The 144,179-nt window shown below is 29.0% G+C and overlaps 16 protein-coding genes across 26 annotated transcripts; 7 read left to right on the top strand and 9 right to left on the bottom strand.

Annotated features, from left to right (window-relative positions):
- Nucleotides 1-6,332: 6,332 nt before the first annotated feature.
- Nucleotides 6,333-13,625, top strand: LOC132944914 (neurogenic locus notch homolog protein 3). Its single transcript, XM_061014466.1, has 6 exons — nucleotides 6,333-6,436; nucleotides 7,514-7,565; nucleotides 8,634-8,807; nucleotides 9,565-9,738; nucleotides 11,043-11,302; nucleotides 12,536-13,625. Exons 1-6 carry the CDS (start codon nucleotides 6,428-6,430, stop codon nucleotides 13,118-13,120), a joined length of 1,254 nt encoding a protein of 417 aa, XP_060870449.1. The 5' UTR covers nucleotides 6,333-6,427; the 3' UTR covers nucleotides 13,121-13,625.
- A 682-nt stretch (nucleotides 13,626-14,307) lies between these two features.
- Nucleotides 14,308-16,361, bottom strand: LOC132945808 (uncharacterized). Its single transcript, XM_061015576.1, has 6 exons — nucleotides 16,255-16,361; nucleotides 15,699-15,792; nucleotides 15,130-15,215; nucleotides 14,767-14,884; nucleotides 14,602-14,666; nucleotides 14,308-14,500 (listed from the first exon to the last, which is right to left on the bottom strand). The coding sequence occupies exons 1-6, from the start codon at nucleotides 16,312-16,314 to the stop codon at nucleotides 14,396-14,398; spliced, it is 528 nt and encodes a 175-aa protein (XP_060871559.1). The 5' UTR covers nucleotides 16,315-16,361; the 3' UTR covers nucleotides 14,308-14,395.
- Nucleotides 16,362-22,321: 5,960 nt separating this feature from the next.
- LOC132945850 (putative leucine-rich repeat-containing protein DDB_G0290503) lies at nucleotides 22,322-29,676 on the top strand. Its single transcript, XM_061015642.1, has 13 exons — nucleotides 22,322-22,485; nucleotides 22,548-22,626; nucleotides 22,725-22,844; nucleotides 22,934-23,071; nucleotides 23,148-23,373; nucleotides 25,134-25,217; nucleotides 25,790-25,954; nucleotides 26,033-26,175; nucleotides 26,326-26,549; nucleotides 28,373-28,543; nucleotides 28,939-29,028; nucleotides 29,286-29,465; nucleotides 29,547-29,676. The coding sequence occupies exons 1-13, from the start codon at nucleotides 22,409-22,411 to the stop codon at nucleotides 29,584-29,586; spliced, it is 1,737 nt and encodes a 578-aa protein (XP_060871625.1). The 5' UTR covers nucleotides 22,322-22,408; the 3' UTR covers nucleotides 29,587-29,676.
- LOC132945851 (aminomethyltransferase, mitochondrial) lies at nucleotides 29,498-32,392 on the bottom strand. The gene is made up of 6 exons (XM_061015643.1): nucleotides 32,185-32,392; nucleotides 31,733-31,978; nucleotides 31,186-31,346; nucleotides 30,390-30,718; nucleotides 30,168-30,250; nucleotides 29,498-30,008 (listed from the first exon to the last, which is right to left on the bottom strand). The coding sequence occupies exons 1-6, from the start codon at nucleotides 32,237-32,239 to the stop codon at nucleotides 29,662-29,664; spliced, it is 1,221 nt and encodes a 406-aa protein (XP_060871626.1). The 5' UTR covers nucleotides 32,240-32,392; the 3' UTR covers nucleotides 29,498-29,661.
- A 163-nt stretch (nucleotides 32,393-32,555) lies between these two features.
- LOC132945853 (protein D3-like) lies at nucleotides 32,556-36,113 on the bottom strand. The gene is made up of 6 exons (XM_061015649.1): nucleotides 34,518-36,113; nucleotides 34,322-34,438; nucleotides 34,119-34,242; nucleotides 33,909-34,046; nucleotides 33,719-33,794; nucleotides 32,556-33,473 (listed from the first exon to the last, which is right to left on the bottom strand). The coding sequence occupies exons 1-6, from the start codon at nucleotides 34,542-34,544 to the stop codon at nucleotides 33,332-33,334; spliced, it is 624 nt and encodes a 207-aa protein (XP_060871632.1). The 5' UTR covers nucleotides 34,545-36,113; the 3' UTR covers nucleotides 32,556-33,331.
- Nucleotides 36,114-36,265: 152 nt separating this feature from the next.
- Nucleotides 36,266-39,775, bottom strand: LOC132945852 (phosphatidylethanolamine-binding protein homolog F40A3.3-like). 4 transcript variants are annotated; one of them, XM_061015646.1, is made up of 6 exons: nucleotides 39,623-39,775; nucleotides 39,321-39,437; nucleotides 37,178-37,301; nucleotides 36,814-36,951; nucleotides 36,674-36,749; nucleotides 36,266-36,583 (listed from the first exon to the last, which is right to left on the bottom strand). In XM_061015646.1, the coding sequence occupies exons 2-6, from the start codon at nucleotides 39,378-39,380 to the stop codon at nucleotides 36,445-36,447; spliced, it is 537 nt and encodes a 178-aa protein (XP_060871629.1). In that variant the 5' UTR covers nucleotides 39,381-39,437; nucleotides 39,623-39,775; the 3' UTR covers nucleotides 36,266-36,444. The 4 variants fall into 4 exon arrangements, with proteins under 4 accessions (XP_060871629.1, XP_060871628.1, XP_060871630.1 ...); XM_061015645.1 differs by having other exon boundaries at nucleotides 39,543-39,658; XM_061015647.1 differs by lacking the exon at nucleotides 39,623-39,775 and adding an exon at nucleotides 39,586-39,604.
- A 3,830-nt stretch (nucleotides 39,776-43,605) lies between these two features.
- LOC132945854 (protein D3-like) lies at nucleotides 43,606-46,005 on the bottom strand. The gene is made up of 6 exons (XM_061015650.1): nucleotides 45,855-46,005; nucleotides 45,651-45,761; nucleotides 45,449-45,572; nucleotides 45,242-45,379; nucleotides 44,116-44,191; nucleotides 43,606-43,925 (listed from the first exon to the last, which is right to left on the bottom strand). The coding sequence occupies exons 1-6, from the start codon at nucleotides 45,876-45,878 to the stop codon at nucleotides 43,781-43,783; spliced, it is 618 nt and encodes a 205-aa protein (XP_060871633.1). The 5' UTR covers nucleotides 45,879-46,005; the 3' UTR covers nucleotides 43,606-43,780.
- A 7,154-nt stretch (nucleotides 46,006-53,159) lies between these two features.
- LOC132945855 (peptidyl-prolyl cis-trans isomerase Fkbp12) lies at nucleotides 53,160-55,170 on the top strand. Of its 2 annotated transcripts, XM_061015652.1 has the most exons (4): nucleotides 53,160-53,353; nucleotides 53,637-53,684; nucleotides 54,460-54,572; nucleotides 54,718-55,170. In XM_061015652.1, the coding sequence occupies exons 1-4, from the start codon at nucleotides 53,317-53,319 to the stop codon at nucleotides 54,844-54,846; spliced, it is 327 nt and encodes a 108-aa protein (XP_060871635.1). In that variant the 5' UTR covers nucleotides 53,160-53,316; the 3' UTR covers nucleotides 54,847-55,170. The 2 variants fall into 2 exon arrangements, with proteins under 2 accessions (XP_060871635.1, XP_060871634.1); XM_061015651.1 differs by lacking the exon at nucleotides 53,160-53,353 and having other exon boundaries at nucleotides 53,561-53,684.
- Nucleotides 55,171-57,822: 2,652 nt separating this feature from the next.
- On the top strand, nucleotides 57,823-63,231 carry LOC132945039 (uncharacterized). The gene is made up of 8 exons (XM_061014651.1): nucleotides 57,823-58,082; nucleotides 58,521-58,755; nucleotides 58,846-58,953; nucleotides 59,086-59,300; nucleotides 59,423-59,516; nucleotides 60,668-60,753; nucleotides 60,860-61,021; nucleotides 61,088-63,231. Exons 1-8 carry the CDS (start codon nucleotides 58,062-58,064, stop codon nucleotides 62,921-62,923), a joined length of 2,757 nt encoding a protein of 918 aa, XP_060870634.1. The 5' UTR covers nucleotides 57,823-58,061; the 3' UTR covers nucleotides 62,924-63,231.
- Nucleotides 63,232-65,908: 2,677 nt separating this feature from the next.
- On the bottom strand, nucleotides 65,909-74,883 carry LOC132945216 (centrosomal protein of 104 kDa). Of its 2 annotated transcripts, none has more exons than XM_061014892.1 (17): nucleotides 74,435-74,883; nucleotides 73,885-73,955; nucleotides 72,750-72,914; nucleotides 72,253-72,479; nucleotides 72,023-72,191; nucleotides 71,747-71,958; nucleotides 70,914-71,158; nucleotides 70,703-70,831; nucleotides 70,475-70,601; nucleotides 70,098-70,330; nucleotides 69,763-69,900; nucleotides 69,452-69,583; nucleotides 69,157-69,370; nucleotides 68,415-68,611; nucleotides 67,533-67,675; nucleotides 67,327-67,428; nucleotides 65,909-66,458 (listed from the first exon to the last, which is right to left on the bottom strand). In XM_061014892.1, exons 2-17 carry the CDS (start codon nucleotides 73,925-73,927, stop codon nucleotides 66,322-66,324), a joined length of 2,613 nt encoding a protein of 870 aa, XP_060870875.1. In that variant the 5' UTR covers nucleotides 73,928-73,955; nucleotides 74,435-74,883; the 3' UTR covers nucleotides 65,909-66,321. The 2 variants fall into 2 exon arrangements, with proteins under 2 accessions (XP_060870875.1, XP_060870874.1); XM_061014891.1 differs by having other exon boundaries at nucleotides 65,911-66,458; nucleotides 74,518-74,883.
- A 2,188-nt stretch (nucleotides 74,884-77,071) lies between these two features.
- LOC132944078 (intraflagellar transport protein 88 homolog) lies at nucleotides 77,072-81,767 on the top strand. Its single transcript, XM_061013237.1, has 13 exons — nucleotides 77,072-77,460; nucleotides 77,540-77,590; nucleotides 77,673-77,854; nucleotides 77,971-78,166; nucleotides 78,353-78,570; nucleotides 78,637-78,868; nucleotides 78,946-79,290; nucleotides 79,361-79,695; nucleotides 79,807-79,918; nucleotides 79,985-80,219; nucleotides 80,290-80,547; nucleotides 80,778-80,930; nucleotides 81,632-81,767. The coding sequence occupies exons 1-13, from the start codon at nucleotides 77,314-77,316 to the stop codon at nucleotides 81,748-81,750; spliced, it is 2,583 nt and encodes an 860-aa protein (XP_060869220.1). The 5' UTR covers nucleotides 77,072-77,313; the 3' UTR covers nucleotides 81,751-81,767.
- On the bottom strand, nucleotides 81,763-86,211 carry LOC132944080 (stAR-related lipid transfer protein 7, mitochondrial). 2 transcript variants are annotated; one of them, XM_061013239.1, is made up of 8 exons: nucleotides 85,629-86,211; nucleotides 84,644-85,020; nucleotides 84,368-84,579; nucleotides 84,180-84,275; nucleotides 83,956-84,116; nucleotides 83,077-83,259; nucleotides 82,094-82,178; nucleotides 81,763-82,024 (listed from the first exon to the last, which is right to left on the bottom strand). In XM_061013239.1, the coding sequence occupies exons 2-8, from the start codon at nucleotides 84,994-84,996 to the stop codon at nucleotides 81,852-81,854; spliced, it is 1,263 nt and encodes a 420-aa protein (XP_060869222.1). In that variant the 5' UTR covers nucleotides 84,997-85,020; nucleotides 85,629-86,211; the 3' UTR covers nucleotides 81,763-81,851. The 2 variants fall into 2 exon arrangements, with proteins under 2 accessions (XP_060869222.1, XP_060869224.1); XM_061013241.1 differs by lacking the exon at nucleotides 85,629-86,211 and adding an exon at nucleotides 85,259-85,524.
- A 548-nt stretch (nucleotides 86,212-86,759) lies between these two features.
- On the top strand, nucleotides 86,760-90,611 carry LOC132944079 (small ribosomal subunit protein uS5m). The gene is made up of 7 exons (XM_061013238.1): nucleotides 86,760-86,985; nucleotides 87,088-87,210; nucleotides 87,361-87,486; nucleotides 88,643-88,870; nucleotides 88,958-89,388; nucleotides 89,744-90,001; nucleotides 90,180-90,611. The coding sequence occupies exons 1-7, from the start codon at nucleotides 86,913-86,915 to the stop codon at nucleotides 90,303-90,305; spliced, it is 1,365 nt and encodes a 454-aa protein (XP_060869221.1). The 5' UTR covers nucleotides 86,760-86,912; the 3' UTR covers nucleotides 90,306-90,611.
- LOC132944076 (peroxidase-like) lies at nucleotides 90,340-103,566 on the bottom strand. Its single transcript, XM_061013236.1, has 12 exons — nucleotides 102,921-103,566; nucleotides 98,676-98,976; nucleotides 93,987-94,195; nucleotides 92,919-93,286; nucleotides 92,632-92,818; nucleotides 92,364-92,561; nucleotides 92,142-92,289; nucleotides 91,913-92,069; nucleotides 91,661-91,831; nucleotides 90,864-91,062; nucleotides 90,692-90,797; nucleotides 90,340-90,611 (listed from the first exon to the last, which is right to left on the bottom strand). Exons 1-12 carry the CDS (start codon nucleotides 103,489-103,491, stop codon nucleotides 90,527-90,529), a joined length of 2,700 nt encoding a protein of 899 aa, XP_060869219.1. The 5' UTR covers nucleotides 103,492-103,566; the 3' UTR covers nucleotides 90,340-90,526.
- Nucleotides 103,567-131,842: 28,276 nt separating this feature from the next.
- LOC132944083 (lanC-like protein 3 homolog) lies at nucleotides 131,843-135,419 on the bottom strand. 2 transcript variants are annotated; one of them, XM_061013249.1, is made up of 5 exons: nucleotides 135,402-135,419; nucleotides 134,240-134,968; nucleotides 133,947-134,165; nucleotides 133,270-133,386; nucleotides 131,843-133,207 (listed from the first exon to the last, which is right to left on the bottom strand). In XM_061013249.1, exons 2-5 carry the CDS (start codon nucleotides 134,871-134,873, stop codon nucleotides 132,960-132,962), a joined length of 1,218 nt encoding a protein of 405 aa, XP_060869232.1. In that variant the 5' UTR covers nucleotides 134,874-134,968; nucleotides 135,402-135,419; the 3' UTR covers nucleotides 131,843-132,959. The 2 variants fall into 2 exon arrangements, with proteins under 2 accessions (XP_060869232.1, XP_060869231.1); XM_061013248.1 differs by lacking the exon at nucleotides 135,402-135,419 and adding an exon at nucleotides 135,104-135,369.
- Nucleotides 135,420-135,666: 247 nt separating this feature from the next.
- Nucleotides 135,667-142,238, top strand: LOC132944082 (polycomb protein suz12-B). 4 transcript variants are annotated; one of them, XM_061013244.1, is made up of 11 exons: nucleotides 135,667-135,986; nucleotides 136,891-136,937; nucleotides 137,751-137,931; nucleotides 138,022-138,110; nucleotides 138,179-138,359; nucleotides 139,478-139,680; nucleotides 139,760-139,895; nucleotides 139,944-140,188; nucleotides 140,247-140,530; nucleotides 141,015-141,206; nucleotides 141,304-142,238. In XM_061013244.1, the coding sequence occupies exons 1-11, from the start codon at nucleotides 135,896-135,898 to the stop codon at nucleotides 142,022-142,024; spliced, it is 2,370 nt and encodes a 789-aa protein (XP_060869227.1). In that variant the 5' UTR covers nucleotides 135,667-135,895; the 3' UTR covers nucleotides 142,025-142,238. The 4 variants fall into 4 exon arrangements, with proteins under 4 accessions (XP_060869227.1, XP_060869229.1, XP_060869228.1 ...); XM_061013246.1 differs by having other exon boundaries at nucleotides 135,668-135,986; nucleotides 139,959-140,188; XM_061013245.1 differs by having other exon boundaries at nucleotides 135,668-135,986; nucleotides 141,015-141,200.
- The last annotated feature ends 1,941 nt before the right edge of the window (nucleotides 142,239-144,179 follow it).

Below are 144,179 nucleotides of genomic sequence, written 5' to 3'. Positions count from 1 at the left end.
ATGGAAACTAAAACTTGCTCGTATGAATGAAAAACCATCTAATGGAGTTGATGCATTAAAGCTTTGTAATCCAGTGATCTTCCAAATTATTCATATGTTATTAAAAATTCTATGTACACTTCCGGTATCAACAGCTACTCCAGAACGTATGTTTTCAAATTTAAAAAGGGTGAAAACATATTTGAGAAATAGTATGAAAGAGGAAAATTACTTATTTTCATAAGTATATATATTTTAATCATGTATTTTATTTGTAAACTGAAAAATAATTATATATTTGTATACATAGGACAGATTAAACGTATTGACAATGTTGTCGGTGTACCGTGGTACACATTTAACTCCTGAAGAGGTCATTGATGAGTTGGCAAAAAAACCAAGAAAACTAGATCTTGTACTGTAAAAAAATAAATAATTGTTTTGATAAATATATTATATATATGTATAATTTTTAATATACCCCCCCCCCCCCCATTGAAAATATCTGTGTACGCCACCGCCCGTAATGTTAACTTAACATTAGGTACTATGGTATTCATTTATCGATTAATGTCCGTTTCTTTAATACTTCTATTGACCATAATATGATATTTCATACGATGGCGCTGTTCGGTTAAAACTTATAAGGTAGAACACTAGAATATAGCAAGAGAAGTTTAACAGAAATTTCGGCCGGTAACAATTTTATTGATACCTATAGGTACTTATAGGTACTTTAAAAACATACATAAAATAGATTCACAAGTGTTGCTGCCGTCACCTATCCGCATACGACTGTATACACACAAACCCACACACATTTATTCCTGCTGTATGCTACGAAAGCTGCGGAACTCTCCTAAACTAGTTGTTCGCTATAGTTTTATTACAATGGTCATGTTATAATTTTGTGGTCTCAGCTAATTTGCTCCATAGGCTTGGTCTATAATCTATATTAATAACTCATTTCGCTAAAATGTAATTCTTTCTATACTATATTATGTTTATAATATAATAACTACCTATGTTTTATAAAGTGCCTATTTGTAAGTTGCCGTCTGTACTACTGAAATAAAATAAAATTACTATATACGCACTATAAAGTATACCCAATAACTTATCTAACTTTATATTTTATAAGCAAAATATATCATACAAAACTTGAACCTTTTTCCTTTAAGCCAATACATTTTTCTCGTGTAATCTAAATATTATTATTCAATCATCACTTAGGTTATAAATAATATAATATTAGAATATTTATTTTTATATTTAATAATATGATTTACGTTTATGGATTTTATATACGCCCTTGACTCGTAAAGTAATAATAATACACACAAAATTCATTGTTAAAAATTAAACTTTTTAATATAGTATTCGATGCACACGAGTATAATATATTATTATGAATGCTGCATATAATTGTGTACGACTTGTTCACATCATACATTATCAAGCGACCTTTCCCATTATGAATTGAATCGGTGTTACGCCTACGTGTAGTCGTCGTGAAAATGAATTGGAATATTAACCAAAGATTTCGTTTTTATTTTTTTAAACAGAGACTAAAATCGATAAAAAAAAAATAGAAAAAATAATTTGAATAATTCATAGTTTAATGGTTTACACACCGATTTAAGTAACAAACTTTATGGACTATGGAGACATGATAAATTATGATTAGCAGACGTTATATACCTGTATATACCTAGCTAAATACACATGAATATAGTATAGAATAAAATTATATTACAACATTTTGAGTTCAATAGTTATTGTTTCTAGTTACTCGCCTGTATAGTTAGGAAAAAATCCATAGCCATAGCCCATAGATATATATTCTATAATATAATTATTTGTGATACACATCATGCGTGGTATTGGTAAAAAAATATAAAATATGCTGTATACTTTGAGTTAAGAAGAACATTGACTGTGATGTAGGCTGATAAACTATTTTTAGATCATTTTTGATCTATGGACAAATCATGAACTTAACCAAATCCTATATATATATTAGTGGATATATTATAAATAACGTAATACCAGCCAACACCTAAATGCACTCATTTTCAGCTTTATAGCCTTAACGTTTACCACAAAAATACTTATTATAATATTCAAGTTATATCTAACAGAGTAGTCGGACCTACATTGTATAATAATGTATTTAAATATTAGTTACGATTCAATATAATAAGCAAAATTTGCATAATATTATATTGTTATTTATCTTGTAGTTAGTAATTATAACCTTCGTGTGGGCAGTAAAACGATTAGCAATAGATCAACAGTATTGATTATAAATGTTTTAATCTCGTTTGTTTGGTTTTGAATTTCAATCAGTATCAGTGTTTGATAATCAGTATGTGTGTTATAATAATATGAATATAATACATGGATTTCCTAATACACAGTCCGCAATATTACAAGACGCAATAGTGTTCTATAATATTATTAATTACTATATTATTATTATTAATAGCCACTATACAAAAATTAACATTTACGCCACGTAAAATATTATCTGCGGGTTTTCGTTAAAATAGTTTTTTAATTAATATTTAAAAAAACTAATTTTTGTCGATTATATATTTTACACTCCCAGTTCCCACAAATACATTTTAAACTTTCTTAAGTAGTATAATAAGAATTTTTTTTTAATCAAATATTATAATATTATAATTATAACATAATGGCTAATAATATTATTATATGTAGGCAAGACTGTACCAAAATATTGCACGCTATCCTTACTAGCAGTGTCGCAAACTCTTAGGCCCGCGTAAGGATTTATTTTGAGGGCCCAAATTAATATTATTATTTTTATTTTTAAAATACAATAAGGAAATTAAAGTTACTTTATTAATAATTACTTTTCATTCACCATCCCAACAAATCAATATCGACGTTAGTACATTATACCTAATCTACTAAAGTAAAATTGAAATAAGTGAGAAATAAGTCATATGACTTTTATCTAGCAAAATTGGGTAGTTATACCGTGTTATTATGGGTAATTCATTTTAATATTAATATTACCATTGATTATAAATAGTATTTATAATTATATTATAAATATATTCCTACTATAAATAATATTTATAATCAATGGTATTACTGACGAACAGTTTAATTTTTGCCGAAAACATTCCATTTATTGTATTAATTAATATTTAATTATTATAATAGTCTATATTTCTATCATATTACCTATATTATTATTAATAATTATTGAGTAAATCCATCTTCCCTAAAACAGTGTGAATAGCTTCATGGTACAAATAATTATTGACTAAAAAATTTAAATTAATCTAAATATTTTAAAAATGTCATTGCATAATATAGTATAATTTATAATTGCATAAGTCCCCATAAATAATATTTTGAATTACAACGAAATAATACTATAATTACGTTCTTATAATGTACCTATAATTACCTAAGTATGTTTATGTATTATGTGAACCTGTATCTATTATATATATATATAAAAATGGAGCGTGAAAAATGTAGGTACATTACCTCATCAATTGAGAACGGCAATTTGACTCAAAATTTTTGTAAGATGTTCGTAATTGCCAGGAGAAGGTTTTTACGAAAGAACATTTTAGGAAAACTCGCCAGAAAAGCAGGAAATCGGGATGTAAAAATACAATAGTGGCACCATCTGCTCAAAAAAAATTAAACTAAATAATGAAAAATTTAGTTTATTGTTGCAGATTAAAATAATAATAGTGTATTATATTATATTGGTTGCTTTTGGTTAATCGGGCATGTTTGTTGATTTGAACTATTATTTTTTGTCAATATACAAAAACAGCCATTCTTGATTGATGAGGTAACATATATTTTTCACGCTCCATTTTTATACATATAGATGAATTTTTGTGTGTAGATTAGACCTCCGGGAAGAAGATAGGCTAATTTAAAAAGGGTTAAATTTGATTTTTTTATTCATCGGATTTTAGTGCGGTTGATTAGGTTAAGTTAGGATTTTGTATTAATTGATTATATTAATTCACCGTAGGTGGAATTAAGTAAAAATGACAAACTTGGTATAACTTTGATACTCTAAAGTTAAACTTCCGTACAAACAGCACGGGGTTCGCGATCTACCGCAGGTAGATTGCCTATACCTGATAATATACCTACTGCTCGGAACCAGAATTTTTATTCCGGGCAACAGAAAAATTAGGATAAGTTTTGAACACCATACGCCGAATATAAAATAACAAGTTGAACAAAGTTTAAGTCATATAGAGTTGGTACATTTAACGGGCATCGAAGTGCACGGGATCACCTAGTATATTATATATTATAGACAAGTAACAAGTTTGAATTTTCAGTGATTAATGATTATATAGGGAGAAAATTGTAAGTACTGGAAAATACTAAAGTAGGTACCTAGTCATAATATAGTAACTAAAGACTATTAATGACTTTATTTTATAAAAAAAAAGGTAGAGTAGGCTAAACAATTATTTCAAAAGACAAATTACTCCTCACCACCACTCTTTCAAGCACCCTATATTTACACGGGGAGTGAAAATACGTTAACGTTTAAATTCGCAAATAAACACGCTATAAAAACTCAGAATAACATAAAATAGATTTGTGATCAAATATCGCGTTCTAACTAAACTTAAAAAAAAGATCGTTACCTATCAAACATAATACAATATGTATAATGTATACAAGACGTGTAATATTTATACATCAACAATTCATTGAAACAAAAGGTGGATAAGTGGATGTCGCTCTGCTGTACAGTAGGTTACAAGTGGGTCACTGTAATGGATGGTGTTAAATTTGAATTCAATGATATAATATCATTGTATAAGAAAAACAATTCTGAGCGAAAACGGTCAGTCAGCCTATGATTATACCAGGTATATTTGATGATATTATTGTGAATAAAGTAATTTATATATAACCTATTTACGTGGAGCCTTGTTTTAAATTTTCAATCCTTAGCCATAAAAGTTAAAAATTTATAAATTTATAAATTTTTAACCACAAAATAATTAATAAATTATAAATTTGATAAATGTTGTCAACATTTGAACTTTAAATGCTTATAAAAAAAAATTGTGCCTATGTATTTTTAATATTTTTTAACTGCTATTAGAACGATATATCAGGAGCCTTATATTAAATTTTCACGCTTTTTTACCCAACAAATAAAAATTTATTGATATTTATAGAAAAAAAAACTAAAAAAATTGAAAACTGACAATGTCCGTAAACAGCTCAAAAAGAGTCAAAATATTTTGTAAATTTTATGGTGTATAGAAAATGCTAATATAAACATTCAGTCAAAATTTCATGTCCCAACGGTCATTTGTTTTAGAGTTACACTTAAAACCAAAATCGATTTTCTCGAAAACAGATTTTGCGTAAAAATTCCCGTTTTTCCTTAATTTGTCTTTTGTTTTTCACGTCGCTTGTGAAAACTACTGGGAAATTTTTACTTTTGACCCCCCAAACTACCAACTAGATTCACTTTTCTATCAGAAAAGTTATTATTGAAGAAAATCCAAGCACTTTTACTATCCTAAAAGGTGATGACAGACACAAAAATAAAAAAAAAAATTAAAAAAAAACACACATCATTGTAAAATCAATACATTCATAGCTTCGCTCAGAATCTAAAGCAAAACTAAAACATTTTATTTTGTATTTCATAAACAGATTAAATCCTCTACCTGGTACTCTAATATAATATTTAAAAAGTTGAAAATTTAAAAACTTTATTTTGTTAAGTAAAGTCATACAATTTGTATAGTGTAGGTATACTAAATACTTACTAAGCGTACACGCGGTATATCTTCCTATAGACACCTATAACTATTAAGTGTATCAAATACACAATAAAACGGCTCCATGGGACCAAAACAATTTGTACCTAAAGTCGACGTTGTTGTGATTTTATTGATTGGCGAAAAGTCTTTTCGCAATACGCTTATAATTCATATAATGGGTGTTGTATGACGTCAAAAATCGAGTCGAATGCGTAATATTTCGCATACTATTAATTTTTTGTTTGCAATTCCTATATAGCCTACGCCATTTTGTACACATTATATAGGTGTAGAACTGAGTAATGAGAACAAAAAAAAACAACTATTTATTTTTATTGTGGGCGTTTGTTTTGGTGGCCACGTTGAATTGGTCAATTAGGCGATTGTCTTGTCGCGGTATCTCGCCATATCATATAATATGTAAATATACCTATAGACGCACCACAGAAGTCTTAGTTTTCTGTTCCGTGTGGGCGGTCGGTAACCCAAAGGTGGGCATATTATTGTGCAGCACGCGAGACTGGTCAAGCCCATATTTCGTATTTTGACCATGAAACGCAAGGATCGTCTTACGTTATAAAAACTCCTGTCGACGGCAGAACAGAGTTAGTTGTGCGTGGTGGATACTGTCCGGATACAACATGACTGTGGTAAGCCGATACAAAATACATAATATAATTATAACTAATTATTAAATATTTAATGTTATAATAAATTCATCGTAGTATTAACCATTATTTAGGTAACAACTAACAGATTATATATCATATTAATTTACGTATGATATTATATTCAGTAGAAACATCAACTATTAATTAAATTGTACCTATTTATAATAATATCATAATAGTATTTTTATATTTATTAACTTTCACTTTAATAAATTTAATTTAATATAAAAGAAATTATAAATGATACACTAGATTTGTCTTGAGTCTAAATGTTGCTTATTGTAATATTTGAAACAACTATAAGCAATATTGTAATTTAAATATAAATCTACCAAATAATTATCCGTTTAAATATATCTACCACACCCAACATGGGAAATTGTATGATATTCACATACGTACATTTTATTCTTTGAAATCGTAAAATTTTAAATTTATAATAAATATGATTTTAAGTCAAATTATTTTGTAAATTTTGAGTAGAACTTTATTATTTGTGTCTTAAAATACTGTATGTGGTTCCTTTTTGCAAAATATATTTTATTTTATTTCAAAAAATAAATTTTATTATTTGTATTTATATTAATTATTTATTGATGACTGAGTAAGTGGTGGATTATATTACATACTTTATAAATTCAATACCATGTTATGAAATAAATAAAACTTTAGGTACACGTATCTATATTTCTAAGATGAATAAAATGCATTATGATCCATGGTGTAAAACTGTGAACTACGATTATAAACGTTATGTCATGTCTTAAAACTAAATTTAAAACACAATCTGCAATTACAACAATATTAAATGCAGCACAATGCATACCTACATACATATTTTAATGCCCATAACTAGTCAAATATCCTTGTTATCGTTAAAGGTGTTAAGATTGAGGTCAATGTCGGGATGAGTATGTTTAGTTGTATCAGATGTATAGATATGTTACAACAAAATTACACTTATATTATATTATATGATATATATCAATAACAACTGTCAGCTTCGAAGAAATAATATAATTTATTGTTTTTGTTTTTTTGTTTTTTACCATTTAGTGTTTAAGAATGCTGGGCCTTATGGCCGTTACAATCGGTCATATAACACAAGGTAATCAAGTAAATAATCATAAAATTCTGAATAAATATAATTCTTTCAAATGTATATTGTTGAAAATAGTATTCAAATTTCAAATTAACTAGTACAAACAAATAGTACGTTTAAAAAAAATATAGATAATATTTATAAATAAAAACATTGTATTTAACTTTAATATTTAAAAAAAGCAGGAAGTGGATGGTCGCTCTGCTGTACAGTAGTTTACAAATGGGTTAATGTATAATGGATTGTATTAAACTTGAATTCAATGATATAATATCTTTGTATTAATTTGTATAAGAAAAACGATTCTGAGCAGACACGGTTTGTCAGTCTGGATATTTTATATTTTTATTATTAAATTTATTATAGCCTGAAAGTTTAATTTTATAATATTTTTATAATATTATAATTTTTTTTCCTTTCTATGGTGATAAAGATAAATAAAAGCGTTGGAAATTAAAATCCCATTTTTAGTGGTTTTTTGTAATTTTTAGATGTTTTTTCTCGTGGCATAAAATAATTATTGAGAAAATCGAAAAATGATCTTTTTAAAGTACCATCTTGATCCAATTTTCTAAAAGATAAGATACTATTTGTTGAAATCGAAGTACTCCTTCTTGTAGAAATTTTGTATACAGGATAAAAAAATAAAATAAACACCATTGTAAAACCACTAGGTAAGTAAAACCACTAGGGTTCACTCGCTCCGCCCAGAATCTAAAATAATCAAATGAAAAATATTTAGGTACTTAATATATGCTCTATATTAAGCAGCATAAATTGCGTGTAGGTATCTTATAATATCATCTCATTACGTATAAAACGTCTATATAGTATAAATATGTTGTGCAACGTTTTATTACTTATTGTTTTAGTTATAGGTATATTTACTTCATACTTGTAAAGTCTCACTTTTAAATACTACAACCAATTATATTAAGATTTTGCACTATATTTCAACTAGGAATTTCCTGAGGGGGCCTATTCTACCACCTTCGCCACCACACTCTATATTAGTATATATTACAAATGACAATACCGTCGACAAAAATTGTTATCAAATTTGTGCGTGTACAGGTATGATCATCTACAACCCGACTTCGTACACGAGCCGGTATACGGATCCGTGTTCGCCAAGCCCGTGCGGTTCTAACACTCAGTGCCGCGTGGCCGAGGGAAGACCCGTTTGCAGCTGTCTGCCCGGCCACTGGGGAAATCCGACGACCTACTGTCAACGCGGCGAGTGCGAAGGTAAACGCGTCGTTTGCGCATAAATTATTATTATTATTTTGTCGCGGATTCGTCATAAATCATAACATTATTAGAACGATTGCAACATAATAATTGTTACACAATATTATATTATATTAGCAGGTGCAATATTCTAAATATTTTGTCTTTTTGGCAACTTTGGTGGCGTTGTCGCGGTTTCGTCACACGTATAATATTGCATCATTACCGCTGCGTATAATACGTTAGCTGGACTAGTAAGACGGTTTCGTTCAAAACTTGTAATTTTGCATTCAAAAAAAAAAATCTTAAAATTGCATAAGTTTTATATTTCATATATTATCTTCAAATAATTCTCAGAACTTTTTTTTTTAATTAATCTATATACATTTCACTATAACCTAACCTAACCTTTTTTTTATAGTCGCATTCTCACTTCACAAATGGCAAATATTATGCAATACATACCTAATAAAAACAACGATGACCAATAGGCAATAGGTATACTAATAACTAATAAGTAATATTCTATACAATGTATACATAATTTAGGTATAGGTATAAAATATTACTGCAATTGTGTTTTTTAAATAATTGTTTTAAAAAATAAAAATAAACATTTATTTTTTATTTTAACAAAGGTTTGCTAGAACCCACACGAAGTGAATAAAATCTCTTTTTTTTTAATTCAGTGTAAAGAAGAAATCTACGCAAACGGGCAACGGCATAACAATAGATTAACAATATTAATTTTTATTTTTAATTTATTTGATTTTAGTCAATCAAGACTGCGCAAACTCGAAAGCTTGCCGTAATTACAAATGTGAAGACGTATGCTCAGGACAATGTGGACGTAACGCTGACTGCTCGCCCAGGAATCATATTGCTGTGTGTTCCTGTCCAGCCCGCCATATCGGTGATCCATCAGTGTCTTGTCGCCAAATGGACCCACGTAAACAATTTGACGTTGATATAGTAGAACTTTTTTAATGTTATCGACATTTTAATTTATGCTTTTGGTTATAAATATCTACTCCGAAGTCCGAGGGGTAATTAGACAATCTTTTTGGTTAAGTTAGTTGTTCGATGGAAGTGTCCTTTTCAAGCTAGCACGTATATACAGCAGTATAACACGTTTGATTCAATTTTTTTTTTTTTTATTTGTTCATTGAAACGACCTCAAGGTCTTCGTCAATGCTTATCACAAGTGGGTAGTAGAGGGACCTTGTGATCTATATGTCTATGTATATATATCACTATATACATGATACTACCCCCCTTCTCCAAGAGGAGACATGTGCGGTCTTCACTCCCAGAGGAGTGGGACATAGTTGGAAACCGGATGACGCAATCGGACGACAGCATGGGGATTTTTGGTGGTTGCGCTTTGCTATGAATCGAACCGATGATTGTGTGAGTCGTAGTCAACTGCGTGACCACTGCACCACTCCGGCCCCAAAATTAAATAAAATTATAAAATATTTTAACATGTAAATATGAAACATTCCTCGAAACCCATTCTCTTATGTTTCTTTAAACTATAAAATAGTTGTATTTATTTAATAAGTTGTATACGTTTTTATTTTCTATTTTTGAAATGTATCTAATATTATGTTTAGTGTTTAATATAGATCACAACACCAGTTCCACTAAGTCATCTTTAAAGCTAATAACCTGGAATTATTAGTGTTCAGAGATATTTTTGATTAAAACTCGAAACTATACAGTTTTGAAATCTTTTGTTAAAAATGATTGCTTTTTCATGCATGGAATTGTATTTAAATTTGGTATCTAGAATATCATTAGGGATATAGGGAGGGGCATTAGAAATTTTACGTAAAACTATGATCTCGGAAGTTTACATTTTATTTTATTTTTTGACTTAAGTCCAGAGTTACCCCAAATAAGCTCGAGTATAGTCATTTATAAAATAATGATTTTGTTTTAAGGTTTGAATATTTATTTTTTACTTATAGTGTTTTTTACAAACGGAATCTAGCTATTTCCTATTCAATACAATTTAAGCAACCTTAGATTATAACTATTAATTAAAGTAAGTAGAATAATAGATTTTAGGAAGACATCTTGTGATCACTGTGGCTATAAAAACTAGTCGACATTTTCAATAAAATAGTGAATTTAATTTAATTTGGAGAGAAATGTTTTGAAAGAAATGAAAGTGGTAGCGGTGATTGGAGAATATTGTAGGTACTATTATTCAAATTCAAATCTAAATCTAAATCAAAAACTTTCCAGAAGAACTATGCTACCCCAGCCCGTGCGGCCAAAACACCAAATGCGAAGTGATCAACGACGTGCCGGTGTGCACCTGTCTTTCGGGTTACATAGGTTCACCTTCTTCTGGTTGCCGTCACGAATGCGACTCAGACTACGATTGTGGTCCATCCCAGATGTGCCAACAGTACAAGTGCACATCAGCATGCTCTCCAGGAACTTGTGCTCCGACTGCGATATGTGATGTCCACAACCACCGGGCTTCATGTTCGTGTCCAAAGGTAAGACCATGACGTAGCATTTTAGTACCTCTATATATCATAACGATGCATTGACGTTGAAAAACCATGCGTATTCCATAGTTCAAAATTTACATTTTGCAAGCAATCTCTTATTATAACAGTTCGCTGGTTATATGATAAAGTCAATAATAGCTGGTATCTACTAAAATAATGTTTATACTCAAATTTGAAGTGATTCATGGTTGGGGGTGTCTAAAAGTTCAAAAATTTACAAAAGTTAAACTTTCCAATCCATAACTATTCGTATAATTACGAAAACCCCATTCTATATCTCAAATCACACCCTTCATACTGATTTAAAAATAAACACTGTAGAAAAAACCGCAAAGGTACATACAAACGTTTCCGCTCTCGACTTACAAACCATCCAAAGCCTCTTATATCAGTATTAAATTCCGAAACCATTCCTGAGAATTTTCCTCGCAGGCTAAAGATATCGTAGTGCGCCTAAATCTATAAAAAAAAAAATAAAAAGAGGACAATTTTTTTTTGGTACTTAAGCCTGGCGACTATGGCCATTAGCTGTTTTTGTAGGTTTGTCACTATAGGGGAAGGTACGGTTGGTTCTTGGACACGTGTGTGTATGTATAGAAAGGATTTATGACTAAGAACCCCGGTGGTCACCCATCCGGGAACTAGTGGCAGCAGCCGGTGCCTACTCGCAGATCGCATTTTGCGATTAATCGCAACTAGTAACTACCACGTCACACCAAGCCATTAAAAATAAATATAATTAAAATTCATAATAAAAACTAAAAAAATCCCAAAGTAAAGTATTGTCATTGGGTATTTGGGTGGCTACTTTTCTCACATGCCTCATCTCATATCTTAACTATATTATATGTACCTATGCATACAAACTTATTGTAATAAATAAATTACAGATTATTGTTTTTAAAATAAAGTCAAAATAATAAAAATAAAAATATATTTTGTACCGGATATACTGATCGTCGGGGGCGGTCTGGCTATAAGGTGGCGGGTGGGCGATCCCCGCCTGGGCCTGGTGAAAATTTAGGATGCTTGCATAAATTTGGGCTGATCACTTATAAATATTTTATTATTAGCCCAAAATTTGGCTGAATTTTCTATTTCCCCGGGGCCAATTTTTATTCTCAGCCCGCCCCAGCCAATCGATAACATTAATTAACAATAATAATAATAATAATATCTCTCATCGCAAACGTTAACCTGTGTGTGTATCCTGCGCAGGGTTACTTTGGCGACCCGTACACATCGTGCCGGGCCGAGTGTCTGTCGCACGCCGACTGCCCGGTGGACCGTCCGGCGTGCTCTGGCGAGCGGTGCGTGAACCCATGCAGCGGCAGCGTGTGCGGCGTCAACGCCAACTGCGAGGCGCGGGGCGCGACGCCTATATGCAGCTGCCCGCGGACCATGACCGGTGACCCGTTCGTCCGGTGCCGTCCGTTCGAGCCGGCCGACCTCTGCGAACCGAACCCGTGCGGCGAGAACGCCCGGTGCCAGCCCGGCCACGACGTCACCGGCAAGGAGAGGCCGGTGTGCACGTGCCTGCCCGGTTACACGGGCGACGCGCTCACCCGGTGCAGGCGCGGCGAGTGCTCCGTCGACGCCGAGTGCCGTCACGACCAGACGTGCGTCGACTACCAGTGCAGGAACGTGTGCACGGGCCAGTGCGGCGTGGACGCCGAGTGCAACGCCCGCAACCGGGTGGCCACGTGCTCCTGTCCGCCCGGTTACACGGGCCACGCCATGACCAGGTGCTATCCGAAGTCGACGACATCCGGGCGCGTTTACTACAACAACCGCAAGAAGTGAACATAAATATTATTATTATTATAATCATTATCGGGTGTACAGCCGTCGTGTCACATACAATATTATAATAGCATTACCGCCGTTATTGGACCGTTTATTGGACGCCGTTTGTATGGTTGGTACTATTGGTGGGCTAACACCCCCCGGTACCGTACAACTGTCATGAGAATGTTCGACTTCCAGGCCGATCGTTCAATGATAATTTATGCGTGAACAATTTAATTTTACTTATCCCAGCTAACGTGTAGTTTTATTATTGTTATTATTTATATTTTGTTGCCATATCATTGTGAAAGTTTAAGCTCGGCGTTATAGCTTACGTATATCTGAAATTCATATTATTATTATATTAAAATAAAATTATGCGGTAAGTAAACACGCTGTACACCAACACAATGTTAATATTATTACATTATCTATGGATAATTTTCAGTTTCTTAAATATTATACCGTTACCATTTTTTATTTTTTTTAAATAATACATAATTTATTTTTACATTCTAAATCGTATTGTTGTCATTTTCCTTTATACTTGTTAGAGTTCTAATTTAGGTACACGCAAAGTAAGAACAATATGGACATTCGATTTTATCAATTTGATGACCGATCGATAAACATGTACTCTATTTAATATAAATCTAAGCTACATTGGACAAATTAAAATATATTGACGAACAAAAACACGGTAAACAGTAAACTGTTAACTGAAGTTACGAAAATTTCGACGAACTTCCAAGAGTATAAGACGACCGTCCACCAAGTATAGATAAAACATAATCTACTTTTTTTTTTAAATTTTGAGAAATAATACATTCCCTTTATCAATAATTAAAAATGATTATGAAGTACCTACCTATATTAGTTGTATAGTCTGAGTATCCCTAAACAAAAATGTCTAGGTACTTATAAATTATAATAATTATTATACATAACCCGCTAATATGGAGTGATAACTTTCGAAGATCATGTTTCAAAAATAGTATTTGATTAGATGGGGACAAACTTGATGATACATTTTATATTTGAGATTATTATAATACCTATAGAATACCTACAATACATAGTTACCTAGTTAAGTACGAGTAACAGGTTTAGATATTGCAGTACGATTTATAATAAAATTATCAATTGTTAAATAATATAATATAAATTATAATTATTTATTATATTAGAACCATACACCGTGAATTAAATCGTACAATCGAGGTAAATATAAAGTGATAAAATTTAGTCAGTATGAACAATATAATATTTAAGACAGTGATGTTTAGTGACTCATAATATGGTTGAGCGGCGTACAGGACGTTTTTCCTGAGCAGAAAAGGGCCGTCGACGATCAGCAGTTGGCGTAGAGCTGTCTTCTTTCTTTTTAACTATAAACTGAAACAACAATTGAAAAAAAATCGTAAACATATATTTACATATTATGTTCACTTTTACTATATCAATAACTATGTCTTAATAATATATTTGTATCATACTTCATCTTTGTGTGCATAAATACATTTTGTGAACTTAACCGCTTTTTCGCAAGGATCTCTGTCAACTGTTAAAATAATAATACATTTAATAATAACTTTGATTATTATAATGTGATTTAAAATTTGAAAATCAAAAAAAATCACATAAAATAAGTAGGTACATGCCTTGCTTTTCGCATATTGCTATTGCTGCTTTCATACTAGTTTGAATTTCATTATTAGAATTTGGTCTCGCCATCAATTGTTCCAATGCCTTATCATTGTAACTTCCATTTCTAGTGGTCTGAATACAAAATTCAATTTTACCAGGATTAAAAAAGTAATTTTAAATTTAAATTGTATCAATTATATTGAAAATTAAGATGAAAAAAATTGTTTGTTATTAACTTATTTACTTAGAAATTAGAAATTATGATTCATGATTTAAATCACGTATGATAAATATCTACTAAATACCAGTAAATAGTCAAAACAAGTAGTATAACATTATTATCAGCTATAGTAAGTAATAATATAAATTAAACAAACCACATTAAATCGCAACAACATGCAAGCAACATAACATTTTGCATCTCGGTCATTAATATTTAAAGTATAAACGCCCAATATTCTTTCTAAACATAATACAAATCGATTATAACAATTTAATTATACATTTAAATACTTAATGGTATGATTATTTGTATACACATCTGTAAGTTTCAAATTCTAAGGTTTATATTATATACGATTGAGTAGTGTGTATTTATATATATATTATAACAGTGGAGTGCCCTGGAATTTTCAATGTGAAGGGAATGTAACCCCTAACCTCTCACATCTCTGGACACGCCACTTATATATAATATAGGTACATAATATTATATAGTATACAATATACACAGCTGAAATTGTAGTGTAATCAGAATAAATATAATATATTAATATAATATAATATATACTACAATTATATCGACGGTAGGTCTGTAACTATACTCACTATACTCGTATATTAAATAATTGAATAGTTTGATAAAAATAAAATTTCACAATACAAATCACACCATTTAGAAACAAGCATGTATTCCTATGAACTAAATATACCTAATTATATTCACCTGGAGTGACGCGATGTTCTTTCAAACACTCACGTGAAATATTTCCAAAAAACCTATTGAATTTTGGTTGAATTTTTCTTGTCGGCTTTTGACCCTAAAAATAATTAAAAATTGAAATAAGTACAAATAAAAAGATTAGGTTGTAGGTAAAGAGGGATATGTAATAATTTATGTTCCTAAACTTCCATAAACTCAAAAGTCCTACGATCTACGGTGCTCTTTATTGTTTTAATAATAAATCTTAAAATACTTTTATATTTACCAATGACATTTTAATTTCATATAATGCGTGCTGTAAGTTATAAAACTATTTTAGCCCTATTTTCCTTTTTTATTTTTGAGCTATAGTTGTCAATAATACAATCAAACTTATAATTATAGAATAAAGTATACTGTGGTGCACCGTATGGTTAATTATTGTTTATTAGTTTTAAATGTGCATAAACAATGAATAATCAAGTAAAAATAATGTATACACGATTTATAGGTACTTTAAATAATTTTTATAGCAAATTTAAAACTAAATATAAAAAATGTAATGGAATTACATGTTTACCTTTAAATTACATATTAACGTAATGAAGACAGTTAGTACGAGTAAGCGACAAATCTTCATTTTTTTTTATTATAAAATACAACAGTATGGGACGTAGGTGATCAAACTGTACAAAGTATAATAACAAGATTTTCGGTTTATTTATCAATATTCATATTTGTATGAATAGTTGGATACTTATCTATTTAATAATTTCCGTTTTTTATTATTACATATGTGTAATAGATGTGATAAAAAATAATTATTTTTCAAATTCATATACCATATTAAATATAATATAGGTAGTTCCGGATGTTGGGAAGTTACATAATTGCTTTTGTGACATTTATAAAAAAAAACCCTAATCCACACTTCTTAAGCGAAATCATTACCTAGCATATGATTTTAAATAACGTAGTTTTATTATTATAGTAATATGTTAGTTAATTCTTTTTAAAAACGCTTGTACCCACCTAATTACTTAGTTTTCACTGCCTATATAACAGCTTGATGACTATCGAATAATCAAGGGACAAGAATTTATACCAAGTTATAAAAACAAAAACTGAGATAAAGTTATTAAATATATCAAATTGTATAATTCACGAATACAACTTCCTAATAATATGTCAACATTTAATAGTTAAGTACCTACATTTACAAAATACATGCGCATAAAATGTTATTTTAATCTCACGGCCACGTTATAATTTTCATTTACGGTAAACAAGCAAAATAAAAATGTTGAATTAAATATTAACCAATCATGAAAAAAACAACAGTGCGCAATGACAAATAATTTACTTTAAAAATTGGAATATATAAACACTGGACAGGATATTACAGATTTTTGTAGAAACAAAATTAAATGTACCAATATAATATGAATAAGACCCGAGAGCGATAACAAGACATCTATTTCCCATATTTTGGAAAAAATTAGTTTTTTATTAAGAAAAAAAAATTGCATAGTTTAGTGCAAATCCGATTTTTAAATACTAAGATATATACATGCAGGAGATGTCTGGTTTTTATTGTATAGTGCAACAAGACATCTCCGGTGTCCGGAGTCGTTGCACTAAAATAATTTATTCGTCATGACTCATGAGTATGTATAGTGTGTACATGCATATTTTATAATTATTTCTAGAGCAACAAGACATCTCCAAGTCTTTTTTTTTGGGTTTTGAGATCGTAAAAATTTGATTTTAACAATGTTTTACTAGCCACTATACTTATTCGGATTGAAGTGTATTTAAATGTATTTTTTGTTAAATTTTAAAACTATTATTATATTTTTAAAACATTTTTAGGTGCATCATAAAAAATTGTATTATTTTATAATATTGTATAATTTTATTATTTTAGATTCTGAGCGAAGCGATGAATGTATTGATTTTACAATGATGTGTGTGTTTTTTTTTGTATCTGTCATCACCATTTAGGACAGCAAAAGTGCATGGATTTTCTTCAATAGTAACTTTTCTGATAAGAAGGTGAATCTATTGGTACTTTGGGGGGTCAAAAGTAAAAATTTCTCAGTAGTTTTCAAAAGCGAAGTGAAAAACAAAAGAAAAATTAAGGAAAAACGGGAATTTTTACGCAAAATCTGTTTTCGAAAAATCGATTTTGGTTTTTGGTGTAACTCTAAAACAAATGACCGTACACCATAACATTTTCCAAATATTTTGACTTATTTTGAGCTGTTTACGGACATTTTCATTTTCCATTTTTTTTCTATAAATATCAATAAAATTTTATTTGTTTGGTAAAAGAGCTTGGAAATTTAATACAAGTCTCCTACTATATTGTTACAATGACATTTGAAAAATATTAAAAATCCTTAGTCATGGTTTTTATTTATAATCATTTAAAGTTCAAATATTGACAAAATACGAAAAAATCACGAAAATTAGCAAATTATAGTTGAGAATTCATAAAAATTTTTCTTTTTCAATCTGAAAATGTAATACAAGATTATCCATAAGTTTATCTATCTTTATCAAAAAAAAATGTCTACAAGAAAGTTAAATTAAATTTTTATGAGCGTTTGAAATTTATATTTTTACAACATTTGATATTTACTCGATTTCTCGTGTCTTATTTTGTTGTAATTAAAATACGTATGACTGTAGATACTTGAAAATTTCACTGAATATTTATATTAGCATCTTCTATACACGATAAAATTTTGAAAATAATTTGATTCTTTTTGAGCTGTTTACGGACATTGTCAGTTCTCAATTGTTTTAGTTTTTTTTTCTATAAATATCAATAAAATGTTATTTGTTGGGTAGAAAAGCATGAAAATTTGTATCTAAGGCTCCTGATATATTGTTACAATAGTAGTTGAAAAATATTGAAAATACATAGCAATAAAGTTCAAATTTATCAAATTTAAAATGTAATAATTATTTTGTAGTTAAAAATTTATAAAATGTTCAACTTTTATAGCTAAAGATTTAAAATTTAAAACAAAGTTCCACGTAAATAATTAAATATATAAATTACTTTATTCACAATAATATCATCAAATATACTTAGTAATATCATAGGCTGACTGACCGTTTTCGCTCAGAATCGTTTTTCTTATACAATGATATTATATATCATTGAATTCAAATTATCACCATCCATTACAGTGACCCATTTTAACCTACTGTACAGCAGAGCGACATCCCCTCACCCACATTTTTTAGAGATTATGTCTTGTTGTTGCTCTCAGGTCTTCATGTGCACTTAATATATACTAAAACTTGTACTAAGAAAAATGCTTTATAGCTCTGTGACATTTCAGTTTGTCCCTTATCATACTGTTTTTATGAAGACTTGACGATGTTATTTTTTTTTTTCAATTTTTGTATAATATGTATAATCGCTGAATAAAGTAATATTATAAAATACTCCCGATTACATGTATTGGCTATACTACGTAAACGCAACAATTAGAGGAAGTTGTTAACCACGGTATTATGTCCTTGATTCTTACACGTAGTCTTTAGTTTCAATACCGTAGTTGTCCATAAAGTATACCCAGGTATTCGTACTATAAAAAATTAAAAATCTTACCACTTTATCAAGTAGTTGGTACGTATACTAACCGCTTTTAAATTGTATAATATAATATCAATATGACATATATTTGTAATACAAAATATAAAGGTATAACTTGCCTTTTATACATGTTTTAAGATATAATTGGGATTAGCAATAACCATAAGCGCAACTAGGGGGGTCTGGGGAGGGCTTTGCCCCCCCCCCAAAACTTGTAATAGCCCCCTCAAAATAAATTATTTAATTCTTTCCTAAAATATCAACAAACCTTTAAAAATCAAACTGTATTTATTATTTTTTTTTGGAAAAAAATTTAATAATTTAATGTTTTTAATTTTTATTTAAATATTTTTTTTATATATTGCCTATGATAAATATGGTAAATATCATAAGCTGTATGCTTGTATTCGTTTTAAGGAAACAATTTATGTCGGTATGATATAAATTATTTTGTATTTGGTAAGATTATTACACATCATTTACAGTATACCTATGCACTGTACTATAACATAGAGATAGGTAATATCGGAATAAAAATCCCCTGAAAAAAATCCCCGACCCTAGGAAAAATAACCCACAGACTACAATATTACTGACAACCAAATGGCATTTTCAAAAGGTAATTAGTGTAATTATTACATTATTAATATATAATCACAAATATATTATTATACTTATATAAAATAGGTATACCTTTCATCAAAAAAATAATTATATTATAATAAATAATATTCAAAAATTAACAATAATATTGTTTTGTTTTAAACAACATATGTTAATAGTTATTTGGAAAGATTACTGATTAGGAGGTATCTACATTCATTAACTATTTGTTTAATATAATAATTATTTATTTTATTTGATGTATCGATCATTCGAAATATTTTTATTTTATAATCGTTTAAATAATGTATCTACCTATATTAAGTAAAACTTGTAAAATCTACTTCTAAAAATAATTATTATTATTTATATATCGTTAAAATATAATTGAGAAAGGTAATATTTTATTTCGAGGATATATTATAATATTATATAATATAAAGGTATTAAGCAAAAAATATTATTGTTAATGTTTGAAAATTATAATATAAATATTTAAAACAGGTGGGAAAGTGGATGTCGCTCTGCTGTATAGTATGTTACGAGTAGGTCACTGTAATGGATGGTGTTAAATTTGAATTCAAAGATATAATATCATTGTATAAGAAAAACGATTCTGAGCGAAAACGGTCAGTCAGCCTATGATATTACCAAGTATATTTGATGATATTATTGTGAATAAAGTAATTTATATAATATAACCTATTTACGTGGAGCCTTGTTTTAAATTTTCAATCCTTAGCCATAAAAGTTAAACATTTTATACATTTTTAACTACAAAATAATTATTAATAAATTCTAAATTTGATAAATTTTGCAAAATTTGAACTTTAAATGCTTATAAAAAAAAATTGTGCCTATGTATTTTTAATATTTTTCAACTGCTACTGTAACAATATATCAGGAGCCTAGCATTAATTTTTCACTTTTTTTACCCAACAAATAAAATTTTATTGATATTTATAGAAAATAAAACTAAAAAAATTGAAAACTGACAATGTCCGTAAACAGCTCAAAAAGAGTCAAAACTTTATGGTGTATAGAAAATGCTAATATAAACATTCAGCGAAATTTTCAAATATCTACAGTCATTTGTTTTTAATTACAATAAAATTAGAAAATTGTTACATGAGAAATCGAGTGAATATCAAATGTTGTAAAAATATAAATTTCAGACGCTCATAAAAATTTAATTTAAGTTTCTTGTAGACATTTTTTTTTTGATAAAGGTAGACAAACTTATGAGTAATCTTAGTTATCTTAGTAATCTTATTACATTTTCAAATCTTAGATTTAAAAAGAAAAATTTTTATGAATTCTCAACTCAAAATAATTTGCTAATTTTCGTGATTTTTCCGTATTTTGTCAAAATTTGAACTTTAAATGCTTATAAATAAAAACTGTGACTAAGGATTTTTAATTTTTTTTATCTGCCTTTGAAAAAATAACCTAGGAGCCTTCTATTAAATTTTCAAGCTTTTTTACTCAACAGATAAAATTTTATTGATATTTATAGAAAAAAAAATTGAAATTGACAATGTCCGTAAACAGCTCAAAATAAGTCAAAATATTTGGAAAAAAGTTATGATGTACGGTCATTTGTTTTAGAGTTACACAAAAAACCAAAATCGATTTTCACGAAAAAATTTTCGTAAAGATTTTGCGTAAAAATTCCCGTTTTTCCTTAATTTTTCTTTTGTTTTTCACTTCGCTTTTGAAAACTACTGAGAAATTTTTACTTTTGACCCTCCCAAAGTACCAATAGATTCACCTTCTTATCAGTTACTATTGAAGAAAATCCAAGCACTTTTACTGTCCTAAAAGGTGATGACAGACACAAAAATAAATATAATTAAATAAAAATAAAAAAAACACACATCATTGTAAAATCAATACATTCATCGTTCCACTCAGAATCTAAAATAAGGGATAATTAAATACTTTAGTAAAAAAATAATTGATTTTGTCTGTATGATTTTTTTATATTTTTAATTGAACATATATGGGGGTGTGGGGGCATCGCCACGGGCTACTTTTCATGTAATCTCAGGTGGGGGCTACAGCCCCCCCCAACATTTCAGCCCTAGTTGCACCACTGGCAATAACATGGACACGACTTTTCGGTCTAACGGTTTACACCAAACAGCTGTACAATACGACGAGGAAGTGTGGAGGACACATTTGAATTGCTTAGACACATCCCGTATGGGTCAAAAATCGTGCGACACGTTGCCACGGATACGGCGAGTCATACTATGTACAAACAAACAGGGTATCCCGTCAATATGGTCACTATCAATTGTTTTGAATTTTTGCCATTATCATAATATTATACATATTATTATACCTACCAATTCATTCGACTATGATTATACTAGTTATACGCTATAATGGTTTATAAAACAAAATACAATATAATATATATTTGAAAACGTTAATTTAATTTTTTTTTGTTTACTAATTTATAAATTATTATTGTTGCTTAACAAACTTCTGTGCTATTTATTTAGTATATACCATGTCTACACTAGAAGACAATGTAAACCCGTTGGAAGAAAATACAAATCCAGAAGAAATATCGGACGCGATCGAAAGGTTTGACGGGATCTATGAATTCGTAACTAATTATTTTTAATTTTTATTTAATTTCTATATAGTGACTTGCCCTTAGAAAAACTATTAAAATTATCAAAAACGTTCAAAACTGGCGTTGATACCAATTTGAATAAATTTAAGGTAACTGAGTTTATTAAGTATTACACTTTGTTATAATTTATAGATATCTATATCGAGATCATTAAATCATTTTTGTAAATGTTCGTTTGACTTATTAGGAAGAAAAAATGTCTATGATCAACGAAATGTCAAGTATGAATTGTACAGTAATACCCAATGAGAAACATGTTGAAACAAATAGTTTTACTGAAAAACTATCAGTAAATAAACAAAATAATGTTTGTGAATAATTATTTTACTTATTACTTATATTATAATACAAAATAAAAGAACAAATGTCTCTATTTCTAATGAACTAAAAATTTAGGAGGATTCAGAAAATTTGTTGCTAGGAAGAAATTGTAACACACTTAGTGTTTTAGAAGAAGAATTAGAAAATGTATTAGAGCCCTTTGATGCCCAAAGCAATAGAAACGAAATCAAACAAGATCTGCAGATTAACAAGGTGGCACGATAATAAATTTGCATAAATTACCTATTCAAATTGTAGGTATTAACTTTTTTTTTAAAAACATTTTTAGGCTGAAGGAAACGATTGTATGTACACGCCATCTATACAAAATAAAATCAGTGAGCTGCATCAAATGTTAAACTTTGACCAAACTAACAATGAAAAGACGAATTATTTAAAGAAGATCCTTGAAGTAGAAAACAAATGTCAGTATTGGATAGACAAATATAATGAATTACACGAGAAATACTTGCGACTAGAAGCCAAACGTTTACGCATCGAAAAAGAAAATTGTGGTAAGATGTCTGTGTATATTTCTAAGATGTCTGATCATTGTGATCATTGATTACAAATTATACCATACATGTTTTATGCTAATGAATTTTTTTTAATTTATGATGAAACCTATTAATTTAACATAGATGGATACAGTAATACACTTTAATAGATTAATATTAAATACTAGCAGGTGTTGCTGGGGTAATTTTCTCTCTAGAAGTCAGTTTTAAAAATTTAAACACTAACGTATTGAAATATAAAGTATGAGGATAAATAAAAAAAATAGGATAGAAAATATAAGAAAATAACTATGAGAAAACAATAGAAATTATGAAAATTATTTATTATTATATGTATATTGTATATATATTTATTATATTGATAAATTGATGGAATGTTTATTGTAATTATCGCATTATTTCTTTCCAGAAGGTCCTGGCATATTATATTCAACACTATAATATTTCTCTTAAACCATTCTTCAAATCTGGAATAAAAATTGTTTATATTAGTTAAAAAATAAAAATAATAAATTAATAATTAATCTATCGATTTCGTAATGCATAACAATTAGTTTCGTAATTTCTGTCGGTTGTTTTTTCTACGTCGTAAGTCACTAAAGATTTTTGATTTAAAGTAAAATATCTTGATTTTTGTTGTCATTCATTTTAGTATTCTGTAAAGTTATTTTGGTATTTATTTTACTCTTGGAATTATTGGCAAATTCATTCCACAATGTTAGAGTTATGTGTAATTATATATACAATTATATATTATTTAATAATGAATCAAAAAATGAAATAAAAAATACCTTTTCATTACTATCATCGATTAATATTATTTCTTTTTTTCGTATGTTTGGCCATTTTTAGAAAAAACTTTATTTATTTGACCCACATCATCAATAACAGCGTTTATATCAAAAAGTGTATAATTACATTTTTTTTCTCCAAATTTTAGATTTGATAATTTTTTTATAATAATTTCATACTTATAAATATTTGATTTTCTAGATTTTGAATTAAATAAATTATGGTGAATTCAATATTTTCAATGTCCTTTTCTTCAATACATTTAAATTCTTCTTTCAATCTATATAAATTACACTAATATTTTTATTCTCATTTAATTATTAACTATCAATTTTTTGTACCTATTTGCTTCAGGAATGTCAAGATTTATTAATATTTGTGATGCATTTGTTGAAACTAATTTTTTCTGATATTTATATTCTCCAATTTTGACGTTTCTGATTATACTGCCACTTCATTTTATTAATAATATAGAGTATATATTTGAGTATTTTGAGTATAATATATTCTATTCAAAATAAAATTAATTCATATTTGAAATTTGAGTTTTTAAAATTTAAATAAGAATTTGATATTAAAATAAAAGTTTGTATAATTTATATGAATAACTGTATAATACCAACTTACTCAAATACATTCATAACAGCAATGAAAAAACGTAAATAAGCTGTTGTTTTCGAAAGTATTTTCAATCTCGTTAGTCGTTAGTACGGATAATTCTACTTGGCGCGTTGTGTATTTATAATCGCGCGGTAATCATTAATTTATTTTTACCATTTTTTAAATGCTTATGAAATAATTACTTATAATTATAGCCCCCCTCCACAAAAAAAATAGTAAACACGCCACTGGTATTTAGAATTTGTATTTTTTTTTATCTTCTTAATAGTTTATCTAAACCTAAGAATATATAAATTATATTATATATGTATATTATTCACAATACTTAGATGATATTATTTTAGGTTATCAGATGGAAATATCAAGAATTAAAATGATTGAAAATGAAAATTCCAGTCTTAAACAAGCAATAGATAAATCGAATCGCGGTAAAGTTTAATATTATACTCCATCATTTTTAAATAAAACTATTTTAATACATTTTTAGGGTTCCGTACGGTAAGACGGGACCCTATTACTATAAGGCTCCGCTGTCCGTCCGTCCGTCCGTCTGTTACCAGGCTGTATCCCATGAACCATGAAAGTTAGAAAGTTGAAATTTTCACAGGTTATGTATTTCTGTTGCCGCTATAACAACAAATACTAAAAATCCTAGAATATAATATAATATAAGCAGTGTTTCCAACATGTTTATAGAAGATGGCACGGAACCCTTCGTGCGCGTATCCGTTTCGCACTTGGCCGGTTTTTTAATGACATTAGTGTTAATATTAATTTTACTTTTATACTATTATGTATTTATGTACATACGTCATACATATTATATGAAAATAATATTAATTTCAATAAGATCTCTAAACTTTCTTATAATGACTGTAAAAAATAAAAAAAGTAGGTACCTATTATGATTTAAATAAAAATATTTTTCCATGTATTACAGTTCATGAGAATTAACATGACAGATATAATTTCGTAATAATATACTAATTAATATTATTAGTTCGTAAGGAATTAGAAGTCGCACTAGAATCATGCCATGAAGTTGTTTATAAATATCAAACAGACGTGGAAGTCGCCAGGTATAAAGTTAATGAAGCGCTCGAAATGATGGAAAAAACTTACTCAGAAAAAGATAAACTTGTGATGGATTTAAAAAAATCGAATGGTTATTATAATTCGTTAAATTTAAAAATGCGTGTATTGTAATAACTAATAAATAATATTTCAATCACTTGAATTTTAGAAAAAATAGTAAAATTGGAAAATGAGCTAACAAATTTAATACAAGAAGCAGGTACAAAAGTCAATTTGGAAGTGGAGAAGGTGAAAACCCTGTACAAAGACAAATTACGCGAGGCTAATGTTGAAATCGAGTTTCTACGCACAGTGCGTATTGTACAAAAAGTTCTATTTAATTAAATTAAGAAAATCTATGTGCATTAAATTAAGTCAAAATTTACAATGCCGAAACAATTTTTCGTTGTTTGAGATATTTTTGAATTAATGGGCTGACCTTAAATGTTATATGAATTCTAGGAAAAGCAGATAATGTTTAATAAAACCCAACAAATATCAAAAGAGTATGAAGCTATAAATAAGAAATACACATCTATCAATCAGAAGTGTGTGAATGAACCAGAAGTATATGCAAAAAAAGTGGCAATGCTTGCCCAACAAATCAAAGAGTACGAAGTCACATTCAACAATTTAATAGCAGATGTCGAAGTCCTAAAAAAAACAAATAGGCAACTTCAAGAGAGGTATGTACAAAATCAGTATAAAATATAATAATATGTCCAAGAAATGTATTATAATATTACAATTTAAAAATTAATCTACAACAACAGTAATATTCTTGTCATTCTTATTTGAATTTAAGGTTCGAAATGATTCTAAAATTTAAAATTATTTAACTACTAGGTATTATTTATTGATTTAACACAAATTTTATTGCTTTAATGAACTCTGTTAATTTGGGTATGGCAACCTAACTATCAACATTTTAATCATAGCTCAAACTATTCTTATCTATCAGTATCTACCGTAATCATTTCCCCGCCCTTAAAACCTTTTTTTTTTTTTAATTATTTTTGAACATTTTATAAATTTAGTCATTTTACTTCACCGATTTGCTCGTTACCGTCTAAAGTATTCAGTAGTACCTAAATTGTATGATGTTTAAACCAGCTTCCTTATGGTTTTTATAAATACGGGTTTAAATGAAATTACATAGGTGCTTGTAATCCATATTAAATATGCCCTCGACAAAAAAAAATACGCATGTCTGCAGGATACACTCCTGATTTCGAGACTGATTCAGTGACACGTATATAATATTATACATATTGTTATCGTATCAATATTAGTTGTTTGATATTAATTATAAAAAAAGCGGGTAAGTGGATGTTGCTCTGCTGTACAGTAGGTTACATGTGGGACAATGTATAATGGACTGTATTAAACTTGAATTCAATGATATAATATCATTGTATGAGAAAGACTATTCTGAACGGAAACGGTTTATCAGACTGGATTTTTTAAATTTTTATTATTTATTATAGCCTTTAAGTAGAATTAATATTACACCATTTTAAGCGATTTTTCGTATTTTGTCAGTAGTTTTTCCGGTGGCATTAAATAACTATTGAGAAAATTGAAAAATGACTTCAAAGTACCATGTTGGTCCAATTTGCTAAAAGATAAGGTACTATATGTTGAAATCGAAGCACTCCATCTGGTAGAAATTTTGTATAAAGGATATAAAAAAAAAATAAACACCATTGTAAAACCCAAGGCTGGGCAAGTTAACGATTTTTTTTAACTCGTTAGGTTAAGTTATTTTTAAGTAATTAAGTTAAGTTAAAAGTTACTCGTATCTGTTTCCGTTAACTCGTTAAGTTAAAAGTTAACATTGAAAAAAAAGTAACTTAACTTAGTGTAAAGTTAAAAATTTGCTAATTTGCAAAAATAAAAAATTCCAGACACATAATATGGTTTATTAGATAGTTTTTCTTTATATTCAAGAAAATTACTGGGAACATTTAAAATGATACATCAAAGTAAAAACACATTCAAAAATTTGAATTGTTCTTCGGACGAAAATTAACTTAATTTAGATATTATTAAAATAAAATTAACTTGAAGTTAACACGTTAATCTTGAAAAAAGTAACTTATTAAGTTAAAAATTAATTTGAAAAAAAAAGTAACTAGTTAATTAATTTAATTAAAATTAACTTAACGTTTTAACTTTTCCAGCCTTGGACTAAAACCACTAGCTTCCTCGCTCCGATCAGAATCTAATATTATAATATTATCAATATTTACTTAAAAAAGCGTATACAAATTTAATATTTAGATCCGATATTAATTATATTTATCAAATTTAGATTTCCGATTCTATAATTTGAACTGAAATAGATTTACTTATGTATAGGTTTTAAAATTGTATATTTTTACGAAATACTTAGATCAGTACCTATAATTTTTTAATAGCTTACTACTAGGTAATTCTGAAAAATAAATTCGTACAAATGTATAAGAAATATTGTTTTTAAATAATCACGCCTTGTTAATATTTACAGTTATGCGAGAAAAAAAACTAAATATGTAATGGAAATAGCATTTTTAAAGGATACAACTAAATCACTGGAAAACCATTTAAACATAGCTATACATGAAATATCTGAAAACAATGGGATCATTTTGGAATTATCAGATAGAATAAAAACATTGGAATTGGAAATTAGTAAATTGTAAGAATAATTATCTAGTAACAAAGTAAATTATTACTAAATATAGTAATAATATATACCTAATAACATTGTTTATGTTCTATGTGTAGGTAGGTACTTAGTAAATATGTACATATATTTAACGTTGGTCTTATGTGAACAATATTTAAAAATGTCCCACTACAATTTCATGAATCGTGATTTAAAGAATGTTTTAAATTTAAATTTATATAAATCAATTTTTAAATTGATTATTATTCATCAATTATTTTAACTAACTCATGTAAAGTCATATTTTGATGGGTAGGACCGTAAAGGAATTAACGTATTCCATGTTTCACGTTCACAAATATTATACATGTATCTATGATAAAAAATTAATAATATATCCTAAAATGAAAACATTATTTCTGTAGACAACGGCCAGAAGAAAATGTTGATCAAAAAGAAATTCAAATTAACGAACTTACAAGACACGTAGAAGCACAAAAACAAATGGTGGAGATGTAAGATAATTTATAATAACATTTTAATGAAAAGATTTTTGAGAGGTACCTAGGCTACAGACATTTTAAAAAATAACTATAATTTATTCTAAGGAATAATGGAAATCACATGTAGTCATTTATTGCCTATTAATACATAGTTAAAATAACTTGGTAGTTTTATATGTACCAGAGGTACCTAATTAATTATTATTAATTAATATCATTAATAATAATACAAAAACTTCAAACCAAATTTTAACTAAACAAAATTATAGGTGGAGAATAGAGATGCACAATATGATTGAAGGATTTAAACACAAAATCAACGAACTCAAACATCACTGCAGTAAACTTTATAAGAAAAATGGAAAATTGAAACGAATAATTGATAATTCAAAACATAAATATTCGATTTCCAAAAAAAAACGAATGAACAAAACCAGGAAGAATAAAAGGTATGAGAAATATCAAATATTTTACAATGCAATCAAACGGTACGTTTATTATCCACTATATTTGTTTATTCATGTTTTTAGATCAAATATTCCGTCAATGTCAACGTCAACGTCAACATAGTGGTCTATGATGGATAATTATCTAATATATATTATTGTAAATTAAATATTAAATTAGACTATATTAAATTGTTTATTATTTGGGTTTGGAATAATAATTTGGTTTCACAAATGGCATTTTTGTGACGACCATTGGTATCTTCTGTCCTCTGACCTCCGCTTGTATTTCCGTTCCGTTTTTGGAAAATTTACTGTCCACGTAGCCCATGGCTATGTTCTGGGATAACGTCGGGGACGGACATCCGCTAGTCACTGAACCGATTTTTGCACCATCCACTACGTTAAATAAGACTGCTCCACCCCTGACCGGAGCCCCATGCGCTTTTTGAATGAGGCCGACCCTCTTACGTTGCACACCGTCGCTGAGTTGTTTCAGAATCACAGTAGCGCCGGGAAATCGACATTCGTCCCTTCTCTTACGGCCTGAGAGAAAATAAATAACGAAAATTCTTCGTTGTGGAAACGAGACATAAAATATAATACACTTTGCAGTGCAACGTCCTTAGACGCGAAGATATTGGGAGGGAAGACAATAAATGAAGGGTAGAAATAATTTACGGATTATATATATAATATTAATACTTATGGTCCACATCAACGCAGCTTCAACCGGCGTCGTTTCGGTGCTTATATCCGCTCCGTGCAAACACATACCAGCTTCCAACCTGTAAACGGAAATCAAATCATAATACACATGTTATTATTATATAATTATATGATTGTGGCGCAGTGATGATGATGATGATGATGAGAACAATAATGATATAGTAAAATAAAATGGATTAAGTCGGTCGATTACAGTGCCTCAGAGTGTCCCTGGCACCCAGTCCGGCCAATTTCACGTCGTCCTGTGCGACGAACGACTCAGCGATCGCCTCGACCCGATCGGAGGGCATGGATATTTCGAAACCGTCTTCGCCCGTGTAACCACACCGGGTGACACGGCAATCCGGAACACCACAGACCGTGGCCGTGGTCGAGTCCATGAAGTATAGCGCCGACAGGTCGGTGGACCCGTCGACGAACGATTGCAATACGGCCGCAGAACGGGGTCCTTGCAGGGCCAGCAGCGACTGTGCGTCACTATCCAAAAACTCCAAGCTTGCGTCGTGACCACTTGATTTGAAAACGGACTGAAAGAATGACTAACCATGAGATGGTGATAACCGGCGGTGTTTAAGAGAGGGAAGCGGAGAATGTCGGTAGAGGAAAAATTGCGAGAAGACTAGTGGAAATCGAACCTAACCGAAAATTTAGGTCACAACTTTTTTTAAGAGTTTAAAGTTTAAATTGTTACAAATTTTGTCCAAATCGCTAAAATATGTAAATTTTTAAATCACAATTTGTAAAGCTTTTAATTTTAACACCTGAGGCTTGAAAATTTAATACAAGATTTCTCATATGGTTTTTTACCGGAAATTAAAATGAAAATGTTCGTGGAGACTTGAAACTTTTGTTACTTACTAGGTACTGCGTACCTACAATGGTTTTCACTAGACTCAAATGTGACATGTGTACCTACTTACACAGTTTCTTTTACAATATAATAATTAATACATAATAATATATTATGCAAGATGTATGATAGTATGATACTCACCAATTGCTCGGTTAACATTCGCATGTCCAGTTCCTTGCAACCGGCGTTAGTCACCATGTACAAAAAATCTCCATCGGTTTTCGTTATGATCAAATCGTCTAGTATGCCACCCGTCCGATCATCGATGAACAAGCTTAGCACGCTTTTTCCCGTTCCCAGATCTAGACGACAGAAGGCGCATCGATGCAAATTATATTGTTATTTGTTATGATCACTTTGTGCGCAATCGTCGTTTGAGCCTAATAGTAATGACTGCAATAATATGATATGTGTAAATATTGGTGCTACAGGTCATAGGCGGAATTCCATTAAAATGTCAGGGGGGCTAACATTTTTAACATCAATGTGAGCAGGGGACTTCGATCCCATACAACTAAAAAAGGAGGTGGCTTGGCGGACTTTTTTTTTGGGGGGGGGGCTAAGCCGCTCCAGGCCCCGATTGGCGATTTTCTGTCAATGCTACAGGTGCGCGCATATGTTTGGCCGATTCGGTATCTATATGGGACCTTTGTAGGGAGGAAGTTTTTATTTGTCCATAGGTACTCACTCTGTACGTCCGTAACGCAAATCCGTTCCATGAACTGCTCTCTGTGTTTGCCGTGAATTTTCGTCTGCAACATGTGCGACACGTCGAACAGAGAACACTGCCGGCGAGTGTGCAGGTGCGAGGACGCTATGCTATCAGCGTATTTGACCGGCATCATGTAGCCAGCGAACGGCACCATTTTACCTCCGTGTCGGACGTGAAACTCGTGCAATCTCGTTTTTCTTACATCGCTTCCGTACGATCGTGCTAAAAAAAATTCGGTTAAAGGAGATCATGTAGTATGTATTTACATGCAACACATGTCCATGTGTCCGCTAGTCATCGAAATACGTCATATTAGTGATGTATTACTTATTTTATACGGTACCTACGTACCTATGTCGGTATCATAATATGGCAATAGATATTATAACAGACATTATACTATACCACGGTATTCCTGTAACACTCACCAGGTGATCGTAGTTTGAAAAACGTCAGTTTGCAGTTCAGTTTGAACAGAGACATTCCTATATATTATGTTCGATAGGTAGTCGATCTTTATGCGATTGAACAATAGTTACAAGCACAATACATGGACGAATTAATTTTTCAATCGAACGACGTTGGTTGCTTTGTAAACATGACTGCATGAATAATATTATTTGGTAATAACATATATTAATATAGTACGCATACATTTTATCTTTCACACCAGAATTATTTAATGTTCACAACATTAAGTATATATCAATTGTTATCGACAAATACAATAGTAGAATTGATACTATTATTAAATAAGTGCATGTTGTAAGTCAAAGTTCAACCATATTGATAACTACTAACTATACATAGAAAGGAACAGTATGCCCATATATTTAAAAACTTTGTAGTATACAATATATAATGGGTATTGGGAGCAGACGAGAATATTATTTAGTTAGAAATATAATAATTATGTATCATCATTCATCATATAATTTGATGGGTAATTAGATTTAATTAATTTGAATCGATGTTGTTAAACTAGAAAAAAATCTAAGAATTCTTACGGTTACCGACTCAATATATTATTACGTCAGTAAGGACTTACCCCCTACCCAAAACCGAAAAAACTCATCCCCCTCAAGATAAATTAATCATCGAATTCGTAAAATATCAATTCAAAATAAATAAATAATACCTACCACAGTAAAATAATGCTACCCATGGGTTGTGACACGCATGATGCACATATTCAATGCCACTGCCATTATGTCAATAATATCACCGTGCAATAGACATTAATTCATAAGACATTTTGTAATTTTTACTTATTTAATGTTCTGTAATTTGTATATATTGAACACTTTCATCACAAAAATAGTATTAATAATGTAATTTATTCGTAAACATATAATAGTGAAGTAGAAAGAACATAGGTATTGGTATCTACCTACATGTTTTAAAATAAAATAATTTTTATTTTACCAACTAGGTAACATAATTATTATACAAAAAAATGCAGACTTAAAAAATCAAATAGCCACTTAAATAATATTTTCTACATAAACAATATTTTGGAATCATTTTTAAATACAGACTTACTTTAGGCTAGTTTTGATTTAACTTGAAATTAAATTAATTTATTCCTAATAGTTGGTATAATATTGGAACATAATCATCGTATTGGGCTAGATAAAAATTACCAGCCACAGGTGTTCCTAGATTGTACTTCAATGCAAATTTATTGATTGAAAATTTGTTACGATTTTCGACAGATCTATATAAATAGAATATGAATGAGCATGAAATTATTAAAACTTTTAATGGTTATAAGTGTACCTACATATTATTTTAAATACATGTTATAGATTTATTGAATGGTTTGAGCACAATATAATATATTATATACATGTTTAGCTATAATACTGTATAGACAAAATATCTAATATAATAATTTAGTATACAGCTAGTACCTAAATATAGTATATTAATGTTTGATAATTTATATTTAACGTATATTACCTATTGCTTAAACGCGGTTCATCAAATGACAGTTTTGACGGTTGTTGGTATACTAAAAACACATAACGATTTAGCCCTGGAAAATCATTAATTGTTATTTTTATATTTAAATTGAAACAGTTATTTGGTAGATAGGTTAGTTATAAGCTTATATAAGCCTACATTAATCATTATAGTACCTACTACCTACCGATGTTTGGTGGAGGTCCAGAACCTATGTATCCGGAAAGCGTTTCTCCCAGGCTCACATTTCCACCGGGTATGTTTCCTACCAACCAATGATGCCATTCCCTTTGTGTAGGCTTAGTACGGCTCGGAGCATCAGGCTCTGAGTGAGTAAAAAATTATATTAATTTTAAATACCTACAACCTATTTGTTAAAATTATACTGTATACTTACCGGTCAAACATAGCGTATAAAATGAATTAGGATCAGCATTCCAACTAACTGACGGCTGGTCTTTCACCTTAGTGGGTGTAAGTTCATTTCCAAGTAAAGCTTTCACACCACTCATATAATTTACCTATAATACATTTTTATTTTTGTTTTCGATTTAAGAACATTTGTTACCTAGTTGATAGGTATATTATTTTTTCATTTACTTGTACAATTTCTTTTGGAGCAACGGGAATGACATCAGGTACCACTTGTTGGTTTTTCATAGCTTGATCGACATTGCATTTGTGTGCAGATACGCCGATCGTAATGCATATCTGTACCTAGTGTAAATTTTTCTTTCAATTAACCAAAAGAAATGTGGAAAGAAAAATTTGTAGGTATATCAAAATAATTTCTTACTAAATACAAGCTACAGCACCACGTCATTATCTCTTGAAAGTTAAATCTGAGGTATAAATCTGGAGAGTTTGAAATAGTTGGTCATCAAAGAATAAATGAATTCAAAACGTTCACTTGTAGTTAATAATACTATTAATATACTACTAGTTGGTATTAGCCATTGGGTATTTGGGTACCTATAGTACCTACCTACCTACTAATTTGGTTTCTGAAGGTCATAATAATTTTACAATAATATACTTCAAACTTCAAAGGATCATTTACCTGCATGGAACACATTTTTTAGTTATTAATTATTATCACAATTAAGGTAATACACTACATTTGAACATAATTACCAGGGCTAATAAGATTAAATAATATGTTATTAATAGGTACTTATTATCTATCATTATTTTTAATAATAAGGTTAAAAATTTAATGGCAAAATAAGTATGAAACAAAATATATTGGTGCACATCATACATCATAAAACATTATTATAATTAATGCAAAACAACCTAATATTTCATACACGTTTTTTATTTAGCTACAATTTTATAGTAAATAATAGGTAATTGCAGAGTGCATGGCGGATATTATATCTAATAAAATATCCTAATACATAATAATATATAGGTAATATTGTATTATGTATTATAATTTATTTGTAACTGCTCAAAAAAATATACATTTTGCAAATTAAAATAATTATTCCCATCATTTTGTACAGCCCTAATATGATTTTGGGATTATATTTTTACAAAAAAAATTAGATATATATTAGCAGAGTAGGTATTAGATAGTATTTTTACCAAGCTTATACCTAATTTAAAAGGCTTTGAAATTATGAAGTATCGAAATGTATTGAATACCACAAATTATATAATACAATGATGAATTGATGTGTTTTTTTTTCTGTCCGTCGTGACCATTTGGAACAGTAAAAATGCTTTGATTATTAACTTTGAGGGTGGTTTCTAGTAGACTAGGATGTGGTAGATATTATACAGTTATACCTACATTATGTTTATGATGTAGATATTATAATTGTGATGATGATGAGAGAGGAAGACGTATAACAGTGTATTGCGGCTTTAGCCAGGCCAAAAATTGTATTTACCTAATATGGTGTGTAATATAATACATTTTAAATTATATTGCAATAAAAACACAGAATAATTAATTCCATACATATAAATACATTGAATGTAATCAAAATGTAAAATACACTCATAAGTCATAGTTAATATTTCAAGTTCATATTATAAATGAATAATCTTGTCCTTAGTTATTAGAGAAATTTAACCAACTACACACTAAGTGACACTAGAAAAGTAGAAAAACTCGGTCAATCACAAGTTTATTAAGGTTGGCCACTTCTGTTTTTAGAGAATATTCATTGATATCCATGGCAAAAGCCATTCATATTGTAAACTGCTATTTTTGTAATATAAACAATTTTTTAAAATATAACAAAATACAATTTTTTACTATTATTTAATATTATAAGTAAAAAAATATTAAATATAAGATAAATACCATTAATACAAACAATTTTAGATTAAAAGGAAGGAAGTATATTTTACAATATACATAAAGTAGATATAGGATGGTACATAATATTATAATAGTATTCAGACAAAACTACTGATAGCTGTTTTACTAAAATATATATTTAAGGTAAGTTGGTTTAGGAACTACTCATATCAACATATATTCCAGGAGATTATACAATTAACATAAGTATGTGATTACAAAAAAAATCGTCAATGAAAAATATATATTTTATTTTAACATTTATAACCACATCCAAAATTGATTCTATTCTTAAAGATACATTTTATTACATACAATTATTATTGTTTTCAATTTCAACATTTATAAGTAATATTTGATTGTAATGTAAGCAGTGAGCACTGAGTGTAATATATATTTATATATTGGCTTAAGCACCAAGCTGCTTGTATAGCAATGGCACATAATCATCATATTGAGCTTGATAGAAGTTTCCGGCAACTGGATTTCCCAAATTGTATTTAAGCGCAAATTTAGCAATAGAAAATTTTTCACGCTTTTCTGCTGATCTAATTTTTTTAATATTTAAGAGTTAACAAGATTATATAATATATGTATTAGCGTATTGCTGTTTTAGTAATAATTATAATACACACTACCTGTTAGTTAAACGAGGTTCATCAAAATTCAACTTTGACGGTTGTTTGTAAGCTAAGAATACATATCGGTGAAGTCCTAAAACCAAAATAATATAATCATTATATTATATAACAATGTAAATATATATTATTTATTTTACCTGTCTCAGGTGGTGGTCCAGAGCCTACATATTCAGAAAGTGTTTCACCCTTAGTAATATCATTACCAGGAATATTTCCAACTAGCCAATGATGCCATTCTCTATATGTGTGCTCCTTACGACTTGGGGCATCAGGATCTAAGACAACAGTTATCAATTTGAACATATTTTAATATTGTATACTGTACATTTATTATATCATCTGTGTACTATTATACCTTACATACTGTGTACATAATACACATTTGTTTATATACAAATAAATATACTACATTTTCACAACCTTTGAACAACCTCCCAATAAACTGGGTTTATGTTTATATGATATAATTAGTAGACAATTTAGATATAATTTATGCATTACCTGTCATACAAAGAGTATACAAAGCATTTGGATCAGCAGGCCAGGTTACTGATGGTTCATCTTTTACTTGAGTAGGTGTGAGCTCGTTACCCAAATCAACAATAACTCCACTTGGGTATGACACCTATGATATTAAAATATATATATTAATATAATGTTAAGTGAGTAATAGTGTCTATTTATGAATTAAATTGTTGTTTCGGCATTATTATTTAAGACACAATACATGGTTAACTTTATATATCTTATTTTATTATACATACTTACATCACATATCATAATGCAGCTCAGTAACTAGTTAAAAAGTTAAAAATTAAGTTAATATTTACTTTTTTTGATAACTTTTAACTTAACTAGTTAAAAAAATAGAATGTAGAAAATAACTTAGTTAGTATCTCTAATATACAACAGAGATAAATTGATTATTCAAAACATACAATTTGTTACATCATTTGTAAGGCAGAGACAACTCATGCAGGTATACCATCCTTTTAAGTGTTTACTCAAGTGTTCAAAGTATTTCAGTATTTTTCTATTAAAATTATTCTAAGTCCAAAATATTTTATTTAACTCATAAGACAGGATAATGTGAAACTGCTCTGAGAAATCACATCTGATTATGGGATAATTTGGGTCTACTAAAGGCTTATATATATATATATATAAGCGGGATGTCCTTCCCTGGTGATCATTTGAAATAAAATGAGGCGAGTTGTGTTCTCACAATATCTGTGATAGGCATCATTTCTAAAATAATTATTCATAATTGAATATACTATTAATTCTTAGAATCCGGTCAAACGGATGTTGTACCTTCCCAAGCATAAACCTCATAATTATTTACAAATTCGTACTTCGAGTTTTCCAATTGTGTTATTTATCACAAGTTTATTATATAGAGTAATTAAAATATTGACACTAATGACACTAAGTATCCAAAATGAATCATAACCTTTGACGCATGCTAATATGACATTATACATTCCTTTCTCGTAATATATTATAATCTATTGACTAACATTTAATAGATACCATAGCATTATTAAACTTAATTATTAAGACAATTAACAAGTTAATAACAATTTTCAACATAACATATTTAGTATGTGTATCACACATAATATAGATTAATATGTGATTTGCTATTAATTATTATAGATATGTCATTAAACAGGCATGTTTTCAACTATGTGAGCAGTTGTTAAAATTTTTCCAACACGTCATGTTTCTCAAGAAAATACCTATTTTCAAAATTGGCTAAGGCATAACTTATAACTAGATAGGTAGACAATTTAATTTTGTTGTTTAAAAAATATTAATTTTTTTGATTGTGAGAAATTAAAATAAATTAACCAAAAACTGATGGAGGGGTTGTTAGTGTAAAACAGATTTCACAGTAAACCCATCGCTTAATATTATAAAAACCCTTGATAAGCTATAAAGTTTGAAGAACACTCAAAAACCCATTAAAGGTCAGTGCACTATAAGTTTTCTCTGACCCGTAACATAGGTAGCAAATTTAATTTGTGTTCAGCAGAACCAATCATATTTTACAATAGATTGAGTTGACCTATTATCTAATTTACAATTAAGAACATTATCAGTTATCTGTGTTTGTACGTTAAATTTTTTACGTTGAAATTTCTATATTTTTCTTAGATAAATTAATATTTTAAAATTGTAATATTTTATATACCAACTAGGACTTGCGTCAAAATTTAAATATCATAAAAAAAAAACTATGTACAACCCACAGATATGTATAGTAATTATAACACGTTTGATAGTAGGACACTGAGGGCCATTCTTTCCATCGTCAGTTAAAGTTAACAGACACTTAACTGGCGAAATTCTGCCGGTAATAAAATCTGTTATCAGCCGGTTAGCGCTAACCGACACTTACCCAGACATTGTAAGAACGGCCCTAATATTAAATCTATCAACACTAGATTGGTAACCGCAGAGCCTGTAGACATTATAGAAATTATAGAAATATATTATAAAATTCTATTATGTCTATGGCTAAACTCAAATTAACAATGTTGTGCGTGAACCATAGATAGCAAACAAACAACAGCTATATAGTGTGGTGACACCCTGATATTTCTAAGGTTACAACGATAAAAATTATTAAATATATTACTTGAATTTTGTCGCTGGGCGCAACGGCAATCACGTCGGGAACGACTTCGTGTTCAAGCATGGCTGCGACGGATGATTTGGTTGAGTAAGACGAACGAGCAGTGAACGCAGCAGTTAACTGTGGAACAATCAAATGTTTAGCTCGAGTTGTCAAGTGACAATAATTAATGGCGGATTTTATGAGCAATGCCATTTATAGACTATAATTATTTAATACGTGTACCGGTAAATTAGAATAGATTTAAAACTTTAACGTTGATACCTACACACAACTATTTAAGTGAAAATAATATTGTAACTTACTGTATCAGTGTATCCTTACTGGTATCACGTATGGTATATTTTACAATATTTATGAATATAAATATAATGTTGTACGGGGGGGACCATAGATAATATAAGAATCTATGGGGGGGACAACTTCTCAGTTCTCACTTCAGCTGCAGCTGTCTACACTCTAGTGATAACTGATAAGTGTCAAGTGATAACTGATGGGCGATGGGCGATGGCTGATGGGCACTGAACAGTTCAGTGCTGACATTATATATTTATTATATATTTCGACAAAATTTATCAAATTTAAAATGTAATAATTTTGTAGTTAAAAATTTATAAAATGTTCAACTTTTATAGCTAAGGATTGAAAATGTAAAACAAGTTTCCACGTAAATAGGTTATATATATATAAATTATTTTATGCACATAATAATATATCATTAAATATACTTAGTAATATCATAGGCTGACTGACCGTCTTCGCTCAGAATCGTTTATAATACAAAGATATTATATCATTGAATTCAAATTTAACACCATCCATTACAGTGACCCACTTGTAACCTACTGTACAGCAGAGCGACATCCACTTACCCACCTTTTTTTAAGCTAAAATTACTCGTATTATTTGTATCTATTTAACTAATTATACTGTATTGTAAAGTAAACACGAATATTAAAACAATTAAAATAATATTATAATCCGCATATTAATTTTATGAGCGTTCCGGTTCGTAAAATTGTCCATTTCGAGCACTGGTCGTTTGTGGACGAGTCAGTGGGGGCTGGGGGGACGATTCAAAACGAGTCCACCTAATCGTTACTTTTTGGTGTGATCGTTACTTTTGGTCCAATCACGGAATAAAATCAAATTGTCGAACGTGGAACGACACGTCTTCACGGTTTCAAACGACAGAGACATTTATAATATTTCGACATTTCGTTCATTTCATGAAATATCGTACAATTGTTGGACTTAAAACACCACATTTCTTTCCAATATTTTTAGATATAATAGATGTTACACACAAATTATTTACTATTTATCCATACTTATAAAATATGACTTAAAACACCACATTTCTTTCCAATATTTTTAGATATAATAGATGTTACACACAAATTATTTACTATTTATCCATACTTATAAAATATGACGTGAATCATTCCTGTTATGCATCTAGACGCCTGGGAAACCCTACGTATACCGTGCCCGCACGATAGCGATAGCGTATTTCATTAATTACCCATTCCATACCATTATTCATACCATTTTTCCGTATCATTATTATTCATTAGAATGATGATTGTATAAAAGCACCAACTACCTATACTAAGTTATATCTTAGTTCATGATAAACATAACCAATAAACAAATCCTATAAATGGACCTATTCCTTTCATAAACTATATAGGATAACTAACTATAGGAGCGAGAGAAACGATTCACATAAAGGAACGATAAATCCCATCACTAGACTACTAAAGAGTCTTCTGTCAACAGACAACAGGATGGTGCGCGAGGCACATTTACAGTCTTACAGAAGTGCACGGAAAACTTCATAAAAATGATAATGCCTAATATCAAAAATCAAAATATAGGTACTTTAATGTTTATTTTTAAAAGTGAACCTAACCAACTTCAGCTGGTACTTTTGAGGAAAGTTCAAAGTATCCCAATCGGCCCAATCCTATATGAACTATCGAAACCTACACCTTGAGGATTCGATAAAATATTAAATTATAATGAAACATCACGGTTCAAACATAATAATTATGTCTTTGTATAATACCTCAATTTATGTTATAACGTAAGTTATAACCTATACTTCTGAAAAGATTGTATGTCTCAATGTGTACCTATCCGATTAAATAAAGCTTTGAAAAGCGGGGGTGACATTTTGTATGAAAAAACTGGGATAACTCAATTTATATTATATTTATTTGATATTTAAATACATATAATTAAAAATATTATATACCAACTGGTGACTTTCATATTCTACCTGTATATCCAATACCTATTCTGTACCTACAAGCCTTCCTGAATAATTATATGCAGCCTCTATTTTCAATTATGGACTATGGTTTCTTCAATGCTTACTATAACAGCTTCCACATTTCCAATCTGGGAATCTCAGAATAGTATCATAACCCATTATAAATCTAAGTTGGTACATATTTTTTTATAATTTAAATTTTACTTAGCTTTTCAATAGGTAGGTTAGGTACCTACTGGCTACTGGCTACTGCTGCTGTAGTTGTATTGCCTCGATGCTAAACGACTTGCATAATCTGACTACCCACTATGCACATACTAAAAATGAGTAATTGCCACAGGTCGTATTATACTATTATCTAAGTTTTGGATATTCGTTAGAGATTTATTGTAACAGAATCACTAAATCATTATAGGTAGTTCATCTTATTAACAATTTCTCTATTCTACAAATTATATTGTCATTATCATTATTCATTAGTTCATAACCTAATCAATGTTGAAGACCGTAAAAAATGAAAAACTATTATATTACACTAATTATATTTATACATGATTATATCGATTAATAAGAATGTAATATGTAGGTACTGTACAATACATTATATACATAAACATATAGCCATTCACCAGACCTTTTTCAGTGCATACGGATTACGGGAAGCCTGTGTACAAGACACAAGTAAACCAATATGTTTAAAGTTTAACATATATTTATTTAATACAAATAAACAATTAATAATTATACAAGTCAAATGATTAGAATTTCTGTTGAGATTCACACTCAAAACTCATAAGTCATAACCACAACGTCCACAAGAAAACACTTGTATTATAGTTGTATGCACGTATAGACATTTTTTATTCATATACCTACCTAATTAATTATTTATCAGTAAACAATTTTATTAAAAAAACATAAGTTACTTGGGTACAATATATTTTACATAACATAATAATCTTATACACGCGCGTTACATAAAAATCTGTGAAAGTCAATGATAATAATATAATAATTATATCAGAATTATTAATTTTATTATTTTAATGTTTCTCGGTATTCTCCTGCAGTCGACAGATAGCTAGGCTCGAGCTATCATTAAGTTAATAATGAGTAATTATTACACTACAGTATCATTAGTTAGGCGTACCATTCCAACATTGCCAACAGTGAACGGGAAAAACAATTTCAATATTTACAATTTACTTAATATTAAAATATATTTCACGTAACTTGCACGTATATAGGTAATCGGCGCTTTGTAAATTATATGGAAACTGGCAAGCCAATAGAAAAAATAGATGTACCAAAATACACCCTGCCACCTCCTTAAATGGCACTTCCGGCATACTCTGCGTTCCCCGATTACATCCATGCTTATATTCCGATGAAGATTATAAGATAAATATATTTTCTCTACATCTTGGCCTATATATTATGCATTTATGCAAATTAATGTAAAATTTTATTTGACTTATCCATGGTTTCTATAAAAATATTAATAATGGAAGGCTGGAACCATAATATTATTTGAATAAGACGTCAAAATAATATATGACATTGTATTGAATTGTTAATACAATTTATGTTCATAAAAATATAAACTAATCTAAAAAACAGCATTCATTTTGCATTGGAATCTATAGTTCATACATTTTATATTTATTATTTACTAACAATATTAACTATAGGTATTAATTAATATTATGAAGTACCTAGTTAGTAGGTAACTTATTAATTATAAGTTATAACAGTTATCTAATAAAGATAACCTAGCTTTAAAAAAACACATCTACTAACACTAAGCACCTAGTATATAATATATATATACGTATATAGAAGGTACGCTGATATACAGTCCCATTATATGACATAAATATATTATATTACATAAGGTAACCTGATGTTTTGCAAGCTTAACATGCTCAGCAAACAGTCTTAAAATGTAAATGAATATGTGTAATTTAAATTATACGTAAATACCTACAATGGTAAAGAAAAAAACATACATTTTATAAAAGAAAATAATTTTTATTTAACTAATTTACATATTATGATAGGTATAGAATACTGTAGACATGAAAAATCAAATAGCCGTTTAAATATTATTTGCTACATAAAAATTTTTTTCACGATTATTTAAATAATATGAGGTTACTAATTTTGGTTTAATCTTGAAATGAGATTATAAATTGACTCCAAATTGTTGGTATAGAATTGGAACATAATCATCGTACTTAGCTTGATAAAAGTTACCAGCCACAGGTGTTCCTAAATTGTACTTCAATGCAAATTTATTGATTGAAAATTTGTCACGGTTTTCGGCAGATCTATATAAATAGAAGAATATACATGAAATTATTAAAACTTTTAAGTTTTAAATTTTTAATGGTTAAGTATAAAAATTAAAAACACACGTTGACATTAGGTTTATTGAATGGTTTTAGCATAATATATATTATACATAGAGTATAGACATATTTCTAGTCAATTATATCAATGATTAATATTATATATTACTTATTGCTTATACGCGGCTCATCGAATGACAGTTTTGACGGTTGTTTGAATACTAAAAACACGTATCGATGTAACCCTGGAAAATCATTAATTGTTATTTTTATATCTTTCAATTGTACCCGGAGGCTATTTCTCACTCTACAATACACTTAATGAAATCAAAAATCTCAATAGTGCAATACGAAAATTAAAAATGTGCAACCGTACAGCAGTGGCGTATTTATGGGGGTGAAGGATCAAGGGGATCAATCCCCCTCCCCATAGACTGAATATAATACCTATGCAAAAGTTTTCAGAGTCCAAACTTAAGTCCTCTAACTTTAAAGGTGGGCCTACTGGATAAAATCATGTCCTCCTCCCATGACAAAAACCTACCGTACAGTAGAAAATGTGTACATTTGGTTATCATATAATTAATATTTAATATAGGTACATTGTACATAATATAAAACACTAAACAAAATAAACCAACGAAAATATTATGATTTTTTAGTTTTGGCTTTGTGTAGACGGACTGTAGATAATATTTAAATTATTATTTGCGAGTGCTGATTTAATTTTGAATAAATTAATTCATTATTTACTATTTTAATTATAATTGAGTAAACTAACAAAAACAGTAATAAAAATAAAAATAAAAATAGGCCATACCTAATAAAACTATAACGAATTTATTTAAACAAAAACTAAAATTTGTTTATAACTAAGTTTTACTGTTTTAGACTCGTATATTTTTATCAGCCAAACCACAATGCACAATGCTGATGTAAAACGTCTGATTTCATTGTTTCGTGCTACAGTCTACAGCATATGAAAACGGGTAAAGAAAGGTCTAGACACCAGATAATATAAAGATACTCTTTACAATAAAGTTATCATGCCAACTTTAAGGGACTGATCAACTACCAGCAACAAAATTATGGCTCAGTAAAAATCAACATTATATATGATACCATCCTGAAGCTAATAAGCAAAGATAGAATATTGTAACCATGAACATTATAGAATCATCTAATAAAACATAATCTCTAATATTCATGATTGTACCTAACAGTTATTTAATACTTGCAGGTAGTGATAAATCTTTATATAATAGATAGGTACATTAACCATTATATTATAGTACCGGTTTTTGGTGGAGGTCCAGAACCTACGTATCCGGAAAGTGTTTCTCCCTGACTCACATTTCCACCGGGTATGTTTCCTACCAACCAATGATGCCATTCTCTACTTGTAGGTTCAGCACGACTCGGCGCATCCGGATCTGGGTACAACAATAAAAAATAATATTAATTATAAATATCTAGGTACTTGTAAATTATCCTATACATACCGATCAAACATAGCGTATAAAATGAATTAGGATCAGCATTCCAACTAACTGACGGCTGGTCTTTCACCTCAGTAGGTGTAAGTTCATTGCCAAGTAATGCTTTCACGCCATTCGAATAATTTACCTATAATACATTTTTATTTTTGTTTCCAATTTAAGATAATTATCTTAATAGATAAGTATGGTTTTTTTTTTCATTTACTTGTATAATTTCTTTTGGAGCAACGGGAATTACATTAGGTACCACTTGATGATTTGCCATGGCTTGATCGACATTTAATTTGTGTGCAGATACACCGACCGTAATACATATCTGTAGAGTAAAGAATGTACAATTTTTTTTAATATGCCAAAATTATCGTAGAAAGAAAAATGTTTAATTATATATATCAAAATAATTACTTACTAAACATAAGCTAAAGCGCCACATATTTGTCGTTTGAAAGTTTAGAAACCAATAATAGCTAACGCTGATATCGAAGGTGTCTGAACTAATTGGGGAGCAAACAGCAAATGAAGTCAAAACGTTCACTCGGAGTTATATATAGAGAATAATCATAACAATATTATTTACTACTTCTACTACTACGACTACTACTACTATTACTACTACTACTACTACTACCTATCCTACTGGGTGATTCTACTTTGGTCTCTGAAGGTCATAGTAATTTTACAATAATATACTTCAAAGGATAATGTACAAGGAACATAATATTTAATAGCTATTACTTATATTTGTATATCACAAAATAAACTTATTGTACCTATACAGAAGTAATTACTTGAAACAATAAAATTGAGTAAATGTTATTACTTTTAATAACTATTATTCAGAATAATACCTATGATTAAAAATATAATGGTTTTATATAAGGTTTTTTTATTTTAAATGTTTTATTACATGCTATAAGATAAATGCCCTTTTATTTTTTAACATACAATTATACTCACCACTTGCAAAACAATATTTTTAAAAAATATACCTACTTCCCGCGATTGTCTGACGTTCGTTACAGGTTACACTGTATTAGGTATTTATCAAATGTATTACTAAATTACTAATGATTTAAGTTTAAATCATTATAAGCAATAAGCACCGACTTTGTTAAAAATTATTATTAACCATACGTTAAAATATTTGCTTCTTTCATCTTTGGCATTTTATATTAATATGCATAACATACGTACTTAAAAAAGCGGCTAAGTGGGTGTCGCTCTGCTGTACAGTAAGTTACAAGAGGTTCACTGTAATGGATGGTATTAAATTTGAATTCAATGATATAAAATAACTGTATTCGAAAAACGATTCTGAGCGAAGATGGTCTGCCAGCCTATAATATTACTAAGTATATTAAATATTTTGATAATATTACTATAATTAAAGCAACTTATTTTACTATTAGATATTAGTACAACAGTTGGTTAAATTCATTTTTGTCAAAAAAAAATACATTAGAAAATGTCATTGTGCGTGTATAAAATATAATAATAAACTCTAAAAGTTTCATCTATACCCACGAAATGGCACGAATAATATTTTTAAATTACAACAAAATAATTAAAATCGTTATTCTTGGTTTTAATATATAATTTCGTCCAAATATGAACTTATAATGTTAGTAAAAATAACTAAGTTGATATATTTTTTAGATTTTTGGTTACAGTATGGACAATTTATGAAAATAATTGTTTTACATTTTCAATCCTTCGCTATAAAAATTGAACAATTTAAATTTTTATAACTATAGTAATTTGAAACTTTTTGAGATTTTGATGAATTTTGGGAAAATTGGAACTTTAAATACTTATAAAAAAATTCATTCCTATGGATGTTTAATATTTATCAACTGCTATTATAACAACTTATTACCTTGTATTACATTTTCAAGCTTTTTGACCCAACAAATAACATTTTATTGACATTAATTAAAATAAATATTTGATGAAAATTTCAACGGTTAATAGTTTTTGAATAACGATAAAATTAGAAAACCGTTGTATGAGAATTTGTTATTTTTCTGGGGAATGTCCAATTTTTAACTTTTAACACTTTTAAAACTATTGGAAAGTTTTTACTTATGATCCCTCAAAGTACCAACTATCTTCACTTTCATATCGCTGTTTAAGAAAATCGAAGCATTTTACTGTCCCAAAAAGTAAAAATCAATACATTCATGATTCATCGCTCTGTTCAGAATCTAAAATTACAAATTACTAATTTTTATTATTACCATAATTTATTTCCATTTTTATCGAAATTAAACATACTACTACCCAGTGGTCGGGAGTAGCGACGCTACAGTATTACGCTACTTTAGTAGTAGCGTCGCTACTCGCTACAATACACCTAATGTAGTGATATAGGTACTTTAATGCGATAGAAATAATTTTCGGTTAGCGTACCTAGTGAAAATTACCATTATTTTTTCGCTACCTTCCACCTATTTTGTGTTAAATAATATAATAATATTGATAACCATAACTATTATATTTATTTATTTTAATTATACAAATGATGAGTATTAATGCATTTTTATTTTTATTTTTAATTTTTTTTAATTCATATTTAACTCACTTAGTTAAAACCCGTCCAGTGACCAATTGTTAAATCAGTACAAACTATAAACTACCAATATTTTCAATTGGTAGGCACATTAAAAAAAATATAGCTTAAAAGTAGCGCGATACATTTAAACAATAGCGTAAAAAGCTATTACATCTAAAAAAAAATAGCGATAGCGACTTTTTTTGGGGAAGTAGCTGTAGTGTTAGCGGCGTTACAAAAAACTAGTAGCGTCCCGGCCACTACTGAGTACATTACCATTACCATTATGGCATTATACCTTAATATTTGTAAAATGTATTACAAGGTACTATGTATAAAGTCTACGGCCGACAATAATAATTTTTTTCAGTCAACCATGAAGGTTTTTCATTAATTGTATATGTCTTAACAATTGTACTATAAACTTGTAAACTACTACGGTCTAAGGCTCACTAAAATAGCTACCTATATTATACATATCATTTATAAAAATATATTCGTTACAAATTTTAATCTTTTTTATAATATGTAGATTGTAGGTATGTAAGTATGTTCCTATTTCTATATAAGTTAATACAATAAATTGTAACACTGTAACAACTAACAATATAATGTCCTAGGTATACCTACTTAACATATTACTGACTACTATACATTTTTCACTTTTAAGAAAACACAAGTAGCATAAGTTCGTATACGAAAATCCTAATTACCTGAAAGCAGTGAAGATAATTTTTAGTCAAAACTTATACATATTTAGTTTTTGACTTTTTGTTTTACTATATGATATTAAACTTATAAATTATGCTTTGTTTTATTAACTTTATGGTCTGCAGTTCTTTGTTATAATATAAATTATAATAGTATATCTACAATAACTCTATTATAATAGAGCTTCATTGTGCATACATAACTAACCAAGCAATAAGTATTTAGTATACATAATACCTATATTTAAAACAAATTTTTTTTTTCTTTATTTGAAATATACAATCTATAACTAAGAGGCACAATGAGTACATGTGGTAGAGAGAGAAATTACATATATATATTATACATTAATACAACTAAAAAAGAGGAGAGCTAACATAAACATGTATATTTACATGAAAACACGAGATGTGAGAAGCCATCTATCAATGACACTCACTAAAAAACAAACTTAAGTACCTTTTTGACTTAGATATTTTCACAAATAATTTTAAATCTGTGACTTACTTTTGTTCAATATTAATTGTTTCCGAGACATGACTATAACATATACTATAATGAACATCAAGTTCTATAATAACTCTTGACTAATATTAGTGTCATCAGACATTTTTGTTTTAATTCTATTATTTATGACATCATAAATCACGCTGACATTGTCTAATATTATGTAATAAATCATATTTATAATTAATAGATATATGTTTGTCTTTTACCTAACCCTGACTTGTATAGTTCTATCCTAAAATCCCAACTAATAAATCGTATATAAACAAAGAATACATAATGTAGGTCTATGGTCCATGGATAATAATGCTTATATTTATTGGTAATTATTGCTATACTTATTATTAAATTATTAGCAGTGCAGTAGGTATATAATATTATGTCGTGTCCAGGGGTGCAATTAGCTGGTAGTTTGAAAGGCTATATAAATATCTGCCTACATAATATCAATTGTTCTACGATTAATAGATATAAACATATCAAAGACGTGTGTGACCATAGGCGGATATTGGGGGGGGCTTAAGCCCCCCTGAACGTAACAAACCACACTAGATGTCAAAATAAATTGTGTATCTTAATATACCTATATATACTTGGTGCCTCTGCGGCTCTGCTAGAATAAAGTAGGTGTACTGAGTAGCCACTAGTTGGTAGGTTGAAGCGTTTAAAAATGTATGTTTACGCTAATGGATAAGACAAAAATGTTAAGCCCCCCCCCCATGGCTGTAATATATATTTTGTTCTGTATATTATCACCACGGTAGATATCATTTAGAATAATAATATAGATAAAAATATGTATTATGTTATAGCATTTAGGTAATTGTTTATATTAAGATCAATGCGAAGGTGTATAAAATTAAGGTGTTTGAGTTTTTTTTTTTTAAGTGTTTTTGAGGCATGGGGGCAAAGCCCACCACTGATCACTTTAATCGACATAATACTAGCACCCCCATAAATTTAACCCAAATTTCATCTATAGATATGCTTAATATTATACCTACATATTATACATTTATACCTAAAATATCTAGTATAATAAATTAATAACTAATACTTATAATATTTATAGGTATAGGTAGATCTATATTATTATTAGGTATGTATAAATTATAGCTGCTGCAATTAAATATAAAGGTAGGTAACTATCAAAAATAAAAACAACACAATATATTAATTATATAATTACAATATGCGTCTAGTAAAATATAAAATAACTTTGTTCGAATCACGGTTATCTGGATATAGATTGATAGATAACCGTTGGCTGTTGGATGTTTGGACTTTAACTATAGGTAGGTATATACACATCACTATTCACTAAGCAGGCATTATATTTATATAATTAATATAAAATGGTAGGTATAGCCGTATATAAGTACCTATAGGGCTATAACTAGGTAATATAAAATATTATAATGATTAACTGCAGTAAAATATTTGATTTTTTTTCCGTTATAATTTCAGTAAATTATCTTAGTATAAAATATTCAAATATAAAAGGCTGTAATTTATAAACGAGTAAATTAAAGTATATAAAAAGTTGCTGACATAATGTTTATTTACGACCTCATTAAACATTAATAATTATAATATCAATTGTCTTGAATTATTATTTAAAATGGCATTTCATGCTCCAGTTCATTTAACGAGATTTTAATTATTATTTTTTGTAGGTAGCTACCTAAATCTAAATCTACTTCAGTAGTTGGAACTTTTTCCCTAGAGTATTTTCTTTAACTAATGGTGTGTATAACTGTGATGCATGAGTTGATTTTTTTTATATTTCTCTAGATCAATTTAAAAAATTTATTTTGTAAATTTTACGTTATTTTTATACTTCTTAGTGCATGTGTTATTTTAGGTTCTGAGCGGAGCAATGAATGTATTGATTGTACAATGATGATGTGTGTTTTTTTTTGTGTCTGTGTACACGATAAGTAGTTGAAATAATGCTCCGATTTTCAACTTCAATATCTTGTTCGATGGGAAAGTGAATAATAGTCAAATGCATTTGAAATTCTTAGTTATATTTAAAAGAACCGAGAAAAAAAAAAGGAAAACTGGGAATTTTTCGGCAAAATCGATTTTGGTTTTTGGAGTAACTTTAAAACAAATCACTATATTTAAATGCAAATTTCACTAGTTGTTTATACTAGCTTTTTCTATACACGTTAAAATTTTCAAATTTGTTATGAAATGTTTATGGACATTCTCAGTTTCCAATATTTTAGATTCTGAGCGAAGCGATGAATGTATTGATTTTATAATGATTTGTGTTTTTTTTTTAATTTTTTAATTTTTGTGTCTGTCATCACCTTTTAGGGCAGTAAAAATGATTGGATTTTCTTCAACAGTAACTTTTCTGATAAGAAAGTGAATCTAGTTGGTACTTTGGGAGGTCAAAAGTAAACATTTCCCAGTAGTTTTCAAAATCGGCGTAAAAAACAAAAGAAAAATTAAGAAAAACGGAAATTTTTACGCAAAATCTGTTTACGAGAAAATCGATTTTGGTTTTTGATGCAACTCTATTTAATAATTATTTTTAATTAAAAACTTGTACAGCTAAGGATTTCAAATGTAAAACAAGTTTCCACGTAAATAGGTTATATATAAATTACTTTATTCACAATAATATCATCAAATATACTTAGTAATATCATCGGCTGACTGACCGTCTTCGCTCAGAATCGTTTATATTCTAAGATATTATATCACTGAATTCAAATTTAACATCATCCATTACAGTGACCCACTTGTAACCTACTGTACAGCAGAGCGACACCCAATAGCTTTGTTAATAGCTATTCGTTATTCTGTATTCATAATATTTGATTACTATATTGATTATTTTTTATTTATGTATGATAATTTATTTTCTAATTGTTTTTATTGTTGTATTTTTTTTATCAAAATAGCATTATGCCCCTTCATGAAATATAAATTTATTTATTTATCCATTGCAAAAAAAAAAATGTTAAAACTTTGAGGGTAGGTACCGCTAATGTTTTGGTACCCCTAATAATAAATAATAATGGCCTAACCAAGATATACCTTAGTACTTACATGAGGTATGGTTGCTCATACAAAGACTGAGATATATTATACATTTAAAATTACCCTCTATATTATTATTATTAATATAATTACTGTAGGTATAACATAAACCATTATAACATTAAAATAATTTATCATTTATATATATCGCACTCCTAGAACAATACTGCCATGTTATGACACAGTTATGACAACTGCCGAATAGAGAAAAATAAAACCCTTTAAAATGCAAGAACGCCACATTCAATATCATGTTTCATTTAACCACTATAAAGATGTGTCAGTATTGAATTATTTAATTTTTAGCTAATTTTCAAAGCAAGAGAGCCATATTTCATTATGGCAGTAGGCAGTATACTCATTTTATCCAAATATTCACTAAAGTCAAAATTCAAGTCTACCTTATTTCGATTTGTGGCATTCTTGCACTAAGTAAAAACCAATTATCGTATGATATATTTGATTTTAAATTAATATCGTAAAATAATTTTTGTGACAATTTTTGGTTTATTGATGTATTTTCGGTAATAATATTCAAATACGGAGAACCACTGGTTTTCCGTTATCGCGCCGCCGCCGCTGTCTCAATTTATCTGGCAACGGCTTTTTTTTTTTCTGTACCTATCTGTGTTTATAATATACATTTAAATATATTCATCCACCAAAATAATATTATGTTGGCACCACGATGTAGAGAAGAGATCTTCTCTACATCGACGTGTTTGGCACAATCCTAAATTCCTAACCTATGGTACGATGGTTGGCGGATCGTGGACACATTTTAACCAACAGTGCGTACATTCCACTCCGTTCAGACGCTATGGCAACACTGTAATTTACATCGAATTCGTGATCTTTCCACTACCGCCGACTACTCGGTAATCGGTATAATACTTGGGCACGTCTTGGCCAATGGCTATGGTACCACCTCTCCACTCCTCCCTCCGATCACTTCTTCGTTGTCGTCGCGGATAACGCGTGTGCGCCGTATATTTTTTAATTTTTTGCTTTATTTGAAAACCGCCAACACTAATCCAAACCAACGATGGGTGTCGACGTCACATTCCTAGCCGAAGGAGACGGTAAGTCAAGTCAAGTCAAGTCATGCCCTGTGACGGCGTCGTTCGTTCGGCTGACGGCTGGTGCCAAGAGCGACCGGCCGGCGTCTGTGTCTCGCACGTATTTCAAATTTTGCGTTTACTGTGTCAACGACACAGCGACGGCACAACGACGTCGTCACAGCTCACTCGTTTGAGTAAACTGTTATTGCACGCAGTCGGACGAGTGGCGACTTCGTGTCGCCCATGTCCGACAATCGCACAGCTCTGTTACTGATCCGTTTCGTTTTTGTGTTTTGTTTCACAGGTGCCACTTTCCCGAAACGAGGCCAGACCGTCACCGTGCACTACACAGGTAACGTGCCATCGTAATTGTGTAAACAACGTGTCCGGCGTCTGGCATTGCCGCCCAAATTTTCCTAACAAAATCTGAACGACTGTCCCCGTTTTCGCTGTAGTTCTGCTTAAGAGTACATAACACAAGTATTTCTTGTCTCTGTCTTACAAATGCGTAACATTACGCAAATGTACGCTCAGCAGATCACGTATAGTTTCGTTAGCTTAAAAATTAGAGTGAACCTATTGTGGAACTTAATGGTAAGAACATTATCTGCGTTTATATGCGAGTTTGTTTTATTATAGTTTGATTTATTAGCAAGTTTTCTATATATAATATGGATAATGTTCTTACCATTAAGTTTTATAATAGGTCGATTAACTATAATTATTAAACTAGCGAAGCTAAACATCATCTGCTGAGTAAAAAATTTGCTATGTTAATGTTATGCACTTGTAAGACAAAGACAACAAATGCCAGTGTTACATCTAATTAAACATTAGCCGTTAATTTGTGCTCATTATAGTTTAGTGCCACAAGTTTCCTTTGTTCTTTTTATCCCTGGAAGTTGATAAAAAATGTTTTGCATACCGCTCTATAAAATGTTGCACTGTGTTATGAAAAACTTGGAAACTAAGCACTTCTCTGTTACTGTGCTCCAAGTGACTAGTGGGTCCACCACACCAGAATAGTAGTTGTTAACTCTTCAAACCATCATAGATTCAAAAATATTTACATAATTAGGTACCTTTTAGTTGCTTCTTAATCTGTAACCAAAATTATCGTATAATAGGTACATTGACTGATGGCAAGAAATTTGATTCGTCACGCGACCGTAATAAGCCTTTCAAGTTCAAGATTGGAAAGGGAGAAGTTATCAAAGGTTGGGATGAAGGAGTTGCCCAGGTGAGAAAACATTAAATTAATAATTTTATATTAAAATAAATGCTTGTATAGAAAAAACTTCAAACATTTGAATACTAAAAATAACTAACCTCTTATTACCGTACTAATAATTAATTTCTCTTCTTTAACTATTTTATTTTTCTAGATGAGTATTGGTTCTCGTGCTAAGCTGACATGTACTCCAGATTATGCCTATGGAGCCCTGGGACATCCTGGTGTCATTCCGCCAAATGCTACTTTAATTTTTGATGTTGAACTCATCAAATGCGAATAAAAATGTACACAACACATGCTATTATTACTTCTTATAATATACTTAAATAAAAAAATGCACCTTCAAGACTGACCAATATGTTTTGCCCATCGAACAACTTCATTGCTAAATACTATCGTGTATTATTGTTTAGAAAAATATTATCTTAACAGATTTACTACTTAATTGCCAAAATTATATATAAGTTGTTTCTAATTGTCAATATGAATAATCTATTTATTAGAATAAATATTACAATCCGATAAATATATATCTTTTTTTTCTTTTTAATCAAACATTTATAATAGGAAACAACGATCAATAAACAAAATGTCTATACATATATATAGTTTTTAAATATTATTTGTCAATGACTGTCAAAAATCAATCCACTAATTCTTGGGAAAACTTGACTACTTGGACGTTGTCAAGTGCAAAAGTAACTATGATATTATAGGTTGTTACTTGTTACGCAGAACACCATTAAACCATTGTACATGATTTAGATGAGGATTTTCTCCAAAATTTGGGATGTGTAATTTATTAGTGACTAATAGTTTTTACACAAAAAATTTTTAAGTGAAATAATATATCTTATGTTTTAACATTAGTCAACCAATCAAAGTTAGTTATAAACGTTTTCAATATAATTCAACATAAATTCCATTGACTGTAAAATTGTGAATGCCTTGTATTATGTATATATCATATTTTATAACGCTCAATGCAATGACTAGTTTTTAATTTATTGAAGTGCCTAAAAAAAAAATAGGTAAGTAGGATTTTCATATGGCCTGACTCCTGAGATCAAACTTCAATAATTTATACCGACATTTTGATTTTACTGAACATATATAGAAGAAAAACAATATTGTTTTAATAATTGATAGAATAATCAAGTAGATTACATATTGAACTAACTAAATTGTAAAACCTTTCCCGATATGGTGACAATAATTGTTTACGTTTATCGTTTTCCCGCTGCTACACGAAATATTTCTTATCACTAATTGAGTATTTGGTCGGTTACTTATTCTGATTTGTAATATTGAGTAACACATTTATACTCTTTAACATTAAGTTATAACACAGATTTTAAGCTTAATATACAAGTATACCAGTGTTTATTCCCACGTTCTCTCCGTCTAAGGTCACAGGAGTAAGGTGGCAGAATGCATTTAAAAAATTAAAAACATAAAATAAAATACATTGACTTGATACATATTAGAAGCTGGAAACACTCGCCGGGCAACACATTTTGTTTTTGTGAACCTTTTAAAACAGTTAATAATATTTTAATTTATTATTATCTACTGGGCACTAGCTGTATTACCCGACGTTTCTCGGCGGATAATTCACCAAGTGGCCTTTGAATAAGTGTATGTACCTGCCTACGATTTAACGGATTCAAATGGATCTCTGGAAAAGTGTGTATTTGGGAGATTATGGCGGGGTATATCCCGTTTTGGATTGTGTGTAACCACTTTCTATCGCAAACCGAGTATACTTGCAATGATCTAAAATGTAGTTATGGGCAATATTGAACATATCAGTAATGCACCTATTTTGCCTGTACAATTCGCCGGACAACACATATTGTTTGTGCGAAAAATTTAAAACAATTAATAATATTATATTATTATCTAGCATCTGTGTTACCCGGCGTTTCTAGGTGGATAATAATAATAATCTTGACTATTTTTTTTAGATTCTGAGTGAAACGATGACTTTAGAATTATGTGTGATTTTTTTATTTTTGTGTCTGTGTACACGATAAGTAGTCGAAATAATGCTTCGATTTTCAACTTCAGTATATATATGTTCGATGGGAAAGTGAATATTGTTGATACATTCGGGAGGACAAATTTTAAAATTCCCAATAGTTTTCAAAAGTGCCCGGAATAACTTTATTTGTTGTGTAAAAATGCTTGACAATTTAATACAAGGCTCCTACTATATTGTTACAATGACATTTGGAAAATATTAAAAATCCTTAGTTACAGTTTTTGTTTATAAGCATTCAAAGTTCAAATCTTGACAAAATACTGAAAAATCACGAAAATTAGTAAATTATTTTGAGTTGAGAATTCATAAAAATTTTTCTTTTTAAATCTATGATTTGAAAATGTAATACAAGATTCCTCATAAGTTTGTCTACTTTTATAAAAAAAAAAAAATGTGTACAAGCAAATCAAATTAAATTTTTATGAGCGTTTGAAATTCATATTTTTACAATATTGGATATTCACTCGATTTCTGATGTAGCGGTTTTGTTATTTTATTGTCATTCAAAAACGAATAACTATAGATTCATGAAAATTTTACTGAATGTTTATATTTTCATTTTCTATACACTATAAAATTTTGAAAATATTTTAACTTTTTTTGAGCTGTTTACGGACATTGTCAGTTTTCAATTTTTTTAGTTTTTTTCCTATAAATATCAATAAAATTTTATTTGTTGGGTAAAAAAGCGTGAACATTTAATGCAAGGCTCCTGATATATTGTTACAATAGCAGTTGAAAAATATATAGGCAACAAGTTCAAATTTTGACAAAATTTATAAAACTTTAATTTTCATCTTTTATAGCTACCCACCGTGCAAGAAACTGTTACAAACATTCCAGGAATATACATTTTAAGTTCCAATATTAACATAAAAATGGTACATTCCCTGAATGTTACTGTAATGTTCCACAAAAATATGAGTTATGTACATTTTAAGTTCCAATGTAAACATTACATTGAAACGTTCCCTACAGACCTACATTTATGGTTTTATAAAAACATTGCTTTGTAAATGTGTAATGTTCCAAATACGTTACGGGAACTTTACAGAAATACACTAGCTCTTGTCGATACGATGATAATAATGGGTAATTTTGTATCGTTATATCTAAAAATAAGTATTGGGATACACAATATTGTAATTGGTTATACGTAAAATACTGGTTATCGGTCATCGGTGACTTTCGAGTTGCGGGCGGCAGCGTCAATGCGTCATTTCTCTACTTCTCATTGTCATTTATCTGCTCTGTCTGTCTTTACTCTTTTAGTGTTCTCATAAGTACATAAGTACTTAATATTTGTATTATATTTATTATTTACGTTAAATTGTGGCGAGACTTGACCGGTGAGGATACTGTAAACGACGGCGTCGATTTGTTTTGTTTTAAGTGTTTTGAATCGTGATTAGTTAATTAAATAAACAATATACGTTCCGAATACTCCGGCTATGGCGAATGTGAATAAAAAGGTAAGGTCTATTTCATATTACATTATTATTTATAAGTTATAACAATGTCTTTGCATGGTTGGCAGGCACGCCACTGGTGAATAATACTTATACACCTAGGACTAACGTCTAAGTTAGGCGTGCATATAATGCGAGTTTTTTGATTTACAATATTTAAGTTCGTACGCGACGACGGCATGATGGTGCGTATAGTTTTAATCCGTCGGGACGTGCTAACCTAAATAATGTAAATCGAAAAACGCGCCTTTGGTGCCGCTCTTAGCTCGTGTTTTTGGTTTACATTGTAAAGTTCATACATACCATACTGACGAGAGAAACGCGCAATAGTAGTTAAAGTGATTGCGTAAACTGAAACACTGTGAACCATACGCGTACCTTTGTAACTTATTGGTTATTAGTGTAGTTAATGTAGTTAATCTTATTATCATGGAATTCTAGAATTGGTCAATGAAGTGGGTTGTTGCAAAATTCACAGGCACTAAAGATTATAGTGTTCTTCCCATAAATTGGCTGGTGGTAAATGAAAATGAAAAGTTAGCCACTAGCACAATCAAATTTTGTAAATGGCCACCAATAAGAACTGTGACTAGCGATGATTTAAAAAAAGCTATAAAACCAAACGATACATGGTCACAGTATCAAATTAAAATTCTTGGAGGTAACAAAACTTACGGTAAGAAAAAAAACCATATTTAATTGACAGTATCTTGATGAGTAAACATACTAAAAATATGAACTAATTAGTGCTATGTTTAACTACTAGAAAACTTTGGTAAAGCGTGGCATATACAAGTAGTGACATCTGACAATGAAGAACAAGTGGCAAAAAAAAGATGCAGGACTCCAGATACTGATACTACAGACGACGAAGGTACCTAAAGTGGATTATAGAATTTTTTTTTTTTTTAATGTTACATATTATTATTTACAATAATTCTCAAAAAACCATACAGTAACAGCACTTTGATAATGATTAATATTTAATTTAAATGTTTGTATCTAGATATTGGTTTTGTTATTGCTCCAGTTATATCTAATAGTTTATTGATTGGTTCTCAAGACATGAATTTTATGGATGATATACCACAATTATCTACTTCTCCAATATATACAGATATGTCAATAACAGAGCCACAAATATCAGTTGCTAAATCAAAATATTCAGACATGTCATTAACAACTGATCATTATTCTAGAGAAACATCCAGCTTAGAACAGGTAATTAATTTGTATACTTTAATAAATTATGACAATATATTTAACACAATATGTTATTACTTTATTAGTTATTACTTATTACTTATTGTTGTAAAATGTTATTGTTTATTTTTGTAAAACAGGTTCCTAATTTTGAAGCATATCCAAATGATTTTAGCACCTCGCAAATTGTAGCATCTTCAAATGAACCCAGCACAAGTACAAGAACATATGAAGGTAAACTAATAGTCAATAATATTTTATAGCTATAAGTAATAAAATAGTAACTAATAATAATAATTATTATTAATTTTTAACTAAATATCATCAAACACTACAACTTGGGGCGGGGTGGTTTTTAACTTATATATATTGTAATTTGTGGGTCACCATACAAAAAAATTTAAGAAAAATTGCTCTGCTAAATATTACTTTCATCAAATAAAATAGGAGGATATCCAGTCATAAATAAATAATTTTAATTCTTATTATATATCAGAAACCCAGCAAGGTATTTTAAAAAAGATCCTGGATGAGATGATAACTAATCGCTTAATGAATGAACGTATGCTGAACCAAATTAGTAGCTTAAGAACTGAAGTAGCAACTCTCACTTCTCAAATAACACCAGTTTTGTCAAACATTCCAGACAAAAATTTTTTAGATCAATTTCCGTTTTCTTCCAAAATAAGTGTTTTGGAATGTGAAAGCAAATTAAGTTCAGATAGTGATATCAATGAAAAATTTGTAAGTAGATATTAGAAAAAATTGCATTACAATATTTTTTTATTTGTTTTTATTGCATTCACAACTTATATTTGATAGCAATTGATGATTTGCTCTGTTGGTGGTGTTGATGCAAAAAGTAATATAAGAAGAATTCTCTCCAAATTATTTACTAACAAATTTGCGATTGAATGTTCATGGACAGGTAGAGCTTTTGAGAAGGATGCAACTAAGTTCAGAATTCAGGATTTAAAAATTATTGCTATAATGAAAAGTGTGTTGTGTTATTTTGGTGCTATAGTATTGTGTACTGAAACATTTTTTTTTGATAGGTTTAATCAAAAATCAGTATCTCCAATATTCAGATTCAAACTTTGAATTAGATGTCCAGTGTTGGTTTAGAACTGCTAAAACGAGATTTGACAGAGAAAAACAATCTGAAAATTTACAATAATAATTGTTTTAAACTAACTTTAAATTTTACCAACTTTTAAATTGTCATTTTGTAGTTTTTCCAACAAAGTACTTCAGAATTTAATATTTTATTTTATACATAATAAAATGAGTTGTTTTATTATAATTTGTTGCATTACCTAACTAAATATTTTTTATGATTCATTTTATTTTTGTTTTAAACAAATACTGATGTTAATTTTTTTTAGGGTCGATAACACCTCGTAGAAGAGTGAAAAATATTGGATGCATATCTAATCGGCAATTTAAAAGGCGACTTAAGAATGAACTTGAAGTTAGTAATAATAATAGTAAAATTCTTAAATCCATTGTAACCCTTTTAAATTTTTTTTTGGTTGGTAAGTTAACAATTTTATCTCACAAGTACAATTTTCTTTTAGATTTTCAATCAAACAGTAGATCCAATTAAAGTAACAAAACATTTCAATGAGCATAAAAAAGTAAAACCATCCAATGCAGAAATTAGTTTGGAACCATTATTTATTGAACACTTACAAGAAGAAACTCTGTTACCTGTAATGGCAGCACGTGCATCTTATAATGTTAGTATTAATGTAGTTAATTTTTTTTTTACATATTATTAATACATTTTTATATATTGTTTTTAGGATATTTCAAAAAAAGTTAAGCCAATTTTTGAAAACAAAGTTATTACTAAAGAAGATTTAAATCAAGACTTAATAAAACGACTTTGTAAATGGGCTGTAAACTTTAATGTATCTCATGGAAGTGCAAATGAAATATTATCTATTCTGCGTAGTATTGGTTTCAAGGTTCCAAAAGATATAAGAACTATTCTACATGAATATAAAGTTAATCATCCTATCATTGAAATTCAAAATGGTTCATATTTAGATATAGGTATATTAAATATAATTAAACCTCATTTAGTTAAACAGATACAATATATTCCTAATAACATGACAATTAAGTTAAGTTTTAATATTGATGGCCTACCTTTAGCAAAGAGCTCAAAAACTCAGTTTTGGCCTATCTTATTATCCTTTACTAATTTACCTATTTTTGTGAAAAAGATTTTTCCCGTAGGTATTTACCATAGTTATAAAAGCAAACCTGGCAACATAAATGAATATTTTAGACCATTTATAATTGAGTTACAAAACTTATTAACTTGCGGTATTAAAATTGAAAATAAACAAATTAACTTTGAAATTAATCATTTTGTAGCTGATGCACCAGCAAAAAAATCATTCTTATTAAATGTTAAGAACCATAATGGGTATTTTTCGTGCAACTCTTGTGAAGTAGAAGGAGATTATATAGAAAGAAGAGTATGTTTTTTAGATATGTCTGCTCCGCCACGTACTAATGATTCATTTAGATCTAAATCTAATCCTGAGTATCACAAAGATGGGTTAAGTCCTTTAATCGAACTTCCTATAGATGTGACGAGTACAGTTGTCCTCGATTATATGCATTGTGTTTGCCAAGGGGTAATGAAACGTCTTCTTGAGTTTTGGATACGGGGGAAAAAACCTGTTAGAATTATAGAAGAAAAAAAATCTAATATTTCTCTATCTTTATTCAATTTAAGAAAGTCAGTACCATCTGAATTTGCTCGCCTGCCAAGATCTCTTGATGACCTGGAGTATTGGAAAGCTACAGAATTTCGACAAATTCTTCTTTATACAGGAGTTATTGTATTAAAATCAAATATAAAAAAAGAATTTTATGAACACTTTCTTCTTTTAGTTGTATCAATTCGAATATTATGCTCAGATCAAATAAGTGATGAAAATAATAATTTAGCATTGAAGCTTTTACGACAATTCGTTGAAAACTATTCTTCGCAATATGGTCCTCAATTTATTAACTATAATGTCCATAGTTTAATCCACTTACCATTTTATGCACACTTGCACGGATCTTTAGATAATTATAGTTCATTTAAATATGAAAACTATCTTCAGATACTAAAAAAATCTATGAAGTGTTGTAGATACCCTCTTTCAGAAATTCAAAATAAAATATTTGCATCTGAAGGAGAAGAACTGATGGCAGTTTTGACTTATGATGAGAATAATTTAATTAAATCTTTTAAGATAAATGAAAATATTTCAAATTTTGGAACCATTTATTATAATCAAATTACTTTAAGTTCAAATAATTATGTTCTTAGCTATAGTAATCCAAAAGATCAGTGTATTATCTTAGATGATGGTAATATTTCAATAATTAAAAATATTTATAAACAAAATTCAAAAATTGATAATACTATAAAACTAACTGTAGTAAAAATATTAACCATTAGCGATTTATTTATAAAACCCGTGCCCAGTAGACATGTTGGAATTTATTTAATTAATACCAATCATATATCAAGTCCTTATGATATTGTTTTAAATACTGTAAAGTATAAATGTTTTTTTTCTCAGCTTGTTAATAATCAAGCTGTTGTGATTTCATTATGTCACAATGTTTGATATAGTTAGTAGTTGTACAATATATATAATATATAATGTTTAAATATTTAATTGTATGTCAACATGAAAATATATTGTGTATTATTTAAATTAAATAAGTGTAAAAATGTAAAACTAAAGTTTAAATTTAAAATCTATACCTATATTTTATTTCAAAATCAATTATTTTTAATTTTGTATTAAGGGACATACAATATAATAATATTATTTACCCAACTAATAAAAACAATAATGAAGTAGTTGAATTTTATGGTACCATAATATGTAATACACATAGGTACTTATATAAATTGTATATATATTTTATATCTAGGTTTTATATGGAAATTTATTTTAAAATAAACTTATTTATGGTACAAATTGGATTTTTTTATTTTATTTTTAATTATATTTCAACTAATCTAATAACTGTGTATATTTTATGTAATTGTTAATTATCTAAACTTAAGTGTTTCCATTGGTTACTAAATTGATGATAATTTATTGGCATAATGTGTTATTTATTTACAATTATTATAATTTATAATTATACTTAAGTATAAAATTATAAATGTATATTAATATGTTTCATTGGATACATATGAGGGGGGGGGGTCTGCAGCAAATGTTCCTATAAAGTTACAACAAAAACATATCGGGAACATAATATTTCAAACTATTAATCGATAGTACATACAAACATCCCGGGAATAGTTTTTAGAAAAATATTACTGTAGTGTTTCAAAAAAACCATTCAGGTAACATAAATCTGAATACAGTTACATAATGTTTTATATAATGTTTCAAACAACATGGCATAAGGCGTTTCTGGAATGTATTTGGAACTCGTATGGAAGTTCCAAAGGAATATTCCATAGTTCCTTGGGAATGGTTCTTTTACATAACTGTAACGGTTTTTTGCACAGTGGGTAAGGATTGAAAATTTAAAACAAGGTTCCACGTAAATAGGTAAATATTTAAATTACTTTATTCACAATAATATCATCAAATATACTTAGTAATATCATAGGCTGACTGACCGTTTTCGCTCAAAATCGTTTTTCGCATACAATGATATTATATTCAAATTTAACACCATCTATTACAGTGACCCACTTGTAACCTACTGTACAGCAGAACTTTTATTTCAGTTTTAATTTCATTATCTAAATATCTGTTTTTTAGTATTAATTGCTATCTCTAATCAATAATAAGGTATAATGATACCTAATAAACAAAATATGAGGAATTTAGAAATCATTTCAATATCAGAGTTATTTGCGTAGCAGTGGTGTAATTTGATCATGGTTCGAGGGGGAGGAGGAGATTGTAAATTTATATAAATAATTATAATATAACTATCCGAGTGGACTAAGGTGTCGGTTGCGACGCGCACCGACGCCGGTTCAAAACCTCGGCCGCCGGTGGAATTTTTCTTCGGAGAAGTCGCGGTGTCCGGAGAGAAGTGCCGCCATTCCCCACACGGGCATGGCAGATACCTACGGGTGCCCATTAAAAAATCTTTTAAGCTAACAAAACACACGTGTTTAACCTACGGTACCCTCCCCCACAGTTAAAAACCACCCAATGGCCTAAGTTGCTGCGGGTTAATTAAAAAAAAAAAAGAAAATATTACTTCCAATGTTCTTATTAAAATTATGTTCATAATATATGGCAATTATAATATAAATATTAAATGTAATATGCGGACAAAATAACAAGCTATACCTACATTTTTTGTTTTTTGCGCGCACCAGCTAGGTACAGGGGTCGGCAACCTGCGGCTCGCGGGCCACGTGCGTGCGTGCGGCTCTTCATTTTATACTCAAAAATTAACCATTTTATTATATAAAAATATTGAATATGTTTTGTGCGAAAATATTTGGATGTTTTTGTAGGAATGAATATTATTTCTTGTTTAAACTTTAAAGTAGTTTATTTTAAATCAAAAATCAAATATATATTATAAGCAAATATAATGTTATGTAGGTACTAAAATATTGAAACGAACATTTTTAGTGGCACTTTAAAAACTTGGAAAATTTATAAATTGTAACTTTTGGCTCTTCCGTCTCAAAAGGTTGCCGACCCCTGAGCTAGGACATGCTACTAGGGTCCTTAATCGTAATTCGTATATTCATAACACACTAATGCCCAGTATCAATTGACTCGTGATGTATAATGAACTACCCATATGACTATATTTACACTATAAATAATATAATATATAGACAAATGGTTTATGGTAATATCTATATGACTATATATCTACAATAGAAAATAATCAAGAACCAATAGTTATATATTTCCTGTACGCCTGCCTATATTTTTGGATATTTCTATTTTCTATGAATTATAATACATATTATCTTATATATTTCATAAAGCAACAAAATTATAAATAAATGGTTAGTATACCTACAATTAAATATTTAACTAATAAATCTGTAAAAAATTAATTTGAAGTTAACACATTAAATATGTTAAAAATGTAAATAATATAATTAAGTTTAAAACATGAACGTAGCACCCGTGTTCCCCTGCCAATGTTTTTTCATATTATATTAAACTCTAGTTAATTTTTTTTTATACGTTTTTTATACATTTATGATTAATTTTTATGAGCTATGTAAGGGTGTTCTCTGAATAATCATTCATTAGTTAACTTAATTAAAATTCTAGAAGTATTTGTGTGGCAACTTGAATCTTGGTAGGGACTAGGGAGTTAAACAGGGGTATTAGTGTATTACAATGTACCTTGTTGAGTTTTGACCCATTCGGACATTCTTGCCCACGCTTATGCCACTGTGGCCTAAGTACAGTTAATTTAAATTTAAATTCAACAGTTCAGAAAATTAAGCTGTATTGTCGACTAGCTAGATAAAATTAATTTTTATACAAATATAACATATTTCAATCTAAATACGTTTTTAATGTAATAATTTATGTTTAGGGATACTTATTTTTATTTTGCTTATGAGAAACTTGTGGAATAAAGACACAAGTGAATTATTGAATTTGATTTTTAATCATAATAAATATACAGTATGAAGAAAAAACATTGTATGACGCATAACACATTAAGCACAATATGTAACAAGTATCACACTGTATAAATGTATTAATAACATTGATAATTTAATAATTTTTTAAAATACAAAAATAAATTCGCTATAACATTCAGTTATGCAGTTTACTCAATAATAAAAACTAAATGCTTGAATAATAATCAGTCATTTTCTAAAAGTAATACTTATTAATATTATTATTATTATTGGCAAAGATTGTGAAGACGGTTAAATTTTAGGTTTTGGCAATAAAGTAATTGGACATTAATTTAATAAAAATGATATTATTATGTCTGCCCTAAAGCGACTCATAAATACGCACGTATTTATTTAAATGCGTTCGACTCTAATTTAGTGACGTTTAAGGTAATTTTTTCGTGGATGAATTTCACATGCTGACGGACCGACTAGATGTTTATACCAATCTTGATGATCACTTCCTATTTCTTCCAAACACAACGGACAAATATTGCCGACAGTATTTCTCTCTAAAATCAAATATTCATTAGTTCATATATTGCGTAGGTAACACATAATATTATAAGGTTCATCGTTCATGCAAAACTTGTTATGCATAAGTGCATAACTAAATTAGTTTAGATACCTAGTGATACGAGGTGTGGCAATTAAATAACTAGAATTTGTTTCTAGCCCCTCAAGTGTTAAGCTTGATACCATGAAAATGATCTTATTGTAAAGTTTATTAGCTCGGACACTAGCCTACCAAGTTTGATAGTGATCGGTGTTAAAATATGTTGTGCTGCGCGAATTTTGAAAGTTGGTGGTGTATAGTGTCGTGACGTCGGGAAGTGTGTGACGTGAAAAACGATCAACGAGTCGTCATTAGTTTTCTTGTGAAAGCCGTCAAAAACTGGCCGTAATCTCGCGAAAATTGAAACACGCGTTTGGTAATGACTGTTCGATACCAACACGTAGGTATGTACGAACTGCGAAGGCGCGTTTTGCGGCAGGGTGATAATCGGTGCGAGACGACGCTAAGTCAGATGCTTCTAAAATTGTGCTCACAAGGCAAAAGATTGATGCGTTTTAATGTGTTGGTGCATTCAGATCGATGTCTCACAATCTAAATGTTTTCAACTGATGTTTTAATGTGATTATGTAGACGAGAGGTGAAAATCACTATGTACATTGTACTGAATGGTAAACTATGTATAATTGGCAACTCACATGGTGAGGAGACTGCTTTGTAATATTTTATTTAATAAAGTTATTTATATATTATAAAAGAAGACATTAAGAAAACCAACCTATTTAAATATACATAAGAATAGTCAATATGAGGATAGGACACTCTAATAGGGTAGGTACTCTTAGGTAGGTATACGTTATACTGACTTGTACATGTAGGTCCTGAAATGTGGTGCTCTAGAAATTCAATCTCGATCACCTCTAAACACTTATCGCATACTGTATACTTGTCTTTGAAATCACATTCTTCTAAAAAAAGACAAATATCAAGACATTAAATATAGTTATCTAATAAATAAATGCGTTAAGATAAAAGTTAGAAGTTAGTAATAATTAGTAATAGTAATAGGTACTCATTAAGTGATGTCGAAGTGTCATGATTTCAATAACTTCGGAACAGTGTTCGCAGCGCATCAACAACGGACAATATTTCCAATAATGTATATTCAATTCTTCTTCGGAGAATATAGATTCATCTTTGCAAAATGTACAACGGCTGTAACAGAGATAAAAATATATTATTAAATATCTTTGTCATAATATTATACACGACTACAGACTAGGCAACTGTATAGTATAGGTATTCACATTGGCGCAACTAGAGGGGGCTTAGCGCCCCCCCCCCCACTCCTCACTAGGTTTTGCCCTCTCGCCTCACTAAGATTTAGTCCCCCACAAATATCCCTTATTGATTTAGATATAAGTCCCCTATGGGTTATTTTAAATAAATAGTTTTATTAGCCCCCTCAGAATTGTAACCCTAGTTGCGCCTATGGGTATTCATTAAATATATTATATATTACAATAATATTGTACATTGTCCGAAAAAAATATAATTAGAACAGCGTCTCACGAACATGCATAGGCCACCAATTCACATAAATGTGAAGTAGTAGGTAGCCGTATGACGTATATTTCCTTAAGCTGTATAGGTAATATTACGAAGTGACAATGGTTCCAATAATAGGGACACAAACTTTTTTTTTATTATTTCATCAGAATAATTATATAATTATTTCCAAGCCAAGCGCTACGGTTACTTTACAAGTAAATAAGTAAAATATATGTTCAAACAGGAACAGAAAAGAAAATATTTTGACCATCATAATATAATATTATAATCGATACATTATTATAATTTTGAGATATCTACTTGACTACCTATGCTATTGTCATTCGTAAATATTATATTTTTATATTTTTTTAGATTATTGCATAAATAATGTAATACTTACTTTAATTTCAACGCATTAATATTGTTTTGTCCATTTTCGTAAACATCTGCCACGCTAGCTGATGTGCTGGAACTTAATTTACTCTGGACTATAGTATTATGGGTACTTTCGTTATTGTGATAAGACGACGTATTCTCACTAGTCGACCGAACCAGTTTACACTGTATTTGACCAACTGTGTCTATTTCACCTAGTCTCTAAAAAAAACGTATAGGTACCTATATATTATAATTTATAGATACGAATTTAATTGTGGTGTTTTTATTCTGTTTTGTTATATATTTATTAATTATTTCCTTTTTACGGAAAATCCTATTTAGGACAGTAGGTATAATAACTAACAATAAAGCTCCAGAAATTTCAAGCTGGACAGGCTATAAATTGTACTATTCGTACTTTGTAGGTACTTGAGAATTGTATGAGTAGTATTCTCCTCAGTCCTATGCTGTCGGTTAATCAGAAGAAAAAAAAGGTACTTGAGAAATGGTAAACGGACCAAAGGTGGGACCAATTTTTTTTTATTTTTATAATTTTTGATCAAACCGTCAACCGAGTTTCACTGTTCATATTTTTTCAAATGTAGATATAGGATAATAACGGTATAATGTTGAATTGTTTATCATTCATTTTTCAATACACCGTTATGACGTTATATGTTATTGAAATATTTGAAATCTATAATTACCTACATTAATTGTTTGTCATACCTCTGAAATTAAACCTATACATATTTAGTACTCACTTCTTGGTCGATGCGTTCAAACTCTTGCATTAGCTGCCTGTACATGATGTTCCGCCTGGTGATCTCGTCGTCAGGTGGCAGTTGTTTTCGCACGAACCTAGGGTTAACCTTGTAAACGTGTACTAAAATCCGTTCGGCAGCTTTGCGTACGGCTTCAGTTGGATGATGAATGGCCGACATACCAAATTCGCATAAAATACGACAGGTCATCCCGCTAAAAAAATGTATGAATACAAATTAGCGAGATCAATAGTACAATATTATTAATTTATCCTATCATGAGCTTGTCGCAAACCTATTTTTGTCGGATGACACGCCTTGGCTGACGATCAGTTGTTCGACCATTTCTAAGCGGCTGAGTATCAGTCGGGGATGTATGTTGCCAGTAAGTAAACGCGTCAAATGAGTCGGTATGATATTTAATTTTCTAAAATAATTACATAAAGGGTAAATATATGTATATAATGCAAGTGTTATAGTAATTAATAGGTATATAAATCAAATGGGCATCAATAACTCAAATATGTTTTTATTTGGCGGCCCAAGTAACTAATAGATACGTTATAACAATGTAACCTATACAATAATACATCAATATCATCTCACCTTATATCGGGCACTTCAGCTACACTCAATATGGTGTGCGTCGCTATGGTGTTAATACGCGGCGTCGTGTCTCCTGCTTTCGCTAACAATTCAGGAAGTAGTGTTTCTAGACTTCGCGAAACTTCACCCGTCGAAACTCTACATATAAGTAGATACATAACGTATTTATAAAATGAACAATTTTACGATTTACAATAAATTATAATATATTATCGTTATAATATGTAAGGCACAGAACGTTGTTACGAATTGTATGCTTAGGTATAGGTATTAGGTACCTATAAATATATTAAACAGAGACGATTCGGCCGTGGTACATGATAATGAAAACTTACCTCCCGGGGATGAATTCTGAAAACAGGAACCTTATGATTTCCGCGGACAGATTGTAGACGGCAAACACTTTGTCCCTGAGCGTCCGGTGCAACAGTTGGACAGCCGCCCGGGTCATCTTGTTCGGCGAGTGTCGAACGTCTACTCCGTCGAACATAAAACTCTTCATCGAACTTTCCATCAGTTTCAACCCTTCAAATTTGTCCGAATATTGTTTCGAAAAAAAATGTTTCACCTGAAATCGTCAAATTTACCTTACATTACGCACATACGCGTCAGGTCAAAACATCAGATAATATCTTATACTAATTTCTAAATAATAGTTATAAACATATTACATAATATTGTATAGTTTAATATTATAAATTATTATTCGTACCATCGTAAGTCCAAACACGGCGATCGGAATAGAAGCCTGTTTTTTATCTCTGTCGCTTAACTTTGACGTTCCAACACCGCTTGTCGATGTCGACGTCGAAGAGTCAAGATTATTTTGCGTTTGACAACTGGAAAATAAAAACCACGTACATATATGAACAATTAACTAATCTTGTAAATTAAACGTGTGGTTATACATGTAATTGGTGTATACACAGAAAACACGTACAATCGTTGGGCTGGAATAGCTTGTTCGTCATACGCATCGTAGCTGCTCTTGCTAGATTTTGGACGGATTGGTTTAGGTCTTTTTAACGATATTGCTTTCGTGACGATGGTATGCTGTAGCTTTGGCGATCTAAAAAAAATAAAACCATCAACTTTTGTACGAGTTATTTTTTTTCCCCATATGTATTTATTGAGTTCACTGTTTCTCGCACCTTTCCCTAGAATTATTTTCAGGATAGTGAAGTGGCGATACTGGACTATGGTAAATGTCTGGCTCATCAGCCACTTCGGTTTCGATTTTTTCAGGTACCTGGATTTCTTGTTGACAGGGCTTGACCGAAACTTGTTTTGGTGAATCAATCGGAGACACTGAAGCCACGTACTTAATTGCATCGTCAACGGATCCTGGAGTCTTGTCGACGAGATCTTCGGGTTCCTCGTCATTCATTTCTGAAGGCTATTAAAAACGCAGAGTTCAAGGTTGACGGTGTAGTATCATTTTTTATTCAAAATATAATATTTTCAGTTTGCTCTTATAATTCAACAATAATTGGATTTGTTAGGTAAGTAGGTAAATAATATTATGTATTATTTTGTATATATATATATATCTATATATATAGCCAAGTTTATGTACGATAGTTAGCCACTATATTATGTGGCTATTACAACACGAGAAAAAAGGTAAAATATTGCACCGGCCTCCGTTTGACATTTCATTGTTTCAATTGAAAGTATAGGTATATCGATTAGTATATAATAATATAGGTTCCTATACTATACATATAATATATGTATATTATTGTATTATTAAGAATATAATATATACGCTTATGTTTGATTAATTATTTTCTAATCGATTAATATTGATTACCTATAATTTATAAATAAGGTTTTTATTCCTATATAGTGGCATACGATACTATATGTTAAATTAATATATATTTCAATAGGGTAGTATAGTCATTTTATTTTAGTCGGTTAGTTTATGTGAGGGTAATTTAATATTAGTTGCAATAATTGTATAGCACCCTACTTGACTCACCCCATTTTTTTCCAAAAGGTCATCTACCCGATTTTCAATCATCACCTGTGCACGATACTCTTCCATTTGGGTTTTTTTCTTTTTTGCTTTACCGTAGTCTTCGTTTTGTATGGCCTGGGTTTTTGACAGTTCTAATTTTCCTAGCTTTTCTCCAGCAGACCTTAACTCCGTCATCGCTCCTTTTAATTTTCTCGCATACTCAAATCGTTCATCTGTGCAAAAGGCCATATTTTAATTATTTTAATTCATAACATACGTTTTAAAAATAAAATTTACCTCGAACTGCTATAATCTTTCTGTTTTCTAGCAATCGAATGATTTGTGCAATGTGTTTGTCCACGTACATCTCGAAAGCCAAGTCGTCACATATTGAACTGTGATGGGCGATGCCTCCTTGATCTGTATGTTGTTTGTCACCAGTCACTTGTATACCTATCAAGCTCACCTACATTAAAAAAATATATATATAATATATTTAAAATTAAATATTAGTATAAAAGACAAACTTGATTAAAACGATTTAAGGAATTTTTATGGTTTTCGTACAAAACCAACTTGACATAACTAGTCGCACTAGCCAACGGTAGTGTAATAGTCTTAAGTTCTCTGCTCTTCACTGAACCGCCATCATTATCATTAAGTGTAATGTAACCTAAGTATTCGTAATTTTGAGTTGATAAGTTATCTGTTTCCACGTATTCTTCTGGTCCGATCCATATTTCAATTTTATTGGCTTTAAACAATAAGAATGATGGTAAATAATTTATATATATATATACATAACATGTCTGTATAGAATATTAGTATAGGTTGGTATGTACAATAAATTTAAATCTTGCGTATTACATTTAAATAATTGTTTGAATAAATCATTAGTAAATATTAAATACTAAATCCAATCTCGGTGTTACGCAGTTACTGCCATATTTTCAAAACGGTTTGGTTTATTTGTGATTATTACCATATTAATATCGAATTAATTACATATTCATTTTATACTTACGAATTAAATACTGGTGGGAAAGTATCTGGATTTGCTGGATCACGGTGGTTTCGTAAAGTTTAAGTATTAATTGCTGTGGATATTCGCAATTTTTGGAAGACCTCCACCCCTTAACGGTCGGACCATGGTTGTTGAGTTCAGAGCTTTGGTAAATTACATCTTCGCCTAATTGTACATTTTAAATATTAATAACTATTAAGTGAGTCTGAAAGTTGCTATTAAATATTAGTTTAGTATTGAATATTTTCTGTATAGTTGTTACACCTATATCATTGTAAATTGTATTAAATTATATAGATGCCACCTATCAATTAATAGTATATATTTCAAATTTAAACTACCTACTTATTTGAATAAGGTATACCGTAATCGTATAGGTAGTAGGTACACCACTCAATGTACTATTGTAATGTACCTACATAACATATTAATAGTGGACAGGTATAGATAATATGTTTTAATACGTTAAACATTTAATGTCATTGCTGATTCGTATAAACTTAATACCTAAGTACCTACATTTAAACACAGTTATTATAGTTTTTGATAAGAGCCAAGAGCGTCTCTCCGTTTAAGTTGTTCACAAAATAAACTAATTATTGTCTATTGTTGTATCTTGTGTAGATCCATACTAATTACAAAATTGGAAATATTATATACTATTATTGTATTAATTAAAATATAACTGGAACTTATACTAGGTATAGTGTTTTTCCATAGCAGTATAGAAATATTCAGCATTCGAAGTGGGGGGGCGGGGATACGGAGGGATGGCATCTCTCTACTATTTTGTTAGATGAAGAATAGAAGAATGTTAAGATGATATCAGGAAATCTGAATTGTAAGGCATCCCTCCACTTATCTTGAGCCATTTCGATCACTGGCAATACTATTGCAGGTTCATCTAAACTACATACATACATTATACAATAACAATAGTACCTGAGTGTATGTAAGACACGTTTCTAAGTTGTAATAATAACACTAACACAGCATTAGAACATTAAACTTTTAAATTCGTCAACATAATATAGGTATTATATAAATAAATATAATCATCGATTACCGTGTCAAAATGCAAAAGTAGATTAATACTTAATAACTTCTATAATATTAGTTAGGCAACATAACTTACTTGTCTTGTAAACAACAACAAACTCCACTTTTCCGGCTGCCATTGTTTACGTTGGATTGAACGTGGTTAAACTGGAAAATATGTTAATTTAAATGATTTATAATGTTGCTTAAAATAATTGGTTGCAATGTTGTACATTTTACTCAACAAAGTATTTAATTAATCTTACATATTTATTAGAAGAGAAAAATCTTTACAAGATAATATTTAGCTACCTAGGTACTTTTAATCTCAACAGTTTTTTTTCATCAACATTTTTTAATCAATTTCATGAATACTTATTTTTTTTTTAAATTGACTGTTGGAATTCTTTGAAAAAATATTACATCCAATATTCTAGTTTGAAAATTTAGTTTAGCTACTATTATCTATATACATTTTTTTACTGTATAGTGAATGTATTTTCTGAGTCAATGTTTTTTTTTATTTTATTATATTATTGATGGTAAATATAGTTGGTTATTTATTATATTTATTCAATTAAATACACGAAAAGAAGTACTACATTAAAAAATAATACATTATGTGTTTAAAAAATAGTAAAACTCACAGTGATAAATGTACTGTGTAACTAGTACAAGACGTGTACAGGTATCCGATAGTAATTCATTACTAATAGGCGTTTCGTTTTACCTGCACGAATGAGCGATATTCACTGTCGTTGTCGGTGCCGAATTTTCTTCTGACGTATTTGAACCGTTCCGACCGTTCGGAACTATTAAACATTACGTCGACGGAGTTTTTTTTTTAATTCGTTTCCTTTTAATTTATCGTTTTTTTTTCTCTCTTTCTCACCCACTATACCGCATACGACGCATGCACACACACATATTATTATTATTATTATTATTATTATGCCGATTGCCGACGATTAGGGATAAAAAAAATCAATCGATCGAAATCCGCTGCAGCCGTGGTGGTCGTCGCCGTCGTCGGCGGACGTCTGCACGCGACCTTATAACAATATGAAGTTTTCGAACTTTAACGGCGGGTGGGCGGGCGGGCGGGCGGTCGGGGATCTGACGCCGCCGTATCGTGATATTTTGTATGGCGCGCGTCTCCGTCACCCCATAGAGTAATACAACAATATTGTATAGAATACGTAAACGCGACTTTTGTCTTTCCGCGTTTCGATCGCGCGCGCTCCGGACGGAACGCTCGTGCGCAAGCGCACACCGCACGCGCGTATACACCTACAGACGATTCGAAAGCCGCGCGCAATCAATATAATGACCGCGCCGACCAGCACGCGCGCGCCGCTTCCCAGAGATCTGCGGCCGGGTACCGCTAAACGCGACGTATACAGAGTGTATCAAAAATCACCATATCACCCTGACTCCTGAGCAACGAGCGTGTCCGGTCTGTGAGACCGCGACGCGCATCGATACATTCAAGTGTGGTTTTCAACAGCAAATTTCAATATCTATATTGTGAAAATTCTGATTTAACGGCATGCCAACATTTCTTATGGATTGGGTCACAGGGGTCGGCAACCTTTTGAGACGGAACTGCCAAAAGTTACAATATACAAAATTTCTCAGTTTTTAAAGGGCCACTAAAAATTTTTGTTTCAATATGTTATAGTATTTGCCTATATATATTTGAATTTCGACTTAAGATAAATTACTTAAAACACAAAATAATATTTATTCATATAAAAACGTACAAATATTTTTAGCACAAAACATATTCAATATTTTTTTATATAGGTACGTCATAAAATAATACATTTTTGGAACTGCAGAGCCGCGGGTTCCCGACCTCTGGATTAGGATGAGTTAGTGTGGTACTGCAGTCGCAAAGACTGCATTTAGATTTTGCATTGATTGGTTTGTCACGGAGATAATTGTGGTGATGTGGCCTTGCGGGACACTTGGGACAAGCTGTATATCGTATATAATAATAATAATATTATTCGCGCACCAGTGTGCCCGTGTGCGTGGGCCGGGAAGTCAGAGATTGACAGTGATCGCAGCTGCGATCTTTCTGAAAATCTGAATATCTTATTATTATTATTCCTTAGCCTACAATATAGGCTATAGCCCCTGTACAATATTCAATTTTCCATGGTCCGAGAAGTACTTTTTGTTATTAAAAATCGAAGACAGAATATTATACTTAATATAAAGTTGTATAATACTGTACATAATTACTAATTAGTGGTATTATGGAGCGACAATTAGTGAAATAGGTATATAAAAATCAAAACGATATAACAGCTTAAGTAAATAAAAGTGGGGTTTTTATGGTAATAATGATATAATGTATTTTATAGATGATATTATAAACCTATCAAAAAGTTTATTTATAGGAAGGTAATTTCAACTATATATTATATTATTATATTATAATTTTAATATTGCCATAGACCTACTCATAATATACAGATACGTTTTATCTTTCAACAACGATAATAATATATGTATTTTAGTTTTCAATTGAACAATTTCCAATTTACATACAATAATATAAATATCATTAAATAGTACACACATTTTAAATATTATACTAATAAAGACAAATAAAATCATAATATTATATATTTTAGGCATATAGCTGTATATAGGTTTAACTAAACAAGATGTTTTAATTATTGTTCACGAGTAATCCACGCAGTAATTGCATTTGAAACAGTATAATTGAAATTAATCAAATTCGTTACCTATTATATTTTACTTTAGCTATAATTGTTTATTCCACCTTTTTTTGTTTTGCTATTCTGTGAATTGTGGCCCAGAAGGTAATGATGTGTACTTTGGTAGTCTATCTACGACGCCGTATGATAATAATAATAATAATTTTTTCGGTAAGAAGGTACACGAAAAATATAAAATTTATTGTTCATGAACAATTTTATTTGGTAATGACGAATATATAGAGAAGTTGAAACAAAGATAAACAATTGAATTGTCTTCTAAGTTCTAACAAATATTATATTGTGATAAAAATATATAATAAACTAATAATTGTTGTCTGTTGACTCGTCGTTGTGATCAAATAGAAAGACAATACATTAAAACATTTAAGTCTCATATAAATATGTACCTACTAAATAGCCGATTAAAAATATGAATTCTAGGAATTGAAAAACTCAGTAGTATAGGTAATTACTAATCATAGTCTGAATATTTTGTACAAGTTTTGATTTAAAAAAATGATGGATATATTATATAAAATTAAACAATTCAATTGATAAATATAAACTAAAGCCTAAAATATATAATTATTATTTATTAGTAGTTTCATTAGGCATACAAGTAATCTATGTAAAAATATTTACCCTAACATTTGAGTAAAGTAGTTACTGTTATTAAGTAAGCCGTTACTATGGGGATACCATTGGTATACACAAATGAAAAATTATAGCCGGATGTATTTTTGTTTAACTAATAATATTGCATCTATTGATAAATTTTGAGTAACTTCAAAATGGAATCATCACATCTCAAAAATAAGTTTAATGCTTATGACAGTGACATGTACTCCCAATACGATTACCATTTAGATGGGGCAAAAGAAGATCCGGAAGAAATTCTTAGACAAGCATTACGGTCATCTTACAGCAGAAGGGCATCAGTTAATACAATAATTCACATTAAACTGTTTAAACATAGGTACTTAAAAAAAAATAACTATATTTATGTTTTTATAATAGATGTCCGCCAAAGCTCCGACGGGTCTTCCACTACCATTTGCTACAACACCAGTAAGTATATTTTGAGGTTTATCGTGTGGAATATAATACAATATTGAATTATTAAATATTAACGATATTGTCATTTTCAAAGCAAATAAAAGACCCACAAGCATTGGTTTTAAGACCAGAAAGCTCTAGAAGTGGTTCAGAATCATCAAATAGACCCGCGACAGCTGTCAGAGGAGCTGGTTACACATCACATTCATCTACTTATGACGTTTTAAGTCAGCCTTCAAGAAATATGATCATGTCAGAACCAAACAAAGAAGAAAGGTATCTAAACTATAGATTAAATTAGTGTGCACTATGCTCCTTACCTTAAATCTATATTATACAATAATAATGATTGCAAACATTAAATATAATTTAAATTAAATAAATGATTTTAGAATGGAAGATAAAATTAAAAAACTTGAAAAGCGCATACACGATTTAGTCAATGATGCCTGTATGGCTGAAGCTAGAGGAGACTTTCAGCTAGGATTGGAGAAGTCAAAAGATGCTTCAAATAAGGAAAGAAGTTTAATTAGAATGCAAGAACAAGCTGGACTGAACGATTCTCACAATATTGATTTAACTTTTTTGGTACATTCAATGACTTTTTTTATTCAATTCAATGTATTTAGTTTGTTCATAACTTAAATGTTTTTTTTTTCAATGTTTAAACTATCTATCTATTCTGCATAGTAATATTGTTATTAACAATTTCAAAGAATAAAATTACCTACCTACTTATGATCACAAAATGTATTTACTATATCAACCGTTTAGGTGTTATTTACATTAGGTAATCAGTATGCAGCAAATGAAATGTATACAGAAGCCTTAAATACATACCAAGTAATCTCTAAGAATCGATTGTTTCAAAATGGTGCACGAATGAGAGTGAATGTTGCAAATATTTATGAAAAAATTGGGCAGCCCGAAAAAGCAATTAAAATGTATCGAATGGCTCTTGATCAAGTTCCAAACACCAATAAAAGTTTCAAGTAAATAAAATATATTTTATATTAAATAAACTCTGTAATTACTAATTACAGTTGATTTGATTTTAGGCGAGCTATCACGCATAATATTGGTGTAATATTTTTGAAACTAGGAAAATACGAAGATGCTTGTTCAAATTTTGAGTATATTATGCATGAGAAACCTACATTTAAAGCAGGAATGCATGCCTTGGTATGCTATTATATGTCGGGCAATAAAGATAAATCAAAACAACTATTCAAACAAATGTTAGAAATATCATTAGACATAGATTTTGAAGACAAGTATGCTGCAAATTCTGTATGAAATAAATATTTCTTAATTATTAATTGAATTCGTAAAGTATTATTATAAATACATTTTCAATAAATTTTTAGGACGAAATTGAAGCCACACTCTTAGCAGAAGCCATAAAATCTGATTCACTAACAAAATATGAAAAACAAATTAAATCAAATTTTGAAAAAACCATTCTTAACGCAGCACACCTAATATCTTCAATTATTGAAGATACATTCACTGAAGGATACAGTTGGTGCTTGGACACTATTAAAATGTCACGTTATTCGTACTTAGCTGGCCACTTAGAGATAAACAAAGCCGTTGGATTTCTTTATCAAAATAACATAGCATCAGCGATTGATACTCTCAAAGCGTTTGACAACAAGGACAGTAAAGTAGCGAGTGCAGCTGCTACAAACTTGTCGTTCATACATTTTTTAGTATGTCTATTACCAAACGTCCAAACATGACATAAGTCCAATAACTGACAAATGTGTATGAAATTTATAGAAAGGTGATTTAGAACAAGCAGAAAGAACTTCAATAGCTGCCTGTGAAACAGATTCATTTAATAGTCTAGCGTGTGTCAATCAAGGAAACTGTTTCTTTGTTAAACAAGACTACTACAAAGCAAAAGAACTATACACACTTGCGCTAGAGAAAGATATGATGTGCTCAGAAGCAATGTATAACTTGGGTTTAACTAATAAACAACTTGGGCATTTGGATGATGCAATGGATTGTTTTCAAAAGCTTCATGTCATTATTAGTAATCATCCGGAAGTAATCTATCAAATCGCATTGTTAAATGAAATGATTGGGGATCTGGAACAGGCCATAGAGTGGTACCTATGCACAAATATAAATTAAAATTATTTACACACAAATTTATAAATTTAGTTTGAACAATAACAAATACTAAAATATTATTATAAATCAAATTATTTTACATTAAGGTATTTACAACTGTTAAGTATAGTTCCTGACGATGTCGGTGTTTTACAAAAATTAGGTGATATTTATGAAAACATTAATGACAAGCAACAAGCATACCATTATTATTATGAGGTTTAAATAATTATTTTTGTAAATTGTAATTGCTTTTGTAAATGTTGTTATTAAATCTAATTTTAGTCGTACCGTCATTATCCTTCAAACTTAGAAGTGCTAGATTGGTTAGGAGCATACTTTGTTGAAATGAAAGTACCGGAAAAAGCAGTAGACTACTTTGAACAAGCATCTCTCATGCAGCCAGCTGAACCAAAATGGTATATGTTAATAGGATCGTGTTATAGAAGAGCAGGACATTTTCAATTGGCTTTACAAACGTATAAAGATGTGTTAAATAGATTTCCAGACAATACAGAGTGTATGCCAACACTGACTTTAACTAATAAGAATATAAGATTAAATATTTAACAGTGAATTTAATTACTTAGGTCTCAAGTTATTGATTAGAATATGTACGGATTTGGGACTGAAAGAAGCTTCGGAATATAGTGATTTGTTGAGGAAAGCTGAGAAAGCTAAAGATATTAGAGAGCGTATAAGTACAGCACGTACTGGGTACCGTAAGACGATGGAAACAAGGGGTGGAACAGGTATGGTTACGACTTCTAATACAAATAACTATGTTCAAAAACCAACAGCTTCAGGAGAAACAAATATTTATGTACACGACAGCGCTAAAGATTCAGGTATGACATTTTGTTTACTATACATCTAGTTTTTACTACGAAAATTACTAATTTTACAAGAAGTAAAATGTAAATTTTATAAGAAAATATTAAGGATGTATAAGTAAAAAAATGTATGTTTTTGTAATGTAACTTTTTAATTTATAATTTTTTATTTTTAAATATTTAAAGGTCAAACTCAATAATACTTATTATTTATTCTATTTTAAATTTTAAATTATATTATTAAGGTATGGTGAGTGATTCTTCTCAACGACCACGGACATCTAGAGGAGGAACAGCTTTGATTACTACATCAATGCCTTTAACAAGTGCCTATTCACGACAAAACATTTCTGATGAAATGAATATATATGTTCACCCAGAAGCAAAATTACCAAATGGTATTTAACATCTTATATTGTATAGTCTGGTGTGGTCCAGTGATGCCTAACCTTTTGTTTTGCCGGGCCACAATTTTGAAATGTTGCATTTGTGGCTTGTGCAGGCCATCATCAGAAAAATATATAAAATAAAAACAAAATTTAAATATTTTGGAAATTATGTAAATTTATATTTTTTTTAAGCTTAAAAATTGCTTAATGAACGGGCTGGGCATCACTATTTTAGTCAGTGCTGTAGCTTGAGGTTAGAAACATGGACAATCACCAACCCATAATACTTATCATTTTTTAAATCATTTGCTTAAATATTATTGTTATTTTAAACGATTCAAAAATAAATAAAATTATGTACAGTAAAATCTCCTTATAGCAGACCCACTATAAGGAGGAATATAACAGTTCCATATAACCAATAACCCGTATATTTTAGTCTCCCTATATCGAGAACTCCTTTATAACGGAAAAATATAAAGAGATTTTGCTGTATTTGTATATATAAGTTATGATACCTAAATAAATATGTATAGTAACATTATAATCGAAGACACTGAGTTAAGGAGTACAATATTTTCATAACATGCCTATGGGTATACACAGGCGCAATATGTTTATAAAAAATAAAATGAAGCTAGCTAGAGCACTGGCTGTTAATATATACTAATTTTATAGATTAAATATAAATAATTGCTATTTTCGTCTAGAAATGTATAGTGATCCATTGGGACCCTTACAGAGACCACACACATCCACAACAAGACCAATTACATCATTAGAAAAAGAATTTGCAGATGAACAAGTTCAAGACCTTTTACCGGAATAATTATGTATATAATAACAGTAGTTATTATTTTATTTACAGTTTAGCACAAATAACATTTTTTTTAATTGACTATTTAATAACTAACTTATATTCAATGTCATTTAAAATAAAAAGTATCCAAAAATCCAAGAAATCCAAGATGTTTGTGTCTGTGGTTGATCTAGTTTGGCTTCTATATTAGTTTTTTCTGGTTTTAAAATATTATTCTCTTCAAAGCGACGTTTTGTTAATTCTAATGCAGCTAATCTTTGATCGTTTAAAAATGAAGGTAACCCTAATAAAATAAAATAAATTGTATTAATATTTCACGACTTAAAATAATTAAAATAAAATAATAATATACCTTTACATTGATACCATGATGTGAGATAATTTGAAACCGTAACTCCAGGGTCATCAAAGTAAGTGATTGAAAACTCAACTCCTGGCTGTAACATAATAGACAATATATTTAAAATTATGAAATTTAATAGAGCATTAAATTTAAAGGGCCTACATTAGTCAACATTGATCACCAACGTTATAGACGTTGTTTCAATATAAGTAAATTTGTCTAGTTTAATGGCGATAAGATTAATTTATTAACTGTGTTGTTTCATTTAAGTTTATATTAATGTGAAGTATACTATTTGAAGGTGGATAAAAGATGGATAAGGACACCAAATAAATGTGAATGTACTATATCTTATTGGTATTATAAAAAGGTTTATAATGACTTGACAATTATAATTTATATTTAATATTGTGTAATCTTAAAAAATTGTTAATTATTTTGTAATAAACATGTATAAAATGTTCAATTTTTATAGCTATGGGTTGAAAACTTAATACAAGTTTTTTCATAACAGTTTATACTGGAACTAACAATTCTATAAGATATATATATATAAACACAGTTCTTTTTTTTATAGATATTTTAAGTTCAAATTTGGATGAAAAAGTTATTTTAACAAAAAGTAACAATATTAGTTATTTTGTTGTAATTTTGAAACCCAACATTACTTGGTATCTTTGTAACTAACATTTTGTTGGGTTGCTTTATGCACCCAATGACATTTTCAAATGCAGTTTATTTAACAAGAATAAATTCAACATTTCAACCTACTAATAGTAAAATGAATTACTTTAATAGCAATAATATCGTAAAATGTACTTAATGATATAGGCTGACGCCGTCTTCGCTAAAAATTAATTTTTGTATACAATGATTGTATACCATTGAATTAAAATTGAACACATCCATACAATCATCTACACGACACCTAAAGTACAGCACAGCAGTACCCACTATCCCACCTTTTATTTTCTTTAACCGTACATCCTTACCTTATCAAAATCTTTATGTGGTTTAATGACAATATATGACCAGTAATCTTTTACTCTCCACTTATTATTCTGTTCAGGATAATCAGGGTGTTCAATGCTTTCACAAACAATTAACATTAATTTTTCATCTTCATCAATTTTGTAGCGTCGTTTAAACACATAATCACGATTTTGAAACCATTTCTATAAGCCATTGAAATAATGTTTGTATTAATATAAAAAAGAATTAAAAAAATAAATAAAAATGATTCAAAACAAAAACTGAGGCTACAAATTATGGATAAATTAATTTAATCAAAAAACTATGGAAAGAACAATTTAAAAATTAAAATAAACCTCCTTATTTTAATATCAAAAATATTGTCTGAATATGTTAAATACATAAATAAACTAGTAATTACTGCATTTTTTAATATTATGCTTTGTAACGTTTAACACTGTATACAATAAGTATATAATAGGAATTTACCTCAAGATTGAGAAATATCTTAAATCTTAATACATTTGTAAATGTGTAAATGTATACAAAATTGGAAATATTACCATTATTACAAGTGAAATGAAAAAATATAATTATAGATAAATAAAGATGATGTTTATACTTTTTTGTATACTATTAAATACTATTCATATCTAAATTCTCAAATAGTTAAGAAATATTGGATTTTTTAAAAATTTTGGAGAAAAATATAAAAATAATAATAATATAACAAACCTTTAAAAAATAATTTAAATTCTAATTTGTATTTTTGTCTTTGTAATAACTTCAAAAACTTCAAGGAAATTTTGATTTTCCTTCTGATATAGGAATTTGTGTATTCTAATAAATTTACACATATAAAAATTTCTATAGTAAAACTTTTGGCAAATAATAATTACCGGCCAACGAAATTCCCAATAAATGAGATCACTATGTGTAAGAGGCTCTGAATCAAAAATATCCAAATCTACAGACATATTATCCCATTCTTTTCGATATTGAAGGTCTAACTGCACTTGCATGAAGTCTAATGCTGTTATATCATTAAATAATCCATGCACTAAAAAAATTTTAAAACAGTAATTTTTAATTTTGTTTTTTTTAAAAATATTTTACGAGTTACCTTTGTAAATATATAAATTTTGACCTGGGTAATCAACATTAGGTTTTCTCCAAGCATTGTAATAAGAACCACTCGTAAAAGGTTCCCATCCTTCCTCTGCAAAAATAAATGTAATCAAACTACAAAAACATTTACAATATTAACTAAAATGGAAATTTATATTTAATGGTGGTATATTATATAATTACCACTCATGTTTCTACATCTAGGACAATCACAACTGTTATATGAACATTCAATTTGATTTTTATTATTTTCTGTCTTAGACATAGAACAATTTAATTCATTAATATTAGAAACCGGTTTTTGAGAAATATTAATATTTTGCTCATTTTGAATAATATTATTTGAGGTGGATTGTTTATTTAATTTTTTAACAATTCCAAATTCTTGACGCAGCCTACAAATAAAAATACATATTCAATTAAATAAAAATTAAATCTAAAATTACAAAACCAATATACCTGATAAGCTCATCAACACATATTCTTTCTTTATACCAATCAAATGTAAAAGCCATAGCCACACACATAATCAAGTTTTTTCTGTGTTTAGCCAACTGTTGCTTAAACTTATTGACTGCAGTAATCATTTTTTTACAAGCAATCATTACTTTTCTAGTTCTTGCAATATGAACGCCTAAGTCTTGTTTTTTAAAAAAATTTCTGGTGCGTTTCTTTAAAATAGATAATAGTAATGAATCATTTGATAATGATTTTTTGCACCGCCTTGAGAATGTCCGGCATACTGTTTGTGCCCGACAACTTGATGATGCCATTAGTAAATTTGGTTTCCAAACAGAGCCTCTAATTGACATACTGATCGACTCACTGTGATGTTACTAAAAAAAACAAAAAGTTACAACAAATTATTGAATCTTAAAATTGAATCAAAATTAAAAATAATATAATATTCTATGAATACCTATCTTTTTTTACATACAAAGGAGACCTATTTGGGAAGATGCCAAAATATTTTAACTGTTTAAAGAAAACAAACAATTTATATGAACACTTCTAATATATAATTTTAATAAGAACGCTTCTTAGATTCAATCTGTTATGAAAATAAATACTTACACAATTATATAGGTAGATAAATCTAAATTACTTAAAGAGCTAATACGAAATATATTAACTAAAAATTCATGGAGTCATTGAAGTTATTAAAATCACTGAACAATTGTAACTATAATATCACTAACCATTTTCTATACAGGAGAACTCATTTTAAAATTGTAATTTATATTTAGTACACCTAAGTACTAAACGTAATAGTTTTTATAAAATAATAATTATTAAAAAAAATCACCAATTTATTTGTTTGATAAAATTTATTTTTCAAAGCAATAATTTATCATCTGTTAATTAATTATGCCAGAGAGGACCAACATTTTTAATTGTTTCTTATTGGAATAGGTACAATGTACAACATAAGCAAATAACTTACAAAAGCTGATTAATTAGAAAGGTGCGATTTCTGTGCGTTACGATATAACAACATTGAGTAACATATTGCCGTTACTGTGTCAAAGTTGTTCTCAGTTTTTCTCTGCGTCACATGTATTAATATTATAACCTCCGTTGGTCCAGATACAAATTGATTATCGACTAAATGTTGCGAAATACTTAAATGAAAGCACGGCGCATGCCGATAATAATCCAATTAATTCTCACGATTGATTGACATTGACTTATGTCTGATTCACAAAACATCATGGGCGTATTATTAGATTCACATAACACGTAAGTCGTATTTAGATTATAGATTAAACATTTAGACACATTAATTATATTATATTGGGTATAAAATATAAATATAAATGAGAGTTTTTGACTCAAGTCCAAAATACAAGGTTATCTTCTATCTTCATCTAAATAGGTAGTTGAAACATGTGAAAAGTCAGTGTTTATAAAAAGGGAAAACAATTTCAATTTGTTCATTGGCACTAATGCACTATAGGCAATAGGTCTATAGAACAATATGATGAAAGTGATGAAACCACGATTTATACCACGGACTAAGATATAATGGACTGGAAAGTGGAAACTATAATGTGGGCGGGTGACGGGGGATAGCCCGCAAAAAGTTCCTCGGTTATCATCAACACTCATAATTGAATGTTTTCAGCGCTACCAGTGGTTTTATTTAACGTCACATTTTGTATCTCAGTCCGTGTTTTATACAGATGGCGCTGTAAAGTGTAAACTCTCAATTATAATTTCGACCCCCGGCATTTGCCTCTTGTACATACTTTCGAGGCCTCTGATAAGCTGCTCGTTCCCAGTCCATTATATCTTATAGCGTTTTCCACCATACCGCACTGTTGCACCTAGGTTGCACTGATATATGTCACTGATAATCGTCCTGAGTGATATAATATATTCTTATATTATCTATGGTGCACTGACAGTGCCAGCGCATGCGCAGTAACGCGGATGCCAACCGTATTCACTGGCGTGAAACACTCGTGATTTTCACTTTTTTATATTGGCCACAATGAATTTGAAAATTTTTTAATTTGGATTTTGGAAGAAGTGTTCTTATCTGAATCTATTCTGTGATAGTGTGATAACAGGATATTATTGAAGATTGAATCATTGAAGTATTGAACCCGGGTGGTGAACGATTTAATATTATTTATATTTTTTTATTTTTTATTTTATTCTAAAAGATAGATTTTTGTTAATTTTTAAACTAGAAAACTATGGTAATATTACATATACAAATAAAATGATGTCTATGCTAAAGCGATTGCTTTCTCCTAAGAGTATTAATATTGCTCAAAATGTGGTTTCTATCAAACGTAAGTAAATTGTAATTAAAATGTATTAACTATTAGATAGTGACTTCGATATTGCGTGCAATATATATTATATTTTTGCCTTGTAAATTTATTAAATTATAGGCCCTGACATTTTGAAAGATTGTACTAGATGCTATAGAAGTTTAATTACGCCTCAGACTAGAGTAGTACAGTTTCAATCTGTATGTGTTCAGCAAGTGCGTAATGAAAGTTTTTTTAAAAAACGTAAGTGCCATTAATCTTTTTTTCCTCAACAATTTATTATTTATTTACTATATTATTTTAATACTATACTTTTGTATCTGTTGGAATAATAAATTACAAAAATCACCATATTCGATAAGTTATTAATGTGTTAATATATTTTATCTTTAGATACGGCTGAACACATTTGGAAAAGTGTCACAAGTGTAAGTAATGCTGGTAAAAAACGTGGTCGCGGTAAAGGTGCTGGTAAAAAAAGAGCAAAAAATCTTAATAGAGGGCAAGTCATTGGTGTAGGTAAATATCTATTGCTTTTCATTTGTGATCTATTAAATTAGGTTAATAATATTAATATGTTCTTTAATTTGACAAAATAATAACTAATAAATTAAGTTTAAGTTTAGTTTTTATGGGTTTATCTTATAAACTACCTATGTTTAGTGTAAAGACACCCATTGTCAGTATCTATATTAATCACTTTTCTGTCTCTTATAAGACTAAACTAGTGTAACCACCAATTTGTGGTCAGACACTCCAACTACACCCTTTGATGAACCAATTTTTATTGTTAGTGTCAAAATAATCACTTGACTGTGTAAATCTTTGCAAAAGACAAGCTAGGCATTTGTTTGAATAATTAAGTGATGCTGTATTAATTTGGTACGCATTAGCCATACCCATTGGCAGAGTTGTAAGATTCTATCTATAGCCTTGGTACATAATAGTCCATCCAGTGGTGCCAAACATGTATGGTTAGTGGGGTAAATACCCAGAACTTTTTTAGATGGTGGGTTACCAGGTGGGTGGACGACTACTTGACATATTATAGGTATAGTATAATATAGTGAAAATACTAAATAGTAGGTATACAGAATTACAGACAACAGACATACAGTATACTTGCTATTTAATTGCTTTACTAATTAACTAAATTCAGTCGACAAATATCAGAGCCGAAAGCAGTGGTAGTATGCAGTATGCACCGGCGTAAGCCGAGTGGAGAATGGTGATGCATAATATTAACAAACCCCGCACACTAGCTAACTATTCTACTACTTCATGCCTAGTAATAATATCATGGTAGTAACACTCTGGTTACGAGTCGTTTTTTTAAACTATTTTCAAACTATTAGAAACAAATAAGGTACGTAGAAGAAAAACAATATTTTAAAGAAAAAAAAGCAAGCAAGTACACTCTGCTGTACATATTAGGTGTTTAGAGATTCACTGTAATGAATGTGTTAAATTTGAAATTTATGATATAAAATCAGGAATAAAATAAAAATAAGTTAAATGTTGAGTCTACCTTCTCTTATATTAGAAAGAGTATTTTTCATCACAAATTTAAATATTATTATAGATATTGATCTCATATAAAATCTAAAATCTGAGATTTTAGGCTACTATTACATGTTTATTTATATTAAATAAAATATAAATTTTTTGATAATAGGTGTTGACAATATGATATGGCCTGGACTCAACGCTCCTATAATTAAAGGGCGAGATCTAATAAAAAGAACTAAGTTACCACCAGATCCTGAAAGACAAGCTCGCCTTGTTAAGCTTAGAGATTCAATGGGTACATTTAAAATGTTAAGACTCTCACCAACTGAACGTGGATGGTCCGGATCCAAAATGCCTGGTCGCAGTATAGGACCACCGGATCCTATAAATGAATGTTAGTATAATTGTCAGACTTTAATATAACTTTCCCTAATATGTATGACGTGTGTATTAAATATTTTTTTATATTATTTGTTAACAGATAACTTTGATGGCTTTGATACTAAAGTGTTAGAATTCAAAACTGTGTTTTGTATGAAAGCTAATGCTGGTCGTTATAGAAGAATAAGTGTTGTTACTGTTACTGGTAACAAAAATGGTTTAGCTGGTTTTGCTTTAGGCAAAGCAGCCGATTCAAGAGCTGCACTAAGACGCGCGAAAAATAGAGCAGGACAAAAATTAATGTATATTGAACGGTATAATAATCATACCGTGTATCATGATTTCTTTACACAATTCTGTAACACTAGAATATTTGTGGAGAAAAGACCTGAAGGTCATGGATTAATCTGCCATCGTGCTATAAAAACAATTTGTGAAATGATTGGTATTAAAGATTTGTATGCCAAGGTAGAAGGTTCTACCAATTTACAAAATGTAGTTAAAGCATTCTTTTTGGGCTTATTAAAACAGGTAAGTTAAGGTTCAAGTTAATATCTAAATACATATTTTATTTATTAAATACAATTTACCAACTTATACTAGTGTTAAGAAATGTTCAACAATTTTAACAATTTTATAATTTTATAATTACTATTCAGTATTTAGTATATAATATTATTAACATACTTTGCAGTTTTGAAGTGTAAATAACACTATACAGTGTTCAAAATTGCTTAGTGTATTTATAAATTATAATCCTACATAATATTTACATATTTTGGGTTTTTGAATATATATTAGTTTGAGCCCATATATTTTGAGTAATTAAATTTTTTTTTTCATAAAATTAATTCAATTTAACCTCAAAACAAATATTTGTTTACAGAAAACTCATCAACAATTGGCTGATGAAACAAATTATCACCTAGTAGAATTTAGAAAGGAAAATGATTACTTGCCAGTAATAGTAGCATCTCCAAAAGGACCTGTTAAGACAGATCCTAAAGAAGCTCCTGATTTTTTGCAGTATGTGATGGATAATAAAGTAAGGTTGCGGAAGAAGAAATCTTTACCATTTTATACCAAAAAGACTCATTGGTATATTAAAGAGAAAAAGATTGAAATTGTTAGAAACATGGACAAGGTACAGTTGACAATAGAACAAATCAGTGGCGTACTAACAGGGGGAATAATCCACCTCCCACATAAAATAAAAATTCAGTTCTAAGTATGCCACTGGAATAAATGTTATTTATTTATTATTTATAATTGATTAGTTCTAAATAATTAAACTATTTTTTTATCAATTCTTTTATTATTAGGCAAAATATAACTTATTGGCCGAGTATGGTGAAATAAGGAGTTTTTTGACTGATAAATATCCAGAATGTAGACCAGTTCAGAAGAAATCATTTTCAAAGCAAATTGATGAAGATGAAAATCAATGAGGAATTTATAGTTTGAATATTAAAATATTTATAATAATTTGTAAATTAATATAATTTGAATGTTTTGCATAAGTTTATTTACAATTTTTATAATCTACAGTGATTAATATTCAATTTATGTCAAATGAATACCATACATTTTTGTTCATTTGTTCATTAATCCCCTTTTTGCATAACAATTTTATTTTCCGATTAGTATGGAAGTTAATACAATTTCAAGGTTATGGTACTGCTGTTCTTTCTCCAGCCCATGCTCTTAAATCCACTTTTGGTATAGAAGAACTTGCACAAGCTACCCTTTGATTCCTGAAAACCATAACAACTATTAGTTGTACTGATATGGATAACCAGTAAATAGGTATTATATAAAATTATAAAATTCTTACAAAAACGACGGTTTTAAAAAAGCCAATGGTTGAATGAGGGCCATATCATCAGAATTATCACACAATAATCTTGCTAAACTACTCTTTCTGAGTTCTTGTAGTTGAACTAAAATAATAATTGTATTAGCTATATAATATAAATGCATTCTATACGATTGTTAAACTTAGCTACCTTGATCAAAAGATGATGGATGACCGCCTTCTTCGTAGAAAAATCTGTCACCACGTCTAAGCCTAGAAAACTGATCTCCAACGATACACACAAAAGTTGGGCCAACCAAAGCATCTTTCATCGGCTTTTCTGAAACTCCTCCAATATATAAGTCTATTTCATCTACTGAACCATACAACCTTGCAAGTCTAGTAATAGTCTGAAACAAAAAAAAATATTGTTGACATTGATGGTAATATTCTATGACATTTTAATAAATTATCAAAATAGTGAATGTATTGATTTTTTGATATTTTTAAATTTAACCCTAAATTAATAAGACATGAGATACATACTTCATTAAAATTATAAACATTCTTAGACTCTTAGTACAACATTTTATTTACCATATTTAAAATGTTCTTGCATATAAACTGATGCCGTAACATAATATTATTTTTATTGCATAATTTGGAGAAAAATAAGGATATAGCATTTTTTACTCATATAAAAAGTTGATGTTGATAAATATTTTTCATAATTAGTCACCTACCTTTCAAATCATAACGATAAATTTGGGAAATTACAGTGGTTGAAATGGCTTTCCTGAAATCATCATAACATTCTTCTATTCTTCATCTAACAAATAAGTAGAGTGATGCTATCCCTTCGTACCCCCCCCCCCCCCCCCACTTCGAGCACTGTGAATTTATCTTATGTAGGTATTTAATTTATTTTGCATAATTTGTCATTTTATTGTGAAATATTTAGTTCATTAAATTCATAGTCCTGAATATTAGTGTAATAGTATAATGTACTTGTGGGTCCATATATTCTTCTAAATCGTTCCAGTTTCTTGCTCTTTCATACCCACATACTTGTCTCCATTCATTGTACGGTGGTAGACCATGGTCACGCCCTCTTTGTACATTCAATGCTACTAGATCAAGTCCAAAATTTAGATTACCTTGGAATAAATGATCAGTGATCTAAAAAAGTAATGTATAATTAAAATACAGCACGTAAGATTAGAAAGTGTGATAGTGTGTTCAGAAAATTTTCCAAATTACTTCTTTAGTAAAAAATCTATCAAAGTTTTGAGAACTTTGGAAAGATATTCCTCTGATAAAATCATCTAAAGCACCTTCTTTATACAAATTAAATGGTGCAAAGTGCTGTTTACTGAGTACAAGATTTTCTCTGATATTGCCAAATTTTCCATAGCCACTAAAATAATTATAAACTTTATTAAACTACACTCTAATAAAATTATTGCACTCCACCTGGAAATCTACTTACTGGATGTTTCCCTGAATAAGTGTATGACCGAATCGATAAGCAGCAGCCGCAAAGGCATTGGTTATTCCAGCATTCAACTCTGGATCGTAATTTCTTGCCCATCCACTTTCTGCTGGAGATAGGCCAAACTTGGCCATGTAACTTCTACCTGTACCAGGGAAATCGTTAGAACAGCGTATTACGTTTCGTTGGGTTTCTATATATGTAAGAAGGTAACCTTACCTAAAATTATTGGCAAAAATTCATTGTAAGTTATGTGTTGCAACTGAGCAATTATTATTCTCCGCGTTTCTTGGAATATTGCTTCGTCGCTCCAACGAGGGTTCAGTCGGGACAATTCGAAAGCGATACGATTATGTTCGCGTAGCCAAATGGTGTGCAATAGAGCTAAATCTATTTGCTCGTTTACTCGTCCGTCGCCTGCGCAAGAAGTACACATAGTTATATAAAATAAACTATTCAACTATCAAGACCTATAGTGTCTACCTACCCGCCTTAAAACAAGCTGATCTGCCCGTATCGTCGGAACACTCTGAAGGATTTCCCGGTAAAAGCTGCTTTCCTCTGATATTTTGCGACTGAAGAGTGCCGCCTCGGAACGTTCGGAGGCTTTGCTGAGTGCTCAACGAAGACCCGTAAATATTGGACCCATCGAGGTAAGCGGTGATTTGGTTCATCTAACGATAAAATCATAAAACGATCGCCCGTGTTTTGAATATAACTTTAGTTGCGAGTTTACATAGTATATATTTCTCTGTTTAGATAGTTTTTTTTTACCTGTTCCCTAGGTCCGAAATTACATTCGGGACGCGGCGCAGGCAGTGATCTGACGAACTCCATGCACCTCTCGCCGAAAGGCGCAAACATGTGATCGTTACGGGGGATTTCTATCTGGAAACAATCCGGATGCCGTAGTGAATTTTCGATTTCTCGTCCATTCCTGCAACACGATATCCCGCTACCCATTTGACCTCTGCTTATAGGTGTGTGCGTCGTGTCGTGGTCTAAAAATTGTCCCCACTGCATCAACAGCATTGTGTAATTTTCAGATGGCGAATCCACGTCTTGCGTGAATGTGACGCTCACTTGTCTCGCACTTGGCAACGGCGACCCGTTGGCTGCTCTCGACCTCGGTGAATTCACACCTAAGTGTCGTATACAACGGTCGTATGTTTATAAAGCCGATATTAATTTTTAATACAAATTATAGCATTATAGATAGGTATGTTTTATATCGTATTATCTAATAGTCCCGTACTATCTGTTCTATCGGCTATCTCTAAACAATATACCTATTACTCGTCTATTATCGTGGTCCGTACAGACAATAATTAGGATTTAGGGTTTATAGGTACAGTTTATTTCATAATAGCTAACCCGCCACAATTTATAATAGGTATAGGTTTTACGTGCTACTGCTGCTGCAGTATCTAAATAAACAGTTTAATAACATAATATATAAGTAGTAAGTACCTACCTATATTGTTATACTTATTATAGTTATTAATTATAATATCACTAAATATTTGATGAATCAAAAGTGAGCTAAATGGTGCCTAACTCCTAAGCATGATTTAGTGGCCCATGATTGGTCCATTAAATTGTAGAAAACCATTAAAATAATCATTTTTTTTTATTATATTTATTTAATTATTTATTATAATATATATAATAATGATAAAATAATTACTTTTGCATTATTTTAAGAAAAAAAATTGAAAGTTATTAAAATGGTTATATATAGGTTATAGGTAGAATACATATATATATGATTGAAAAACAGGTATTTTTCTACTGATTATAAGACGTAAAATATTTTATTTAAAATTGAGTCTAGGCACTTACCGTCTCCATACTTTGGAGGAAGAATTCTCTGTAAAGCCGTACTAGCTCGTCCCCATAGCTCGTGTTTGATGTTATTACAAGACCCATCGGTTGATCTATATTTATGAGGTTGACAAAATGATGTCCTGGGACAAGTGTCACCAAGTACCGTGTCCAGAATGCTGAAGCTCGGTAAGGCAAACGTACCTTGCTCACGTGTTAAGTTGAAACTATACAATGATAAAAACAGGTATAAACTTAACAATTTTAATAATTTATAGCCTATAGGTAGTTGGTAGACAAACACTGAAATATACCTATATGAAATATCAGTGTATCACTGTATTTTACATGGATTTATCATATATTAATTAATTGAATTATTAGTAAAACTATGAATCATAATTAATTAGCCTATATTATCCAAGTATACGTTTATTAACGTGTCAATGCATCAAATATAATGTAATTTTCCTTATTTCTCTATTATTTTCTTATAAATAGGTACCAACCCATAAAGGTAAAGTACATATAGTTTTTAGTTTTTTCAACTTCTATTAAATGTCAAAAATCCTTCAGGCGTTAGTGTAATTATATAGTCCATTATTGGGAAAGGAACTTATTATATAATTATTAAAATGTAATAGCAGTCAGCTAGTCAGGGTTAAGTAGGCGTCACAATGAGTCTTCAGACTTCATATATAGATATAGGTAACGATTATTTTGTATACATAATTCATTAGTTTTTCAATTCGTCTCCATGATGATTCTTATACACATACAGATGGGCGGCCCCCTTTTCGGTCAAAATGTACCCTTCCCTTTTCGGCCAAAACTTACCGTTCCCTTTTCGGCCAGCACCTACAGTTTTATTTAAAATTTACAATTATTATAACAACTGAACTTTTTAATTAAATAAAACAATTGGCAATAAACTTTTATAACATATTATTATTACACTTGATTATATTATATTAGTATTTATAATCAATTTTATCGAATAAAGTTAATAAATTAATCGAATAAAAATTAATATAGTCATATAATTCATATAGGTCGAGATATAGGTAATAAGGTAGGAATATAATAATAATTATGATAGTAAAATATGAATTCATGAATATGTTAAAATATTATGATTTCTGATTACATTAGTCGAAAAAAATTTATATAGTCTTATAATACCCATGTAACAATAAATAATAATTATGATAGTAAAATTCACTTTTTATAATTGTACTAGCTGATCCCGCTGGCACTTCGTTGCCCGTTAAATATACCATTCTATATGACTCAAACTTTGTTCAATTCGTTATTTAATATTCGGTGAATTAGGTGTATGGTGTTCAAAATTTATCTTAACTTTTCTGTTGCCCGGAATAAAAATTCTGATTCGCAGCAGTATATCATCAGGTAGATCGCGGACTCCGTGCTGTTTGTACATAAGTGTATGATTTAACTCTAAAGTATCAAAATTTATTGTACAAAGTTTGTCATTTTTACTTAATTTCACCATCGGAGGATTAATATGATCAATTAATACAAAAGCCTAACGCAACCGTACTAAAATCCGATGAATAAAAAAAACACAAATTTAACACTTTTTAAATTAGCCTATCTTCTTCCCAAAGGTCTAATCTACACGCAAATATTCATTTTTATCTATACTATAGAATGATAGCGTTTGTTTGTATGTTCGGGATAAACTCGGAAACTACTGAACCGATTTCGAAAATTCTTTCACCAATACAAAGCCACATTCTTTGTGAGTGTCATAGGCTAATTTAAAAAGGGAAGTGATCACCCCCGGTAGGACCTGGTGCTCAAACAGGAATTTTGAGATTTACGATAGAAATTTTATCACGTATTGGCAGTGAATAATTATAATCGTTAATTACTCCACTAAAACGCAACATTTTTGAAAATCCTTTCTTATTGCTCGGTGAAAATATGAGAAGAACCTCTATTCCAAATTTCAAGTCCGTACGTTGAGTAGTTTTTGAGACACAGCGATCAGTGAGATTTGGATTTTATATGTATAGATAACTAATTATTGACTAACATTATCGGACTTTATTTATGCCTAAAACCCGCTCCGTGATATCCTCTTTCATTTAAAAAAAACTGCATGACAATTGGATAAGAAGTTTCAAAAGTTCAAATTTTGACAAAATACGGAAAAATCACGAAAATTAGCAAATTATTTTGAGTTGAGAATTCATAAAAATTTTTCTTTTTAAATCTAAGATTTTAAAATGTAATATAAGATTACTCATAAGTTTGTCTACCTTTATCAAAAAAAAAATGTCTACAAGAAACTTAAATTAAATTTATATTTTTACAACATTTGATATTCACTCGTTTTCTCATGTAACAATTTTCTTATTTTATTGTAATTAAAAAACGAATGACTGTAGATACTTGAACATTTCACTGAATGTTTATATTAGCATTTTCTATACACCATAAAATTTTGAAAATATTTTGACTCTTTTTGAGCGGTTTACGGACATTGTGAGTTTTCAATTTTTTTAGTTTTTTTTTCTATAAATATCAATAAAAATTTTTTTGTTGGGTAAAAAAGCGTGAAATTTGAATATAAGGCTCCTGATATATCGTTCTAATAGCAGTTGAAAAATATTAAAAATACATATTCACAATTTTTTTTTTTAAGCATTTAAAGTTCAAATGTTGACAACATTTATCAAATTTATAATTTATTAATTATTTTGTAGTTAAAAATGTATCAAATGTTTAACTTTTATGGCTAAGGATTGAAAATTTAAAATAAGGCTCCACGTAAATAGGTTATATATAAATTACTTTATTCACAATAATATCATCAAATATACTTGGTAATATCATAGGCTGACTGACCGTTTTCGCTCAGAATCGTTTTTCTTATACAATGATATTATATCATTGAATTCAAATTTAACACCATCCATTACAGTGACCCACTTGTAACCTACTGGACAGCAGAGCGACATCCACTTATCCACCTTTTTTATGTATATATCTGTTTGAACTTCATTAATAAGGACAGCTAACCAGCTCATTATGCAGGATGGAGTATGTTTATAAAAGCTTTGATTGAAAAAGTAGTGGAACGACTCGCAAGCATTAGTGGTTCTAGCCAAACTTCCCGACGCAGCAGCCCAATATTGAGGTGGAAATAAGCTCTCTTCATTTATGAAATTGTCAGTCAAGTAATCACAGTATTTTTTTAATCTTTCATCATTAGAACAGTCCGACATAAAATCATTTACAAAACATTCTGATACTTCATATGGGTCTAAAAACAATAATCAAAAAGTGTGTCTAATCCATTGTCCTATTTCAGATGACATATCATTATAATATACAGATAATCCAATTTGTTGTATATTTCGCCACCAAGCTTGGGTCAAATGGAATCTACAACCCACTATTTCAGTATTAGGCTAAACGTCTTCGACAGCTTTGTGAATTGCCATCTCAAAGTCTATGGTGACCCATTTTGGAAAAAATTGTATACTTAATTCATTTAATAAATTATTTATTTTATGGAAAGTATATACATAAGTTTCGTAACTTTTATTTAGTAATAAGCAAAATATAATAAGAATACCCGAATATAATGTCCATTTTTATATTATATAAAACGGAAAAAAACTGGTTTATATTTATATTTCCAAAAAACCAACTATGAACGAAATTAAACTTACATTGAAGAGAAAAAATAATAAAAATAGTAACATTTTTCAAACAAAAATTAATTATTAATTTATTTGACTAAGCTAATAATATGTTAAATCATTTTATTGCCAATTGTTTTATTTTATTATTTTTTCACTCAGTTGTAGGTGTTTATCCAAAAATTATATTATTGGATACAATCATATTTAATTAAATATAAAAATTGTTAAGTTCAGTTGTTATAATTGTAAATTTTAAAGAATTGTAGGTGCAGGCCGAAAAGGGAACGGTAATTTTTGGCCGAAAAGTGACACTGGCCGAAAAAGGAAGGGTACATTTTGGCCGAAAACAGTTACGCCTATACAGATATCCGATCAGTCTGCATATACAAATATAGGATGCATCACAATCATGGGTCGAAACTCTTACCTACATCCGATAATTAATTACCTATAGGTCAGCTGCCAGCTGGTAACCTAAGGGCTCAGACAAAAAATGAGTTCAGTAAGTCAAAAATAAAAATTTTAATATACAAAAGCAGTGCTATAATCACAACCTCATTACTTTTTTTTTTTTAAGGCTTCGACGACTGAGGTCATTAGCCTGTAAGGTTGGTAGGGTTGGTGCAGTAGGGTTGGGACCGTTGGTACGGTCCATTACTTTATTCTATCGCATTAATATAGGTATATCGTATATATTATATGACGTATAATTTTATATTTATTATTGTGAATATTGCACAATATAGATCCTACTTCAACAGCAATGCCTACACCATCGACTGTATTATAATTTATTCAAATTAAAAACAAATGTGTGCATGTGTTTTTGATAATTGAATTATATTTCTATAAGAACAATTAATGAGGAACCACCTATAGCTTGTTCCTATTATAAGCTAGGTACCTGTACCAGGTTTTTGGCATAAAAAAAAAAGGTTGCACCACTTTATAGTGCCTACGTATATAATACACCTATTATCTGTTTTAATATGTTAGGTTTAAATCAGAATATATGATATAATATGCTTACTCGTTTACGAGCCCCACGCTGGCATCTACGGATTTCTGAGCCTGTTCCCCTTGGGTGAGGGTCTCGTTGGTGGTCGGGAAGAGCTCCTGGTGCCACGCCGCGGCACTGCCAGTGGGCACCAATATCCGTTTCGTGAACAGCGACGTGACAAGCACCCGTCGCTCGTTGAGGCGCTGCAGGGCGTTTGCCGCTGCAACATTCAACTGTTCCGACGTGAACGGCGGTATGTCGACAGGTGGCGGTGGCGGTGCCCTGATCACCCCCGTAACCGTGGTTGCAGCCGTCGTCGGTTGGTTGTTGGCTATACGACACCGCAGATTCCGAAAAAAATTTCAAAAATTTTTTTAATCATTAGGTATATTACAATAATACAACATTTTTGTCAGACTTATATAATGTTAACTGATCGCGGCTGTAGAGAGTATAATATAGAGACCTACAATGCGCGATCAAACCAGAATTAAAACTACGCGAGATTAAGGCTTCGACTCCAAAATATATTTTGAGGTTACCTAAATATTAAAATTTTGTACAATTTAAAAATAAATTAATTAATGAGTCTATCAAAATAAAGGATATATTAATATGTACCTACTACTTACCTATATACATATACATATATTAACAATTAAATAACAATAGACAACTCGTCATAACAAAAATAAATAAGTGTTTATATTATTTAAATAATCAAGCTTGGCATAAACGAGTTAAAAAGTTAAGTTAATTTTAACTTTTTAAAATTTAATTGTCATTAACTTAATTTTTAAAGAGTTACTTTTAAGTTTTAACCAAATCCAAAGCTACGTTAATTTATAAATAACTAAATAATAAATATAATACAATTATTATTGATATGAATATTGCACATTGCATGAACATTTACTTTTTATTATTTTAAACCATATTATTATTACTGGCTATAAAAAAAAGTAACTTAATTGAGTTAAAAAAATAATTAGGACAACTATTAATTTTAAACTTTTTAAAATGTTTACTATCAATTATTAACTTTCCCAGGCTTGTAAATAATGAAGGGTTTTATCGCTGGATCCCAGATGACTTCCCTCATCATATTGTGCTTCTTGTGTTTTGTTTATTATTATGATGTTTATGCGTCTATGTATACAGTCATTTCTTTTACTTATTGACTATTGTGTTTATAAATACAGATTGTAAATTGTCTTAAGAGGACGCAACACAGAAATTTTGTTGTATCCGTCTTACAAGTGTGTAACACACATTTTATGTTCAGCAAATCACGTTTCATAGCTCCGTTAGTTTAAAAATTAGAGTAAATTGTCCTCTTATAAAATTTAAAGGTAAGATTATTATCTAAGGCATCTTATAGGCTTTCTGGTACCTATATTATAATTTTAAAGCGAGTTATGTGTATTTTAACTTTAAGATGTACAAACAATTAAAAATGTATTAGTATTTATGTATGATTGTATGAATGTATTACGAATTTATCATTTAATAATTTCTCATGATACAACCATTTAAAATTTTTAAAAGTTTCTTTTGGATGTGTGCATGAAAATAATATTTGTGGAAAACGATATTAGCCCCTTAAATGTATGGTCTCCGGGATCGTGCTCCACCCTTTGCCACTTTTAATCCGGGCTTGGTCGCAACCACACAATAATAAACAATAATACTATATACGTAATATTAGGTATATATCATTAAAGGAGCTATGAAATAATAAATTTATTATATTATTATGTTTTATGTGTGCGTGTATGCGATATATACGTGCCCTAGAGCTCATTAGCATGCGAAACCCGTTTGGGACCAGTTATATTATTATGAATTATTACTGTGCGGCAATCGGTGAATCCGTAGATCAATGACTCCTGAACAAACACGTATATATGACCACTATACGAGTAATTTATTTCTTCTGTTCGAGTTTCACATATGACATATCATTTATACAATTTATACATACGGCTTTTATTGCAATAATTCTAAAAACGCGGCTGTCTTACATATTATATAGGTAAGCATACATTTCAGTATCCAGTGGGGCCCATTATCTTCTCGAAGAATAAATAAAAAATAAGAATAAATAGGTGTCCACAGTGTGTATTTATAGATGATCCGGATGCGTATGCGTGGGTAACAAAGGTGGTATAATATATGGAGACGGGAGACCTACCGTGTAAGGTGTAACCTAACTGTACCTACAGCTTTACACCTAGCTACTACTATATACTATCCATGCCTATATTAAGCTATACTTCAACGACAGAGTTATTTTAAACTTTATATAAAACCACGTTCCTGAAAAGTGACGACCAATTATTGCGTACCTATTTGTCGGTCTGATGCAGCAGTCTATATTATAACGTGGGTCCTTGATACTCAGCGAGTATTTGCATATTCGTCATTTCCGACGCAGACCTTGCCATTGTTAATGAAATCGTAGAGAACGTAATAATTACGAGCAATGATGATTATGCATTTTTAGAGGTTTTACAATATTTTAAAATTTTTCCATATCAGTTTTAATTTTAAATTAGATGAAACGAAAAAAAATACTGCATTAAAATTATATTTTTGTTAATGGATAAACAAATTAATTTGCTAACCGTTCTCCTTATAATAAATTGACAATGTTTTATAAATACTAAATATAATAGGCCATTTGGTGAAACTTTAAACGTATGTCGTTATCCCTATAAATGTTGTAATTTAAATTCAAAACATTAGTCATAAATGTGTGTACAAAAAATAATAAAAAACCTACTAACAATCTCTTTAATTATAACACTGCAAACAATTTATATAAACGATAAACAAAATACTTATTTCAATATTTTATTAAATATGCTTTTAAAACAATTTTAACAATCTTTGAAAAGTGAGTATTAATATTTATTATTTAATACTATTAAAATGTTAAATTGTATAATATGTTTGTTGTTTTAATAATAAAATTATGTATGACGTAGGTTGTAGGTAGGTGGAATTATTTAAATTATTAATATATTATTCATTGACTTCAAATTGATTATACTTTATTACAGTTGATATACGTATAGCTAATGTTTAATGAGAAGTCAAATAGTTTTAAGTAATTTTTTTTCAATATCAATTAAATACTTGCACTAATGCTATTCAAATATGAAGTACATATTAAAACTATATAAGGACCTAATGACTTACAATAACCTAACTTACAGGCTACAATATATAACTGTTAAAAATATTGAAAGTGGTGATTTTCTGCAACATAAAACATTTTGATGTGCTCTATTTCAAACGGTAAGATTGATCTAATAAAACGATAACAATTTTAAAACAAGTCTTTTTGAGATCGTCTTTCCCACATTTATTGATTTTATCCCCCTTAATCCTAAAATATTTATATAAAAAGTGGACGATTTTTGATGGGAAGATCAAAAATGTGGTAAAAATCTGAACCCGGTTATATACAGAATTTATATCCCTTCATTTTGCTCAATCGGTATGTTGGAATTAGAACACATTTAAATACATATATTGCAACTTGCAAGCGTGTTAGACAAAAATAGAAAATCCCCGATTTCGTCCCTATAGCTTGTAATAAATGATGAAGAGTCGAAAAGTTAATATCAAATAATATATTATTATTATACTGCCATATGATATGAATAGTCTACAAACTCAAATAGATTATTATATATTTATCGTATATATAATTTATTATTATTATTCATATCCAACTATTTCAACCCAACTACAATATCATACAAATATATAGGTAATTATTGGTGTTATTTTTTTAAGTACCTAAAAGGTAAAAACAAATTACGATAATTATTATTAATTATTATACATATTTTATAACAATTTTTGCTATAGATTTCACGGAAAAATAACCTTGTAATACTTTTGTAGGTACTTACTAAATTATAATTTTAATATAAATAAAATACATTATAAATTGTTTTCTTTATTCCCAGACTATCATTATAAATAATGCTCAAAGGTTTCATTAGATGTGTTTTCTACTATTTTGAAGAAATCAAAGAATAACCTACTATAGTTTATATATATATTATTTTAATGATACTATATCTTCGAATTTGAAAAACAAAACGAGAGTGTTATTCATCAAACTAGAGATGACGGAAACTTAAAACGCAAATGTTGTGATGTTCGAAATTCAACATTTTAACCGAGAATTTTAATCACTATATAGGTAATGTCTATAAATATATAATAATAACGTCATCCCAATTCCTAATATATTACCTGGATTACGGTTTTTCGGGGGACAACACACCCCGAATTCGTTGGCCGCTAATTTGCACGGTTGTTTTTTGAGTTCGGGAAGTTCGGCGTAAAATGACAAACAGCTGACAAGTGGCCGGCACGTTCCCGACTCGCCGCTGGCCGTCTTGCACGATCCCTCGACGTTCGGCGACTTCCTGAACGGTTCTTCGACTTGAGGGGCCGGCTGCGGTTGCTGCTGCACCTGCTGCGCAGGCTGCTCCTGCAGTACGGTTTGCGCCCCGCTGAGCCTGTCTTGTATCCTCTGCTGGAGGACCAGCTGCTGCCGCTGTATGTCCCGAAACGCCAGCACGAACTGTTCCTGTTGCTGGAGCAGCGAATCCCGGAGTTTCGGATCCTGCGGCCTGGCCTCGAGCGCTTGCTGGACCTGCTGCAACTCCACCTGCACCTGGTTCTGCTGGAACTGCAGCTGCTGCTGTTCGAGCTGTTCGGGGAATATTTCCGTCAGGAAAGGCCTCTGCTGCTGTTGGGACCGGACCGGCGCGGCGACCAGCGTCAGGAACACCAGTAACGCGATCGGAATTCGCGTCATGTTGCGGTTTGAATGTGCGGACGTCTACTGAAGACTGAACCGCGCACAGTCGCGTACGGGCGGATGACGACGACGACGGTGATGACGATAATGATGCGGTGATGAGCCCGCCGCGGTTCACGTGGGTCGAGCGGCGGTCGTCCAAGGTCACGGCGCTCATGCTGTGTATGTCGTGTCTTACGATATTATATTATATATGCGTATACCTATAAAGAGGTAGATATGCCTTTTTCGCGCGCGTACCACCGTACGTGTGTGTTTGTGGCGAATTTTTTTAACGTTGCCAAAACCAAACCGGTAACTGGCATAATATGTATCTATATAGCTGGTATAATATTATATACTAGTATAGGTCCTACTTGCCGATTCGCCGCCGTCCTTTTTAACATTAGTTGTATTATAATATATCTTCGACATGGAGAAAAAACCTACGAATATCACCATTTGCAACGCGGCCCAGATGACCTTGATATAATAATTTTTCGCTACGGCAATATCCGTAATAAATTATACATAATACGATACACTGCAGTGATTCACCCCTATTTTTTCGTTTTATAGTCGCTCATTGAATTTGTTCAAATTCTAATTTTTGTAATTGTAAGTAGGAAAGTAAATAGTAGAAAGAAAGAATATTTAATCACTGTATTTTCAATTAATTCGATTTTTTTATAATTCAAGGAGTGTCGACACTATGATGATCATCTACAATCTACTTTTTTTCAAATAAGGCACCAACCTTTTAAACTCAAAATTTTTAAGTAGATAATTTTTTTTGGAAATATTATCGAAATTCAAGCCAGTAGTTTTTCAGTTATTCAAATGTTACTATTAAGTATTAGGGTAATTCAGTAATTATCCATAAAATGGTTTTACAAAAATAAAAATATAATATACTTATGCTTATTTAATATTGTATCTAGTATTTATTATATCTGGACAATTTTGAGAAATTATAAAATTTTGATAAATTAATATTAACTAAGTACCTATACAAACATTGTCAAAATATCATTAACCTCACATCTTCCAAATCCATTATCGAGTAACTATTATAGTATTATCACACAGAAAAAAATGCTTAGGTATATAGATTACGCTGAAAAACAATCTTGCCCAAAACGTTTCACTGCTAGGTGACTATTATTTCATCTGTCTAACATGTCTAGTAATCTTAGTTCAAATAGGTATGCAAAAAAAAAATTATAGGAACTATTTTTCATGAGGGGGGGGGGCATAATACACCTAACAACTATTATATATTTATTTGTGATTTATAACAGAAAACCTTTCTTAATATTTTATTCTTTTAATGTTGATATAGGTAGTATATTATAATATAGCTGCAATTGTATAAATTTATTGATATAATTATAGTATAAAATAAATATAAATACACTATATTTATACATTTATATATTGAAACAAAACATAAAACATATTTTGCTTTATACCTGAAGTTATATTCAACAATATAATATATTAATTAATTATAAAAACATTTATCTACTTTATACTAAGTTATATTCTAAAATCTAAAGTAACAATATATACAAATAAAAATTACTCAATATGTTTACTATGCATTATGTTATAATAATAATAATAATTTATATTACGCACATTTCATACATTCATGAAAATGCGACCAATTTTGAATACATAACGTATAAATTAAACGTAATTTACGATTGTATACCCTCTAATCTTAATGTAGTAAGGGGGACAAAAGTATACTTTTGCCTCCCTTTGAATTATATCTGAGGGATCGATTCCCCCTCTTCCCCCCCTTTCTCCGACGCCACTGGGCCACTATAAGACCTCCTCATAAGTTATAACAGACTCCCTATAAGACGGAAATCTCCTTAAACCGAAAAATCAGTTGGTACCGAGCGTTTCTATTATAAGGAAGTTTTACTGTATAAATTGTACATACCTAATTTTTATTTATATTTTTTTTTTAGATTCTGACTGAATCAAGGAATAATGGTGTTTTATATTTTTTAGGAAAATTATTTCACGTAAAAGCAGTGTCGAGCAGATATTATAATATGTAGAGAAGTACCTAGTCAAAATTTAAAATTACCGGATCTACATAAAATTATTATTTTTTTTATTCTATAAATAACTAAAATACATTTTATTCGTAAGTCGTAACCCGTATTTGTCTGTTTATTATAAATTGTTTTGTTAATTTTATTTTAAAACTTTTTGAAAACTTCTTGTTTTTACTTTTTTGTTTTGTACCATCGATACCTACAATAGCCGATTTCCAATCATTAGAGAGCTATATTATAGAGCATAGTAACTAACATTAATATTATTTTATATAGAAACGCAAAAATTTAAAAATGCATTAGGTACCTATAATACGTATATATTTTATTATATTTAAATGTTTACGTATTTAATACCAATGATGATTTAGATGTCGTCGTCTATTCTTATTTTTTACGTCAATCGTCAAGGTCTCAATTAATAATGTAAATAAATTCATTTGAATTTCTTCGATCTGTATAGGCGATTATTTTAAAATGACAAATCCTCCATATTGTGCAATAATATAGTGGTGAATATAATACAATAATATGTTATATGTATACAATGTTGCGGATACCTATGTTGTATATGACCATTATAATATTATTATAGAATGATAACATATTATAATATATGTATAAAATATACATTCATAGGCGTAGTAGATATATTATAATAAATTATAGATACTTATTGTTGTACTCGATAACACCTATATGGCTATATATGATACTGCATGCGCTATGCAGGAATACAGACTCGCCTACGTGTTGGCGCGTATTGACATTGGTAACCCAAAGCCAGAACCCTATTACATAATATAGTAGACCGCGAGATATTTTTGCATGATTCAAGTGCATAATAATAATACATTACGTTTAATTGAAAATCGAAATGACAATGGTCGATGTAAATTTTACAATATAGGTATCATAATACATTATATTATGACTATGCGCCGTGTACAGTAGGTACTTACATATTTATACACCCGGCTGTGATATAATATACACCGTGATTCACTGGGCTAAGGTCACGCTTACCATATAGTATAATTATTATAGTTAATATTATAGTATCACTTGCCAATTAATGTACACATATAGTAAGCACTAAGCAGTAACGCAGGAAGGTACCTAGATGGCCGCAATGGATACCTAATCTGTGTTCACACAACACATTATACAATATAAATTGTAATGTATTATAATATGCATCCATACTATAATTTGATATCATATATTATATTTTGACATTATTTCAATAGTTAATATAAACAACGTCATATATACTGTTTGAGTAGTGTGTGTGTGTGTGCAGTATACTGTATAGGTGTACAAAATATAAAATATGTGTTCATAGTATTATATTTATATATAGGTATATATATTATACACAATAATAATATTATAACGTCAACGCATTGTTTCTGATACAATATGTATGTGTTTCAGAAATGTTTTCTAGCCTGTTGAGAGGTTGTACACATACATTCATACCTTCATACTTCTATTATTGTTCGACGTGCGTTCAGGGATTTCAATCTGCGATTAAGTGCCTAGGTATGTGTAGGTATTAGTCTCTGTGAAACATATCCACGGCCTTTGTTTTTTGTTTTATTAGGTGTTGTTCATTAGTCTCAATGCTATGGATCGACCTATAGTGATAATAAATAAACAAAATAACTTATCGTCTAACCGTGAACGTTAATTATTATTGTTCAACTATATATATATACGCCTCGGCCGCACAATGATATTCGTAATAGGTAATATCGGGCGGCGACGATGACGATGATCCCGAAACCTTGTTACAAATTTACAATGGCACGTAGAGTAACTATTATTTATGTATCGACGTATCATCATAATTATTTAGAGCAGGGGTTCTTAGATTTTAAGTTTCAACACCACGTATGTGTAAAGTGTATATATAATATAATCAAATGCGGGAAGGATAAAGAAAACAATTAACTTAAGTTAAGTCAGCGCGGTTAAGAACGTTTAAGTTATTTAAGTTAATAGTTAACAAACAATATATTTAACTCCGAAAGCTTAAAGTTAATACGGAGAAAAATATTATGTTAACACAGTTAAAAAGTTAATATTTTTTTAATTACCACGAATTTTAATTACTCACATATTATAGTGATATGCTACGTCCAATTTATAATAATTTTGTTAATTTTGTTAAAAATGCATCCTACCCTATTTCTTCTTAGCTGCAGTTAATGATTTATAGACGATTAGACAATTAGGTACGCGTTTGAACCTATATCAATTAAATATCGAGAAATATTTATTAATTTATATTTAAAACCATTGTATACAGCGTGATTAAAATAAAAAAATAATTTATTAATCAGTCTTAACTATATACAGGAGAGGTTACCTATGTATGAACACGATTTTAAATTACCGTCTTATTTTTAAAATTAATTGGCAAATGCTAAGTTGTTACGACAGATAGTTTTACTTAGCTTCAACTTTTAGGCCATTACCTACCTATAATTATTATCATATTTGTGCATAATAATATAGTATGGGGTATATACAGTAGTTAAGTATTTTGTCGGGGCCGAGAACTGTATTACATATACCTATATAGTATGTATAATGAATATGGCTATTTACAAAATACCTATTGATTCGTGTTAGAAATTAGAAACATATGTTAGTTCACTAAAAGTTTAGTGGTAGGTTGCAATGTATTGTTTTTCATTGCGATATTTTTATTTGTTTTTACACAAAAATCAGTCATATAAGCTAAAAAAATAATATAATAATATCGTAACAGTTAACTTGTTCGTAATGTAATAATACTTATAACTAATAAGTATAACTGCAACATATAGATATAAAGATAGTTTACAGCTAACGAAAAATTATCATGGTCAATGGTCATAATTATTAAGTGACACGCATAAGATGAGAAATAATAGTCGTTCAGGTATAATCTAGCTAAGGAGGTGAAAAGGAAATGAGGAATGTAGTGGTGTTTGTTTAACTGCAGGCAGGCGGGAACCCTAAACATTATTCGCGTATTTTTTTTTAAGTACTTTGCGTATAACCAAAGTAGGTAAGCACTAAGTATCTTATAAAAGTCTGGGTACATAAATCAATTTTTTACATTCACTAAATTACTTGCCGATAACATTTACAACGCCATATTATATGGCATGACATAGGTTGTTCGTCAATAACTGCTGTAATATAGATAGGAATATAATATATAATACTATGTAATCTGTATGTAGAATTTTATATTTATTTCTATAATATTATATTGTGACCATAATATGTTTTATGTATATAAGAATTGAAGTTATTTTTGAAATCTCTGAATTTAAAAATTATCTACCTAATAATTAATTAAAAACATGTAAGAAAATTCTTTGTTTTATACCTAAAATATAACAGACTATAATAATCATGAATTTTAAACAGCTTTACTCAAAATACTGTTAAGTATAACTTAACAGTAGTTCGAGTATAATATATATTGAGTAATGAGTATAATATAATATATTCATACCTATTATTACACACGTCACACATTACAATTTATTTAAATTAAACAATATAATATTTTATATTTAATTCAGTTCGTATATAAATCGACAATTAAAAAATGTCGAAGGTGTGTAAATGTGGGAGAAACTGGTGTACCTACCTATCTAACCTAACGTGGTGGTTACCTAATACCTATATTATATTATACTAGTTATAAAATATAAATAATAATTTATAAACGCAGAAAACGTCAAACGTTGTTAATAATTAATACTGTATAATAATCATGTATTCATCAAACCAATTTTATCTTTGTGTTGTTTATTACATGAGTTAATTTTCACGTCCATAAAAATGTATACATAAATACAAAGTTTAAACATATATATAATACTATATACCAGTGGCGCCAAAACCAAAAAAATCAGGTAGGGCAAACTTTTAAAACTATGAAACACCACCACCCCATCCCATGATCAATAATATTTGACGTTTACAAAAAATATTTGATATTACACTCAAATTCAACCACTGAATCACAAATCACAATATTGTCAATATCACAATAATTTTCGTGTGTCGACAATATAAATACCTAATAAGATCGACCGTCGGCCGTCGCAACAATGCAGAGCCCTCACTACTCGGCACAATTCGACGTTTCACGAATAATAATATTATATTGATAATTCTATTTTCGTACAAAAATATCCACTCGTAACGAATTTTTTCGCTACATGTTAACACTGACTAAGCCACTTAAACACATGGACCAAATAACCAAACCATAGATAAGTATATTATATACCATATATAGGTACCTAAATATATACCTAATAGGGGACATTAGAATTTAGAACGTATAATATGCGGATACAGCATCGGATATTGTTTACTTCATATCTATTATATATCTATATAATATGACGGCTGGTAAAAAAAATTAAAATAGTTTATAAAAACTTTCTGTTCAGAATTCATTTAGTGCTAGAGATAGTAACGTTTGACATTTTTATGTTATCAAATCCGATTTAAACAATATTAATTAGAAAATAATGATTGTAGATATAGAGAACAATAACAGGTTAGCACTCTGTGTGCCAAGTTTCAAAATGTTAAATCAATTTCATTTTTGTATCATTTAGACTTTAGAGTGAATCGAGGAACCAATATTTCAAGTTCATTTTTTTTCGAAAAGCACGGAGTCATCTACATTCTGCAGTTTTTATATATTATTGGCTCCACTTTACGAGCAAATACATCTTATGTAGACAGGTGCGGACTGGTAAAATAGGGCACGGGATGCTACACAATTTAAAGGGCAAATAACATAAATTGTTGGGGCGAATTTAATACATGTAGATTATTTATAAAATATTAATATATTTTATTTCGTTTTGAAAAAATATTGAATATACGTTAAACACGTAAATAAGTACCAAGTTACAAAAAACTTTCAATCAAAGTTGTACAATATTATAGATTACTAGTAATCGTAAGTTGGTAACAATCTGTTGTTCATTAGGTGTCTAGAGTCTTTAAATATATAATAAATAATATTAGGCAAATATATTTTAGGGCAAGGGATGCTGTAGCATCCCAGCATCCCAGCCAGTCCGCGCCTGGACCAGTTTGTATAGTTAAATTTGGCATGCGAACTATAATTGAAATAGAAAACCAGAATAGGTGCATTGCAGATGACAAAGATTTCTGTAAAAGAACATACGATTTATCAATATACCGTATAGGTACTGATAATACTGATAGTACTAGATAATACTATAATATATAAGTTCTATGGATTTATCATAATAAACAATATATTTTATAATATCTATGGCAATCGTCAATTGTCGAAATTCGTCGGCGACGGTTAACAATTCTAATAATTTCAGCAAATACTATTGTATTATAAATATAATATATTGTATATTTTGATTTCAGTGAACAAAAAAACAATAAGCCACTAATATAAACAGACAGTTCGTTAAACCGTACATATTATAATGTAAGTTTTAATAAAAACTCGCAAATTTCATTATGATCAGGTTATTTTCACAAAGTATTTCGATACTTTCAAGTTTCAGTTCATCGGAGTGAGATGATTAGATGGAGATGGATGAAGATGGCTGTTTCTTCGGCGATGGCGGCACTCTAGCTACGTTTCACCGGAAGAGTAGATGTTTACGAGTAAGTTTGTTTTCATATTATTACCTACTATTTTACATTTACTTTTTAGACTTAAATTAGGCGTAAAATAGGAATTATTCTTGTTTTTTTAAATAATTTTTTCGAAAAATATATGTAACATGTATAGCTCATAAAATTGCAATTATGAATTTATAGTTAATAGAAATGCGGATGTTTATACTTCATAGATATTTTTTTATTGAAATCGTGTAAATAATTTGATTAAACAATCAGGTACCTACTCATCACTAGTATCAATTTTATTATATTTCGTGTAAAATCACCGACACAAGGTGCAGACTGAATTTAAAAAATTAAAAACATAAAACAATGTTGTAGTAGAAGCTGGAAACTGTAGTTTTTATAATCCATATAATGTAACTATTAAATTCAATCATTGAATTATTATTCAGAGAGAACTTTGGGATAAATGCCAAACGTATAAATGTAAATTAAATTAAAAATAATTAAAAAACATTTTGTGAAAGGAACAAGATTACTGCTAATATTTAAGTCTTAATTATTATTAACAAATAAATACAAATAATAGATATTTTAATAGCTTTTTACTATTAACATTCAGTGTAAATATAGTTTCTGATCGACTTACCTATATGTAATAAAATAATTATTCATATCAAATAATCCTTACAATTTAATGCAAGGATTCTCATAAATTGATCTTACAGCAGCCTTAAAACACCAAAAATACATTTGTACATCATTTACAAAATGTTAGTTCCCTATTATGGTGTAGGTACTAATACAAACAATAAATTGCTATTCGAAAAAACAATTTCGTATACCTATTATTATTTACTAAATACCTACAACTAAACTAAACTAAAAATAAACATATGATTACATATACTGAGTGCCTATAAAATAATATTATATATGAAAATTGAATCTTTATTACGAATACTTATCGTTTACACAGACCACCAAGAAAAAATAATTAAAAATATTAAAAAATAAAGAACACATCATTGTAAAATTAATACAGTCATCGATCCGCTCAGAATCTAGAATTATGGACTCGGAGTTTTAGAAATCTAGTTGGTATTATAGTATTTGATGAATTTACTGTACCTCTAAAATCCAGTAATCACATTTTTATTTAATAATTCATAAAATACAATATGCTCTTAAAAAAATATTATTGTGCTTCTGATATCTATTCACCACCTTAATCAATAATTAAATTGATAAACGAAAATAATAATTTAAATAATACCCATGTCATATTATTATAATCAAAATTATAAACTATTTTGGTTTATTGTCATATCAAATTTCAATGAACAAATTGTTCCTTAACACGGAACTCTTTGATACAAAAAGTTGCATTATATTATATCCGTGGATTCATCATATTGATGTACCTAGTATAATATCTATCATTTATTTATTTATCTATGGCAAATCTCAGAGTCGTTGCAGAAGACACTTCGACTAAAAATTCTAAGATTTCAGTAAGCAAAGAAGATATTCTAAGTTCTGGCTGTATTCTGGAGCGTTTCCTCATGGGCGTCGCAATTCACACACGTCACGGATTCCGCCGAAAGAGTCGATAATTAAAGTAAGTTTGTTTTTATATTCTTTTGGGGCTTAAATTTACTTTTAAGACTTAAAACAAATATTTAATGTCACGAAAAATGTGCTATCCAAGTGTTGTAGGCGCATATTTTAGTTCCGGACTAGAAATGTATAAAATTAATAGGTGCATACCTTTATAGGGTACTCAATATATATAAATATATATATATGTTTTGGTTTAATTTATAGAAATATATGTTATAACTTATAACTGATTATAGTCATAAGATACAATTTTAATTAATAACTGGTATTTTTTTTTCAAATACAACGTTATAAGTTATAGGTAGCTATTAATTTAGTGTCACATACTTAACTTCTATTGTTCACCTAATATCTATATTCTATATCATAGGGATTAGGGCCGTATAACCATGCACACATAAAAGTAATATTCACGGAATGGTCAACTGCTTAACCTGACGTGTGCGCACTTATGAATAACATACCTACTCATATACTCGTATAGGTATATAAATATACCTATATAAATAGTGTCTATTATGTCCCTAAAAGTTCAATAGTTATTATTATATTTATTTATTTTTTACATATAGGTAGGTACATTACAAGACTAATTAAAATCACATTTATTTTTATTTTTTCGAACACAATGTTTCAAAAATTATTAATTAATATATAATTTATTGGTATAGTATTAAATTAATTAATGAAATAAAACAAACACACCTACTATAATTATTAGTAATAATAATATATCTATGTATAAATTATTAAAATACAAAACGAAAAACGATTCTGAGCAAAGACATCGTTAACTAATAAATAATATTGAGATTAAAGTAATTTATTTTACTATTAGACATTAGCACCTACAATAGTAGGTTAAAGTCATTTTTGCCCAAATTATAACATTTGAAAGTGTCATCGTGTCTATAAATTATAATAATATACTCTAAAAGTTTCATAAATCCGCGAATACTTACTATTTTTAAATTACAACAAAATAACTAAAATCGTTATTTTTGGTTTTAATATGTAATTTCGTCCAAATTTTAACTTATAATATCTGTAAAAAGTAACTGTGTTTATAATAGATTATTTAGATTTTTCGGTTACAATATGAACCAGGGGTGGACTGGGCCGGCGGGATACTGGGAACTTTCCCGGTGGGCCACTACTCAAAAATGATTTGTTATTGCTATATATTTATAATTATTATTAATATAGAAGATCGGTATAAATCGGTAGAAAATCGGTATAAATATGAATTATAAATATTTTTTATTTTCATACCATGACGCGTGTGTGAAAAATTGTTTATATTAAATGTTTAAGATGTTAGATTTCGGTTCGGCTGATTGTGCGCCTCTCTCACTCTTCAGCATCAATGCATCAGAAATTATTATTTATAATTAGGCCACGGATTTAAATATAAACTGCATTTTCTGAATTTTCTAAACATTGCTTTCCATGCTAAGAATTCGTTTCATTGATTATCAACGAATTGAAAAAATTAAATAAGAACATTTATATGGGTTGAAGTCAATATTATAAAAACTTATTAAAAAAAAATTAAATACAATTAAATAAAGGTAATTTTTTTAAATTATATTTCTATTTTTTTACGTACCCATTATGCTCGATACTATAACTTCGGTCTTCAGTTATAGAAAACAACACTTGCCAATATGGAATTACTGTCGAAGTTTTTTATTTTAAAATATTAAATAGCATCTGATTGACTGATGTGCTATAATGAAACTCAAAATATAACGAATACACTACCTATACACCTATATAAATTATATTTTATATTCGTTTAAATTGGACTTTTAATTTTTCTGGACATTTTATTAAGCTACGAATTTATTTAGTTATTTTGTTATTTAGGTAATACATATTAATTAATAGGTATTTCTTAATTTTTTTTTATCATTTTATTCGAAACATTATTTTTAAATATTGGGATCAATAAAACTATTTTTATTCAATTACTATTTTATATCAATTGGAATTTGTTAATAAACCAAGTAAAAAAAAACCGTTATCTATATTATAAATTTGAATTCAATTTACCGCATTTGCGTCTAGTAGAAACAAATAAATGTTTTTTTGAAGATAATGTAAAAATATCCATCATCCATCGGTTAGGACCATATATATATTTTCTATGATTAGGACGGTGAGGTTATAATTATAAATAATCTATGACAAATGACAATCGTCTGAGACGAACAGCGATTCCAATACGTACTCACATATTTCGTTCCATTCTGGTTATTAAACTAGGTGCCTATTTTTATAAATGTCATTAATCTCAATACTTCCAGACTGAACTTTTGGATCAGAGATATGAAGACGCGCGCTGCATTTTCCTTGGCGGCGATGCACAGCTCTGACACTAGACAATATTATACACTCGAAGGGAACGCGTTTCGCCGGAAGAATAAATAATTACGTAAGTCTTGTCCTTCTATTCTGTTGAGGCGGTAGACCTAATGTAAATATTTATTGTCAGACAAACTTATATAACCGCTAGACGTAGAGTAATTTTTAAAATCCAGTTTTTATAGGTGTGCAAAAATTATGAAAAATACCTTAAACTATAATACTTTGCCTACAACTAGGTACAGCTAGGTTTCACTGGAAGAGTTGATGTTTATGCGTAAATTTGTTTTTATATTATTTTGGTCTTACATTTACTTTTTAGACTTGAATTAAATATTTATTGTCGTGGAAAATCTGTTAACTAAGTAAGGTAGAAGCAAATACGTTTACTACTGCCTACCAAAGGCGCAATGTATAATAATAATAAATTATACGCCAGTCCGAACAATCCAAACGCTGTCTTAGTCGTAGTCGAGTTCTAGTTGATAACTGACTTGTGAATAAATGTAATTTTTGTTAGGTATAAAAATAAAACTAATAAATCCTTGAATACAACATTTAAAAATACAAACTCTGTGTAATAAAAATTAATATTAGGTATTTATTGGTAGGTTTATATAATATCTGTAGACTGTAACTAGGTCATTAGAATATTGTAGAACATTTTACTGCATAAGATGCGTGTTATTTCAGAAATGGTATTCGTCAGTGAACATTTTCAAACTATGAATAATATATCATAAGCAGATTGAAATGTGTGAACGTTTCAGTGTTTCGAAGACTAAGTTTCGTAGCAGATTTTGATTCCGTCACGGGGTATGTATTTTCTTATTTCTCAGTAGGTTTTTTTTGTATATATAATTTTTTTTTTTAGTATTGTAACTCTAGTTGAATATTTTGTATTGACTTGAAAATTGATAACTTGGTGCCCTATGAATAATCATTCTTTAATGAACTAAATATTTTGAATAATTTTTTTTGTTTAAGATTCTGGGCATTTTAGTTTGTACTTTGTTATGTGTATTCCTACAGTTAAATTTATTCAAAATTTTTTTTGGTTTCCTAAAATGCATTTGCCTGCGGGCGCAAACACCTTCCTTCAATTTTTTTTTTTATGATTTTACCTCTAGCCAAATTTTTTAAACTTTGACAATCCGGTACCCTTGAATAATCCTTATCTTTAATGAACAAGATATTTTTAATGGTTTTTTTTGTTTAAGATTCTGGGCATTTTAGTTTGTACTTTGTAATGTGTATTCCTACAGTTAAATGTATTTTTTTGTTTAAGATTCTGGGCATTTTAGTTTGTACTTTGTTATGTGTATTCCTACAGTTAAATTTATTCAAATTTTTTTTTTGGTTTCCTAAAATGCATTTGCCTGCGGGCGCCAACACCCTACTTCAATTTTTTTTTACTAATGTAACTCTTGTTGAATATTTTGTATTGACTTGAAAATTGATAACTTAGTGCCCCATGAATAATCATTCTTTAATGAACTAAATATTTTGAATAATTTTTTTTGTTTAAGATTCTGGGCATTTTAGTTTGTACTTTGTTATGTGTATTCCTACAGTTAAATTTATTCAAAATTTTTTTTGTTTTCTAAAATCTATTTGCCTGCGGGCGCCAACACCCTACTTCAATTTTTTTTTACTAATGTAACTCTTGTTGAATATTTTGTATTGACTTGAAAATTGATAACTTGGTGCCCTATGAATGATCATTCTTTAATGAACTAAATATTTTGAATAGTTTTTCTGTTTAAGATTCTGGGCATTTTAGTTTGTACTTTGTAATGTGTATTCCTACAGTTAAATTTATTCAAAATTTTTTTTTTGTTTCCTAAAATGCATTTGCCTGTGGGCGCCAACACCCTCTTCAATTTTTTTTTTATGATTTAACCTCTAGCCAAACTTTTTAAACATTGATTATCGGATACCCTTGAATAATCCTTATCGTTAATGAACTTTTTTATTATAGTTAATTGATCAGGGGATGTATTGCCCGAAAATTTTCAATATTTGTATTGTAACTATACCGGTATAACACTATTCGGGCTATCAATAAAGTCGTGTTCAAAATTAGAAAATTGGTGAGGTATGATATTTTTTTAAGTAATTCTTTCGAGTAGGGAATTCGCTCAATGATATTTAAATATTTTCACCGATAATCAAGTACGATGACTTGTAGGTAACTAGAGACTGAGTGAATAGGAATTAGGAAGTGTGTGATATGGCGAAGATAAGGAAATGGGTCAACAGGATTTCAGAATGTTTGGTGTATGAAAGGGAAAGATGAAAAATAAATGTAAGGTTAGGGTAGGTAAGTGGAGTGAGGGTAGCAGATATGAGAATAATAAGTAAGGTGTTAAGGTACAAAAGAGGATAGAATAAGAAATTAATGAATTAAGGGTAGTGTAGGGTAGTGTACATATTGTAGTGAAAACAAGAGAGAATAGGTTTAGGTGATTCGGCCACTGTATGATAAGAGATAGTGAGAGTGGCTATAGAAGTTAGCTAATTTAGGTGGGAAATGAGGGGCGAGAAGACTGAAGAAGAGATGGATAGACAGAATACCGATCATATGGAGGTGTGGAATGAGAGTGGCTGAACCTGTATATAGCTGTGAGAGACGGGCGAAGAAAAAGTGTAAAGGTAGAATAGTTATGTTAACAATGCCGAATACGTAGGATAAGATCTTGAATTGCAAAGGCCACTAGCTTCAACTAACCATAGGTTTACCTAACTAACCTTCTTATGACTCATTAGGACACTTTGCAGAATAAAAAGATCCTGAGTTTCTGCAGGTTGCCGAACTTAAGTGTTTGATTATCAAGTTGATCCTCTGATTGTTGACACCATGGATAGTCCACGCCTATGTTAAATACATTTGAGGCCGCGTTCCCGGAGGGGAAGGCAATTGAGGCTCCTTTATATTGATAGTCGATACTCGATATGAGTATACTTTATTTGGCCTCAATTGTTCCCCTCGAAGGACGAAGACCGCTGATAAGACCATTATGTCCTATCCATATCTTTATTATCTATGATGGAGCCATACAAAGCTCACTCGTGTAAACTTGTTGCTGGTTGGGATGTCAGCGCACTATTTGTTTTCCATCTTTGACCCACGCGTAGCATACCAAATGTACGATTAAGAAAACACTAAAATGATTGTGCGTGGGTCGGAGAGAGAAATAAATGGTGCGCTAAAAATCTGACATCCTCTTAAGTGTTAAATATTTGCCTGCATGTATGCACTAAAAACAGGCAAATATATGCACTGAAATATTCAAAAATATTAAAAATAATAAAATATTCAAAAAAATACTGAATGAAAACGTTTTTATTAAAATTTTTTTAAATTAATAAATAATAATTCAAATTGGTTTACAAAAAAAATTCTTTATTTACACACTTGGTAGGTAGGTAACGTATGAACCGAAAATATAAAAACATTTTAAGAAAATAAGCATAAATACGAAGAAATCATGAAAACATGCAATTATATTAACTAACCAGAAAAAAACGCATATTGGTAACGGTGTTGTAATAATAGGGATCTCCCCAAAAAAATACGTACTAATAGTTCAAACAAATCATAAAAGCCAACTGTAATAAATATTAATTTATGAAAAAGTATATTAAAAAGCATTATTATTATAAATGAAACAAAACTATCAACTATGGACCGTGACATAATATAGGTATTTCTATATTTTTAGCTCCATAATTTCTGTTAAAATATTAGAAAAATGTATTAAGTACCGTAAAAGTGCTGAATTTGAGTTATTACTTAAAATATTATATTCATAACAAATTATAATAGAAGGTTAGGTACTGTTATTCCACATACCTATATTATAGTTTAATTTAACTACAACATTCTAGTAGAGTCTGATAAAATTTTTTTCCACGACTTTGATCATACAAACATTAAATACTAAACTATGGGTCTGAAATTTAGTTTATATAGATCTAAATAATCCAAAACATATAATATTGCTTCAAAATATAAAAATAAAGTGTCTTGTATGGTAGTAGGTAGGTAACTATCAAAAAAAAAACTAAAAAAAAACATACTTGAAATCTATGTATAATATACGTATATTGTAATAAACGTTCAAATGTTTACTATAGTACATTATAAAAAATTAACTTAAGTTCAATATAATACATTATAAAAAATTAACTTAAGTTCAATATAATACATTATAACAGGTGTTCAAATAAACATTTCATACCACAAATTTTGTTAATTCACACAGTCTCTCTTCAATTTTAAATTTTTCTTCAAATTATCTACAAAACATAAATGTTTAGTAAATTGGAAGACTTGATTAAGTATTTAATCATTTATCTAAAAGAGATGTGCCGGGTCGCCACATTACTATATCGAGGGACCATGGTGCAAGTGTCGTCCATAAATATCATAACATATATTATATTACAAATACAAACTTAATATTTCACTAACAGTAAATATTATAAAAAAATATTACGTAATGTACTAAACTCATATTATATTATGATTGTATTAGTTACAAACTCTTGAATTAAGAGTTATGTTTGAGGATTTAATTAATTTCCTAAAAGGAAATGCCTCAAGGTCGCCTCAGTAGGTTAGGTTTACTAATTATTACTAATTATACAAAATACTGAAAATTAATGAAATCACAAATATTAGTACAATAGAGAGACTGTGCATTGATTTACAAATTTGTCTTAAATTTACTTTTTGCATAGAAAATATGAAGGTGGGCTGGGCTCTTAATATCAGAGTATGGGGGACAGGTCTGGGATTTCATATTATCATTAATAGAGACTCGTTAATCCAGTGTTTATTTCAGACCTTCTATCCCGGGGGGGTATCCTAAATTTTCAAGGGGGTATGCCTTGGAAGTAAATAATTAAGAGAAGTAAAAATATTATTTTAAGCTCAATTTATTGGTATCAGATTTTTTTTTCTGAATTACTTTGTTAGATCATTTGTGTATGTATAGGTTCATTTTTTCCATGTAAAAATAATTCATTCAAAGCTAAAGCTTTAGCATGATTTTCTGAATTAGCGTGTTTTAAGAGTTTACCAGTTTTACCAGTAGCTTTTCGATAATTTATAAATGGAGTACATATAAAAATACCTTTTGATTTTTGTAAAGCACTATGATTACTACTAAGAAATTTTTCACATACCTTACAAAAAGCCCCACCCTTTTTAATATTATAATATAGCCAGTTAAACGATTTTTCCCAATTTTTTTGATAAGAATAATTTTTTAATACTTTACGAATACTTTGATCTTCTTGATCTTCAATTATTTCAGTGGGTGAAGCCGGTGAAGGTTAGGTTTTTTCCGATACATATCTAATATAGGATTATTTTTTCGTTTTGACATAGTGGAAGTTAACTGTTGGTTAAAAGTTTAATTACCAATCAAAATGCGTTGAAAAATAACCAAAAACAATATAAATCAACCAAATGCAGTTTGACGTAGTCTTAAATGCGTAATCCACTACACTGACAGTCGACAGACATCAGCACGCTTTAAAAATTACCCACATGCGATAGGTACTTATCTAAAATCGATTATATTGACGAACAATTTAATAATATATAGATTACGATTATTATCGGTACACATTAATTGACTATATTGATGTACGAAAAAGTAATACCCATGATATTATTATATTAAATATTTATTTATTATATCATCTTCGCACGAAATAACTGACAATTCATCGATAACTCGTTTTATATATAATCGCACCATAATATACTATTTACGTAATGTCATACATTTTTTCGGGGGGGTATACATTTTTCTCCGGGGGGGTATTACCCCCCGGTCACCCCCCTGAAATAATCACTGCGTTAATCGCTTTTATGTGCTTCAAATTGTTTACACGAGTGAGCTGGGTATGGCTCCATCATAGATAATATAGATATAACATAATGGATAGGACATAATAGTATATGGTAATAATCTTACCAGCGGTCTTCGTGGGGAACTAAGGTGTCAACAATCTAAGGATCAACTTGATAATCAATCACTTATAAGTTCGGCAACCTGCAACTCAGGAACTTTTTATTCAAAGTGTCCTAATGTAATTCGTCATAAGAAGGCTAGTTTGGTAAACCTATAAGGTTAGTTGAAGCTATGGTAATGATAGACGACTAGAATCACTGGTCGTGAGCTTTGCGATGATCTTTTCCTACTAACTATAAAGGTATTCGATATTGTAAACATAACAATGAAAGAAAATATTTAAATATTATTAATTTGGTTATGTTAGGTTAGGTTAGGATAGGACAGTAAATTAGACGTTAACTAATTATTATAGTTTTTAACACGGTCTTAAAGACTGTCAGCTAGAGTTGTACCAGTATAGTTATTAAAAACTTAAATACAGCTAACATTAAATAATGATTTTTTTAACACAACAAATTATAAAATGTATTTTAAAATATAACAAAATATAATTTTTTTAGGATTTTATAAGGTTTTCAATACTTATGAGCTTTTGTAAATAGAAAATGTATAAAATCAATAGTTTTAATTTAATATATAGTATTGTGTTTTATTATCCTACTGTCAAAAAATTCTCATTGTACTAAATCTAATTTTTTTCTGCACATATTTACAAAGACTAAAACAGATGTCTGACTATGTTTTTATTTGCATTTAGACTTTATAGTTTGTTATTTAATATTGGCTGTAGACCCAGCCAAATACAATATTATTTTAAATTAAACATTATTTTATGTCCTTCATAAATTACAATCACATAATAGAGTGCGTGCAGGACCTTTTTCTGATTTAATTTTTTTGCATCCTTTATAAATAAATTACATTCGTTTTTATACATTTTCTAATACATATATTACGGTGATACACCTCTGATCATAATAACTGTTCGTATTATTATAATGTAAACAATACCTAGTTTTTGGATTGTAGTTAATATGTATTGCAGTATTTAGCTTCCAGCGTATTCTTTTGTTTAGTGTTATTTCACACGTAGATTTTTTTGTATAAATATTTTTCAAGATTAACCGGCTAAACCTGGGAGTACGTTGAGTACCCGTGTACTCCTAAAGCGTGTTCCTAAAGTAAAATTTTTTCCACATTTTTTTTTTTTTTCTAAAATTAATTTGCCTGCAGGCTCCCTCCTTCAATTTTTTTTTTTAGTTATGTAACTATAGTTGAATATTTTGTATTGACTTGAAAATTGTTAACATGGTGCCCCATGAATAATCATTCTTTAATGAACTAAATATTTTAAATAGTTTTTTCTGTTTAAGTTTCGGGACGTTTTAGTTTGAACTTTGTAATGTGTATCATACAGTCAAATTTTTTCCAAATTTTTTTTTTGTTTTCTAAAATCTATTTGCCTGCGGGCGCCAACACCTCCCTTCAATTTTTTTTTAGTACTGTAACTCTAGTTGAATATTTTGTATTGACTTGAAAATTGATAACTTGGTGCCCCATGAATAATCATTCTTTAATGAACTAAATATTTTCAATAGTTTTTTCTAAATTTTTTTTTTTGTTTTATAAAATCTATTTGCCTGCGGGCGCCAACACCTCCCTTCAATTTTTTTTTTTTAAGTACTGTAACTATAGTTGAATATTTTGTATTGACTTGAAAATTGTTAACATGGTGCCCCATGAATAATCATTCTTTAATGAACTAAATATTTTAAATAGTTTTTTCTGTTTAAGTTTCGGGACATTTTAGTGTGAACTTTGTAATGTGTATCATACAGTCAAATTTTTTCCAATTTTTTTTTTTGTTTTCTAAAATCTATTTGCCTGCGGGCGCCAACACCTCCCTTCAATTTTTTTTTAGTACTGTAACTCTAGTTGAATATTTTGTATTGACTTGAAAATTGATAACTTGGTGCCCCATGAATAATCATTCTTTAATGAACTAAATATTTTGAATAGTTTTTTCTAAATTTTTTTCCAAATTTTTTTTTTGTTTTCTAAGATCTATTTGCCTGCGGGCGCCAACACCTCCCTTCAATTTTTTTTTTTTATGTTTTTAACTCTAGCCAAATATTTTAAACATTGACAATTTGGTGCCCCATGAATAATCATTCTTTAATGAACTAAATATTTTGAATAGTTTTTTCTAAATTTTTTTCCAAATTTTTTTCTTGTTTTTTAAAATCTATTTGCCTGCGGGCGCCAACACCTCCATTCAATTTTTTTTTTTAGTACTGTAACTCAAGTTGAATATTTTGTATTGACTTGAAAATTGATAACTTGGTGCCCCATGAATAATCATTCTTTAATGAACTAAATATTTTGAATAGTTTTTTCTAAATTTTTTTCCAAATTTTTTTTTTGTTTTCTAAGATCTATTTGCCTGCGGGCGCCAACACCTCCCTTCAATTTTTTTTTTTTATGTTTTTAACTCTAGCCAAATATTTTAAACATTGACAATTTGGTGCCCCATGAATAATCATTCTTTAATGAACTAAATATTTTAAATAGTTTTTTCTGTTTAAGTTTCGGGACGTTTTAGTTTGAACTTTGTAATGTGTATCATACAGTCAAATTTTTTCCAAATTTTTTTTTTGTTTTCTAAAATCTATTTGCCTGCGGGCGCCAACACCTCCCTTCAATTTTTTTTTAGTACTGTAACTCTAGTTGAATATTTTGTATTGACTTGAAAATTGATAACTTGGTGCCCCATGAATAATCATTCTTTAATGAACTAAATATTTTGAATAGTTTTTTCTAAATTTTTTTCCAAATTTTTTTTTTGTTTTCTAAGATCTATTTGCCTGCGGGCGCCAACACCTCCCTTCAATTTTTTTTTTTTATGTTTTTAACTCTAGCCAATTTTTTTTTTTTATGTTTTTAACTCTAGCCAAATATTTTAAACATTGACAATTTGGTGCCCCATGAATAATCATTCTTTAATGAACTAAATATTTTGAATATTTTTTTCTGTTTATGATTCTAGGCATTTTAGTTGTACTTTGTAATGTGTATTCCTAAAGTTAAATTATTTCAAAATTTTTTTTTGGTTTCCTAAAATGCATTTGCCTGCGGGCGCCAACACCCTCTTTCAATTTTTATTTTTGTTATGTAACTCTAGTTGAATTTTTTGTATAGACTTTGTTTTGTGTATTCCTACAATAATTTTTTTTTAAATTTTTTTTTTGTTTTCTAAAATCGATTTGCCTGCGGGTGCCAACACCTCCCTTCAATTTTTTTTTTATGATTTTAACTCTTGCCAAATTTTTTAAACATTGACAATTTGGTGCCCCATGAATAATCATTCTTTAATGAACTAAATATTTTGAATAGTTTTTTCTAAATTTTTTCCCAAATTTTTTTCTTGTTTTTTAAAATCTATTTGCTTGTGGGCGCCAACACCTCCCTTCAATTTTTTTTTTTTTATGTTTTTAACTCTAGTTGAATATTTTGTATTGACTTGAAAATTGTTGACATGGTGCCCCATGAATAATCATTCTTTAATGAACTAAATATTTTAAATAGTTTTTTCTGTTTAAGTTTCGGGACATTTCAGTTTAAACTTCTTAACGTGTGTTTCTAATGTAAATTTTTTTCCAAATTTTTTTTTTGTTTTCTAAAATGCTTCTGCCTGCGGGCGCCAACACCTCCCTTCAATTTTTTTTTTATGATTTTAACTCTAGCCAAATTTTTTAAACATTGAAAATCTGGTACCTTTTGAGTAATTCTTTAATGAACTAAATATTTTGAATAGTTTTTTCTGTTTAAGATTCTGGGCATTTTAGTTTGTACTTTGTAATGAGTATTCATACAGTAAAATCTATTTGCCTGCGGGCGCCAACCCCTCCCTTCAATTTTTTTTTTTTTAGTACTGTAACTCTAGTTGAATATTTTGTATTGACTTGAAAATTGATAACTTGGTGCCTCATGAATAATCATTCTTTAATGAACTTAATATTTTGAATAGTTTTTTCTAAATTTTTTTCCAAATTTTTTTTTTGTTTTCTAAAATGCTTTTGCCTGCGGGCGCCCACACCCAACTTCAATTTTTTTTTTGTTATGTAACTAGTTGAATTTTTTGTATAGACTTTTTAATGTGTATTCCTACAATAATATTTTTTTTTTAATTTTTTTTTGTTTTCTAAAATGCATTTGCCTGCGGGTGCCAACACCCTCTTTCAATTTTTTTTTTTGTTATGTATCTCTAGTTGAATTTTTTGTATAGACTTTGTTTTGTGTATTCCTTCAATAATTTTTTTTTAAATTTTTTTTTTGTTTTCTAAAATCGATTTGCCTGCGGGCGCCAACACCTCCCTTCAATTTTTTTTTTATGATTTTAACTCTAGCCAAATTTTTTAAACATTGAAAATCTGGTACCTTTTGAGTAATTCTTTAATGAACTAAATATTTTGAATAGTTTTTTCTGTTTAAGATTCTGGGCATTTTAGTTTGTACTATGTAATGTGTATTCATACGTTAAATTTTTTGTATTGACTTGAAAATTGATAACTTGGTGCCCCATGAATAATCATTCTTCAATGAACTAAATATTTTGAATAGTTTTTTCTGTTTAAGATTTGGTTAGGACATTTTAGTTTGAACTTCGTAATGTGTGTTTCTAATGTAAATTTTTTTCCAAATTTTTTTTTTTGTTTTCTAAAATCGATTTGCCTGCGGGCGCCAACACACTCCTTCAATTTTTTTTTAGTTATGTGACTAGTTGAATTTTTTGTATAGACTTTGTACTGTGTATTCCTACAATAATATTTTTTTTAAATTTTTTTTTTGTTTTCTAAATTGCATTTGCTTGCGGGCGCCAACACCCTCTTTCAATTTTTATTTTTGTTATGTAACTCTAGTTGAATTTTTTGTATATACTTTTTGAACATTGATAACCTGGTGTACTTTGAATACTTTGAATTTTTAAATAATTGCATTGTAATCTAATGTTTAAATCAAATAAAATATATTAAATAAAAATATCTATTTTTATAATTTATCATGCTATCTAATTTGTTGTCGAAGAACAAGGGGCCCCTATTTATCCATAATAATACCTATATTTATCTTTAAAATTATATTTTTATAGTGTTTTATTGTTTTATTGTTATTGAGTTACTTTTATGTGTGGAAAGCTTTAATTAATATTTATAATAAAAAAAAGAACACTAAAAGTGTAGTTATATTTTAATAACAATACACTGGTCAGTGGGCCTTCACATAAAATATTTAATTTTTTAAAAAAAAAATCACCATCATTATTTATTTTTGTATAGGTAACCTATAAACAAATATTGTATACATATACCTCAGGGTCCAATACATTGACTTTGTCCGGGACCCCAAGAATCCTAATTGTTTTACTGGCCGTAGACAGGGCCGCATATACTTAACCAAAACTCGTTTGTCAGAATTTAAATAAGAAGGGAGGTCAATTAAAAAAAAATAAAATTTGGAAGTGACTCTGCTGAACAGTAGGGTACAAGTGGGTGACTGTTATGGATAGTGTTACATTTGAATTCAATGATATAATATCATTATATACGAAAAACGATTCCAAGTGGAGACGATTTGACAGCCTAGGATATTGTATACTATACTTATATTGATATTATTAAATATTATTAATACCGTAGCCGGTTAAGTTGAGTTATTATTATTTGTTTATTATCATATTTGTATATAATAATACATTTTAGACGTTTCAATTACCCACGAATAATATTTTTAAAATAGGTATATAAATTACAAGTTACAACGAATTATGAACGATATTTCAAAAATTAATTGCTGAAAATCATTAGTTTTTAATTGAAAACGACATAGAAGTCTGAATTTGGCGGTCAGTCTTATTTTTAAGTTATATTATAGCTAATTGAAATTTTTGGTATTTTCATATAATATATCCGGTGTAGTCACTCGCACACTGCGCTTGCTCGAACAATTAAAATCAAAAACATCCCTCGACTTGTTATGTAAATCCACCATGGGCGGGTGTCAGAATTATTTTTGCATCATCAATTTTAAAACGTTGATTTACCTAGATTAAAAAAAAATTTAATTTGTTATACTTAAGCTCGGTAAACTTTAAGCGTTGTACGGGTGCGTAAAACACCGAAAATCGTCAACTTCGTAAGGCTGTACCATAAATACCAATGGCTTCCCGGTAGTAGAGTTTTGGACAAGTACCTACATAGGTAACTTATAATAATTCATATTGTAAATTAATTAGGTACCAAAAAAATATAACTTCTCAAACACTTTGTCTATTGACACTGCCGGGAGAATGTATTAGAATGTCTATAAACTTACGGACCAGTTCAGGCGCGGACTGGTAAAATAGGGCACGGGATGCTACACAATTTAAAGGGCAAATAACATAAATTGTTGGGGCGAATTTAATACATGTAGATTATTTATAAAATATTAATATATTTTATTTTGTTTTGAAAAAATATTGAATATACGTTAAACACGTAAATAAGTACCAAGTTACAAAAAACTTTCAATCAAAGTTGTACAATATTATAGATTACTAGTAATCGTAAGTTGGTAACAATCTGTTGTTCATTAGGTGTCTAGAGTCTTTAAATATATAATAAATAATATTAGGCAAATATATTTTAGGGCAAGGGATGCTGTAGCATCCCAGCATCCCAGCCAGTCCGCGTCTGTATGTAGACTTACTTTTAATTTGATTTATAAGAAGCCTTTCAAAATATAACGCATGAATTTTCAAGATTATTTTTGTTTTAAATTTCAATTTTAAAACATATTAGTACAATAATACCCAATGCGCATTAAATTATTGTTTACACTTTTGCAGCTGTTGAAATTTCGATAACTCGTATCGAATTAGTTGAAATAAAATGTAAATAATGAATTGCAGGTGGACAGATAATAGACACGATTGCGTAATACTGTAATAGTTATACCTAGTTGGTACGGACGTGTTAAATGTGTTAAAATAACGGTATTATCTCAGAAACTAAATTTAGTTATGACCACGACTTTTTGTTGACATTTTTTACCAAGGAAGCTGAAAGAATGTATATAGATGCATTTATGTAAATAATTGCTATACTTACTCATTATACCAACTCAAATCTGATACCTATATTTATTATGTAACCTAAATGATGTACATTTTTTGTTATGTCAATTGAACGGAAAACTATTCCTAAAATAAATACAAAAATTTTTTCTCATCAAACGTATTGTATTATTTGTGTTATTAATAATACGGTAGCCGGTTAAGTTGAATTATTATTATTTGTTTATCATCATATTTGTATAGAATAATATACTTAAGAAGTTTTAAGAACTCACGAATAATATTTTAAAATATAACAGAAAACTGAAATCGTTCATCTTAGTTTAAATATAGGAGTATATCTAATTTTGTCCAAATTTGAGCTAAAAATAACTATAAAAAAATACTTTGCATTTAGATTTTCTGGTTACAGAATAAGCTACTTACGTTGAACCCTGTTTTACATTTTCAATCATTAAATATAAAAGTTGAACATTTAATACATTTGTAAATTTTAAATTTTTTGCCAAAATTCAACTTTAAACGCTGATAAAAAAAATCTTCAAAATTATTATAAAAAATATATACATAAATCATTTTTTTTTATATATTTATAAGTTTGTACATTATTTAAATCAAATTAATGTATAAAATATTTTTTAATCATCGTTTAATACCGTATTTCGTCAAATGTATGTTAAACAGTGTTTATTTTAATCAATGTGCAAAACTACACAATATATACAGTCTTTAAAGAGTTTTAAGAAATCCATTCACAATAAATAATAATATGAAGTTATTCAAAAAAAAATTTTTTTTTATTTTCAATTGTATATTCATTTATAGATATTTTTAATTTAAAAAAAAAAAACAATTTCCCGATGGATGATAATTTGGAAGGGGTGGGTGGATAAATCAAATTATTTAAACTGCCAGTTTCAATTTCATTCGACGCCACTGGGTAAAATAACTAAAATGATTTACTTATTATTACTATATAAATATAGTTATTATAGTAAGTTATGATTAGGTTTACTATATTTTATAGTTAATAAAGTTTTTAATGTTTGAATTAACTAAAAAATATAGTTAAAATAGCATATTTCAGTTCAAATAACTCTAATAACTTGACTATAATGTTTTAGTAAATCTGATTAATCCCTATAGCAATTATAATGTACAGTCAATCCTACTATTTTTATAGTACAAACAACTGTTTTGTTTTTTCCGTCGCAAATCCTGCAGGCAAATGTATTTCAAAAAGCGAAAATAATAATAATAATAATAATAATAATAAAAAAATATTAAAATTACTAACGAACTTGTGGTTATGTGAAAATAGGATGTGCATGCAATGTATACGTATTTACTATTTATATACATTGCGCACACATTTTAAATTACTACCTTCTCATATATATATAGGTATATGTGTGTATATACAGATAAGCACACATCTAATATATAAAATTCTCGTGTCACAATGTTAGTTACCATACTCCTCCGAAACGGCTTGACCGATTTTTATAAAATTTAATATGCATATTCAGTAGGTCTGAGAATCGGCTACTATCTATTTTTCATACCCCTAAGTGATAAGGGTTGTCCAGAAAAAAATAAAAATAAAAATATTATTATTATTAAAATAATAATAGTGTATTATATATTGGTTGCTATTGGTTAATCGGGCATGTTTGTTGATTTGTTTTATTATTTTTTGTCAATACATATATATAAATTAATGTTTGTGTGTAGATTAGACCTCTGGGAAGAAGATAGGCTAATTTAAAAAAGGAGTAAATTTGTTTTTTTTTATTCATCGGATTTTAGTACGGTTAGGTTAGGTTAGTATTTTGTATTAATTGATTATATTAATCCACCATAGGTGGAATTAAGTAAAAACGACAAACTTGGTATAACTTTGATACTTTAGAGTTAAATCATACACTTATGTACAAACAGCACGGGGTTATTTTTATTCCGGGCAACAGAAAAGTTAAGATAAATCTAGAACATCATACTCCGAATATTAAATAACGCATTGAACAAAGTTTGAGTCATATACAGTTTGTACATTTGACGGGTAACGATGAAGTGCACGGGATCAGCTAGTATATAATAATATATAAGGATTTAATTATATAATAAATTAACTTACCTTTTTTTATTGAATATAGATTTTTTCTATGGAATATAAATGTTCTTGTATGAAATTTGGATTTTTTATTAAATATAGTTTTAGATTCTGAGTGGAACGATGAATGTATTGATTTTACAATGATGTCTTTTTTATTTTTTTATTTTTGTGTCTGTCATTACCTTTTAGGACAGTAAAAATGCTTTGGTTTTCTTCAACAGTATCTTTTCTGATAGGAAAATGAATTTTGTTGGTACTTTGGGGGTCAAAAAAATTCTGGGTTTCCCAGAAATTATCAAAAGTGACGTGAAAAAACAAAAGAAAAATTAAAGAAAAACGAAAAATCTGTTTTCGAAAAAATCGATTTTGGTTTTTGGTGCAACGCTTAAACAAATTGGAACTTTTTCTCTAGAGTACCTATTTTCTTTAACTAATTGTGTGTATAAAATAATGTATAATGATTCATGAGTTGATTTTTGTCATATATCTCTAGATCGATTTAAAAAATGTATTTTGTAAATTTTACATTCTTTTTATACTTCTTAGTTCATGCGTGTTATTTTATTGATTTTACAATGATGATGAGTGTGTTTTTATTTTGTGTCTTTGTACACGATAAGTAGTCGAAATAATGCTTCGATTTTCAATTTCAATATCTTGTTGTTCGATGGGAAAGTGAATCAATTTTACACAAAATCTGTTTTCGAGAAAATCGATTTTGGTTTTTGGTGCAACTCTAAAACAAATGACCGTTTTTCTATAAATATCAATAAAATTTTATTTGTAGGCTCCTGACATATTGCTACAATAGCAGTTGAAAAATATTAAAAATCCTTAGTCACAGTTTTTATTTATAAACATTTAAAGTTCAAATCTTGACAAAATACGGAAAAATCACGAAAATTAGCAAATTATTTTGATCTGAGAATTCATAAAAATTTTTTTTTTTAAATCTAAGATTTTAAAATGTAATACAAGATTATCCATAAGTTTGTCTACCTTTATCAAAAATAAAATGTCTACAAGAAAGTCAAATTAAATTTTTATGAGCGTTTGAAATTCATATTTTTACAACATTTGATATTTACTCGATTTCTCGTGTAACGATTTTCTTATTTTGTTGTAATTAAAAAACGTATGACTGTAGATACTTGAAAATTTCACTGAATGTTTGTATTAGCACTTTCTATACACCATACGATTTTGAAAATATTTTGACTCTTTTTGAGCTGTTTACGGACATTGTCAGTTTTCAATATTTTAGTTTTATTTTCTATAAATATCAATAAAATTTTGTTTGTTGTGTAGAAAAGCGTGACAATTTAATACAAAGCTCCTGATATATTGTTAGCTAAGGCTTGAAAATTTGAAACAAGATTCCACGTAAATAGGTTAAATATAAATTACTTTATTCACAATAATATCATCAAAATAAATATACTTGGTAATATACTAATATCATAGGCTGACTGACCGTTTTCGCTCAGAATCGTTTTTCTTAAACAATATTATATCATTGAATTCAAATTTAACACCATCCATTACAGTGACCCACTTGTAACCTACTGTACAGCAGAGCGACATCCACTTACCCACCTTTTTTATTTCAAATTTATATTTTATTTATTCTATTCAACTAGGCTTTTTTATTCCATTAAGATTCTTTTATTCTATACAAATTTTAATACATATATAGATTTTTTTATACATCAAATTTTCATAAAAAAATTCAATATCAAGATTTTTTATTGAATGTAAATTTTTTTACCAAATATAAATGTTTTTTTTTTTATTAAACTGATGTTTTTATCAAATAATAACTTTGTCCAATAATAATTGTAAATTTGATATTTTTAATCCAAGTTATTCAACATTTTTATTATTTTTTTTTAATTGTTATTCATTCGCTAAATATTGACTTTGGTTTGGATCTAGTCGGAATAATTGGGGGGACTGACCAAATTTGCAAAAAAATTCGACAAAATCACAATTTTGATTTGTAAATTCTAAAAACCAATTTGCAATTGATTTGCTAATTATTGGCGCTGGTTTAAAGTGAATCGTCCAAAGTAGGGGGGCTAACTTCATGACCATTTATGCTAATGTAATTACTATGCTAAATTTATGAAGCGCAAGTTGATAGAAAAATTAAGAACATTTCTTTATTATTTTTTGTCATTTATTCAGTTATATACATGTCAATTTTTATAGAAACCAATCTATTTTGATTGCTATAAATTACTTTTAGTTTCATAAACAACTTAAATTTTTGTATTTTTGTATCTTAGACCATGCGACTTTGGTTATTCATTTTTGAACATTTTTATATATTAATATTTTACATTAGATAAAATCATATTTAAAAATCTAAAATATAAATTAATAAATTATACAAAGGACCTAAAAAATGAGTTTTAACAAATAAACTTCAACATAATGAATTTACTATACATAGGTATTAGACCAAAATGTTGTCAGAAAAATAATAAAAACACATTCCTGATATAGTATGAGTTACTTTTCACTTAACCTAAAATCAAAATATGTTTTGAAATAAATTACATGTACATAAGTAAACATTTAATATTTGTTTGATATTAAAAAAGATATAATTAAAACACATCTAAAAATGGGAAACTAGCTTTCTCCGGCTGGGTTAAATCACTTAAATAACACACTGTGCCAGCTAATCCTTCATATAAACTGTACAAATTGTCTGGTCTTCTAGATCCTTGAATACATTCATCAGTGAATATAAATTTACCAAATTGTACAGCTCGGTTTAAATGTTTTTTATCGCCGGTCAACCTATATAATAGTAAGAAAACATATCCGTTCCCAGCTATTCCATGACATAATCCTAATATAAAAAAATAATATTAAACAAATTCAAATTCAAACAGTACCATGTACTTAGCTTACCAGGGCCTTTTTTTAATAGTCCTTTTGTCCATACCAAGTCACCACATTTTAAACAACATTCCAAATACGAAGGTTCTTTAAAAACCAAATATGCTTTAGCTAATAAGTATATAATACCTGAAAAAATATATATTTATATAAGAAAGTACTATACTTTATTTTAATACAACAATCAAAATGTCCTTGTTATATTCAGAAATACAGAATGTCTTACCTTATTCTTTGTCAATGTACACTACCTCCCTATTTTACTATAATATACAAGGTGATTTACCTATCATATTCACTCCCAACTGCTTCTTCAATAATGCAGTTATTAAAAATTTAATTTTCTACTGCTACTACTACTAAGTACTTATCATATGGCCTGTGGAGATACAAACTTGCTAACTCCTGCCTAAACTATACAACTTGTAAGCCCATTTGAATATTTAATAGAAATGAGTGTTTAATTAAAAATGTTTATATATATATTTAAGATTTTAATATGTGATTATATCAAAAATATTAATTAGAAAAAGTTACCAATGTAAACAAATTATAAGAAGAATATAGAGTAAGAATAATGAACATAGGTGACATATACATAAAAAACACCTTTGTTTATTTAGATAACTTGTAACCATAGGCTATAGTGCATTGACAAGTATAAGGACTATAGTTTTTAAATTAATCACCTGGAGCTCCATGGCACCAATGAACCAATTCATCTTCCTCAGGTCTTTGTTTTGATCCTAATTCCTGAATTTTAGTAGGAAAATTACCAGTGGATGTTTGTAAAGATATCAATATATCTATACATTTTTTGATATCTTGCATAGCTTTTTGTTCATTTTTAATAAAACAAGGAAATGAAATTAATACTTGGAGAATTGTACATAGACCATGAGCTGCTCCTAAAACAAAAAATAACTTTGAAATGGAGCTAAATTATTTTAATTTTACGTCATAGTATCATACGATAACTTGCCTAAATATTCTTTGCTGTGATAACTGTACATAAGGGGAAACAAGCTTTTATTTGTTTTTGAATATTGACGACCAGATTCTACTATTGTTAAGCATATGTCAAGAACATCTTGGTCAGGTATTATTTTTCTTCCAAAAACCTTTTCTAACCATAGAACTCCATAGAGATAACCGGCGCGACCAACAAATAATTCATCTTCTCCCGGTTTTAAAGAATCTATCGGCTTGCAGATAGTCACCCCATTCTCAAAATATTCTAAATACATTTCTGCAGTTTTCTCATCACCAATTTGGTGATATATTGCAGCATTTACAGCGTTTACTCCAGCAGCACCACAAATAAATTGATTTGATTTTTTTCGATCAAAACAGTTTTCTTTAAGTTTTAGAACTTTGATTGCTTTATTTAAATAAGTTGAGGGATCATTTTTAAATTTGTTTGATATTGCCAAGTGATAGAACATGTATGCAATACCAGTCGATCCAGTATACAAGGTGTTTTTTGACGACGATGAAGCATTTTGATCTATACGTTGTATTAAGCTATTTATTTTATCTTTCCAAAATTTGTGATATGTACTTAAATCACTTTCATCAATGTCAGAATATATATTTTTAAAGTAACGTTTTGCCATTGTTTTTGGTATTGCTTATACACATAAACAATAAAGCAGTAAAATTGTTAAGTCCATACTCATACTTTGTATATAATATATCAGATCATATGTCCCTAAACAGTTCAAAACAAATCAAAATATTTTGAAAATTTTATTATATATAGAAAATGTAAATATAAAAAAACAGTGAAAATTGAATGTATATACGTTCATTTGTTTTAGAGTTACACCAAAAAAGTCATAAATACCTCATACTTATATTTTAATTTAAATGCCCAGAAAATGCAGAGCTCAAGCACTTTTTTATCGAAATTGCGCCTATGCTCATAGTATTGGAAACATGAAAATAATATCTACACAATAGTTAGTAGATGAAAATAAATCACGGTTGTAACTTGTGTCTTGTAGATATAAATTAATAGAATAACTTGATAAAATTATCAAAATTCAAAAATAGATTAGGTAATTAATAATTTTAAAGTAATCATGTTTTTTGAACATCAACGGAAAATAATCATTAGTATTTGGACTTAAAGTGTGACCAACCTGTTTCGTTTGCAAACCATGACTCAATCAATTAATTTTAAATCTTTATGAGTAAAAAACAATTGTTTACACAACTAAAAATTTCTCGATACAACTATGGTAGTATGTTTTACTCATTTACCAACGATACTCGTGTATTGTTTTGTTTAAGTCTCCTATGTCTATAAACTGTCTATTCAAACGAATGTATAGGATACATTGTTTTACGTAATGTGGCCACACTGCGAAGCTCGTTATCGGTCGTTGTCCCCCGGAACGGCTGTAGACTTCCCGTTGCCTTCGCCTCGCCCTTTGCCAATGGATTGCTTCGGTGCTTCCATTGTTTACCCTCCTCACTTTTTAGATTTACGTATTTTTTTTTTTTAGTTTTAGTTTCCGAGTTTTTTTTACTATTACACTGTTTATAATTTTGTTTACCGATATAAAATTCACACTATTTAATTTTTGTGTCCTAAACTTTTTACTAGGTATAGTAAGTTTACCGGTTTTTTAGAATGGCTCCCAAAAAGAGAGAAAAAGAACTAGATAAAAACCGAATGGATCACGCACAGGCCGATCATGAACTTTTCCTACAAGCATTTGAAAGTAAGTTAGAGTTGCTAATAATAGGTACCTACCTATTCTTGATGTTAAATTGTAACTTTAATGTTAGATTTATTACTAATCATTATATACAATTAATAGCTGATATTGTGTATAGGTACTGTCTATATTTTGACCAATTAAAATTAACTTTTGCGACATAAATAATTATCAATTTAAACAAATAAAATTAGTAGGTAGGTACATATTTTAATTTTAATATATTTGTTTTAAATTGATTTCTTGTAAGTTTGGTTATACCTACCTAAATTACCAGTTTTGATTTACAACAACATTAAATATTTTATCATTAGAATAGATTATTAATTTATGGAATGAAACTTAGGTTAGTTTTAAATTTAGAGTTTTCTTATTTTTGTTTTTAAATATAAATGTAGGTAGATAGGTTTCGATATGTTCTTAAAATGTTGTAAACTTAAATTAATGTGTTTGGAAAACATAATTATGACCAAGTTGGTCTACAATTACAAACTGAGACAGTTTTTTAATAATCATTTAGGTTAGTCCGGTTAATTGTTTTACTTGTTCTTGTTAGTATACTTAATAGTTTAATGGTTATAAAAAATATTTTTAAACTGATGCTTTTATTTTTTATTTAATTTGTGTGGTTATTTTATTTGAAAACTTACGTTATTTCTTATTATCTACCAATATATAAATAAAGATTGTGCATTTGAGATTTGTGGGGAGGGAGAGGCTAAAGCCCTACTTACATAATATTGAATAAGCTTTAAACAACATTAAGGAAATGTTTTGGGGGCTTAACCCCTAAAGCCACCACCTATTTGTGCCTACAAGTTTGTGCATGTCTTTTCTTTTCAAATAGGCAATAAAATATAAATAATATATATTTTAATTATTATTATTTACAAAAACTTTTTTTCAGAACCCACCCAGATTTACAAATATTTAAGGAATCGTAGTTTGTTTTCGGTAAGTTAATAAATATTATTAAATTAAGTATGTAATTACTAGTAATGTTTACAGTGTTGATAACGTACCTATTATCCCTAAAAATAATACGTGTTGCGTAATGTAATAATATTATTATTTATTATTATAATAAATAAATAATTTTCATGTATCTATTAATATTGTAAACGATTAATAACAGTTTTTATACATACTTTATTTAGTTACCTATGTTTTGTATTCAATAAACTAGTGTTTAATTTGTGTTTATTCATTTGCATTGAAGTATCATCCACTAGTTATTGCTTATTTTTGTCATAGTTACATATTAAGACTAAAGTAATAGTTTATATTTGACTGTTTTCTGTCCCCTGATATTGTATTTACTAGATAATATTATCTATGATATAGTTTGAAGTACATTTCTGGGAGGGATAGAATGGCGTAAATCTTTATTTTGGCCAAAGATACCTTTGTAATTTGCTGACTTAAAAGTTAAAATATCCAAGAGAAAATGACCCTGTCCCCTGTACATTTTATAAATCCAAAGTTATGCATATTATATTATAGTAAAAATAAAAATTAATTTGTTACCTACACCACAATAATTGTGCCAACATCTTATAGGTAAGAATAATTTATAAGTGTTGTTTGTTAGTTTAAAGTAGGATAAAAATGACTTTGAACTCCCCTATGATTTATACTAGTTATAGTACATACCTATAATAATATATTAATGTATATATTATATACATAAATTAAGTATTTAATATTCTTAACACAATATTACATTATTTTAGGATTGATTTTTCTATGATTTATGACTTGTTTTAGCCATTATTTTTAGTCAGAACTTTAAGTTACATGAGAGCAAATCGTCCAAGACCTAAGCGCCCAAAAAAAAAATTAGACATTGATTCATTGCTAAACAATGTTGAAAATCAAGTTTATGAAAAAAAAACATTTAATAAACGATACTTGACAATAAGTTACATTGGATATTTTGATGATAAAAGTAATTTTATACTGGTTTTGTATATTTTAATGTTATAACAGTGTAATAATAATATTATATAATTTTTGTTTTGTTTTTTTCATTTAACAGTGAACAATACAAATGGACCTGTTAAAATTGAAACTACACTTGTGAAAATATGTCACAAAAAACGGAAAGATGTTTGCCCATATACAATGGTGGGATAGTACATTTTTTAAGTATACCTAATTTAATTTATTTAATAAATTATATTTAATTATTTTAGGTATCTTTTGGCTTATCATCTGTTCCTGTCAATCCGACTTGTTCTCAATTAACATCACAATCTCCAGTAGTGTCTATTCCTGTTGAATCAGTTAATACTGTACAAGGAAATGTATCGAAATCACATCATTTATTAGTAAGGGTTATAAATGTAATTTCAAATTCAGATTCTGAAAACACTGGTGAGTAAATTAATAATTTTACATGTAATTTTTGATTTTAATAAACTGTTGTCATAATTTATTTTAAATTGTAATAAATAAAAATACATTTAGAATAATCTAATTAAATTCTTAAATTTTGAGTACAGTCTGTTGTTTAAACATTTTTAAACTTTTCATCTGAAATAGCTACACTAAGAAAAAGATCATTCATACAGTAATTGATATATTTTTAAATTTACTATTGTGTTATAGTATAAATATTGTGTTATGCAAGAAACCACATAAGTTTTACATGTTTTTCCTAAACAAAAATGCCGTAACTATGATTATTTATCTAGAATTTTATGTTCATAAGAAAACAATATTGCCGCAATGGTAATAAAATATAACCGGTGCTTAGTAAAAACGCCATAACCACAGTTTGCTTAGAAATATTGTCGTAAGTTTTGTTTAGCACTTCCGCATAATCTATATTTGTGGCGTTGTTATTTAGGAAACCGGTTGCCATTAAGCCGTATCACCCGTATCTTATATGTATAATTTTAAATTACTGATAATGTTTAGAAATTTTGATGTCATTATACATAAGACACACATTATTTTTCGTTCAGTCAACAATGTACCTCGTCTCAAATATTTTACGCACAGTTTTAATTTTTGCCGTAATCAGAATTGCGGCATTTTTGCCAAGTAAAAAATTCTGAATAATTAATAGCTTACTTAGTATAAATATCAAAACAATGATATCTTGGTGAAAGAAAAATTGAAAGTTCCATTGCATTCATCAGGTATATTTCCATAAGAAATTATGTATTTTACTTTGAAAAATATTATATTTATGAAAATAAAACTACCAAAAACTACTAAACATAAAATGTAATTTTTCTCAAAATGGCATGGAGGGAAATTATGGCGTTTTTTCTTAGGACGGCAGAATAGTAGTATCCCATTTCAATGGTTAAACATTTAAAATGTATTGACACAGTAAAAAAAAAGTTTTTATTTAAATGTATTATTCCTCATATTATTTTGACAAACTATAATATTTTGAATGTTATTGGATTAGTTATATTAATTATTTTATTTGCATTTAAATTGGTAATAATTTTGTATTTAACATCACTTATTAATTTCAGAGCCGAGTCAAAAAAAAAGAAGGATGAGTATTAAAGAGGGTAATGGTATAGTTAAAAAAGAGATTGGTGCAAATTTAATAATACATGACAAACAAAATAGATGTTTGCTTAAAGATGGTGATTATGATTGTCTTATAGAAGAAATTAGTGGCGAAAGTCCCAATTTAACAACTGGAAAATCGTGTTCATGGGAACGCCTCAAAGTACATATACATCAGTCTTTATTTTTATTTTAACCCATTTACGGTTTTTTTTACTCTTAATGTTTTTTTATAATTGTAGGAAGTAAGAGCTGGACCACAATTTAGTGCATTTGAAACTCGTAAAAAGATCAAGCTACGTTTAAAGTGGTCAACAGAGCCTACTAGTACTACTGTTGTTTGTCCTCTCGTTGATAATAAAGAAAATAATTGGCCAAGTATTAAATATATATATTGTTCAAACTGAAAACCAATTTTTTATGTAGCTAATTTTCTTTTAGCATCAAATTCTAGAAGAAGTAGCAGTGTTCAAAATGCAAATGGTTCTCTGGATTCTTCGTCCAATAAGTTGAAAATAGTATACCAGTTCTTATATAATAATAATAGTCGTCAACAGACTGAAGCTAGTGAAGATTTACATTGCCCATGGTGCACATTGGATTGTTTTACATTATATGCATTACTTAAGCATTTGAAGCTATGTCATGCCCGGTTTACATTTTCTTATGTTGTAAGTTGTGTTATAAAGTCTTTTTAAGTTGGACATGTATTAAAACTAAAATGTACAGCCAACAGGATCTGGTGCACGAATTGATGTTGCAATTAATGAGCACTATGATGGTTGTTATATTGGTAGTCCACAAGATTTAATTGCACAACCACAAAGAGATGAATCAAAGAATGTTGGTTATCGTATAACTAGAGTTGGTCCTGTTAGACGTGCAGTTGTATCAAAAATAGTAGTTTGTCACCCAAAACGACTCAGGCGTGCTTCATTGTCCGAGTTTCTACATGAACTGGAAGATACTGATGGATATGATGGCCAAAGGCCATATGTTACTGGACATAATAGGTAAATCTTGATATTTTATACTCTATTCAAGTTAAAAGCTGTACTTGGTGGTGGCAATCAGGAAACACTTCTTTGTCATTCCAACCAAGTCAACCATCTGTACGCACTCATTCCTGCTATGTAGTAATACCATGCCATGCGTGGACAGCAAGTTGGCGGCTGAGTACAGTTCTTAACTTGAGTTGACTATAAAAGAGTTACAGTTACATTTAACATGTTAATTGTCATGTAGTAACTATACTATAGATTCTTTAGAGTACTGACACCAACATCAAACCAGTTATTATGTTGGCCAATTCTTATGGATTATGTCCCAATGCAAACCATTTATATTATGTGTTTTTGAAATTAATCAAGGAATGTTCTAGCTTATTTTTTTTCCTTGATTCATTTCTAAACTACATACTATAATAGGTTTGCATAATTTTTTTTAACTAATTTAGTTAATTATTATTTAAAGTTAATTGTATAATATAACTTTCAGATTATATCATCATACCTCAACATGCCTTCCGATTTATCCACGAGAAATGGATGTAGATAGTGAAGATGAAAGTGATCCTATATGGTTGAGGAAAAAGACTGCAATGATGATTGATGAATTTACGGATGTTAATGATGGTGAAAAAGAACTGATGAAGATGTGGAATTTGCATGTTATGAGAGAGGGGTATGGGTGAATACAAACAATATAGTATTATATTTACTATTTAGTAAATTTATTCATTTTTAATTGATAGTAATTAGTCTAATTATTAAAATTTTACTTTCAGATTTGTTGGTGATTGTCAAATTTCATTAGCTTTAAGTATGTTTGTTGAATCTAAGGGTAGATATATACTTAGGAAAAATTTATATAGGAATTTTATGTTACATCTTTGCAACTTGTGTGATTTACGTCTTATAAGTCCAGTGACCTTCTATACAACCATACAAAAATTACAAGATATTTTAGCAGTTGATTCAGAAGCTAGCAATGTATTATATGAATCTTTTGAAGCTCAGCGAAAATATTGGCGTGAGGAAGGTGCTAAAAAGGCAGAAGATCGTACTGAAATAAGGTGTTTGGTTCAAAGTCCATTACAGTCAGATATTGGTACTAGACGTAAGCCTGCTGGATCATTTTACCCATTAAAACTCCAAGATAAATTAAAAGGGAAAGTAATTAAACAACAAAATGGTCGTAAAGGAGGAAATTCTACAAGACAAAATCCTCCTGCCACTAAAAATGCAAACATTGTTGAAGAAAAGAAACTTGATAAAAAAAGTGACAAAAAGGGAGGGTCTACAACTAGATCTCAATCTGCTGTGCGAACTGATAAGCCAGAAAAACCAGTAGAAAAACGTAATAGCACTTCTTTAAACGGTGAAGATCATAAAATATCTGCAACTCTGACAGTACGACGTAGGACTTTCCCTATATTGACTGATAAGAAAAAACCAGTTCCTGAAAAATTGCCGACAAATGTGTCTGAATCTGTAAGACGAAAGTAAATAGGTAATTATTGTTGTGATAATTTTGACTATTGTTGTAAAATTAAACAAATTTCCCAATATCTCTAAAATGAGTTATTCACTACTGTCATAAATATTCTGTAAGTTTATATACGAAGAGAACTTTAAAATGTTCTTATTTTTGTGATCATAAAATTTGGTTTTATTATTTTTAATCTTTGTACAGTGGATAGAAAAATCTAAGGATTGGGTCTTATAATTAAGATTGTTAAATCATTTTCATACTAGTTACACCAAAAATGCTTAAAAATATGTTCCATACAATAAAGGAATTCTTAAAATATGTTATTATTACTTAGAAATTATAAACATCATATTATTATATATTTAAATTAATAGAATTTTAGATGTTATTTACTATATTAGGAATAATTTGTATAGTATTGTATGTCATATAATTGTAATACCTCAGTTAGTATTCATGTGTCTATTAATTTTTTCCAACCAAGTATAATCAAACAATGAATGCTAAATGAGATATTTTTAAATGATTTATAAATAATATATATAGTTTTATCACAATTTTATTCCTCACAAGTTATCATGTAATGCTGAATTATTTACTGTTCATAGTTGTGTGTTTTAATTTATTTTAAGAATATATTTGATTGCGATCAATATTACTATAAAACTTAGGGATTTGATGTACAATTATAAAACAAATACAAATAAACTAATTTTAATACATTTTTGGGGGGGTTATGTGGATAATATATATTTTTAAATTTTCTTAAAACTGCTGTTGTATAAACATTGAATATTGTAGCTTCCAAAACAGGGTTATTGTTCCACTGTGCATTGATTAAATAATAATTAATGTTCATATTTTTAATAATTGGAGTAATTTTTATTTACATATTATAAATTATAACAATAATTGTAATATTAAATTATATACCATTCAAATTAAAATAGGTTTTTTAATTTTTGTTTTAATCTATTTTTGAGTATAGTTTTCTTTGGTTATGTGTTATAATGTGCAATATAGCATAACAGTATTTGCATACAATCACACATTAAAAATTATAAACAATCTATAAATTATGTTAGTGTTTCAATATCATAGAACTAGGTTTAGCCCTCTGTATTATGTGTATAACTGCAGATTGCATCTACTGGCTTTACAGTCTTACCTAATTATGTACACCTACTTACTTTTATTATTTAAAAGATTTTTTTATATATTAAGAGTGCAACTGTTGGAAATGTTTATCCTAATAATTATTAACTAAACATTAGATATTAATCTATACATTTAAAATTGTATGTAATGGTTTAGTTAATTGTATGATTTAATGTTATAATTACACCACTGAAGCAATTGGTTTTATATATAAACATATTTGGAAATAACTTAGTAGTTTTTTCTTTGTTAAGTCGATGTTGTCTTACATTAATTTCTAACTCTAAATATAAAAGACTTGTATGCATAAAATTTTTATTTAATGATCAATGAAATAAATAAATAAGCCTACAAATATTGTACACAAGTATAATTAATATTTTTCACATTAGGTTTGAATTAAAAACATTACATTTTAGTTTTGGGTATATTCACATAATATTTATACAGGGTTTTTTTTTTCATAATATTATACTTACCTAATTATTTATTATTCTTTTATATTTTATCTATGACTATGATTTAATTAAAAATAATTATTAACTTTTTTTTGTAAATGAAACATAATTATTTCTATTAAATCAAAATTTAACCAATTTTTTTTTTTAATATTAAAAAAGTACTCTTTTACAAAACTCCATTAAAATTTAAATAATTATGCACTCTAAACATGATTGATAAATGTATATCATTAGACCTTTAAGTTATAGACTGAAGGTATCATCTTTAATAAAATAATGTGGCCAAAACGGTGTTAATGTTTTCTTAAGAAAATGTTTAATACCATATTCTGACATTCTGTGGCGGATTTAATACAATTTATGATACTCATATTTAAAAATAATGAAACTTAAAAATACCTTTTTAGTATATAAAAATATTAAACATTTGTGTAAAAGGACTTTTCAAACTCTTTAATTTTAAAGTTGGGATTTATTTATTAAAACTAAATATTAAGAGTTCTCAAATTAATTGATTTATAATTAATATTTAGCAATCTATTTTCAAAAA

Source organism: Metopolophium dirhodum, chromosome 5, assembly GCF_019925205.1.
Source record: "Metopolophium dirhodum isolate CAU chromosome 5, ASM1992520v1, whole genome shotgun sequence".
NCBI lineage: Eukaryota > Metazoa > Arthropoda > Insecta > Hemiptera > Aphididae > Metopolophium > Metopolophium dirhodum.
Note: the sequence above shows the minus strand (reverse complement) of the source record. Positions and strands in the feature narration are given on the sequence as shown.

Excerpts from the sequence above, each read along its gene's own strand:
- LOC132945850 (XM_061015642.1), top strand. The coding sequence starts at position 22,409 with ATGTCTACACTAGAAGACAATGTAAACCCGTTGGAAGAAAATACAAAT. Across the intron at positions 23,374-25,133 it reads CATCGAAAAAGAAAATTGTG|GTTATCAGATGGAAATATCA; the intron begins GTAAGATGTCTG and ends ATATTATTTTAG. Across the intron at positions 29,029-29,285 it reads CAAAAACAAATGGTGGAGAT|GTGGAGAATAGAGATGCACA; the intron begins GTAAGATAATTT and ends ACAAAATTATAG.
- LOC132945808 (XM_061015576.1), bottom strand. The coding sequence starts at position 16,314 with ATGAAGATTTGTCGCTTACTCGTACTAACTGTCTTCATTACGTTAATA. Across the intron at positions 14,885-15,129 it reads TGTTGTTGCGATTTAATGTG|ACCACTAGAAATGGAAGTTA; the intron begins GTTTGTTTAATT and ends TTTTGTATTCAG. Across the intron at positions 14,667-14,766 it reads AGCAATATGCGAAAAGCAAG|TTGACAGAGATCCTTGCGAA; the intron begins GCATGTACCTAC and ends TTATTTTAACAG.
- LOC132944078 (XM_061013237.1), top strand. The coding sequence starts at position 77,314 with ATGGAATCATCACATCTCAAAAATAAGTTTAATGCTTATGACAGTGAC. Across the intron at positions 77,591-77,672 it reads TACCATTTGCTACAACACCA|CAAATAAAAGACCCACAAGC; the intron begins GTAAGTATATTT and ends TCATTTTCAAAG. Across the intron at positions 78,167-78,352 it reads ATATTGATTTAACTTTTTTG|GTGTTATTTACATTAGGTAA; the intron begins GTACATTCAATG and ends TCAACCGTTTAG.
- LOC132945853 (XM_061015649.1), bottom strand. The coding sequence starts at position 34,544 with ATGACGTGGTGCTGTAGCTTGTATTTA. Across the intron at positions 34,047-34,118 it reads TTATACGCTATGTTTGACCG|AGCCTGATGCTCCGAGCCGT; the intron begins GTAAGTATACAG and ends TTACTCACTCAG. Across the intron at positions 33,474-33,718 it reads GAACCGCGTTTAAGCAATAG|ATCTGTCGAAAATCGTAACA; the intron begins GTAATATACGTT and ends CTATTTATATAG.
- LOC132945852 (XM_061015644.1), bottom strand. The coding sequence starts at position 39,512 with ATGGCATTGCTCATAAAATCCGCCATTAATTATTGTCACTTGACAACT. Across the intron at positions 36,750-36,813 it reads TGGACCACCACCTGAGACAG|GACTTCACCGATATGTATTC; the intron begins GTAAAATAAATA and ends TTTTGGTTTTAG. Across the intron at positions 36,584-36,673 it reads GAACCTCGTTTAACTAACAG|ATCAGCAGAAAAGCGTGAAA; the intron begins GTAGTGTGTATT and ends TAAAAAAATTAG.
- LOC132945855 (XM_061015651.1), top strand. The coding sequence starts at position 53,576 with ATGTCCGACAATCGCACAGCTCTGTTACTGATCCGTTTCGTTTTTGTG. Across the intron at positions 53,685-54,459 it reads CGTCACCGTGCACTACACAG|GTACATTGACTGATGGCAAG; the intron begins GTAACGTGCCAT and ends ATCGTATAATAG. Across the intron at positions 54,573-54,717 it reads GGGATGAAGGAGTTGCCCAG|ATGAGTATTGGTTCTCGTGC; the intron begins GTGAGAAAACAT and ends TTATTTTTCTAG.
- LOC132945216 (XM_061014892.1), bottom strand. The coding sequence starts at position 73,927 with ATGGCAGCCGGAAAAGTGGAGTTTGTTGTTGTTTACAAGACAA. Across the intron at positions 69,371-69,451 it reads GTGTCATCCGACAAAAATAG|CGGGATGACCTGTCGTATTT; the intron begins GTTTGCGACAAG and ends ACATTTTTTTAG. Across the intron at positions 67,429-67,532 it reads ACTTCGACATCACTTAATGA|AAGAATGTGATTTCAAAGAC; the intron begins GTACCTATTACT and ends GTCTTTTTTTAG.
- LOC132945854 (XM_061015650.1), bottom strand. The coding sequence starts at position 45,878 with ATGTGGCGCTTTAGCTTATGTTTA. Across the intron at positions 45,762-45,854 it reads GGCGCTTTAGCTTATGTTTA|ATATGTATTACGGTCGGTGT; the intron begins GTAAGTAATTAT and ends TTTACTCTACAG. Across the intron at positions 45,573-45,650 it reads CTCCAAAAGAAATTATACAA|GTAAATTATTCGAATGGCGT; the intron begins GTAAATGAAAAA and ends AATGTATTATAG.
- LOC132944076 (XM_061013236.1), bottom strand. The coding sequence starts at position 103,491 with ATGACGCGAATTCCGATCGCGTTACTGGTGTTCCTGACGCTGGTCGCC. Across the intron at positions 92,070-92,141 it reads CTTATTCAGGGAAACATCCA|TGGCTATGGAAAATTTGGCA; the intron begins GTAAGTAGATTT and ends TAATTATTTTAG. Across the intron at positions 90,798-90,863 it reads TCCATCATCTTTTGATCAAG|TTCAACTACAAGAACTCAGA; the intron begins GTAGCTAAGTTT and ends TTATTATTTTAG.
- LOC132944080 (XM_061013239.1), bottom strand. The coding sequence starts at position 84,996 with ATGTCAATTAGAGGCTCTGTTTGGAAACCAAATTTACTAATGGCATCA. Across the intron at positions 84,117-84,179 it reads AAATTTATATATTTACAAAG|TGCATGGATTATTTAATGAT; the intron begins GTAACTCGTAAA and ends AAATTTTTTTAG. Across the intron at positions 82,179-83,076 it reads CACATAAAGATTTTGATAAG|CCAGGAGTTGAGTTTTCAAT; the intron begins GTAAGGATGTAC and ends ATTATGTTACAG.
- LOC132944914 (XM_061014466.1), top strand. Across the intron at positions 9,739-11,042 it reads TTGTCGCCAAATGGACCCAC|AAGAACTATGCTACCCCAGC; the intron begins GTAAACAATTTG and ends AAAACTTTCCAG. Across the intron at positions 11,303-12,535 it reads CTTCATGTTCGTGTCCAAAG|GGTTACTTTGGCGACCCGTA; the intron begins GTAAGACCATGA and ends TATCCTGCGCAG.
- LOC132944079 (XM_061013238.1), top strand. The coding sequence starts at position 86,913 with ATGATGTCTATGCTAAAGCGATTGCTTTCTCCTAAGAGTATTAATATT. Across the intron at positions 86,986-87,087 it reads AAATGTGGTTTCTATCAAAC|GCCCTGACATTTTGAAAGAT; the intron begins GTAAGTAAATTG and ends ATTAAATTATAG. Across the intron at positions 87,211-87,360 it reads TGAAAGTTTTTTTAAAAAAC|ATACGGCTGAACACATTTGG; the intron begins GTAAGTGCCATT and ends TTTTATCTTTAG.
- LOC132945039 (XM_061014651.1), top strand. The coding sequence starts at position 58,062 with ATGGCGAATGTGAATAAAAAG. Across the intron at positions 58,954-59,085 it reads TGATACTACAGACGACGAAG|ATATTGGTTTTGTTATTGCT; the intron begins GTACCTAAAGTG and ends GTTTGTATCTAG. Across the intron at positions 59,517-60,667 it reads AAGTACAAGAACATATGAAG|GGTCGATAACACCTCGTAGA; the intron begins GTAAACTAATAG and ends AATTTTTTTTAG.
- LOC132944082 (XM_061013244.1), top strand. The coding sequence starts at position 135,896 with ATGGCTCCCAAAAAGAGAGAAAAAGAACTAGATAAAAACCGAATGGAT. Across the intron at positions 137,932-138,021 it reads TGGATATTTTGATGATAAAA|TGAACAATACAAATGGACCT; the intron begins GTAATTTTATAC and ends TTCATTTAACAG. Across the intron at positions 139,681-139,759 it reads GTTCATGGGAACGCCTCAAA|GAAGTAAGAGCTGGACCACA; the intron begins GTACATATACAT and ends TTATAATTGTAG.
- LOC132944083 (XM_061013249.1), bottom strand. The coding sequence starts at position 134,873 with ATGGCAAAACGTTACTTTAAAAATATATATTCTGACATTGATGAAAGT. Across the intron at positions 134,166-134,239 it reads TCACAGCAAAGAATATTTAG|GAGCAGCTCATGGTCTATGT; the intron begins GCAAGTTATCGT and ends TTTTTGTTTTAG. Across the intron at positions 133,387-133,946 it reads TTGGTGCCATGGAGCTCCAG|GTATTATATACTTATTAGCT; the intron begins GTGATTAATTTA and ends ATATTTTTTCAG.
- LOC132945851 (XM_061015643.1), bottom strand. The coding sequence starts at position 32,239 with ATGTCTCTGTTCAAACTGAACTGCAAACTGACGTTTTTCAAACTACGA. Across the intron at positions 31,347-31,732 it reads TTGCGTTACGGACGTACAGA|ATCTGGGAACGGGAAAAAGC; the intron begins GTGAGTACCTAT and ends TCTGTCGTCTAG. Across the intron at positions 30,251-30,389 it reads GGTGCCAGGGACACTCTGAG|GTTGGAAGCTGGTATGTGTT; the intron begins GCACTGTAATCG and ends TTCCGTTTACAG.